Source organism: Maylandia zebra, linkage group LG19 (assembly GCF_041146795.1).
Source record: "Maylandia zebra isolate NMK-2024a linkage group LG19, Mzebra_GT3a, whole genome shotgun sequence".
NCBI lineage: Eukaryota > Metazoa > Chordata > Actinopteri > Cichliformes > Cichlidae > Maylandia > Maylandia zebra.
Window position 1 is genome coordinate 12,768,521 of NC_135185.1, and position 144,179 is coordinate 12,912,699.

General features: G+C 40.9%; 5 protein-coding genes across 16 annotated transcripts in view; all 5 read left to right on the forward strand.

The window, feature by feature from the left end:
• The window catches only part of LOC101482707 (protein tyrosine phosphatase type IVA 2), a 10,952-nt gene extending 6,498 nt beyond the window's left edge, over nt 1-4,454 (forward strand). For all 3 annotated transcript variants that reach the window (XM_004574741.3, XM_004574742.3, XM_004574743.6), the window contains exons 4-8: nt 1-527; nt 617-709; nt 2,188-2,318; nt 3,000-3,074; nt 3,155-4,454. The exon at nt 1-527 is cut by the window's left edge and continues 64 nt beyond it. In XM_004574741.3, coding sequence (XP_004574798.1) covers nt 432-527; nt 617-709; nt 2,188-2,318; nt 3,000-3,074; nt 3,155-3,266 — 507 coding nt within the window. In that variant the 5' untranslated portion in view covers nt 1-431 and the 3' untranslated portion in view covers nt 3,267-4,454. The remainder of the gene's footprint in view (nt 528-616; nt 710-2,187; nt 2,319-2,999; nt 3,075-3,154) is intronic.
• Nucleotides 4,455-7,902: 3,448 nt separating this feature from the next.
• Nucleotides 7,903-64,688, forward strand: LOC101483368 (apoptosis-stimulating of p53 protein 1). 8 transcript variants are annotated; one of them, XM_014413576.4, is made up of 24 exons: nt 7,903-8,327; nt 23,455-23,602; nt 25,481-25,588; nt 31,183-31,247; nt 44,089-44,184; nt 48,172-48,228; nt 48,797-48,917; nt 49,178-49,257; nt 49,352-49,519; nt 49,919-50,059; nt 50,141-50,336; nt 50,694-50,819; nt 55,166-55,233; nt 55,791-55,989; nt 56,089-56,316; nt 56,409-56,627; nt 57,864-58,014; nt 58,132-58,169; nt 58,250-58,617; nt 58,718-58,855; nt 60,273-60,406; nt 61,807-61,973; nt 62,062-62,261; nt 63,103-64,688. In XM_014413576.4, the coding sequence occupies exons 1-24, from the start codon at nt 8,319-8,321 to the stop codon at nt 63,142-63,144; spliced, it is 3,267 nt and encodes a 1,088-aa protein (XP_014269062.2). In that variant the 5' UTR covers nt 7,903-8,318; the 3' UTR covers nt 63,145-64,688. The 8 variants fall into 8 exon arrangements, with proteins under 8 accessions (XP_014269062.2, XP_014269060.2, XP_014269063.2 ...); XM_014413574.4 differs by lacking the exon at nt 7,903-8,327 and adding an exon at nt 18,456-18,716; XM_014413575.3 differs by lacking the exon at nt 7,903-8,327 and adding an exon at nt 19,188-19,244.
• Nucleotides 64,689-65,467: 779 nt separating this feature from the next.
• Nucleotides 65,468-70,219, forward strand: sdsl (serine dehydratase-like). The gene is made up of 9 exons (XM_004574747.4): nt 65,468-65,621; nt 66,618-66,771; nt 66,859-66,895; nt 66,984-67,123; nt 67,217-67,305; nt 67,392-67,625; nt 67,712-67,842; nt 69,260-69,346; nt 69,482-70,219. The coding sequence occupies exons 2-9, from the start codon at nt 66,625-66,627 to the stop codon at nt 69,583-69,585; spliced, it is 969 nt and encodes a 322-aa protein (XP_004574804.1). The 5' UTR covers nt 65,468-65,621; nt 66,618-66,624; the 3' UTR covers nt 69,586-70,219.
• A 23,708-nt stretch (nt 70,220-93,927) lies between these two features.
• On the forward strand, nt 93,928-133,017 carry syt14a (synaptotagmin XIVa). 3 transcript variants are annotated; one of them, XM_076877435.1, is made up of 8 exons: nt 93,928-93,970; nt 107,075-107,227; nt 110,759-110,986; nt 120,612-120,883; nt 120,968-121,417; nt 122,868-123,057; nt 123,567-123,623; nt 128,776-133,017. In XM_076877435.1, exons 2-8 carry the CDS (start codon nt 107,128-107,130, stop codon nt 129,087-129,089), a joined length of 1,611 nt encoding a protein of 536 aa, XP_076733550.1. In that variant the 5' UTR covers nt 93,928-93,970; nt 107,075-107,127; the 3' UTR covers nt 129,090-133,017. The 3 variants fall into 3 exon arrangements, with proteins under 3 accessions (XP_076733550.1, XP_004574805.1, XP_076733551.1); XM_004574748.3 differs by lacking the exon at nt 123,567-123,623; XM_076877436.1 differs by lacking the exons at nt 93,928-93,970; nt 107,075-107,227 and adding an exon at nt 107,268-110,420.
• A 4,484-nt stretch (nt 133,018-137,501) lies between these two features.
• The window catches only part of sertad4 (SERTA domain containing 4), an 18,326-nt gene continuing 11,648 nt past the window's right edge, over nt 137,502-144,179 (forward strand). Inside the window, exon 1 of the mRNA XM_004574749.3 lies at nt 137,502-138,265. The gene's annotated coding sequence lies outside the window, so the exon portion shown is untranslated. The remainder of the gene's footprint in view (nt 138,266-144,179) is intronic.

The following is a 144,179-nucleotide window of genomic DNA, read 5'->3' on the forward strand; positions in this document are numbered from 1 at the left end:
CGGAGAGAGGGGCAAGCATTGGTTTCAGCCTGGGAGTTTCCTCTCTGCTCTTCTTCTTTCCAGCTTTTCCTCTCCTCCTCCTCTTCTTCTTCTGCTGTGATTTGTACAAGTCTTCTCTGAATGGGCTAATAGAGTTGAAAGAAAAAGAGTTTAACTCTTGCCAAGCCAATTTTACTTTTACTTTATTGCCAAGGCAATTTACTTTTCTATTTCTCGACCAAAATTTTGTATTTTCGTGAGATTGATTTAGTAACATTCACTAAAAAACACAATTGTTTTTCTTTAAGTGGGAAGATTTTGTTTGTTTGTTTGTTTGCATTTTGTTTTTAACACTCAGAAGGGTTTTTCCTCAGACTCTGTTACTCCACTCTTTGAAGCACAGTACTTTCCAGACTTTTATTCTTTATTAATAAGCTTCTCTGGGTATAAAAATGAACCGGCCGGCTCCAGTGGAGATCTCCTATGACTGTCTGAGATTCCTCATCACGCACAATCCCACCAATGCACAACTCGGACGGTTTATAGAGGTAACACGTGTTTAAGATCTCTGCACATTTTCTCCTTTGGAAGACACAGAAGCAGGGTGTTGTGTTAAAATGTGTGATTTGATGTGTAGGATCTGAAAGCATTCGGAGTAAATACCTTAGTGCGAGTGTGCGCTGCCACGTATGACAAGACACCGGTGGAACAAGAAGGCATCCAGGTTCTGGTAGGTGATGCGTAGCAAACAGTACTTAGGCGGCTGTAAATAATCACAAGAGCAGTTTGTGAAGAGAGAGTCACACGTTGAGTTTAATGCAGCTACTGTCATTAATGGATTACGCCAGCTTCCAGTACCAAAGTCTAAAAACACACAGAACCTAAATCAAACAATAGAGTGAACGTCAACCACAAAGGGAGGAGTAAGAACATGATCTGCAGGGTAGTTAAAGGATTAATGAGCTGAAGGAAGAAAATTAACCTTCAGGTGAATGAGTTATGCATTTCACTGTCCTGCTGTGATATTTTCCGTGAATCCATGAATCTGTTCTCCCTCTTATCTGGTTCAGGTCATAGTTGAGTTGGAGTCTATCCCAGCAGATTACGAGTTTTTCAGTCTATTTTTCTACAGCTTTTAATGGTTTTTTACATGTACTGGTGTGAAGAGAGTTATGGAAAGGTGTGGGTTTATATATATATATTTTAATATTATAGACTTTGATTTTATTATAATGTCCCACTTCTCATCACTGTATCCTGATGTTTTCTGGTGAAATGTGGCTAGACCAGTACTGAAAGATATCCTAAAGAACCTGTTCTTTGACACCTAAGCAGCCAGAGCAGACGTACAAACTGCAGATTGTGCAAAGATGGATGTAGCCGTGCTCAACAGCTTTAAAAAATATTACAGTTTCCTAAGTTGGTATAATGTTCTGTTCAGTATGATGTAAAATGTGTGACCGAGGGCATAAACTCATCAGGAAGGTTTTTATTGAGGTGTCAGTGAGTTCAGTCTCTTTTTTTTTTTTTTTTTTTTTTTTTTTTTTAAATTCTCCAGCATCTACTGGCCCCTTCTGGCCATACAACAAAGAATGAAAGTGTTAGGCTCTTCTACCTTGGCTTCACTTTTCAGACCCTGTTTATGTTAGTTTACTTTAGTCTTACATCACAGCGTTTACAGCTTTAGCTGGTTTGCAAAGCTCATTCTTAGTTGGGTCTTTAAAGCACAAGAAAATCAATGTGTTATATCTCGCTTACAAGACCCAAGACATACCTGATGATTTCAGGTATATTTGTACAATGTTTGCAGTTCAGTTACCCAAATACTTAAAGTCTTGTGCTGAACACAGTTTCAGAATGTTTTTAAAAAACATAACTAATAGCATAACATTTTGGAATATCTGTAATAAATAATGATAAACAATTTAAATAGAATATTTAAACACAAATTATTTTTTAAAGAGAAAAATCATTTGTGTGTAAATGAATCCAATACAAAAAACCCCACTTGGTCATTTTAGTAGCTAAAGCAGCTTGGTTTTCAGACACAGCACATTATCCTCACATACACTATAGAACTATAATTATAGAAACGTCTCGTGCATTAAGGATGGTCACTAAAATAATTTAGAGGTATTTTAAAAACCTATGAACGCTGACTGGTCTGCAGTAAAACTGAGCTCAAGTTAATGCTTTACTCTTTTTCAGGATTGGCCATTTGATGATGGATCCGCCCCCCCAGACCAGGTGGTCGATGATTGGCTGAGCCTTCTGCAGACAAAGTTTCGAGACGAGCCTGGCTCCTGTGTGGCTGTGCACTGTGTAGCTGGATTGGGACGGTCAGTATGAAGCTGACACGTGATTTATTCTGATGTTTAGTACACAATAATTTTATATACAGCACAATGTGTTGTGCGTGTTTTCAGCTGCGTTTACTCTTCAGGTTTTGTTTGGTTAGTGTGTGTCTGCTTGATCTTTCCTACTTCTAAGCCTTAAACAGACAGCAGCCACTGTGCTCACACTTCAAGATAGTAGTTCCTATTTTGGTAATGAGCATAATATAAACAGTCAGTTTAACACACTTTAAGGATGACTGCAATAAAGTGACAGCTGACAAAAGCATTCATTTTGCTCTCGCTGTGGTAGTTTCAGTTATTTCCCACAAAAAACCTGCCAAGTAAGTCATACAGGTGTCAAATAAATCAGAGCTCTGGAAACCTTTACAACTGGCTGGCTTGTACTTGTGTGTAAGTTGGAGCCTAAATATATGGCAGTGTTTTTTAGCTGCAGGCTGCCCTTGGTGACTCAAAGCTCCAAATTGTCCGTCAGTAGTTGTCTTAGCTGCGAAGGCTACAAGTGTAGGCTCTTAAAAGTTACTGAGTTGAATTCTCTTGGAGGCAAATGATTAAACTAGGAAAATATCACCCCCAACAAATGCAACTGAGTCACCTGTTATAGTCTACCACCAGTCACATACAGGGGTTAAAGTTTAACTAAGGCTTCCTCTTGTTTGTCCTCAGAGCGCCCGTGTTGGTGGCTCTGGCTCTAATTGAATGTGGGATGGAATACGAGGATGCGGTGCACCTAATAAGACAGTAAGCTTTGATTCTGCTGCTCCTCCTTTTCTTGCATTGTATTTCGGAAACTGAGCCTAATGTCTCCTCCATTTTGCCAGGAAGCGCCGTGGAGCTTTAAATGCCAAGCAGCTGCATTACCTGGAGAACTACAAGCCTAAACTGTGTCTGCGCTCCAAAGATGCCAACGGGCAAAGCTGCTGTGTACAGTAGGACTCTTTGCAAAAAGAAAGTGGAGGTTTTAAAGTTTTTATTTCCGTTTCTTTGGTTTCAAACCTCCCCTGAACATGTAGCAAAAACCCACAAATACTTAAACAGAGATTTAAAAGCTTGTTTGTCTGTAATGTAAAAATAAAAACCCCAATAAGATGTGATGAATAATGCAGCTGGCAGTGTGTTTGACAGTGTTCTATAGTCTGCAGCTTGATATTTGCTCTAAGCTAAATGCTGAATAAATAGAGGCTTGTTGGTTTATTGCACATCAATCCACACAGTGACTGAGAGTGATTTATTTATGAGTCTGTGCTCACTGATCAAATCAATGTCCTGCAACCAGAATGCCAGAAGAATTCAGTTTGAAAACACACAATATTTAAGATGAAAACATATGATGACATGTGTTCTCAGTGTGATGCAAATGTTAGATTATCTACTTTCCTTTTATGTCCCAAATCAGTCATAAGCTTCTGTAGAATAAACTTGTGTTGGCTATAAATATTTGGCGCTGACCTCCATGGAAGTGGACTAACATGTGGAAGAACAGTTGTTAACAAAGGAACATGTAAAGGCTTTGGTAGATTATCCTAGTAACTGACAAGCATTAAGAACATAATTAAAATCGTCCAAATATTCACATTTCTTCCACTGCATCATACACGTTTGTGGGCCAGTAAACAGTATGGGGTATTAATCTACCCGCTAACACTAAAGCGTGGATAATCTGCTCGATGAAAATCTGAGATCCACTCTCGGGTCCATTCAGACGCATTAATGTTCACTATTAGACGTTAGGGGATAAGTTAGCAACACAATCATTCAGATGATTTTAGAGCCAAAGTTCTTCTCATCTCTCTGATCAACAGGATAATCTCCCAAATACTTTATGTGTTCCTGTTGCAACAACCATGTAACGGCACTGTGGAGCCACAGTGGCTGCCACTGCAACATTACTGGCCATAGTTCTCATCCATCTCTGGCTCCACTTAGCTCTTCGGTCAGTGTTTGTAAGATGTATTTGGTCTTTGTGCCATTATTTTCTTATAGATTTTATTTTATTTGTTCCTTCCTGTACCCTGTATCTGTTTGTATCTGTTATTTATTGTTTCTTTGTGAGATGTTTGTCTGATGGATGGGGGAAAAAAAATCTTAGTCTTGGAAAATTAAAGTGTTTAGTAATCTTAACTGTTGGTTTTTGTATGTTTTGATGCAAAATGAGGCAATTTTGGCAGTCCCAGTGTTATTGTGACTTAAGAAAATACATTTTTTAAATTGTCTTTGGTATCAATTGATAAATTTGACAAATATTAAGAGTGATAGCCACATAAAGGAAACTGTAATCAGACCAAATTATCCGGGGGGATGCTGTGGTCCTGATCATTTCAGCCACACGTATTTTTTTTGTTTGTTTTTGGCACAAATATATTTAAGTTTAATTAAATAAACCCTTGATCAAAATGATATGCAGAAAATCCCTGCATTGTACGGGTTTAAAAATTTCAGACGTATTAATAATTTATCCTCACAAAGCTCTGGCCATCTTCTGCATCAGCTCAGCGGTTGGACTGTTACCCATGCCTGATTTCTGTGAACTCGCCATTGCACAAAGCGAGCCGGCCTTCGGCTGTGGTGGTGCTTGTCTGAGTGGAATCGCAGCATCACGTGGACCCTGTGGATGGCTGAAGGTTGATTGGTTTTATTGACTGACCTACAAAAAGAAAAACATGCACAGGAACTGACCTTGAACTGACGAGCTGCAGCTGATTGATAATAATCCACCAACCGTGAGGGCCGATTTATTAGGTACAGTTTACTAGTGACTACTGGGACTTTGACCTTCAGGACTGCCTCAATTCTTCATGCTCCAAATATGCTCTGTGGGACTGAGATTTGGTGACAGTGGGAGCCATTAGAGTACAGTCTTAAGAACTGTACTCTAATGGCTCTGTACTCAGTTGGTATGAACACTCTCAAGTGTGCTCATAAAGTGGGACGTGGGAGGGATCCATGCTTTCATGTTGTTTGTCTTAAACAACATGAAAGCATGGATCCTACAATTTGAACACTGGAGCTGTGGTGGTTCTCGCGTGCCTGGAGCGCTGGGACCCTCTGCTCGCACCGGGGTGGGTGGCCTTTACCAGGGTTGACTGCCTGTCTCCTCTGGGACTACCACTCCTTGGTGTGGGCGCCCCATCTGGGACCTCCCTCCTCCTGATGGGATGAGCGCGCAGAGACGTGTGGCCTTGCGTCTTTAGTACTCTTGGGGGCTGCGGATGGCCCAGTTCTCCCGGACCCATCTCTTCCTGCCTCTGGCTCCTGGGGGACGCTATTACAGCTTCCCACCTTCATTCCCAAGTATGTTTCATAACAAATACACACTCACACTCTGTCTCTTTCTGTCTCTCACACACACACGCACACACTCTGCCTGTCCTAGCTTAGACATTGTCATACTGTGTACCACATATAATGTGGTACAAGAGGAGCCTATAGAGAATTTATAGAGCTAATCTTGGAAAAGCAAAATATGTTTGGCTCAGATCATAATTCTGATTGCAAAAGCTGCCAGACAGGATTTAAAAAACATAAATAAATAAAAATAATTAAGTAATTTTCACTGAGATTTAAAAGAAAAACCACAAGCTGCACTTTGTAAACCTTCAAATGCATTTAAAGCTTTGAACATGAAGGTAATTTCTGTTTACAAGTGATTGACCACATCACAGTAATAACAGGTTTTAGTTGATAAAGGCCTACAGCGTGTCAGAGGAAGCATTTCAATGAACTTAGGGCAGTAATTTAGTCGTTTATGACTTTAAAATGAGCATCATGGCTCATTGAGGACATAAATACATACACGGGCAGACAAATCGTCCTTGGCAGCAGAGGACAGCTCTGTGATAATCTGCTGAATTTATGGCAGCTGAGCATCTCTAAGCTCAGTGTAAGCTATATAAACTCTGTGTGCGAGTCCACGGCGTCCTATGTCGTCGTTTTTCCTTCTTCCCGTTTAATTTTGAAAGGGGATGGGAAATTTAAGATGGATCTTGGATTGAAAAAAAAATCTTGCCCAACAATTCTGCTGTTATAAAAAATTACAATTTTGCAAAACTGTAAAGTTTATTCAATATTTTAATTGATGCTGTAAAACTGTTTACCTAAATATTTTTATTTTTTTGGTTAGGTCTGCAGAATGAGCTTAAAGAATCTCAGCTTTCAGACTTAGCAATTGAGACTCTTTATTCTGTATCCATGTACTCTCTTTCAAAGGACCAGGAAAACTGACTCCCGAGGTGTATAATGGACATGTTATTTCTTACATTAATTAATTAAACAGTCTGGCTTCTCTTCCAAGCGGGGCATCTGGTATTTTGATGTTGAACCGACACCAAAGTGTGATCAAAGGAGAAATGTGAAACCAGCCATCGTTGGGCTGCAGCAACAAGAGCCACCAAGTCAGCGGTTTGACTAAAAGTGGCTACATGTGCACAGAAGATGGCTCTAGTGGATGATCGCAGGATCCTTTCCATGACTGAAAAATCAATAAATAACCCTTTTCAGAGCAACCAAGCTAGAACACTCTTCAGGTGGCAGGCATATCTTGATGCACACCTACTGTGAAGATGAAAGAAAACACAAGCGATTCATCAGCCGCAAGAGCAGAAAAAGAAATGGAGCCAGAAGTTCTTTTAATGGTTGAAAATCAGATTAAGATGAAATCAGAGAGAAGAAATTAAATAAAAGGCCAAAAGATCTGAAGCCTACATCACTTTCTGTCAGACAGGCATGGTTTCTGGGTCTACATGCCAACTGAATCCTGATTGGTTCATTTTAAATCCAGGTTTCTGCCATATTTCTGCTCTCAGCTAGAAAACTTTACGCTATATGCCATAGTACATATATCTGCAAATTTACTCGTATAGTTCCATCTCAGACTCAACTTTGAAGTGTTGAGCCCATCACACATTTTATAGCGTAAACATGAAGAAGTAAATAATTTTGTTTTGACTAATAAAGCAGAGACATTGTAAGAAAGAGATAAACCTTTTAAAGGCTTATTTTATGGCAGAAACCTAGAATACCTAAGCTTAAAACAAAAAATTTAATTTGACTGGTGGTTCTTTACATGCAGTTTTAATGTTCTGGTGATCACTAAAATTAAAGTTAGAAAATACTTTACAATACCTTCCCAAACAAGCGTTTCTTATAATGATGACACTGGCTTTGAGAAGTATTTTTACTTCAGTTCAAGTTAAAGCTCAGCTAAACCAGCTATAACAGTATTTTACGGTTTAATGTGAGTACTTTTAAGTACCACAGTGCTTCATTCAGCACTGTACGTTCAGTGGAAATACAGGCACTGAAAAGTCCGAGTCACCGTGAATATACCTCCACATATTCTGCGTAGTTAGGCGAGTTTGCAGGAACAAGGCAGAAGGCACTCTGTAGTGTGAAACTTTTTTTGTTGCTCATGAGGCCGACAGAGGGCGCTCGCACTCAGAAATCAGATGAATTAACGCAAAATGATATGAAGCTTTACTTTAACGATTGTTCAGCCACCGATTTTTACTACAGGACTACTAGAAGAGGAGGAAGAGGAGGAGGAGAGCAGGGGTCAGATGGGAGGGATGATCAGGACGGCGACCCAGTTCACCCCGCAAACCAAACCGGACGACCGCCCACAGCTGATCAAAGGATGCAATTAGTGAGATTTTAAGGGTGATTCAAGTTTATAAAAACATCCAGCTGCATTTCCCCCTGGAGAGAGAGAGAGAGAGAGAGAGAGAGGGAGAGAGGGAGGAAGGAAGGAAGGAAGGAAGAGGGAGGGACTGAGGAGTAGAGAGGAGCTGGAGTTTTAGGTTTCCCAAGCATCTGGATGTCTGGCAGGGAGAGACGAAAAAAGGAAAAGGGCTCGGATTTATGGAAAACTGTCCCGAAGCAAAGGTAAAAGGCAGAAAAAGCACGCGCAGAGGGGAGAGAAGAGGAAAATAAGGAGGAGAAAGTTGTTTTTCCAGCGGGACGGGTGCAGCATCGCAGCGAGCAGCAGGAATGTTACCGGTGAGTTTTCATTCATGAAAGGTTCCAGGAGTTTATGGATATGCAACTTCTGAACTGAAGAGTCGAGCTGAGGCAGCAGCCTGGAGCCTACAGCTTCAAACACACGTCAGACCCTTAGAAATAAGCTCATTTCACTCCTGCAATCTATGTCTGGATGAGGGTATAGTTTGTTTCAGTTCATTTATTAATTAAACATTTTTTAAACGTACTGTGTGCATTAATTTAAATGTGCCAAACCTCAATATAAATGCATGCTGAGCTTTCACTTGCTTGTGCAAGTGCAACTACTGATAGGCAGGATAAGGATAAGATAAGATAGGCTGGGATTGAATTTATTTATTCTAAAAGTTTGGAATTTCCTGTAACACAGCTGCCAAAATATTAAATACCGGTACTACTTCTAACAAAATAGTTGAAATAAGGCACTAATAGGTCATTAAGGTATTGATACCTAATAGAAAAAAAGAAATCAGATTCAGTGGGTTAAAGGCTAAAAAAATAAAAAATAAAAAATAATAAAAATATATAAATAAATATATATAATATATAATAAATATATAAAGCTATGTAAAAAGTTTTATTTCAATGCAACAAAGTGGCTCAATAGTTGGACTCAATAAAACTGTAGTTTTCTAATACATGAGAAGCTCAGCATGTAAAGTGCTGTGACAGTCCAATTTTTACCCTTGTTTTCCACTTAACTGTTTAATTTTCAAGAGCGGCACGAACTTGGAAACCAACGCACAGTTTAGGAAACGCTTTGAGCACTTCCCATGTCATCTCCAGGAATGTTAGCGGTGAATTTTCATTCAGAGACAAGGAAACAAAGAAATAACTAAACTGCTCAGCACTTCTCACATTCCTTCAACTTTAGTGAGTGCACGTCACACAACAGCCAATCATCAGCCAGAACCAACAAGACAGCTGATTATGTGACTGTATCCTGATATTTTTCACCATGTTTTTTTCCTAATATTTAAACATTCGTTTGGAATTGTGGGAAACATTTTTACACCAGACTTCATTTAGTCTGTTTGAGCCAGATGACTGCAAAGTGACTCAGTGCAATACTTCATGTAATTTTAGATTTTCTTCCCATCTCTGAGGGGGTCTAAGGGCACATCTTTCACCATCTTACAATGCTGTGATTGCAGCCATTTCCCAACTCTGTGAATGGAACTCACGGCCATTTATTAATGGTCACGACAGGATTAACAAATATGAAACTGAGATCGTGGTGCAACTGTACTGTTGCAACATCAGATGATGTTGAGGAAGTCATTGAAGACGTTTTTGACACTAAAAACTTTCCAACCAGATGAACAGAATCAAGTTTCTGTGACTTGGAGGAAAAATGGACATGACGACAAAATAAACTGTGGTTCACTGGTTTTGTGCTGAGATTTTCCACAGTTGTCCCAAATTACCTCCTATCAGTGTCTTCCTATTGGTGTCTAAGCAAAAGTCTTTTAACCATTTATAAAGCATTAACTACATCTCATTAACCCTTTATGAACAGCCTTATCATAATGTGGGTTATGCAGCAGACGCTGGAGGTTCTCTGTATGTACACACAGGAAATATCTGCAGTCGAGCGCAGAGTGCCTGAAGTGTTTTTGTACTGCCAGGTCCATTTGTGCTGGTTTTTGGTTAGGTGCCTGAAGCGGGGTCTGTGTTTAGCACCAGCTTGACACATTTTCACATTTTGTTCTAGAACATATAATCCCTGAAAAGATAAAAAAGTGCATTTTGGAACGGGTAGGTGCTTTACAGAGGGCGTGTGCTAACGAGGGGCATAATATTAGAGTCTTCTCATCATCCTGCTCTTTTCTGGTCCACTGATAGCGTTGCACTTCTTGCATTTGCATTTATATTTGCACTTCAAACATCACGACAGTGGCACAAGCCGTTAGCCAATGAGATCCACCCTTTGCTTTTGGTATCAGCTTTCAAAACACCAAGATAGTGATGGCGAAAACAGCCATCTTGAGGCTTGAAAATGAGACTTCACAAACTTAATGGGTGATGTGACAGTAGCCACCTCCATTCACTGTCTATAAAAAGCATCATCTGCTTCATCTACTTTGCTGAAGGTCCCGACCAATGTTATGTTTCCATTCACACAGTAGAGTTAATGTATATATATGTTTGCGTTCGTGCTTGTGTTGATCTGCATCTTTTAGAGAAAAAGTCTCAAATTACCAACCCTGAAATCGGTGGACATTAGTATTCCTGTTTCCCTTCCGTCCTTCCTCCCTCTATTCCCGTTTCTCTTTATCTCTCTCTCTCCCACATGACACATGGCAGAAAACACTACACCTCTTTGTGGCTGCTGTCAGCTCCAGACAATACTCTGAAGATATACAGAAGTGTTTACTCTATAGAGCGAGGCAGAGAAAGAGAGTCATAGAAGCCTGCTACTTTGACTTTTGACCTCACCCTGAATTTCCAGTCCTCCACCTCGGTTCAGGCGCTTTCTCTAACCTTTGATCCAAAGTACACCATCTCCTAGCTTGTTCTGGAAACCAGCCACTGTTCACTGTATTGTTTTGACAATTAAAGCTCTTTTGCCCTCGTGTCTCCAAACAGGGGCAGCTCACAAGACTGACACAACAAATTCAAAACAGAGCATGATATCATCTGGCAACTTCTTCTGAAATGTTGAGCAGCCGGCACATATTTTCCTGGGTACAGAGCCGGCAGCACTGCCGTCAGTATCTTCTTTTTCCACGAATAGCGAAGCTACAGAAATATTACAAACGCCGTACAATCTCTCATTTACTTTATTTTATGTTGAACTTCATGAAAAATTTTGCATCTTCCTCAGAATTTTTATTCAAAGCTTTAGCACAGAAAACCTATACTCTTACCTTAAAAGACTCATTTACAGCGCCATATTTTTGCTCAAATGCTGCTACTAGAGTAGCTTTGCATGATTCAGACTCATATATTGACATAGTAACCATTGGCGCTTTTGTTTACCTTATAATATGAAATTGAAAGGACAGAGTATAAGAAAAAGCTCAATAGCTTCCCCTTAAAAACATGTCTTTACTTAAAATGTAATGGTAAATACAGAGGGGGCGTGCCATGTTGTAGGCGTGCCATGTTGGTGACAGAAGTTACATGTAAACGTCACGGAGCAGAGTCATTTCTATTGGTTTAGGACGTTTATGTTAGAATTTAACTCTAAGTGCTGCTGGATCTAAGTTAAGTGTCAGAGACACACCTGAAATGCTCTAGGCTCTAAATATTATTTTATCTTTATTCGTGTATTTTTACCAGTAGCAAATTTAGCATTGTCCGTCGCTAATGTCTGTAATACATCACGTCTGGATTGGAAAAAACAACATTTTAAGCTTGGTGAAAATATTTGTAAATGGATCAAGTGGCTTTTTGCTTTGGAGTATTTCTTTATTTTAGTCAAATAACTGTGGTATTTTGTGAAAAGTTGTTATGCATAGACTTTGTAGAAAAAGAAAGACTAAAGAAAGTCCATGAAAATAAATGATTTATTAATACAGCAGCAGTGTATTGCCCCCCAAGTGTGAGAATTGTTTTGCTTCTCATTGAGCTGGTAGCTCATGTTTTACTCAATGCACACAGTCCCTATAGAGACGGTACTGACTGTTCTGTGGGTGTGTGGGTGAGGGGGTGTGGATAGTGAGAGTAGGGTGGCTGAAACACAAATCACCTTCAGCTGTCACTGTGGCCTACTCCCCCCCCCCCCACACCCCCCCCCCCCCCCCCCCCCACACACACACACACACACACACACACATACACAGAGGCCAAGATCTGGCAGTAGGGAGGCTGGTGTGACTCTGGGATTGTTTTTTGTTTTTTAATTTTTTGTTTTGTTATTTGTTGTTTATGCTCCTTGCTTTTTTTTTATTTAGAAGCTTTATTCATTTAAGCGCAACACACCTTTAATAACCAGAGGAAACATTTTTGGATGCAATGAAACCAAGCAGCAACCTCCAGAGCTAAAGAACAGTCTGAGTTAAAATGCCAAAACATGCAGTTCCTGTAGTGGCCACTTGAGGCTGGCTCCAGAGTGAGTCCCCCACCCGAATTTACATATTTAACCCATATCAAGCACATTTACAGGTGGTACCACAAATGGTTTTGGCCTTTACAGACAGGTTAATCCTATCCATAAAGGCACCTTCTTAATATCACTCCTTCACCTAGATAATTGCCTTAGAGTCTTAATGTCTTAATGTCTCTGTAAAGCACTAATGTCTCTGTAAAGCACTTTGAATCACCTTGTTGTTGAATTGTGCTATACAAATAAACTTGCCTTGCCTTGCCTTGCCTTGCCTAGAGGCGTGGCCACATTCATTGACAGGCAGCTGGAGCCGATTAGCAATTTCTTGTTTTCATCTTCACTACTTTGAATCCTAAAACTGGACTTTCTCACTATATTTATGGTGTTAGTGTCTTTAAAATCATTTTTGAATTGAATTATCTGCGTGCTTCAGTTTTAGTGAGTGAAATCCTAGCATTGTATTAATCCTCTACCTAAGTTACCCAGACAGTTTATGAATGCTTGCGTTAGTCGATAAATTAACACTCCAGCCATTCGTCCATATCAGGTAACTTCTGGCTAAAAAGAACAAAGGAAACCCACCACGATGCTCCATGGAGCTTCTTTTATCTGGTCTGTGGTTAAAATCTCCAACTTTACAACAAAAGTGTTTTATCTGCAGAGGTTATAGCCTCTGCAGATAGTTTCCTACCTGTCTAAAAAGTCTACAGGTGGCTGAAGGACACCATAAACTGTATGATAGACAGACATCACACCATCACTTCACTGTGTATTGATGTTGTGGTTCTAAGAGTTGAGAGATTTGAGTGTGCAGTGTTCTCAGCTTTTCAAATTGTGACTTTGTTATCAAAGTCACTATGTATCCAAACAGAAATCACTTTTTTAAGCAGAAGAGTCGCCCCCTGTTGGCCTTTAAAGAGAATACAGACGTGGAAGCTACTTCCATCTTTACATCATCTGTTTACATGGTTTCATTCACCTGGATATTGGATTTAAGGGCGTGGTGTCCTGACACAGGCAGCTGTAGCTAATTGCTGTCTGTTAGATTTCACGTTGCTAATGGAAGCCACTGAACTAGATCTCTACGTCTGTTTTGTGCTCTGGGTACCTTTTGGAGCATTTTTAACGGTTTGCTTAATTGTATTTTTGAGTTAGCTTAAAATATGTCATCAGTCTGCCCTCAGTGAGCACTGCTCCATATCTCCTAGTTAAAGCTTTAAATCCCTCCAGTTTAACAGCAGGTGTTCCTTGAAGCTGCCTCTCTGGAGGGGCCGAGCTATTTTCTATTCAGTGTGCAACACTTTCCAAATTTTCTCCCCACCCACGTTGGCTGATTTATCCTTTCATGATTCATGATTAACAAGTAAACGCACTGTCGTTTGAAATATCACAGAAATTTAATTTAAGTTGTGTGGGCTGCTGCAACCAGCTGCTCTCAGATCTTCTTCCTGATTTAATTTAAGCTCCTAGACCAGAAAGATCTAAGGTGGAGGCAACAGTGTAAGAGCAGAAGCAGTCGCAGGACATGCAGAAAAAAAAGTGGAAAATGGTGCAAAACTTTGAAGAAAGGAACCACCTGCAAACCATTTCACTCCCCGGAGAACTTCTCTCCATGAACGACTGGTAGAGCAGATATAGGAACACTACAGTCCCACATCCCCAACACAGTCTATCATCATTCAAAACAGCAATGCAACAGCAGCCCAAACATCATCCAGTCACATTGGTTACATAATTCACAGGAAAATGACACACTTCCTGACACGGCCATTATGCTTGGTTATACAACTAATGCGGTGAAAGACAGACTCACAGTCTGTAAATACAAGGCCGTCTTTGTAGAAACTTTATATGTCGTAGGCATTCTGAACCATCGAGGCCTAGATTCAAATGAAATATGAACTTTCAGCTTCTTTGAAAAAGATGATGAGGAGGATTACATGGACTGTGGACCAGGCTATTTCTTGGTTGTTGGCATGCAAAGAAGTCATGCTCCCTCACCACCAGTCGCTTGGTCATAGACTGATGGCCCCAAAGCTAAATCAGCTGCAGTGTGAGGTCTGTTTTATTGTCTCAAGTGGTGGATTCCAAGTTTGATTAAATATCCCCAAAGTGAGTTTGATCCTTTAGAGATTTTATAGGGAAGAGAGGCTGGATTTCAAGTAACTCGGAATCCTATTCACGATTAATGGGGAGGGGAGCATGAGGTGGAGCGATGGATTAGTGTGGAAATGCAGGCATTTAACTGGCCTGCTGTGGTGAAGAGAGAGCTGAGCTGGAAGGTGACGATTTCTTCTTAGCAGTCCACTCTTAGCAGTTTCCCCTGAGATCAGCCTTAGACACTGGGTCAAGAACATCTGGTGGGATTAGAGCCACTGCTCCATATTGAAAGGAGCTGAGGTAGCATGTACATGCCTCCTGGGTGCGTACTATCTGTGCATACACGTCTGGGAGGACACCCCTGGGTAGACCCAGAACCTGCTGAAAAGATTATATATCTCATCTGTCCTGAGAAAGCCTTGGGATTCCCCGAGGAGGAACTGAAAAGCATTGCTGCAACCCCAACCTGACTTTGGTTAACTGAAAGGTAACGGAGGATGGAATTCCCTTTTTTGGGTTATTATTATCCTAGTATGATGAATTTTACTTTTTCCTCATTATTTTAAACAAAGAAATAATGAAGTTTGTAACTTTCTTGTTTGTTTTAAAGAAACACATTGGTACATTAGATCATCTAGAGGCTGAAATAAAGGTGAACCTGTGGCTGGATGTACGTACGTTCATAAAATTATTTAAACAAACATACTAAAATATTCTGATATTTACACACTCAGTCATGCAGTACTTGCAAACAGACACAAGTTAGTTTACACGGTATTAGCTCACTGAATGATTGTAGCTGTTTAAGAACTTATTGTAAGCACTTGTCCTTCTAGTGGACAGCTGGTGACAGCTGATAAACATGCCTCAGTGGTTTCTCATATGCCTTAGTGTGACGTGCAAACATGCACACTGCAGTCAGCGTACTTCCTGTAGAGCTGTAATGGACGAATGGTTGGAAAAGTGGGTGTGAGAGAGCCTGGTTGTCTCTGTTCTGTGCCTGTATTGTATGTTGTAGGTGGTTGTACATCACTGTCCTCTTTAGGAACTTGGACAAACATTTTGTGTATTAAATCCAAACTCATAGTAGATGTTCGTTGGTCTGAAGGCCCTGATAATACACGTGGCAGTTGCAGACTGCTATCATTTATAAGAAAAACACTGCCTGCTATGTGATTAAAAGTTAATCTTTCCACTTATCTATTAATGACACGTGTGACTGATGAAACGTCTTAATGATGCTCTTCACTTGAATTCGAGTATCTCTGAATATAACTCTTTAATCAAGAAAAGTCCTTCTCACTCATCACTGTCTGGCTCAAGTGTCTTCAGGCAGCAGCTGCAAAGGATTGTGGGGCATAAATATCAGTCAGAGTCACATGATAAATAATCTGTGTTGAAGATTTCTGATTACGCGTGTGCAAGAACAGGAGGAACAGTAGATTTAGTCACAGTGCATGTTAATGTAACGTCTCTTTTCTACTGAACTGTGTACTGATTTTCTGCCAATAGCTGCCGCAGAGACAGAGGGTATCTGTGTGTGTTTGAGCACATGCACCCAACATGTGACCTTGTGTGACAGGAACAGAGAGCGAGGGGTGAAGCTCTTCTGCCAGTGTACCTTCTGTGTCCTATCTGTGTGTGTGTGTGTGTGTGTGTGTGTGTGTGTGTCAGTGCAGTCATGCTGCAGCATATCAGTGCAGCCTCTCTAATCTCTGCCCTCCAGCTTTACCACTGCTGCTGCTGGACAGCTTCAATCCACACCACAGCTCAAATAATACAGATACGCTCATATTTCTGCAGATTTGTAGTTTATTAGGTGGTGGTGTGGTTTCATTGTTATATTTAGGTGTTTCTCTTAAGTTGAGGTTTTTTAAAAATTTCACTTTGCAGTAATTGTTCAACAAACATTAAACTGACTGCCCGCTTTATTAGTTACACCTTGCTATAACCAACGTTTACCTCCTTTTTGCCTTAGAGCCGCCTTAATTCTTCATGGCATGGATTCAACAAGGTGATAGGATCACACAGCTGCTGCAGATGAATTAGCCACACATCCATGATCTATGATTTACACGTGTTCAAGATAATTTGAGCTTTGTGAAATGGCGTGTTTTCCTAGATAACCTAGCACCAGGATAACTGTGGCCATAAAGGGATTACGGTAACATGGCCAGCAACAGTACTCTGGTAAGCAGTGGAGTCTAAATGACGCTCAGTTGGTACCAAGGGGACCAAAGTCTGTCAAAAATATCATGCCATTACCACACCACCAATCTGAACAGCTGATACAAAGCAGTATAGAGCCATGCTTTCAAGTCATTTATGACAAATTTTGAAAATTATCCAATTGTTGGAGCAGAAATCAAGACTGAAACAACCAGGCAGTCTTTATGGTAAAATTTGTAGCCCCAGTTTCCAGTTCTTGGCTGAGAGGAACTGCACCTTGTGTGCTCTTCTGCTTCTGCATTCAGATATACTCTCATACATACCTTGGCTATACTAAGTTATTTCAGTTACTGTTCTCTTCTTCTCAGCCTGAAGTATTCTGGTCTTTTTCTCCCGACTCTGGCATTAACAAGGCATTTTTAACCAGAGAACTGCCGCTCACTGATAGTTTCTCTTTTTCAGACCATTCTCACCCTAGAGAGGGTTGTGCAGGAAAATCCAGGCAGATCAGCAGTTTCTGAAATCCTCAGATCAGCCTGTCTGTCACCCCTAAACGTGACACACTTAAAGTCACTTAAATCACCTTTCTTCCCCATTCTGATGCTCTGTTTGACCATCAGCAGGTCATCTTGACCATGTCTACATCCCTAAATGCACTGGGCTGTTGCCACGTGATAGTTTTTTTTGACACGTGAATCACAATTGACAAAACTTGGAAGAGCTATTAGCTATTTGCTTGGAAGGGCTAATAGCAGAGTGTTACGAGAGAGGGTTAACTCACAGAGTTGAGCTTTTTGTTCTTTTATAACCAGTTAGCTGAAAAGTACAGTGAGTGATAGACTTTATGCTTCCCTAATACGCAATAATTTACTCATTAGACATAAGAATTACTGCAATTACAGCAATTAAGTCAAATTAAAAGCTCATAAATGAGAAATTTATAACGTGGAACAAAGTCACATAGTGACCTCATCCTTTCCTCATCTTCTGATTTGCTCTGCTTCTGTGTGCATGATTTAAAAAACAAAAGGTTTGATCACATTGTCCTAAATAGAAAACATGTCATTCATAGTGCAACACCTGAGGTTATAAAATTCAGCTGTAGTTTTAATTCATCTAAAACAAAACTATCTGTGATGCAGCTGTACCAAATACCATCGTCTCGATGTCTCGAGTCCTCCCCGCTCGTACTTTGCTCCCCTCCTCCACCTGCATCCACGATGAGAGGGACAAGAATCAGGGATGGTCTTTGTTGTCTGTGTTCCTTCTTGGCTCCATCATCTATGTTCCTGTGCTTCCTGTCCTCTGCATCTAGCTACTTGATTTGTTTTTTTGTTACTTTTGTTTTAACATCATCTTTATATGACTGTGGTTAACAGATGCTCTTTAAAATAAAGCTCTGTTTTGTTTCCGTCAGGTCGAGTTGTATTTAAACCAACTGCAGCCTTTCACAGCAGCTGGAAGTTGGTTTACTTTTATCATGAAGAACTAAACTTTTACCTAAAACTGAATGGTGACAAGCGTCCGAGTTTTACAGTCAAACCTTTGACTCAGTCACCGACAAAAAAATAGAACCGCCCCCGTCATGCCAGATGTATGATGAACATATAACAATATCAGCTCACGGTCTACTCCCAACAACAGACACGAACAGAGTCTGGCCTTTCCTTTCTTATGGCTCATCTTCCTCACCCCCTCTCCTTATATTTACTGAAAGCCGACTCCCTTCCCTCCTCCCTCACTGACACCCTCTCTCACATTTGTATTCCCTGCTCCACGTACATTTGAAAGACTCTCACCTACAGACACACTACCTTCTCTGTCTGACACCATCAATTATATATCTCACTCTCGCTCTCAAACACACACATGCACGCACACACACACACACACACACACGTGTACACACGCTGGTGTGTGTGCTTCTGCTCAGTGATTTTCCAATGAGGCGTTTTTGGGGGCTGGTTTTGGAGCGGCTGGTGTTTCTGTCTGAAAACTTCAAACTGAGTAATTGCAGGAAACAGAAGAAGAAGAAGCAGCAGCTCCAAACCAGGAAAAGCAAACAGTGGGTGAGTGAGAGAAGAGCTCTACTTTGCTTTTTCATATATGTTCTTCTCAGTCTAACATGATGAAGTTAGTTGTGTGAGTTTTATTTAGTTTTTGCTAGGAAAGGTCTGGACGGAGTTTTCTGTACTTGAGTTTTGGGCCCTGATAGAGGCTAACGTGTTGTTTTAAAATGACTAATAAAACGAGCATTGATTGTTTCCTGCAGACACTAACACGGGCTGTTTGTCACCCTGGCTCACTCTTCCTCTATCTGACTTTCTGTTTTTTCCTTCTCTAATGCTGAAAATAGCCCGAGTCACTCCATTCAGCCCCACAGGCATTTCAGGAACTACAGCTCAATCTGCCTCTGTGTGTCTCAGTCACTGATAGCCAGGAAGGAACTGTCATTACTGTGAGGTCATTATGTTCACATGATCAGTGAGCACTAGTACAAGTGATTTTACTGATCCTAACATGCTGTCACGGTGCTTTTGAGTTTCAGATTCTTGATGAACATTTTTTTAGTTTGGGTTTATGTTATTATTCTAACGGTGAGTTCTGTTACTAAAGCTTTTATTCCTGATCTTTACATTGTGGTTTTCCTAGTAAGTTCTGGTCCCCGTGAACTTTATTATTATTCAAAGGTTGACTGTCAGTTCTTTTGGTTTCAGGCTGACTCTGCTTTAAATGCTTGCTGACATTAGGAAAGTCACTAAAGGTCTGTTAACTTTAGAGGTCTGCATGTGCACAAAGTATAGAGTTAAAGTTAGGACATAAATGTGCTGCTGCAAAATAGAAAATTGGAATTTCTGGTTTGTGATCTTTTGCTTTGTGTCACTGATACACATTTACCTGTAACTTCATTGGATACACCTTGCTTGTACTGAGTTGGACCGGCTCCTTTTTTTTCTTCCAAGCTTTCCTAATTCTCTGTGGCATAGATTCAACAAGGTGCCAGAAAAATTCCACAAAGATTAATCTCCATGTTAACAAGATTGACAGACAGACAGATAGATGGTGCATCATCCTGCTGAAGCTCTGTGGTCATACAGGGATGGACATGGTCAGCAACAGGTGCCCAAATTGTGCTTGTAGCCATGCTACCAAATGGTGAATCTACAATCCAATACAGCGCTATTATTATAACATGGCTGTAGGTATGATATATGGTACCTGGGACTTTCCGCCATTTTGAAATGAAGAAGCCTCTTACATGGGAGGTGAAACGATATCATGAAACTTAGATATTTCTTAACAAAGTGGCTCACAAAATCTTTTTTTCTTTTCATGCTTCAGTTTGACACCATAATAAGGTTTTCAGTTCCAGGTAAACTGTAAAAGAAGACTGTAGTTTGGACGGGGATGCAGGAGTTATGTGAGGACAGTATGTTAGACAGAGCTGGGACAGAATTTGGAGGTAAAAAGCTTTCTATTGTACGCGCCAGCTCGTGTTTTTATGCAGTGTTCATAATAACCCAGAAGAAGCTTTTGGAAAGTTTAATGCAGGACGACATCAGCGAAGTGCAAAACAGTGTTTGTTTTCTTCTCAGACATCGTGTCCAAGCCTTTAGGTTTAACGCAGCTGGTTAACATGGCAGCCTGTGAGGGATCCGAGAGCTCAGCTTTACCTTCATGCGATTGAACTGCTTCAGCAAATAAACTGATTTATTTATTTAAAGGATGAATTTGAGATCTCCTTTAATTGTTATGGTTTGAAATAATTTTGATACAAAATACAAATCATACAACTTACTTGCTTAGACCAGCCTGATCTGATTGTTTAACAGAAAATACAGTTTCATTTAAACCTTTAAATTATGCTTGAGTGAATCGTGTATTGCAGGATGCTAGCACCATAGATGAGCTGGAGGAAGCTCACCTACAGTATTTTACTGTTTTTACATTATGGCTTTGATTTTTATTCTTTGCTGTAGACTTGGTTCCCTCAGTGTTTTCCTCTCTGTTCCTCACTCTGTCTTTGGTCTTTGTATTTTGGTTTCTTTGCATCCCTTCTCAGGAAAGTCTGAATTCAGATGAGCAACAGTGAGGTTTTAGTTCCAGAAAGGCTCATCAATCAATTCATCTTCTCTTTGTCTTTTATCAAAGCATCTGTTATGTTCCTGTCTGTGTTTGCTGCTTTGTTCCTGTTTGATTTTTCTGCATATTCAGTGTTCTTTTGATTCTGGTTCTGGTTGGACTTTTGTATTTGAGACTTTTGATCAGCCACAATAAAGGCCTGCCTCATTTTTTATAATGTTTGTGTTGTATCACTCGGCACGGTCCCTCATTTGACTTTCCTTTGTACATCAAGACTGTAGATTTGTAATAATTGAAACAATTTCTCGAGACACGCTTAAAATATTTAGATTACTAAAAGATCTGAAAGATATAACTGTTAATATGAGACGCCTGATTAATTACCAATAAATGACATTAAAACCAAAGGCCATGCTGGGAAATAAATGATCCCTCACAGGCCAAAGTTTTAGGAGAAACAGATTGTCTCACACCACGAACTTTCCAGTTTCACAATTAAAAACATTACAGGGCCACATGTAAATAAATAAGTGATCACACTCAGTCACTCGAAGGTCAAAATACAAGAAAATGTGCTGCAGACAGTGTTTCAAATACAGCATTTATTATTAGTGAAATTCACCGACAGCGTGTTTGCACTGCATTCGTCTTTGTCTGCTTTGTGTAGTCTTTTTTTATTAAATCACTTAAAGGAGAAAAGCACACTGGATGATTTGATGTTCTTTTATTGCAGCCGGCACCCCGTGAGTGTAACAAATGATGTTTCTGACCATGTGAAAAACATAACAGCGCTTCTGAGGCCACGATTAGCCTACTTTGAACGATTTGTGGACGAGTAAAACCCCTGGTGTGTTTGCAGGGTTTAGGAGTTTACTCGTGGGTGTATGTGTGTGTGTCTAATCCAAGCTTTAGAGCCCGTGTCTCTGCTCTGTCCGTCTGCATGCAGCCAGAGATTACTTGACATGATCTGGGACAGGTATATAGAATACTGAGGATTAGTGTACAGAGTATACTTTGAGTGTGTGCATACTGTAGTATCTGCACAGGAAGACTGTGTGTGTTTGTGTGTGTGCGTGAGAGAAAAAGAAAAAGCAACACTGAGATTAAAAAGTGTATATGTATCTGTGAGCGCTGTGGTGTGTCGATGCACTCCTATCCCAGATTACCCTAAATTTATCTTTCGACTGCCGGCTGACTATCTGGCGTGACATCACCAGTGACATCACTGACGATAACACAGGATGTCCTTTTCTGATTGACATTTTAATCTTTTGGCTGCAGAATATACAGGATTTGATAACAAAATTATTGAGAGGGGATCAGTACTCCGCAGATCACCTTTAAAATCATAAAGTGCTTTTTCTATTTATGTTAACAGAAATAAACGGACACTAAAATGAGAGTGAGCCCACGGTTCTCAGCTGGAACAAAGTGGAGTGCCCACCCTGGTTGGAGTTCAAGTGATCTGGAGTCTTGTTGATTGGTGACCTGGGGAGGAAGTGGCAGATTGGTGCAGCAGTAGTAAAGATGATCTTGCCCTCACCTATCCACAAGTTTTAGGTCGTGACCAGAAGAATGAGATCATGGATACAAGCAGCAGAAATGAGCTTTTTCCAGGGAAAGTCTGGGTTCTCCCTTAGAGATAGGGTGAGGTGCTCAATCATTCTGGAGGGGCTCAGAGTAGAGCTGCTATTCCACATTAAAAAGAGCCCGTTGAGGTCATTCATCTGACCCGATGTCTCCTAAGCGAGGTGTTTCAGGCAGGTCCCAATTGGTGGAGACCCACAGGCAAAGATGGAGGAGATACCTCTTCTTTGACTGCTGCCCCAGCGACGCAGACCCGGATAAGCAGGATTGATGGATGGATGGATTAGGCTGGGTTTGCCATTGTCATAGAGAGAATTGGCCGTGTGTGTTACTCTGTGTACAACCAGTTATGTGTCACAACTAATAGAGTAGGACAAGATTCGAAAACAAATTAAAGAGTCAGTCTTTACTGGGCCAAAAAGTAAAGAGGACGTCCATAAAAATCAGACAAGCAAACCCAACAAAGAGTATTCAGAGGCAAACACCAGAAAACAGAATTATAACACTAAAAAAAACTTCACATGGAGTACAAAGAGAATCTGCCACTGAAAGAGGGGAAGACGCACATTAAACTCACATTAAAAATGAAAGAAAAGAAACGCCAAAATAAAACAAGAAAAAGACAACAAAGAAAAACAGTAACTCAGGATTCAAAGTGAGACCTCACAATATTGATTTTGTGAGGTTATTAAGCTGAGATCAGTGTTGTGATGACATGGATGAAGGACTATATCATGCTTTTGTTGGACAAAATCTGCCCCTGCTCCTTGGTCACCTTCATATCGCCCAACATTAACATGTGTTGTTTTTTTAATACATTACTTTTGTATTAAATTTATTTTTCACTTGAATATCACAGCTGACTCACCTGTTGTCTGCACATAATGAAATCCAGCTGCAGAGGTGGTCTTGACTTCATACTGGGATTTTTAGCTTTGAATGTAATCATCGCTACCAGCCACAATAACTCCTTCAAAATAAGAGTTTAAATATGGCTGATAAATTAGTTATTTAATCAGCATTTGGAGATTGGTGATCTGATTCCAGCCAGTGAGTCATAGGAAACAATCTTACTGAGTTTGAGTCCATATAAAATAATATCTAAGTGATATTAACCTGATTTTTCTTTGATTGCAGGTGATCCTGACAGTTTACCTCAATGACACCCAGCAGATGCTAACTGAGGTCCCTGTCACTCCAGCGACCAGAGTTATCGATGTGGTGGAGTACTGCAAAGAGGCCGGTGAGGGGGAGTGTCACCTAGCTGAAGTATGGAACGGGCATGGTGAGTCCATTCATTGGTTGATAATGCTTATTGATTAGTATCACTTAAGGAAAGCAGCACATGCTGCAAATGCAAGACATTAACTTCATGAAAGCTTTAAAGTGGAGACACCGAATGCATTATTCAGCAGCTGCAGATTCACACACGGAGCTGAAAAGTGGCATCATTTGATCAGTGTCAGTGGCCCTTTTAGGTGCTTAAATTCTGTCACATCTCTGGTCCGGTGGTGGATGCTCATATTAAAACCAAACTTTCAAATAAGGAGGTCAGTGTAAGTACAAATAACCCCAGTAAGCTGTAAGCTCAGTTCTGCTCTGTTTAAGTCAGGTTTTCTGCTCTCGCCTCAGTGATGTCAAAGAGAGGGGATATCCCTAATGTATCCCTAAAACAACCCGCTATTCATATCTTCTGTTAACTTATAATCATAATCCATCCGTCCATCTTCCGCTTATCCGGGGCCGGGTCACAGGGGCAGCAGCCTAAGCAGAGAAGCCCAGACCTCCCTCTCCCCGGCCACCTCCAGCTTGTCCGAGTGAACATCAAGGCATTCCCAGGCCACCCAAGAAATATAATCTCTCCAGCATGTCCTGGGTCTGCCCCGGGCCTCCTCCCAGTGGGACGTGCCCTTGAACACCTCACCCTGGAGGCGCCCAGGCTTATAATCATAATCAGTAAGAAATCTTGACCAAAGTTAGAAATCAGCCAAGACAAGACAGGATATTACATCTAGAAAATTAGCTGAACGGGACTGGACTATTCTCACAGTGCATCTCTTTATCCATACACTCGTCATAAAGAGTCCAGCTCATATAATTACTACTGGCAGTCTGTCTTTGGAGCATCGGAGCACTTGCATGATTATAATCTTGCATTAAGAGACAGGATAATCGACACGGCGTAACTCAGATCTGAGTCACTTGCTGTGAAGCTAATTATAAACCGAGTCAGACCTACAGTATGCTGCGGCTTCAGCTTGTGAAATCAAGAGTGCTGTGTGCTCCAAGTTTACTATATGAATAGACCAGCCCATCTCATTCACACACTGAGGGCGTCCATTAAAGCGTGGCCCACATTCATTCAGTCATAGCTGTCGACGCGGTGAAGCCTGCGCAGTAACGGCGGTGCGTTTGTGCGGCTTTGTGATGTGACTGAGCGGCCAGACAGGATATAAACGGCTCTAATACTACACCATGTCTTCGTGAGTGTCTGTGTAAAGCAGCACATAATAGATGGCGGCATAAATTGTGTGCCGAGTGTTGGTGCGTGACAACAGGCTGTGCCTCAAGGGCACAGCTGGCTTACTTCACTGTGAAAATATTGATTCTCTGGGGTTTTTTCTGGCTTCATTTTTCCACACTAACATTTGCAAAAAAGGGTAAAAATAAATCCTTAAAGCCCCGCTCCACTCAGAAAGAGGTTTGGGGTTTTGTGCGTTTCACTGTCACTGTGCAGACAATGGTGATAGGTTGCTGTCTTGCATATGCTGCATATATGTTGCAAACCTTTCATGTGTGGCTTGATGTACAGCCAACAACAATACAGCTGCAATTTTGAATTCTTATTCATTATTCCAAAGCAAAGATTATTCATTCTCTTATAAGGAGCTTTTGCACAGTTTGTAAAAAAAGACATATTTTACAGTATCTATGTGTGGAGGATACGTTTATAGACAATTTTGGCCGTACACGACGTGCACAGGTAATTTTTTGAAACTAGTCAGTGAAATTATACATGTCGACCTGATAAAATTGTAAATGTGCTGTTTAACAAAGTAAGAATTCTGAATTATCTCTTTCTAGCTCTATAACACAATAGTGTGACGTTATGTAATTAGTGGGATCTTTGTCAAATGTTTTCTCACCCTTCGTCTGTTCTCAGAGCGAGTTCTCCCTCAGGAGTTGTTATTGTTGGATCTCCTTCAGCAGTGGGGAGCCAGGAGGCCCGAGGTCAGCTTCTACCTCAGACACTGCCCTTCCTGGACACAAGGTACAGCAAAACAAATACACATACACACTGAATTCATTAAAGCTCTCAGTAAAAACTACATTTATATCCAGCTGTTGGTGTTAAACCAAAAAAAAAAAGGATTTGGGGGTATTATTTGAAGAGAACGTGGGAAAAACACGGTATAAGTGCTGTGCATGAGGTTTAGAGGTGAGTTCAGGGTCTCGGTCAGTAATTAGCCAGATAAGATGATTAGAGTTACATAATGGCAGGGGTGTGACGGCGAGGGGGCAGACAAATGCTGCTGAAACGCCAGGCGATATTCTGCCAAAACAACTCTTTGATGTGCTGGCAGCCATAAAGAAGAACTTTGTGAAACCAGGCAGGCGAAATGACCCGATTTTCCCCCGTAAACTTCTTAATCAACGAATGAGCGATTGTGTAACGTTTGTTGAGAGTTACCGGCCAAAGCATTCATCAGCAGGCATGTACTGGCGTCACTGTAGCGCTGGTGTGTTTTTGTGCCTGCGTCTGGTGCTCCCCACAGGGACGGGACAACCTCACCACCTGCTGGTTCCCGTCTTGCCCCTCAGTCATTAAAAAGCTCAATTATCATTCATTAGAATCTCATTATTATCGTCTGTTAGCGAGCTGTGAAGTCTTTTCAGAAAAATGAATTAATCACCACCAAGTTTTTTTTCATCTTGGCTCAGCCCATTAAAGCTTTCTCGTGTCTGTTGAGATTTTTTCATTATGGTGTCTGGATCTCAGATTTTATCCAGTCGCAGTTCATATGCCAGGAGATCTGTGGTAACATAAAAAGAACAGCAGCTCATTTGGTCTGCTGCTGTGGAGCGCTTCTCTCTCCCTGTGGTCCGCCTGCTTCTTTAGTACAGATGTGGTTTTGAGCTGTGAGCGCACGTAGCTACAGAAAGAGTAACATCATCTGTGCTTGTAAGGGATGGATTTGTTGGTGCAGCCCCCTGCGGCAGCCAAACTGTCCCACACTTCTGCTGCCAGCTTGTGTTTGGCTCTGCACCTAATACAATAAAACAGCTTCTTAAATGAGCCAATAGCTCTCCAGGGACTGGAGCATCACATTACCCTAATGCATTACCTGCTCCTAGGCTAATTTAGCTTCATCTGCCCTCAGTGTCTTATTGAAGGTGCCTGTGGTGAGTTTGCACTTCCTGTGCAAGGATATCACTTTCCATCATCAAGACTTCTGTAATTAATCCACATTACCTAAAAATTATTGGTCCGTCCATGGAGAGCAAACTGGTCTTATTTGAATGGAACAGAGGTAACTTAATAGAAGCAATATGGCCCACAGCACAGATTGTATATGAGTGATGGATGTAACCAATGTGTGCTTGGTCACATCCATGGTCCAAACAAATATGTTTGAAAGAAGGATATAGGCTAACGTTTGCAAGATGCATGCACAGGCTGTGAGTATCACAGAAACACGACTAGAATCTCATTAAGCAGTTCGTTAGTTCAGGTTAGCATTCAGAAAACCAAATTATTTTTAGATATCTGTATTAAACTCCACCACTTGGTGCAGTCATTCATTCCCAACCCAGAGAAGCAACCCTCCTCACCTCAAAGGGCGCCATAGCTCATCATCAGACTAGGATACCTCCTGGATCCCTCTGAGGTGAGGTGTCTCAGCATGTCTGCTGAGTAGGAAATCCTGACACTTCTGGAGTGATTACATCAAAAGGAAGGTCTGAGCATTTCTTCTCAGACCGCTTTCCCGCGATAAGAGTCAGATTATGGATGGACTGATGGATCGATGTCCCACGGTGAAAACCAAAGTGCAGAGTACACAGTATATTTAGTTATTGATCTGCTTGATGTGAACTTTCTCTCTGCTGGTGCTTAAATACAATTTTAACTACTTTATTGAATGGGGAGTGCTGCTGTGGCTGCTTTATTGGCTGGAGGTGAAAGTTGGAGCTGCCTGGGATTAGCCCAGATTGAACCTGTCTCATTTGAGCTCAACTCTTTGAGCGATCGTGGCTCAAAGAGTTGGCAGTTCATCTTGTAACCGGAAGGTTGCCAGTTCGAGCCCCGGCTCGGACAGTCTTGGTCGTTGTGTCCTTGGGCAAGACACTTCACCTGCCGCCTACTGGTGTTGGCCAGAGGGGCCGATGGCGCGATATGGCAGCCTCGTTTCTGTCAGTCTGCCCCAGGGCAGCTGTGGCTACAAATGTGAGTGAATGAATAGTGGGATTGTAAAGTGCTTTGAGGGCCCCGAAAAGCACTATATAAATGCAATCCATTATTATTATTATCTTAGTAGATCTAAGATGAATCCTGCAATTAATAGATTAAAAACAGATAAATACAGAGCTACATAATTACATGTAATTAAGTTATTTTAAGGTATTAGTAAGAGATCCAAAAATGTTGAATGATCAACATTAACATGAGTATAGATTTGTAGAGATGAAGAGGATCATCATCAGCATGCAAAAAAATATCTTGTTTGCACAGAATCTGTTTGAAGTGCTGTTGTACTATTATGGTTTCTTATGACCAAAATTGACAAAATTGATAAAGCCCTCTCCAAGTACAAACTCTTCTAAGACCTCAAATGAATAAGGCAACTCTACCCGATCAAAAGCCTTCTCTGCACCCATGGACATAATAAGCTCCTGTATCTTATTCACTATAGAAAACAGGATAATTATAATTTTCTCATGTTTGTAAGAGGTGCTCTGTTTTTAACTAAACCAGTCTGGTCTGATTTAACTAAGAGAGGGAGATAGTTCTCGAATCTTTTAACCAGGATTTTGGGGAAAGTTTTGCCGTCAACATTGGTTAAGCTAGTTGGGCGATAAGAGCCTCACTCGTCAGGGGGTTTATCTTTTTTGGATCTCAGGCTATAAAATTAACTTTGATAAAATCAAGAGCAATGCCAGTTGGTTTTATAGTAAAACTTCACATCCATCTGTTTCCCCTTTCTTCTGGACTGACTCTGAATTGACACCTTCTTGAGGCACAATTTGACCAGAGTGCAAAAAGAAAAAAAAAAGGAAGGACCTTACAAGATGGATGAATCTGACAGCTTCATGGATGGGTAGAATAACTCTTATAAAGATGAATATCCTGCCAAGATTACTTTATTCTGTTCAGTTGTTACCACTATATATTTCTAAGATAGCAAAAGAGACTGAAAAAGACTTTTCTAAATTTATTTGGCAAGGGAGAAGACTGTGCAGCTCTCTGCAGAGGTTTATCCTTCCCTAACATTAGACATTATAATTGGGCATGTCATGGCAGGCTCATCCATGAGTGGCTTTACTGTTATCTTAAACTCCTTTTGAGAAATGGGGATGTAATGCCTTTGATTTAGTAGGAGAGCTTACATGTAGAAAATAAACCCAGCTTCAAAACGAAAGACAATCCAATTCTTCCAAACACAATGATAAGATGGCGAGATATAAACAGACATAAATTGGTAGGAAGGATTTAGTTACCCACATTACACCTCCTCTCAGCAAGAGAGATTTTCTCCCTGCTTGTATTTGGATCCTGGTGCAGAAAAGGTGTCAAACTAACAGCAGACCTGTTTGATGAAAATAACAAACTTATGACCTTTGCCCAGTTTCAAAATACCTTTGGCCTTCCTCAGAAAGATTTTTATGCATATCTTCAAATTTGTCACTATGTGACGTCGCAGGATTCCTGCTCACTTCCAGGCTCCATAGAAAATTATTGTGAAGTTTGCTTTAAATAAAGGTTTTATTTTGGGTTTTTACAACATCCTGCAGAAATAATATAATCACAATGCTGGGAATGTTCTCAGGATGATTTACAGAAAGCCTATGGTGAGGATATTTCGGAGGTTTAGTGTAAATGATCCCATTCCTTATTTCTAAGTAATAAATAAAGGAATTCAATATAAGATAATACATGGAAAATATGGTGTCCTGTGGTGAATCAAATACATTCCAACAGGTCACCCCCTAGGAATGTGTATTCACTGTTTTTGGGAATGCCCTTATATTTCCAAGTTTTGGAAATATGTAGTTAAAAGATAAGTGGAGTTGTAAAAAGTAAAGTTTGTAAAGATCCTGGGCAATTTTTATTGGGGCTGCCCAGTGATCTATGTGCTGACTAGGGATGGGTATCGTTTAGGTTTTATCCGATACCGGTGCCAAACCGGTACTTTTGAAATGGTGCCGGTGCTTAAACGGTGCTCAAACCGGTGCTTAAAGAATGGAGAACACCAACTTTGTCCAAAAACCTCTCATGTTCAGCTGTTTTTTTGTGAAAAGATAACAATGTTAGCCTTTTCTGCAGCTATGGGGCATATATGGTATCACTCTTGGCTGGAAGCAGTGCTTAAACAATGGAAAAAACACAAACTTTGTCCAAAAACCTCTCAAGTTTAGCTGTTTTCCACTTTTTCTTTGGTCATTTTAGCCTTTTTGGCCAGGGTGAAGGGAGTATCTGCCATCAAACAAGAAGACAGCTGCATGTAGCTATGATGATGTTTGCTAGTTCACCTTACATGCATTAATGTAATAACGTGGTTAGCCTACTCAACGTAAATTACACACGAACAACATTAAGCTACTCACGCAGAGAAGAACGGCTGCTGCTGCCATCATCATCCGTCATCGTTTCTGCTACACTGGCAGGGCTAGGGGCCAGGACTCTACTCTTCGGGTTTTTGGGGGATGTTGCTCCGGCTCCGATAACTGGCAACCCACCCGCAGTAGATGTGCACGGTGTGAGGTCTCGCAGCAAGCTATCAAATACGGCGCATTTCTGGGCTTTTAAAAAAAACGCTATGCGTCGCCAGGTGTTTCATCGGATTTGAGGTGTTACCTCCTTTGACAGTATCACAATCAGCTTAAAGCACTTGTTGCTGCTGAGTTTGCATATTTTGCTGTGAAGTACAGCCAGACTTTTGACCGATCCTCCTTGGACATTTTTAATCTGTAGCTCTGCTCTAAAAGAACGTACGTACCTGGCCCCGCCTACTATCCTCGGAAACGTAAAATGATTGGCTAGAATCTAAAGTGTATCACAGCTCAGGAAAAAAAAGCACCGAAATAAAGCACCGAAATGTGCGCTGCTTTTCGGTGCTTTTTTTCGGTGCTTTTTTTATGACAGAACCGGTGCCATGACGGTACCCATCCCTAGTGCTGACATCCTTAAAGGAGAGCTTACATTCAACTGAAGATATTAATATGTCATAATAATTAATTATGACATATAAGGACAGATAAGTGGATCCCTTTTTTTCTTTTTGGGTGCAAAAAAAGGATTTTCTCTCTTTTTTTTACTATATTGTTATTGTTCTTTTTGTGAACACCAATTATGTCGTCAGTATTTGCTGTAAATATTCTCTATTTTGAAAATACAGTGTTAAAATAATAATAATGATTAGTATGCGGTGGACGGGAAAAGAAAGCAGATTTTCACATCCTGTTCGTTTATCCTTGCGATAAGGCGAACACGCGCGCTTCGGTGGTTAATTAAGGCCAAGGCTCTGTTTCTGTGTGTGTCAGTCACATGTCTGCCAGGTCACAGGGCTCAGCACACCCAGGTCCAGTTTTAATATGCTGTTTCAATATCTCTGCACACTTTTCTTTTCATTGTTCATTTATATGCAGGAAGTCAGCAGCCTTTGGAGCAGAGCTGGACCACAGCAGCAACAGCAGAAAGTGCTAATGACAAGGTTGGTACACACACACACACACACACACACACACACACACACACACACACACACACACGCACACACACACACATGAGGAACACGACAGGCCACGTTCTGCATCTCCAATTGGCTCAACCTCAACATCCAGGCTTTCATTGTCTCCTGAGATTTTGATTCTGTACAGTTACAGCATGTTTATACACACAGTCTATGTTTTGTATATGTAACTACAAAAAATATATATCATGCAGTTATTTAAGCATGACATATCAGAGGTTTTATTTCTAAAACTGCAGGATTCATACTGATGTGCATGCACCAAAAGAATATTCTGATTTATTAAACTGGGATTGTTTCTGTTCCTCTGAAGCTCCACGTTAGGTTCAGGTTTGTAAAATTTCATCAAAACACCTCTGTTATAAAATTTGAAGATGAGGACTCGGTGAAGAGCTGCAGCACACAAACAAACATCCACAGCTTTGAGACCATCCATGTCAGTTATGACTTCCTTGATTCCAGATAGCACACGGCCTCTTCAGGCCACAGCTTTGGGCTGTCTGTGGTTTAACCTGCAGCCAGTTTGGCATAGCGCCATCATGGCCTGTGGGTTTTGTCATTGTGAGGTTCAGGTTATTTCTCCTTGTTTAGCTTCTGTTTAAGGTTTTGTGTTTTGCTTGGATTTTGCGTTCTTTGAGTTATTAATCTTCTCCCGCATCTTCTTCGTCGTCATGATTAGTCTCTCGTGTTTTGTATTTAGTTTTACTTCTTTTGTATGTGATTAGTTTTAGCTGTGCCCCATTTCCCACCTGTTTCCTCTTCCATTGATTGCATGTCTGTGTGTTTGTATATAGCCTCAGTTTCCTGTTGTTTTTGTGTGTGTTAATGCCCTGTGTGTGCTCTCTCCAAGAGTTTGGAGTGTTATTTTTGTTGACTTAATTGAAGGTTAGTTTTCATTTACTTTGTTTTGTCTGCGAGTCCTGCATTTGGATTCTGCTTACTGCTAGAAACTGTGGCAAGAGCAACGACTGGAAAAGGAGGGAAATCGTGGCCTGTAAAGGTAAAGTATACTAGCACAGAGGTGACAAACATGCAGCCCGGGGGTCAAAAGGTCACCTGGATGTCTTTGCAAGAATGGAAAATGCAGTTTATTCTCATTTGTTTGTTTTTTTAATAAGCTGCACTGCTGCTCCTGGTGATGTCATGTCAGCAGTCTTTTGCATACATAGAAATATCTGGAAAGTCAATTCTAGATCTGAAATGGTTAGAACTCAAAATTCAAAGTCAACATGTTTTTGCTTTTACAGATTCGCTGTGATTTGCAAATGTAATAATACATGCTGCTGAAATTAACTACTCGGGCTGTTTTTGTAAAATGATGAAGAAATGATGTAAGCATTAAAAGACACTTTGGTTATCATGCAGCAGTTTTACAGGTCCGGCCCACTTGAGATCAGATTGGACTGAATGTGACCCATAAACTAAAGGGATATCTGGCAATCTAAAAGGGTTAACCAAGCTTGTTTGTACCGCACATATTGGTGTTTCATGCATGGACCAATAGAGATACACTAAGTGTTTATTGGTGAGCTTTAAAGGTGGATTTGGTTAGTCATACCCTCTGTTTGCAGAAATGTTCCTATAATTTATTTTGATAGCTTTTGGGTTTGACTTTCAAAATAAATGCAAGAAATAATCCCAGTCAGCGAAGGATAAAAGACATCTGGCTCTTTAAACTTTCCTTAATAGCATTTAATTTGAGGAATACAAAATAAACCCCGTAGTCGCAGCGAAGTAATTGTATGAGTGTGTCTTTGTGAGCCAGTATTCCCACACGTACAGCACAATGCATGTGCACGTTTGCGTGTATGTATTTGTCTGTGTGTGTAGTGCAGCGGATTAGCCGGGGGATTAGTGACAGTGATGATTGAACTGTTCTACCAGGAACAACCATGCGAGCACACAAACACAGCACATGCACTATACACGCACACTGTAATTGCTGTTTATAAATTCACAAAGAGAAAAAAAGCGTAATTAGTCTTTTGTCACCAGCCTGAGTCAGTCCTTCAGCTAACCATGTTTTGCTTTGCCAGCGTGCCTTATCCTGTTATCTTGAGGTCATGCAGTAAAAAGAGCAACTGACCTCATGTTTGGTGCTTTTAATTTGTCACTAACAGCTATTTTGAACCATCCAAACCATTGTGTTTCAGCACAAACTGCACATTTGCTTTGTATATCTGGGTTAGGCCTCGGCTAGCCAGTCATAGACTGTTTTTGTGCGTATTGGTGGTGGTCAGTCTGCTGGATGGTCATCCTCTGTGTGTGTGTGTGTGGGTCAGTCAGTGAAGGTAGGATTAGCTTGGTCCCATGACATAACCAGGCTAAGAGGATTGCTAGTGAGCCAAACAGCTCCTCCTCCCTCGTCTCGTCTTCCTTTCACCTCACACACTCCTTCACACTCTTAAGGTCTCCGTGTTTCTTCGTCTTCATCCTTGAACATTTGCTTTAAAGCAAAAAGATCTGAGGCACAACAAGACAGAGGGGGTGAGTTTTGGTCCATTTCTTTTTATATGGGTGTGTGTGTGTGTGTGTGTGTGTGTGTGTGTGTGTGTGTGTGTGTGTGTGTGTGTGTGTGTGTGTGTGTGTGTGTGTGTGTGTGTGTGTGTGTGTGTGTGTGTGTGTGTGTGTGTGTTTGAAGCTACGTTGATGCGATTTCCACTTTTTTTGACCTTTTCACTTTAGATGAAACAGTAGAATAACTCCACCAAACAGAAGCCAATCTGAAGGTGACTTTGAGCGAGTGAATAATTGTGTATAAGCTTGTTTTCTCCTCCTTAAACTTCTGAGAGATATTCTCTGACTCTGGTTGCACTCACACACATTGGCTGGATACTTTACGAGCAGTTTGTCTATGTGTCAGGGTGGAGCGTTTGGCCGTGTGTCTCTCTGTGTGTCAGTGAATCAGTGTGGTTTACATCTTGTGAAAACAGGGTGTGGCTTCTTCTTGCTTGACTGTGTTATTTTGTCTGTGTGTGTGTGCGTGTGTGTATGTGTGTCAGCCTTACTTTGGGATTTGGAAGCGTGTCTCCGAGTTGGGGTGTAGCTGTTGGCGCTGTGTAATCATATCCAAAAGCGCTCACTCACTTACGCACACAAACGCACACCAGATGCTGTTTCTTGCCACAGGATGATGTAAAGATGACAGCGATGTGTGAAAGAGATCGGTGTGTAGTAGTTTTTAGAATTGTTATTCACTAATGAATAGTGATTCATCCTTTAAGTTTTTGACTGCAACAATCCAGGATAAGTGAGTATTCCCTGTTTTCTTTAAAAAGTAGACCAGACTTTGTCATTCTCCGACAAAAAAGGACAAATACACGAGCTCCAAGAGCAGCCTAGTAAAGTCAGTCGAGTAAAGAATAATTTATATTTGATGGTTATATTTTACAGATTGTAGTGACATTTTTTACCTGTATTTGTGGTTCCTGGATGATGATTTTAGTTGTGATATTTTCATCTACGCCACAAGGTTTTCAGTCTATCCATCATTACGTGTGTGCACAGCTACAGAGAAAATCATGTAGAGTTTCATTTATGCCTCAAACTGCTCAGATTTTTTTTAAGTATTTCTGAAGACTTTACCACAACAGCTGGATCCACATGTTTGATTTGGCACAGATTTATTGTTATATATTTTAGATGTTGGATGCCATTCTGATGCAGCATTTTCATTTATCTGAATTTGGGACCTGCAATAGAAGATGACTGGCTTGTGAGGCTGGGTTTGTGTCTCCTTCTGGTCTGAAACTGGTAATCTTTTGTGTGTAAGGCATATATATTAGGCCCCAATCACAGGAGTCTAGAGACCAGCCTTGACAATCACCAGTCATTAGGAATAAATATGTATTCCTGGATTTTGGCGCTGGACTTTCCTATCAGTCACTAAGTGAAATTGGTTGCAAAAAGGTTTGTAGTACAGCAATGAAAACCTCTTTGCAGTTGTTTTGGCCACTAGCAGATTGACCTGGTTGCCCACAGTTTGAAACACAAAAACACGACACATCAAGCAGTTGTGAAACTGTGAAAGGTGTGATGTACCTTTTGAATTGTGTTGATTGTAGCAGAAAGCCACACCTTTCTCTGGAGCTCGGAGAGTAAATGGCGAGCGTTTGCAGACAGGTCATCGTATGGATCAATGTGGATTATGGATCGATTTTACCTGGCCAGCAACCTCCTGTACCCACTCCCTGGTTACCGAATTTCACAGTTTTCCCCAATAATCTTTGGTGGCCTGAAGCCTTAACTACTGCAACACGGAGCCACAAGTCAAAAAACACTGATAGACATTTAATTGTGAACTGAAAGTTTTTGAAGTACTAACTCTGTTTGTTGGTAGCATATAATAGCTATTAGCATACACCAACCTGGTCAGGACCCAGCTAGTTTCTAACAGTATTAGGGAAAGGAGGGCATGGCTGTCTAATGACCAGTCCAGATGGGGCTGGTTGGGAAATGTGTTAAAATTTTATGCTCGCATCTCAGGGAAAAAACAAATCAAGAGGATTCCCTCTGACACATTTGGCATGGCTCTGAGTGGTGCATTTTGTTAGCATATACTGTCCTGCTGTTAGCCAATAGTACTGATGCATAATAAATTACAGACGAAATTAAATTTTCATGCTGACATTAACTGCATCAAGGAGCCGTCTGTGTCCTCAAACTGTGCCGCTCTTTGAAGGACTGACACATACTCTAAATTAGAGATGGTCGCTGTGTTGTTTCACTTTATTCTGTTTAGGAAAAACATGTTAGCATATAGTTTCTCATCTGACTGACACAGTGCTAGTTGCTCAATAAATGAGTAGCTGTTACTACTTAATGCTGGTGTCTTGCAGGCCTTTCCCTTTGCAGCACACTCTCTTACAAACCTCGCCCCTGACCTCAGAGTAACCACGAGGGCCGTCACACACTTTGAGTTAAGGCACAGAATTCAGTTTGCTGATCCTGCTCTGTGTAACTCAACCCCATCCAGCTGCATGTGGGAGCGCTGCTGTGGGATATATTAAGCAGTCAGGTGTGTCTGAGCGCTCTTGACCAAACACACATCAGGGGATGTGTTGATTTAAATTAATATGAAGCCTTTCAAAGTCCAGGGTCAGGGGCGTTTGCGGACTTGAATTGCCTCCTGTGACGCAAGTCCAGGTGCTGCTGTGCCGAAGCTTCCTATACTCTTAAATTAAATGCTGTTAACTGCTTTGCCCAAGGACACAGTCGGGTCACATGATGGACAAGTTCAAAGATGAGCTCTTTCAGTTATAGGATGTTTGCAGCCACCAGGCCACCCTGCTGTGTGGATGTTGGTTACTGAAGCTCTTCTGATAACAGAGCTTTCCCCTTTGGTCCGGTCTGGGGCTTCAGGAATGTCTGAAGGCTGTTATTGTAAATTTAGAAAAATATTTTTACTGGAGGTGCACAGCAGATGGGCAGGGGATGGGTTTTATTACTGGAGGGACCTATGATCAGAACAATGTGTGTGTTTGTATGCATAACTTTGAGCACTGTTGAGAAAGGCAGTGTGCACACACTAAGAAGGTCAAATATCTCCATGTGCTTCAGATTATAGGCACAGGCACAATTGCACCATGAGAAAGTAGTTTACAGCTGAAAAACACACACTGCTCAGGTTGCCAGGGTTGTCTGACACCAAATATTACTATCCAAGCCTCAAAGCCACCCCCTGCTGTCATCAAAGTAGCCCAATTTTGTTTGCCCTAAACTAGGACTTCTCCACCAGTTAGAGCCAACAAAACTGACAACTGAGCAAAGCAGGTGAGCACCCACATGGTTGAGATCAAAACCCAGATCACACACTCTACTGCCATCCAGGCATGTAGATGTTTAATCATTTTTTCAAGAAGGAAACGTGGCACAGCATAAAGAGCACGTCAGAAACTTCAGTCACCTTCAGATCACTGTTTTCCACCTGGACCATGAGTGAGAAAGCAGCTCCTCTGTCTATCAGGAGTCCACGGCACAAATTGCTCTTTTCCAGTCTAGAACTGGTTCCACATGTTCTCACCAAAAACAAAAAGTTGGGTAACTTCAATGAAATGAAAATCAGGACAGATAAGTGGATCCAAACTTCTATTAGTAAATATTTTGTTCTCGTTATTCTGTAAATGTGGGCTGTTTCTGAAAAGACACCAAGACAGAACTGGCTCTGCACTGGCACAGCAAAGTGTTGGTGGAAAAGGGTTTTGACAGCCAAAATGTGGATCCTGGAGCCAAACAAAGCACCAGAACACCTCCATCTAAAAGCAAAGTCCAAATATGGATCTTTGAACATCCTAATGTTGCATCTATAACACTGTATCCACAAAAATATTGAAGCTCTTTATTGAAATCTTTGTGTTATGCATTATTAAATGAGTGATGCAAACCTGAAACGGACTATTCACCTGCTATAAAACATTTAGAACAACAATACAACAATGCAGGCCGCAACAAGAAAACACTTTAAATGTAATTGATGTTTAGTTACAGAAGTAACTAAGTTAAAAGCTCTGGTATCTCCCTTAAACTTACCCAACTTAGAAGAATGCCCTGTGATCCTCTTCTTAAAGTGGCTGCAGACTGAACTCATTGATGGCACCGGTGCAATAGTTAATGTTCTTGGTGTTTCCATTGCAGTCTGCAGATACTAGCGTCAAGATTTCCATTTCCTTAAAAACCCAAGTAATTTTGCCAACCTTCCCGGAGTCACTCATAGAAAAGAGGTCACGTTTTAGTCAAGTTTGGAAAAACATTGTAAGAATTAAATTATTGGGAGATCTGAGCTTCAACTATTAAACTGTTAAAAGTAACATTTTTGCTATTTTTTGCTATTTTTTTTTTCTATTTTTGCTATTTTTTGCCACAACAACCTGGTGCTGAATGCCCAGAAGACAGTGGAGATTATTGTGGACTTCAGGAAGCACACAGCTCCACTCCACTCCACTATAAAGCAATAAGCAACTGTTGCAGTGACAATGATACAAAGTTTCCATCCATTATAAAGAAATAACACTCACATCCTAAAGTACAACATGTTAAAATCAGTGTTGCTGGTTATAAATAGTTGACATAGCTCAATATACTATACACACAGCACAGTCACGCCCATGGAGGGCTGCACCCAGAAAAGGAGGAATAACAAATGTGTGTTTGTCTGTGTGAAAGATGAAAATGTGTGATGCAGCAACTGTGTGTGTGTGTGTGTGTGTGTGTGTGTGTGTGTGTGTGTGTGTGTGTGTGTGTGTGAATGAAAATATGACGCAGCAGCAGTCAGCTGTTAACTGTATAGTGTGTGCGCCATGCATACTACCACAGCCATTGATCATCTTCACCTTTTTTACACCACACATCTGGATCAGGAGGCAGAGGTTGATGAGAGCAGCTAGTGCCCCATCAGGCTGTGGTGCAGTGATTTTCCTTCTGAGAGAAAGTAGGAGAAAGAAAAAGGGAGGTGTGAGAGGAGAGAGAGGGAAAGAGAGTGAGAGAGGATGTCGCTGCAGCAAAAAGCCAGCTGCAGAGAAATGACAAGGACTGAGAGAAAGAGAGATGAAAGAATACAGATATGGAGAAAGATGGGGCTTAATAAGCAGAGAGAAAAGTGAAGGAGGAGTGGAGACGAATAGATGAAGAAAAGGTTGAGGTCGAAGAGACTGGAAACTGAGAGCAATAACAGAAAAAGAGGGTGATACTGAAAGAAAACAGAAAACGAGGGCGGCGAGGAGTTCCTTCTCTCGTTTCGCACCTATTTGTGTTTTTTCATGTTTACTGTGGCAGTTGAAAGCGGTGTCACATCGGTGGGATTTGCTCTCTGTAAAAACGTCACATGAGAACGCACTAATAATCGAGAGTTTTTATGAGAGAGAGAGAGAGAAAGGAGGAGAAGGGAGGGTGTGTGGGCCGAGCGAGTGAGGGAGAGGAAGAGCGAGTGTCGTAAATCTCAGCACATCACCAGGCGGACGAGAGGGAAAGTTGTGATAAGGATCGCTCTCATTTCCTCCTCTTTAAGCGGTTCTCGTGCAAGCCTCTGGCAACGCTTTTCCATCAGAAAGCATTAAGGTCCGGCGTGTCTCTGAGACGCTTGTGAGGATGGAGTGGAATGAGGTAGATTTGGTGCAGGAATTTACTGTTGAAGGACAATGCAGCAAAATTAAAGTCCGCTCCTGCAGGATCACATGGGACAGCCTGCAGGTAAATACAGCACAGCGGGATGCTGGTAGGAACTGCATGTTAACGTCAGCGGGGGGCTCGCAGCAACACAGTCTGCAGGATGTGTTAGAGTGTCTTAACAGCATGAGCGGCATGACACTGTGGCTAAGTGTCAGGTGAATTTTTAACTTTCCTGTAGCTGGAGTGCATGTTCCCATTTGAATCAGTGGAAAGCTAGAAGCTGAAGCATTTAGAGGACTTCAGTGGCAGGAAATCCCAGGAAAACTGTCTCACACACTGCTTTGACTGACAAGCGATCCTCAGCCTCAGTCCTGCAGACGGAGGTTTTTAAACTGAGGAAGTCAGCAAAACTGCTCAGGGTGTTTACAGAGCAATACGTATCATGTTTGCTTTTCTGAAACCAGCTGCAGTCGAATCTTCAGAGCTTTTTCTAGATGCTTCTAAAATGTATTTGCGATGGCTCCAAAATGTGAAAAGTGCTGATGCATTGCAGGGTTCTAGTTTAGTACATTTTCAAATAACACACACGTGTACTCCTGTGCAAACACTCGTGATACAAAAGCAATAGAAAGAAAACAATTACTTTTCCTGCTTAAAGGTAAAATAGGAGCAGGCTCGGCTGTGATGGAGAGCAGAGGCAGAAAAAAGATGACAATATAATTTAATGAATAACGTGAAAAATGGAACAAAAATCACACACGGCAGGAAAAATTTTACTAAAACATATTCAAATGAACAGCTCTAAAAGGTCCTCAGTGCTGGCAGTAGTAGGATTGTTATGCATGTAGCATGAGAAAGAATGCTGGCAACTCATCCAGGTGACTGTACGGGCATTAAGCTGCAACTGGAAACGAGTCCATCATCATGCATGACTTTGAAACTGACTGCTGGTCACTAGTGGGCATTTTAGGCTCTGGTTGCCTTGGTAAGCCACTAATGTATTTACCATGAGGTCATATGTCAATCAGTGGCATCCTGCACTCTGTGGAAGTTGAGAGAATTTATCTCAGGTCCTGCCACATTATGTCACTAGGTGCCTGAAATCTATATATGGTCTCTGGACGGCTTTATATCAGAGTAAAAATGAAGTGTATACTCACTTTAGGTGATCAGAGCTGTGCCTGAGCATGTTTGACCCCCAAAGTCAGACCATCCATCCGTTCTGCCCTGTCTGACTTTAACAGGTGGGTCCGAGAGGACATGTTGTGCATGTTGTAACTATGTAGAACTTCAACATTTTGGCACCAACAACAGCATTTCTGAAGTTTAACTGAAAATCGCCATGTTAACAAATTCATAAATCAATAAGGCAACGAGAAAGGCCGATGTGAAATGACACCAATTAAAGCATAAATACATAAACTCATGAACCTCACGATGCTCTGCAAAAGCACTTTTCTTCATGATAAAAACGCAGAGCGTGCACTAAAAGAACGAGGAACTGAGAGGAGAGAGAGAAAGGAGCAGTGGTTTCAGCAATGGACAGAAAAGACTGAAGCATGCTGTTGCACAGTTTTAGTTTAGTCTGTGTGGAGGGGAGGCTATCAGGCTCAGGCATGGCACAAGACAAGTGTGCCTAGTCTGACTGCATCCTTCATCAACTGCGTATGGTTACTGCATGTAAGCATAAAAACTGCTTTTTGCTGCTTGTCTGAAGCCCCACCCTGTAGTTCCATCTATGCATTATATACATTTTAAAGGGATATCAGACTGAAAGGGCTTAAAAAATATAAAAAATCTTAAAGTGTCTTATGCTGATTGGCTCTGAAATTACTCTTGAGATATGAGAAAACAATGCAATTATTGTTGCACATCAAAGTGAGGAACCACAGGATCCCAAAAGTCAGCAATTAGCTAATGATATGTGGCGACACTGCCTGGAAAACCTTGTGTATTGTGCATAATGTCACTGTCTAAAACATGATGTATTGCAGTGGAATACACTATGTGTGCATTATGTTTTATGTAGATTTACATAACTCGGTCCACGGTCTATAGCACAGTGTGGCTGTCAGGGCTATTAATCACCAATACTGATATTTAGCATAGCACTAGTGCTGCCAGAGTTAGAGCTTCCAGTAGTTAAATTGATGATGATTTTAATTTGTTTCACTGATTTCATAACTTGTGTCATAACCCAAGGGCGCTGTTCTGGGTAATGGAGTTATTCATCAGCGCCTCCCTTACTCATGGCACATCTAAGTCTCCACTTAGACATCAATATTTTTTCACACATTTAACAAAATTTGCAGTGGCCTCCGTCCTCTTCGACCCTAATTTAACGTTTGGAAACTATTTCTGTCTTATCACTGGGAAAAAAAATCATTTTTACTTGAACTACTCAACCCTTACTCCAAGTCCCATTAAATGCCAGTAACAACAGACTCTTCTGTCTCCAGTTTCTGTGTCCGATAATCGGAGCAGTCCCCAAATTCAGGCCACTGAAGTACTGCCAATAATCATTTCAAGTCAGACAGACACCAATGTAGCTCTCACAGAGAAGACTGTAGATTATTTAGATAAAAAGACTGATTTGGGATTTTTTTTCCTTGAGCGCCATCAAAAAAAAAAAAAAACGTCCATGGTTTCAAGCAGACATCTGGCAAAAACCTGCAATGATCAGAACTCAGAACTCACATAAGTAAAAATGTTTTTAGTGCACTGAACATAGATGAACTGACCCTTTAAAACTGTGTATCCAAAGACTGAGTATAAAGAAGGAAGTAGCCACTGTAATGTCAGCCAATAACATTGTAATCGCTGGTTTCTGAAGCATTTTGGCCATTACCATTTCAGCTTTTTGAAACCAGATGACACAAGTGAAAACACATGACAAAGAAACCGAAGGACATTGCATACTCAAGGTCTCAGGGTCACTAATAAGGACCATAATTTATAAAATGAACATCATGTTTTATTACATTGGACTTGAAACTAGTGATTGAGCCCATAAACTCAAGAGAAAAGGGTTTACTAAAGTAATCACGAGTCAGTTGCCAAGAATTTTATCCAATCTGTCTTGTTCTTGAGCAACCGCCCCCTGCTGGCCTTTACAAGCGATTCCCATTTAAGGCCCATCTGCACTGGTTTTACTGTTTAGACCTCTGTTACTGATACTCTGATACTCCCTGTTTGTGAGTATATCATTTATACTAATAACCATCTTAGATTTTGCCATACTCGTTTATATTACTTATAATGTTGTCCCACCACAATCTGTTAACTCTGGTATTCCTCAGGGTTTCATCTCAGGTCCCGACTGATTCCTTTTAGATGATCAAACTGCCCTAATAGATATCTGTGCCGTATAAGTAATCTACTATACTAATCATATAGTGTTTCCAAGGCTGACCAAGGAAATAAATACTTCTTGGTGATGTAATGCAATAAACTAAGCATAACTGAAAAGTTCGCAGTTTTTTAAAAATTATTCACAACTCACATTCTCGCCCGGTGATGTGGGCAGATGGCTCATATGTTAGGGGTTCAAAATTGGAAACAACAGTCACACGACGAGTCTTAAAAATGGAAGATGTTGATGGGAGCAAATTTCAATAGATATCAGTGTACAGAGTCTTCATCTTTAATGCTCATGCATTCATTTGCCCATAAGACAGTTTCTGTTTTTGTAGAACATCATCTGAGTCATTTTGACATTTGGAAAAGCTTCAGATTTGAGATTAACTTTGCACAAGAATACAGTTGCAGCACAATAGGCGGAGTTTGTTCAGCCCAAATGGGAGTGATGGATGATATTCATACGTCAATGTTACTCTGGATGGGGGGTTAAACTAAATGAAGCTGTAAGCCTGTCTGAGGTTTAATAGTATGATCGCATTTTTAATCCCAGGTTGAAACTCCATTTTCTCTGTCCTAGGATGGCTTAAGTTGATGTAGTGTATTATGTCATAATCAGTCATTCACACGCTGATAGTAAAATATCTCCAGAGGCCAGACCTTTCTGGTGTTGTAGGAGTCAAACTGTCAAACAATAATTATTAAATATTATAATACTGTACCGCAGTCTGTTGAAAAGTATTGTAATCGTGGAGCCGTGTTCTGATAACCTGGCTATTAAAGGACAGATGTAGTCATATCCAGCTTGTCTGACTTCACTGTGAACTGGAAATGAATATAACACCCCAGGTGCAGTGTGTGTCTGTGTGTGTTCATAAGTAAATGTGCACAATAGTAGGATGTAGCTGGGTTGAAACCTTCCGTTGTTGTCTGCTAAAGGCATTCCTCCCCGTTTCCCACCCTCACACGTACACGCAAACACACATCAGTCTCTAGAAAGATATTCCTGAACAAAGCACTCTCCCAGAGATGTATCTGTAAGGAAATGCTGTGAGGGAAAGGGGATGATTCTGGCGATTTTTTTTTTTTCTTAGCCCTAAACTATAATTCTGTCGCTCTTCCAGAGCCACCAGCTGCCTGCCTAATAACATTCAGTGAAGCTGCTCAGTGACCTAAAATGTGAGGTGATATATGTGTGCAGCTGTGCTTTATCTCCTGTCACAGTTTGGGTTTTCATCTCGACAGCAACAGTGAGACGTGTAATGGATGGAAACTGTGGGAAAACACTGTCTGTCTCTATGTACATAATGTATTAATGTATAACCCCTGTGTGCCGGTGTAGGTTCCCCGTGTGGAGCTGACCCTCTCTGAGCTCCAAGAAATGGCCACAAGACAACAACAACAAATAGAGGCTCAGCAACAGATGTTGCTCGCCAAGGTAAAACACTCACTCATACTGTACACGCACACAGAGCTGCTGGATGGATTGCCTGTCAGTTAATGTAAGGTTAGCTACATTAGAGTCTGTCTGAAAAGATCGGCTTTGAGGCCCCTGGAGCCTCAGATGAATGTGTGTGCGCATCACATCACATGCATCTTTTTTTGTGTGTGTGTGTGTGTGTGTGTGATTGAGTTCAGGGTTTGAGGAACGACGTGAAAGATTGGCTCTGGAGGAGAGATGTCGTTTTCAGACGTAGGCTGGGGAGAATTGAGTTAAGACTTTTTCCGAGGCTGCAGTTTCTTACATGCACCACACAGGAGATAGTCTGGTTTAGAAATACTCAGTGAGGTTTACCTGAGGGAGCTGCCTGGGTGGAGCGTGCAGGAGGAAGCGCACATGACAGCTGCTCTCCAGACTATTACCAGCGCTCTTCTCACATCAGCACAAATCGATGAAAACTCGCACAGTTGAAGGTCACAGTAAGTTTGTGCTGGGGAGTTTGCACGTTAACCCCTTAAGCCCAAGGTGACATGGGTCAAAATATTGCTACGCCCAGATTAAGTTTTTTTGTCGTTGTTTTTTTCAAGTACATATATACCCCGTCAGTTGTAGATGTGCACACGTTGTTGATGTTGAAGGGAGACAGTTTGAGCAGATCTGAGAGACTGGGCAGTGTGGGTCTTTACATAGTGCGTCTGTTTTGTCATGAAAGAGTTTCTGTTTTAGAACAACATAATTTGGGTCGTTTGAACATTTGGAAAGCCTTCACATAGGAGCTGAACTTAAAAATAGGAACGCAACTACAGCACCACAGGCTCAGTTTGTTCTAGCCCATTTCAGAGTGTTGGAACTGTAAACGCAAGTTTTGTTTTTCCTTGCAGCCGGCTTTGTTGCAGAAGACTGAGCTATGGATTTTTAGCTAGGCTGACCATAAAAAAGAAGTTAGACTTGTAGAAATGTTGTTTGGTGGACCTTGCTAGTGCTGAGATTTTGGTCCATATTGATGTGATAGCCTCACACAGTCGCTGCAGATTTATCGGCTGAACAACCATGATGCAAATCCCCATTCCACTACATCCCAAGCATGCTGTAGTGGACTAAAAGTGAACTCATTGTCATGTAAAAGAAACTAATATGAGATTAATTAGAGTTTGAGATAAGTACACTGTGGTCATAGAGGCATGGACATGGTCAGCAACAACGTTCAAGTAGGCTGTGGTATTTAAACAATGCTTGGTTGGTGCTACCGGGCCAAATGTGTGCCAGGAAAATATCTCCTGCACCATTAAACCACCACAAGCATGAAGCATTGATACAAGGCAGCATAGACCCATGCTTTCATGTTATTCTCTCCCCCCTCTTTCAGTCACTTTAATTTAAAAACTGTGTAATTTTAAAACTGTATATTCTGTGTATTTATTGTCTCACTCTTATTGCTTGTTCTTATTGTCCTTCTCGTCAACGTTATGCTGCTCTGTTGTATGTTAATTGCCCCTTGGGGATAAACAAATACTGCCTGGATTCAGAACAGAGGTCTTTATCAAAGAAAGGGGTAAAGATGTTTCTTTTTTGATGTGGTGTGAACTCGACTTTTTCTCACTTTTGACTCTTTTGGCTGATGTTTAGAAAGCTTCAGGGCTGCAGCACATGTGAGAAAATATCTGGAGACACAGATCATGGTCATTCGGCCCCATCCCCAGATTCAGGAAGTGGCCTTCTGAGTTAGCAGGAAATGAGTTCAGCAGGGATCTACAGCTGCTGGGAAGTTTACCCAGTATTGTACTCCAGGAAGGAGTCAGGAAAGTGAGCCAAACGGCATTCATTTGGTAAAGTTTTCGATAAAATGCATCAACCACAAACTTTTATTTGGCCATTTTGAGTTTTTCAAGACTGCTGTGGAAGTGATTTCTTTTGCCTGTCAGTTTAATGCTGATATCCAGCTTTTTTTTTTTTTTTAAAGCAGCAGTTTAACTGCTTCTGTAATTTGACAGCTATTAAGTGTTTCCTTCCAGCTTGCTCAAGCATTTCCTTGCTGGATGAAAAAAATCCCAGGCGCTGATGTAGAAACATTTTCTGTCTTCTCAACATTAATATAACGAAACGTAGATTGATGACTTCCTGGAAAATAAAAAGTCGAAAACATAAAAACTTTTATTCCTGCACTACGTCTGTAATTAAACACCCTTCTCTTATGTAATGTGTTAGCAGGGCAGCTTCCTGCCAACATGCCCTTTTCTCCTCCTCTTTGTGTGTTTATGTGAAAGAGAGAGACACACAAACGCATGCACACACACACACACGCACACGCACACACACACAGGTCAGCCGTACTGCTTCAGTCAGCATCACACATCACAGCCTTTCTCTGTCTCCTCACTGTAGTTTATTGTGTGTGTCAGATACATAGATACACACAAGCTTAAATGAAAATCAATAGCAGCTGATGGTCTTCGGAGTTGGATGTGATGATCGGGTGAAAATAAACTGCATGCATGGCAGTTATTATAGTATTATGCTGTTGACTAAGGATGTGCACGGCCAGATGATTAAGTGTTCCTGCCCTCACTATTCAGCACTGAAAACACTTCTCGTTTAAATGAATAATTCATATTTTATGAATGCAGAAGACCAGCTGACTGTTAGGTCTAACACATGGGCATCCAACATGTGGACCACGGACCAGTACTTGCACACCAAAGGGCCCAGTTTATCCCACTAGATTTCTTTGCAGTTTGTGGAAACTGTACTTAAGTCATTAAGTACTCCAATTCACTGTTGCTCCTGGTAAAGTGATGCCAGCCTTTAATTAATTCCTCATTAATGAGGAATCTGACATTCTGTTCTTTGGTAAAATATTAGACGAGTGGGGTAACTGGTGTCTCCAAGTTTGACTTACAGTTTCAGCTTTATTAAGATCTTAAGGCTCAAGTAAAGGTTGAGGTTGAGATAGATGACGGCTGTGTGTAGCTGCAGATGTGATGGTCCAGAAAATGCATGTTTTATGTAGAGTAAAGATAAACACTTAAACACGGCAATAAGCTGCTGGTGCTAGTGCTGCTGATATATATAATCTGGTATTATGTGTGTACAACAGGATGCATGGTATGAAGCGGCACACTAATCTATTTCACCAACATTTGAAATAAGATTTTATTTATGAAAAATAAGATTAACATGCAGGTGTGCAAAATGAGAGGGAACAATGTGAAAACACATGCATGTGTTCTCAAAGCACCAAAAACCAGGAAATATTATCCATCTTTCCATTAATCTTCTTAACCACTCAACCAATTCAGGGTTGCAGTGGGGGTCTGGGGCCTATTTCATCTGTCACAGGGCGAAACGTTGGGCACTCCCTGGAAAGGTCACAGAGGAAATCAAATTCATGAGCACCGTGAAATAATTCTATCATCAGTGCATAAACTGAATGTGATTTGTTTTTCACTGAGAACTCATGAAATTTTTGAATGACAGCTTGACAAATAATGAGGCAGACAGCAAACTGGCCAATCAGTCGACAGCACCGGCCTGAATTCATTAAAGACCCAAAATATTTGTGTCAGAGGCTCTTTTAAAACCACTTGAAACGTAGTTTTCATTTCTATAGTCATTTAGTTGGATTTAACAGCCAGTGCTGAAAACGTAACCGAATAACACCAACACGTTTATCAAATTTGAATTCTGCTGATTGAAGTGCTGGAACAAATGCCACTGTTGCTCCTCTGTTTGTGTAGGATCCTCCTCAGTCAGTGAGCAGATTCAGAAAACAGGCTTTCAGGTTCTCCAAGTGAAAACGGGCTCAACCTCGCTAAGTTTAGTTGGTATTTTTATAATATAAAAATAGTATTTTTTAGTTTTTTTCTGGCTGGGTTTGCAAAACATGATTTAGTTTCTTTAAAACTGAAAATGCCATGCCACTTTTCAAATGAAATAAATGAAAGTCTGGAAATGACTCTACTTTCACTGTACTTTTGTTTCCTGCAGGAACAGAGACTGAGGTATCTTCAGCAAGGAGGCAGATCCAACCAGGGACAGTCACAGGTGCGATCCACACCTCTGTTAGTCTCCTTTGAGTCTATACAGCACAAGGACACCCTATTTAAAGTTTGCTTTGTTGCTTTACTCACAATTGTGTGAGCAATATATTCATCAAACTAATACAGTTTAAAATACAATAATCTGCATACTGCTTCCTTTATGTGGTTTATATCTAATAATGTGACTGCAGTCTAACCTAGAGGCCAGTTCGCTGAAGGTTAAGTTTCCTGTTTGTCTGTCAGAGGGCTAAATGTTAACAGGTGCTGAAGCTCTGTCTGTTGATTACTGCTGTCTGCAAGTATTTTCCAAGTAAAGCAAATACCTGCGCTTTCATTGGATAACCTTCAGAATTCATTTGAGCATCTTCAAATTAAACACATTGTAGGCATTTATTCCTGAAACTGAGACAGTAAATAATCAACTAAAACATGTATTTTTCTGCATCTTGGGTCACATTTTAGTTAAATTACAGAGCAGGTATCCTTTCAGTATACCTAAATGACTGGAACTGCCACCACTTGAGTGTATGGGGAGTTTTTAACCACTTTAAACACTGACTTCTCTTTTTCAGTCTGAAGCTGAGAAGCTGCAGCGGCTCAAAGAGCGAGTGGAGACGCAGGAAGCGAAGCTGAAGAAGATCCGAGCCATGAGAGGCCAAGTCGACTACAGCAAACTGATCAACGGAAACCTCTGTAAGCCTAAACACTCTGTAACACTGTAGAGTTGGTGACTGTGGATTACAGGCCCTGAAGTAAACGACTGCATATTAAAAGACCATGAATTTAACCTCATAAAGCCTTGATGCTGCAGCGTGAGGGATTTTTTTTGACCATTTACTCAGTCCCTTACAGCGTGCTCGGTGTTTATATGTATTTCTGTAGAATCTGAGCACTAAAATCTTAATAACTACAGCGATGTAATTTCAATCTGACGTCCTGCTCTCTGTGTGTAGCTGCAGAGATTGACCATGTGAGCAGCCTGTTTCAGGAGAAGCAGGCGGAGCTGCAGACTGCGGTGATCAGAGTCGACCAGGTATGAAAATTTATTTGGTTTCTATAAACTTTGAAGCAGATTTGATTTGATAAGATATATGTGCACATATATGTATTTAATTTTGGTCTAACAGTTGACTCAGCAGCTGGAGGATTTGAGGAGAGGACGCCTGCAGCTACACTCTGGTGCACCAGGTCAGGGGGCACCCACGGGACCCCAGGGTGCAGGCACTGGTCATAAGGGATCGCCTCTTTCAGGCCCTGCAGCTCTGGAGCTGAGGAAACTTTACCAGGAGCTGCAGGTAAACTATACCCAGCCGTAAAGATTGCCAAGCAATCTTTACGGCTAATTGAAAAGATGTGTAGTAAATGTTTATGTCTCAATCTGGTTGGAAAAACAAAGGACACCTGTTCTACCAACACCTCCGCTGCACCACCAAACCATCTAAGCATGTGGGAACAATATGTTTTAGAAGCTCATGCAAATAAGCAATGCAATAAACACTGTGAATGCCATGAGGTTATACTAGTTTGGTACCTACAGTGGATATAATGTGGCTGTCTGATCACAGCTATTTTAAAACCAATCAAAAACATAATAAAAATATTGCAGAAAAAAAGATGTTTAGTGCGACCTTCTCCTGCCTGCTTTGGGTGTCAGAAATCATAAATGTGAGTAAAACGTTTTGGGGGTTTTTAAGGCTCGTAACCGGCACAATCTGGAGCAGAGCAGCAAGTTGGCCCAGAATAAGGAGCTGCTGAACAAGAGGAACGCCCAGGTGACCGTGATGGATCAACGCATCGGTGACCTGAGAGAACGCCTGCATAAGAAGAGAGCAGAGGTGCAGTCTGCAAAGAAGTCTGGTCTTTCTTTATCATGTTATATGAGTCTCATTCTGGGTGTCTGTGTGTGTCCACTTCAGTTAAGTCGTATGAATGGAGGCACTCTGTCCTCCCCTCAAAGCTCTTCCCACCCCGGTGCTGGAGTTTCGGGTCGAGTGGCAGCTGTCTGCCCCTACATCCAGGTTCCATCCGAGGGGAGACAAGAGCCAGGGTACCCGCTCCCAGCTGACCCACCGCCCAAACCCACCCCTCTCAGCCACATTCGCTCCCTCTCAGGTTGGTGGATGTTTATTTTGTTTTGTTTTTTTCCCCCATTTTAAGTCTCTGTGCTTTACCAGACTTGGTTTGTCTTTATCACTGTCTGACCTCTAACTTGCTCTTCTTCCATTTCTTTCTCCTGTCGTGTTTTTTCCCTCTTCCCCTTCTCTGTCGGTGTTCTCTCCAATGTTCAATGATTTAATGTGGTGGTTCTGTGATTGCTGTTTTGTAATGTGTTGTGGTGCTGGTGTGGGTCTCGCTGTTGTTTTCGTCATTCCGATGTCATGGTGGTGATGTTTACGTCTGTGCTGTTGTTTGGTGGGTGTTACTGTCTCGTGGTTGGTGTTGTCTGTGGTGGTGGGTGTGGCCTTACAGAGGAAGAGAGGAGTGCCATCAGGAAGCCTCCCAGCCAATGGAAAGAGTCAGATTTAGACATCGTCCTGTCAGAGCCCACTGAGCGGTGGGAGGGGCCTCTGTCCCCTCAGGGGGGCGACAGTAACAGTGAGTCCAGGAGAAACCACTAAACACACTTACTCACCGCTGGGTTTATTGGTGATAGCACGATGCTAGCAGCACCTTCAGCCTTAACTCCTCGTTTTTACACAAAAAACAAGTTGCTCAGTTGCCAAAAGTCACCTTACACAAATCCAAGTGTAAAGTATCAAAACAGTGTATGGGATAGTAGTGAAAATTAGTTTATAGGTTATAATATTATTTCAACATAGCACCACATGTTTATGTGAAAAAGAAGGGGATGACCACTCGAAAGATTCACTTAATAGATTTTTTGAGCAGACGTTTAAACATTCTGTTATCTAGAAACTGCTTGTGTGAGTTTTTTAGGGTGAATATTTGGTGGTATGGCTCTGTAAATATGGCCTCTAAGGAGGTCAGGGTGCTGCTCTTGAGAGTAACTGGAGACATGCAGCTTGAGTTAACATAGAAAGTTAATGTCAGATGTGTGATCTGAGACAGCAGATTTGGAGCCTTGTAGAAAACACAGTTTTGCAGGTAGGAGACTGAGATTTTGTGTACAGCTCCTCATATACAAGGCACATAACATTCGTTAAATCGGTTCAAATCAGGTCAGAGGTTTCAAATCTAGGGCTGACACTATTTTATATATATATATATTTTTAGAAAGATCCAGTGATGGTGCTCATTCAGAGCAAGATGTTTTATTCGATTTATAAACCATCCCAGTCCAGCAAGAAGTTATTTTTCTGTCCAGGAATAAGTGTGTGTGTGTGTGTGTGTGTGTGTCTCTGTGTGTGTGTCAGAAAAACATGTTCATGAGCAGTTATCATAGACTGTATTCCTGCTAATTAGTGCAAGTTAATTAGGAGGTTAGTCCAGCAGTCTACATAGCGATCACTGTCATTTTCAGATAATGGATTTTAAAAAGATTCCAGTATGTTCCAAAATGCCACAGATGTAGTTGAGCGGTTCAGTTTAAGGAACTGAGTTTACTAAAAGTTGACCTCCGTTATTGTCATGAAGGGGAAATTTAATACAGAGAGCTTAAAATTTCTGTGTATGTGGTTCTAAATGTGTTCATATCTGCTGTAAACTTGAACATTTTAACACGGGAGTTTATAGGGACTGACTCACTTTTGGAGCCAGCTGCAAAGACCCAAAATAGAAAAGGGCATTCACAGCACACATTTTCTTAATCTGACTCCCAGAGTGGATGCATTCAAACCGAGCACGCTCGTGTTTAAACCGCTATGCAGACCAGATGGTAAAGAGACAAAACATAATTGAATCAGCTGCTCAAAGGACCCTAAATTGTAAAGGTCGAGTGTACAAGGGTGCAGACATGCCATCTGATAGCCAACAGCTGCTCAGGGTTAAGAAGCACAGCTTCAGAAAATAAACCAAAGTCTGGCTTTAGACTCGAGTTTATTTATTCCGACATCTCTTCCTACACAGTGTGGAAAAACACAATTTAAACTGCCGATATCTATTTTTTTCACCTACACTGAAGTAAAATAAAGAGTCTTCAACCAGCTTTGTTTTAACACCCATTGTGTTCTTGAATCCCAAAGCAAATGCCACAGTTCTATTAATGTCGCTGCTTATGTAATGCGGAAAATTCGTAGTTGTAAATCAAATCAACAGTCTACTGGGCAGGGGGCCATTGCACATGAATGAGAGAAAGCCTGAATTGTAGCTATCTTTAGTACGTGTGATGAGTGTGTGAGGGAGTCGGATAACAAGAGGTTTTAGGTGAGAGGGTGATGTCATCGGGGAGATTAAGCCCAGAAAAAAAGCAAAGCAAGGAATCATTTATTTGTTTAAAATATGTTAAACAAAACTGGCTCATATTTGCTAGAAAGTGCTGAAACGATGGATATTTATTACACTACTTTTTATAATAATTTTATATTTGGATCTAAAGCTTTCTGTTGTGCATCCTGATGGTTGGGTGAAAGATGTCGGATCTGTTTCTGGTGAACTCCTTCAGTTCCTTCTCATTACGTGAGGCCATTTGTAAGCAGTTTTTGTAGTGTGACTGTATATGAAAGGTGGCTGTTGAGTCTGGCTCTGAAAAGCTGCATTTTTATTCATGGCCATCAGGGTGCGACTTCTCCAGCTGTAAATAGAAGTCAGATTATATAAAAGTCTGTGAGAAAATGATCGTGATCCTCTCTTATATATGACCTCAATAATTGTGATGTGTTTAAAAAAATCGTTTTTCTCCGATTCAAATCGATTTTAGTTTGGAAAAATACAATATCGATTCATTAAATCCTGAATTGATTTTTGAATATAAATGTATTTTGCAAGAAATGCCAGCATCTCATGTTAAAGCTCACAAAACTATTTCAACAACCAGCAGAACTATTAAAGAGCAGGTAAACGGATTCCGCAAAAAGATGTAAACACAAAGTGTGGACCGTTCACCTGACGGCACGTCCACGGACACGCTGTCGGGGCTGAAAGCTGACATCTCACAGATTCCGAAACTGCAGCTTTGGTCTCTCTCCGACCAAAATTCACTGAACCAGCAGCAAAAGAAGATCAAAATTACGCTTCACGTTTCAAAAACATTGTCGTGAATTCGCTCTGTTTTTAATACGAAATGATTTTATCTTGTAAAACATGTTCGCATTTAAAGAAAAATAGACTATAAATCAGGTTATGCTTTAGCATGTGTGCCTGTTGATTTCATTACTGTATGAGCGTGCAGTTTTTCAGCCAAACCTTTATTTAAACAGGAAGTGAAATCTCTCTTGTGAAAGCGTCCTCACAGCATCAAATTAGATGTTTTTAAATGGAGAGAGAAACTGGAGCTCAGAGGGGAGAACTCAGAAACAGAATGGTCTGCCTGGAACCACAGAGCCACCATGATGCTGTTCAGATACAGAGCTGGGCTGTTATCTACGTCAAAGGCAGGAGGAGAGATTTCTCAGCAGAGCATTGCATTTAATCATTTGTTTGCATTAAATGCTGTGGCTGCTGATTATGGCAACATCATATTTTACAGACAGAATATCAAACTCAAACGCTTAAAAATGGTGAACTAAAGAGACTTGAGTGGTGAGGCTGAAACGCTTTACTGCATGACCCGTTTGTCGTTTGCACCAGGACGTACCGTGACTGTGCTGTAAACTGTCTTTCCTCTATAACACTGAGTGACTGCTTCTAATCTGGGCTCTCAGGGGCAGGCGGCCAAGTTTCCACCTCTCACAGAACTGACTGCTTGTTTCCTGTCGTGACTGTTTTCTTCCTGAGGTCAGCGGGTTAAAGCAGCCAACAGGTTTCGCAGCACAACTTACTGTACAGACTGCGTGGCTCCTGGGTTGAAGAGTTAATCAGTATTAGTCTGGTATGAGCCAGGACTGTGACGTGACTGGGCGAAATGGTTAGGTAACAGTTTGTAAATGGCTGCTGGAGTTTAACATTATGTGGAATTTTATTTAGCAGCACTTATTTAGCCATTTTAGCGCCACGGCTTTGATGGTGGATCTCCATCAGTCATTTCTTCTCCACTTCTGCAATACCTTGGAAGATCACCTGACTTCTTCACAAAGCTATTTCCTGTTAAATGTCTTCAAGGGTGTGGCCAAGTTGCCATGAAATTCCAAAGCATTGAGCTAGGCTGTTGACCTTAGCTGTCACAGACAACAGTGGCTGAAGATTTACTACTGTGACTCTGCACTGAACTGAGCCAGTTTATTATGTAACAACACCTCTGCAGAGACAGAGGCTGAGTTAAACTTCACATTGTAGAGTTTTGTTCTGTTTTAAACCCTGATTGTAGCGGCTTCCTGTTTTTTAGAGGTTTTATTCTTCTAGTAAAAATAGTTTAACTGCAGCCACGAGTCATTTTCTGTGACTGCTATTGTCAGTCACTGTGCATTATTACAACTTAAATTATATTGGCTACAAATTTTAAGTATTGATGAGTTACCTTTACTTAGTATTGTTATTTTAGATGTCCTTTTCAACCATTCATTCTTAATTTTCTCACTTTTTCTTGCTAAGAACCCTTTTTTTTTTAATTTAATTGTAACTCTTGAAAAGTGAAAGGTGTAAGCGCCTGGAGTACGCCTGGTTGGGAATCAGTGCATTGTCCGCTTGGATTTATGTTGCCGAGTAAACTACAGACATGCTCTGTGTATGCTATTTTAGCAGCATTAAAATATACATGTATATGCAACAAATACACATTATATACACTCCCTTTAACCGATCATTTTTTTAGTTACTTAACCGTTCATAGTATCTTTTTTCATCTGTCTTTTCCATTTGGATTTATTTGCTTCTTTCTCACTTTAATTTCCTTTCCTGTTTTGATCCCTTCCTCGGCTCCCTGACTCTCTGCCGCTTTCTTCCTTCAGCCAATGAAGCACCGTGGCCCACCATCACTAAGAGCGTAACAGACTGGAGGACCAACAGTCCAGAACAGGTACTGGTGTAATTCTCAGTTATATTAGTTATTCTCATGAATTCTGTGATCATAATAAATAATTTATTGCACTGTAAGCGATGTTATAGAGGTATCAAGGCTCGCTTGAGGCTTCTGCTTAGCAGTGAAGTGATGGTGTGAACTTTTCAACTCAAAATGTCTAAGGAGGAAAATCTCCATGGGAAGCAGTCATGAATGTCTTGGTGTAAGGAGAAAAAAAAAATAGGTTATGCAGTTACAGTGGGGCAAAAAAGTATTTAGTCAAATACTCTGTTATTGCCAACAAAGGTTATGTTACAAAGTATTGAGTTGTATTTTTGTTATTGACCAAATACTTATTTTCCACCCTAATTTACGAATAAATTCTTTACAAATCCTACCATGTGGATTCATGGATTTTTTTTTTCACATTCTGTCTCTCACAGTTGAAGTGTACCTCTGGTGCAAATTACTGACCTCTGTCATCATTTTAAGTGGGGGAACTTGCACAATCGGTGGCTGTCTAAATACTTTTTTGCCCCACTGTATACTTCATATCTGTGTCTCCCTCCCACCAGCTTCCCTCTGGTTATGGTACGTACCCCAGTGCCACCCACCAGGCAGCTGCACATCACTGCGCCACGAGCTCCCTGCCTCGTTCTGCCCCTGGTACACTGGGTTGGCCTCGATCCGGTGCCGCCTCATCCCCCCATCCATCATCCCCCTCTTCACAGCAAATACAGCACCGTATTTCTGTCCCTCCTAACTCAAGCCAAGGTAATAAATAGTTTTATTTATTAAAATAAAAGCTTATCTTCTTCTTCTTCTTTCAGTCCTGTTGATTGTATAACTTTGTTTTTCTGTTTCTGCACTTAGGTTCTGCCACCACCTCCCAGCCCTCCCCGCTGTCCCCACAAACAGAGCGGACAGATCCCCCTCCGGCGGTGGCCGTACGTCCCTACGTCCCGGACCATCCCTCCAGGCCACAGTCCCCCAGGAAGGGCCCTGCTACTATGAACAGCAGCTCCATCTACAGCATGTACCTACAGCAGCCTCAGGCCAAAAACTACGGATCTCTGAGCAACAGGGCTACTGTCAAAGCAGGTGATTAAACAGCAATTACTTGTTTAGACAGTTTGACAGCTTCTGCAGGTGAAAACAAACCATAACCCATCCTTTTTCCTGTCTCTCCACAGTCTACGGTAAACCCATCCTCCCCTCCTCCTCCACTTCTCCATCCCCTGTCTTTTTCCTCCAGGGGGGAGGAGGAGGAGTAAAAATATCAGGGGAGGAAGCTACAGATAAAGATGGAGGAAAAGGAGAAGGAGGAGAGAGCGGCGAGGGCCAAATTCAACCTCCACCCAGTGTGGACAACATCCCTCGTCCCCTCAGTCCCACTAAGCTCACCCCAGTTGGTAGGTGCAACCAATCACCAATAAATGTTACCTTTCTTTGTTAAAATGTTTCTCCTGTATGTGTTTAATACCAGAAAACACATTTTGTGTTAAAATAAGAAGAGTGATAAAGATGCTGAACGCTGGACCTCGACAGGAGGAAACGAGAAACACCAGAGAAAAGATTCACAGATGTAATGAAAGAGGACATGCAGAGGGTTGGTGTGACAGATGATAGCCAGGGATAGGATGGAGGCAGATGATGGAGCAGCACTTAATGCACTGTCACATTTTAGGCCAAACTTTGTGCTGAAAAAAAAGTATATTTGTCTGCACACTGAAAAAGATGTCACATCATGTTAAATACGACACTAAGGATTGAAAAAGCTCATTTCAAGCAATCTAGATATGCAAAAGATGTATAAATTAACGCTCTTTGAACTATAAAAAATGCATTTGTTTATTTTCTGTTTGGGTGTTAAATGCATGTCTACACACTTTAAAGTTTATTACAGTAACCCAGTCACTTAGTCACACTGGCTGCAGAAATATTACTCGCATAGTTTCATAAATTTCCCGTGTCTTCACTGGTCTCTTTGAGTGATACTCTTCTTATTAGCTTTTTATTCTTACTAAAGCATATTCCAGCCTCCTTCATCATTTAACCACAAATTTTATGTCAGTTGTTCAGTCAAGCATTGATTTCCTGGGAGCAGCCCTAGAATTGAGTCAGAGGACCTTCCTTAGAAAGAGCTAAATCAGCCATTCTCAAACTGCAGCCTGCTTCCAAATCTCCTGAAACACACCCAAACCTTTAATCACGTGAGCCAAATAAAATATATTTAATTCTTTCTTTTTCCAATGATACATTTAGATCTTTTTGTACTTAACTTTTTCCCTTGATAACAAAAATAAGATGCGAGAACATGTTAAAAAAAGACATTTAAAAAATCTATCTCTCTTGGCCCGCTTGAATTGTAGCCCACACCTTGGAAATCATTAAAAGCAGGACCAGATTTTTAAATCCCAGAATATCACATTTATATCTTTTTTATACTGTAAGTCTTAAAGAAAGTTCTCATTAAGTTATGGTAGTGTGCTTATCAGTCACAGATCACGCTATCCTGAAGAGCTTTTGGGAATAATTTCAGCAAAAGAAAAAAGATACAATCTAAGAAACAGGAGCAGAAAAAAATACATTTTGCCAAGAACAAATGACAAAAGAAGAAAGTAGCTTTAAAGCTTTGTCCCCCACAGCCCACTCTCAGCTCCGATACCAGAGCGATGCAGACCTGGAGGTTCTCCGCCGCCGCTTCAGCAACGCGCCGCGGCCCCTCAAGAAACGGAGCTCGATCACTGAACCTGAAGGCCCTCAGGGGCCAAACATCCAAAAACTGCTCTACCAGAGGTTGGTGCTACCACATGTTTAACTGCACCAGGACAAACAAAAAACTTTCAGGAATTTAAGACAGAAACAGAATCAAAATGGAAAAATGTAATTTGTTTTTGCCGGTTTTTTTTGCAGGTTCAACACATTAGCAGGAGGCATGGAGGGAAGCTCAGGTAAGACACCGACATATGATGGTCAGGTGACATCTGTGTGCCTAAATATATATAGATTTAAGTTCCTTCTTTAATTCTAGGCAATACTTTCTACCAACCGGACTGCCTTTTGGGAGACATGGACAACATTCATTCAGCTAATGGAAACGTAGAACGTGGAGATAAACAGGTCGCTGCAGCAGCCGCGGAGAGTGAAGCCCAAAACCTGAATTCGGATTCCCGCCGTTCGTCTCCTCCTGCAGTTACGACAGAATTATCCAAAGAGACAACAGCAGCGGCAGAGACTGGCAACGGCGTCTCACCATCGACCCAATCAAGCCCGATTCCTGTACCTGAGAGACCAGAGGACCAAAATAATAACAACCAGAGAGGCTCTAGTCCTGCTCAAAACTCAGTTGGCCACATCTCTCCTTCACCATCTCCTCCTGCCCCGCCCACTCTGCCTAAGGTATGTATACAACAACACAAAGCATACACATTAAACCTGGGCATCTGTCACACAACAATACACCAGGTTCATTTTCTTTCTCTTATGCTGTTTGCTGCAGGTAAAGCGAACCAACCTGAAGAAGCCGTCATCAGAGCGAACCGGTCACGGCCTGAGAGTCAAGTTTAACCCTCTGGCTCTTCTCCTGGATGCGTCATTGGAGGGAGAGTTTGACCTGGTGCAGAGAATCATATATGAGGTAAATCAGAACATGATGTTGTGCAATTATAGTGCTCTTATAACACAGTCTCACTTTTCATACTTGCAAAGATTACTGTGTTGCTTTGCAAAGGTAAAATTAAGTTGAATATAATTTATTTCTATAACTACATCAGCCATAGTTCCAAATGATTCCTAAACGCTGAAGCTAAAACAAGAAAACTGACTCACAGACATTTGAAAGCACTATTTCAGTTTCATCACTCATCAAAGTGACCTCAGTTTGGCCGTCGGTTTGGATGATGCTCTTACCTGGATGATTGAGCAGGCATCAAGACAGGTCTTTGAGGACATTTTTGATGTGGTCAGTGATTAAAAAGCAGAAGCACACCGACTGTGATCAGGTTGGAGCACTGATGAGACAGGAATGGATCACTATCATTTAGGATTTGGGCCAGAAGCCGATATCCAGCATCCCACTGAGCCCAGAAGAAGAAGAAGAAACTTATTGTAGTGAAGACACTGAAATGTGTCAGAATGAGTGATGAGGCTTGAGATATGCCGTTACAGTAAAGAGACAGTAGGGGTTATCATCAACAGAGATATGATCTGCATTTGGAGAATGACCTAAACCACAGAAATCTTGTGTCATACAACAGTAAACTTAAAAAAATAACGAGTGCATTTGAACTCAGAAGCTGTCCTGATGATATTTTCTTTAGTCCTGTTGAACAAATAGTCTCTGAAGTGCGAGGTAGCAGCTGGTCAACTATGGAAAGCTGGTCTTCTTAGAAGACAAGGGAAACTTCTGCAGAGCCTTCAGATTTTGAGATAATTTTTAAGCAGAGCTGAAAATCATCACACAATGTGGTTACACTTGTAAAGGTTACTTTTTTGTGTTGCATTAAAAAAAAACATTGGGTTATGCAACAGTGTAATATTTTTACATGCCAGTAATTACACCCACATGCAGACTGCCTCAACAAATTTGCCATTTACCAGGCAGTTTTAAAGCATTTTCAGTACCTTCCTGACAATACTTCCCTTTAATCTGTGCCAGTAGAGAGGAGGTCTCAGCAGGGAACTGTACAAGTTATAGTCGGGGATGCACTCTGTAGCAGCAGAGAAAACAGAGCCTCACATCTTTCGATGGAAACCCTGCCATCACTCACGGGAGAAGAGAGTCCTTACTGACTTCTTAGGCTTTAAACTGAAGTTAATGTTCTCAAGGAAACAGTCAGATCCACAAAAAGCTCAGTTTGATATTATTACACTCTGAGGCTGTGAGACTCAATAGTTTTCAACCTGCTCAAAACATGTTGTTTCCTGACTTTTGCACTGAGATCATTCTCAGCTTCTCCAGGCTGATATCACCGTTGTGGAGGTGAGCAGCTAATAACTTATTCCGGCGTTCTCCAAGTCTAATATTTCTTTATACGCATCTCTTTTTATTTCAGGTGGAAAACCCCAGCATGCCCAACGACGAAGGCATAACACCTCTTCATAACGCCGTCTGTGCTGGTCATCACCATATTGTGAAGTTCCTACTGGACTTTGGAGTTAACGTGAATGCAGCCGACAGTGACGGATGGTCAGTGCCTTCATTCGGTCTGTGCGTCATGCAGTAATACAGAGACCAATAACAGAGCAGCGGCTGCATGAAGGACTTGAGGGAGTTTGAGTAATGAGCACGCTTTGTGGTGGCGGTGCTGGAGCTCGGCTCAGAGGCAGCAGTGACAGAGATAATTGACTCCACTTTCATTTTGGCTCAGCTGCCTTAGCAGTATTGAAGGAGGAGATTACAATATGCAATTAGGGTCTGTATCCACAAGTTGCTTGATTTAATTACTGATGCATTTGATTCTTTCGTGGTTAGTTTAATTTAAACTGTAGTTGTTTTAAAATGCATTACAGGAACATCTTTTCTTTCTTTCTTTGATTGGAAGTGAATGAACTTTGGTAAAAAGAGAAATGTTCATGTTGAAGGAGGACCTAATCCTTTTCTTTATTTCCTCTCACATGGAATGTGCGCAGTGCTGTGAAAAAATCTAGCCCACGATTCAGTAGCTTGCAGAACCACCTTTAGCAGCTAAACTAAGTAACTTGGAGAAATCGTTTTCTGTAGGATTTCATTACTCTCTCACATCAGTGTGGAGGAATTTTGACCCAATCTTTCTTTTGGAGGTCTGGACTTTGAATGGGCCATTGCAGCTGTTGTAGATTTCCTGCTGTGCTTAGGATCATCGTGTTCCTGCATGACCTAGTTTCAGTGACGCTTCAGCTGTCACGTTTGACTCTAGAATACTTTGGTATACAGAGAAGCCCTTGGTAACTCAATCCTACAAGGTGCCCAAATCATCATCCCTCCACCACTGTGCTTGAGAGCTGGTACGAGGAGTTTGTGCTGATATGCTGGTGTCTCGTTCTGTTTTTATAAAGGTGCTAACGCTTACCCTTCTAATTCCTATGGAAACAAACGGTAATGGTGTACTTCATTTTTCATAGGACTGCATATACTGACCGAATTGCGATGCTCATATTAAACATAGGCAACGTTTCAGATTTCAGATACTGCTCTAAATGCTTGGTATATGCAGTTTTTTCTACTTTTAGCTCAATATGATATCAAAAAGAGGGGATAGTCCTAATAATAAGGGGAATTCATGAGCCCAATACTGGCTTATAAAGCTGGATCAGACCCACCTATGGGTGAATCTATTTGTGAAGGAAGCTAACAGCAAAGGGACAGCAGTTTGGTAGTTTTGGATATCTGCTATGCTAACAGTTTTTTTTTTTTTTTTTTTGCTGTGAAGTCACAAACTCTGCCAGTCATACAAAATTTGATCAAGCGAGTTAAGGCGACTAAAAGCTCAGCTGACTCTGCTTTAGATCTACAAAAGATCTTTATTGCAATTACAGTAACATAATATATCATCAAATTTCCTTTTTTTCTTCCTTGCAAGGTCCCTTTTAATGTTGTTGTCTTCACAGGACCCCGCTGCACTGTGCAGCTTCATGTAACAGCGTCCACCTCTGCAAGATGTTGGTGGAGTCAGGGGCGGCCATTTTTGCCACAACGATCAGCGACGTGGAAACAGCCGCGGACAAATGTGAAGAAATGGAAGAGGGCTACACCCAGTGTTCCCAGTTCCTTTACGGTAGGAAGATACAAACGCACTCACCTGCGTGTGCAATTACCATAATCGCACAGGTAAACGTCTAAAGTCATCGTTGTGTCTCTCACAGGTGTGCAGGAAAAGTTGGGTGTGATGAACAAAGGTTTAGTCTATGCCCTGTGGGACTACACAGCCCAGCAGTCTGATGAGCTCTCCTTCAGCGAAGGTGATGCTATCACTGTGGTGCGTCGCCATGACGACACTGAGACAGAGTGGTGGTGGGCGCGCCTGAATGACCGCGAGGGATACGTGCCCAGAAATCTGCTGGGGGTGAGAGAACCGAAACCAAAAGAGCGACTCTGGTGAAAATATCACAGTGAGAAAGTTAGACATTAGTATAAGAACAGGTACAACTCAAGGACAAAAAGAGAGAGAAAGACTTCAAAGGAGTCGATGATACTGTGAGTTTTATCTCCTCAGGCAGAGTAGAGTGACCCTGATGATATAAACACGATCACCTTACTTTCACAGTGCCAGGAGGACCCAGCTGAGGATCTAAGCCTGTAAACATATTCATATGGTGCCAACAGTTGTGCCATGTAGCAGCAAATCATAAAATCAACTCTAAGACATACAGAAGGCCAGTGGAGAGAAGCCAGATTAGGGGTTATGTGAAAGTAGGAAGTGGAGATGCTGCTCTGTGGGAGGCAAGAGAGAAACTTTTCATGTGTGTTTGACAAGGATTTTATTTCAAAGAATAGTCCAGTTTTATTCAAAGGTTAGGGCTGACTGAAATTCTGCTCTGAAGTTTCAAGCAGCTGGTTTCATGTTAGCATATAAGACGTCAAGGACACTTAGAAAAGATGAGATTTCTGATTTTGAGCTATTTAACTGCAGAAAAGTTTGCCCCATCCAACTCTTGGCGTCACATAGATGGTGTAAAAGAGCAGCAAGAGTATGTCAAGTACCTGTCTGTCCTATGTTCTGTTCAGTTTATACCACACAGAAAACATGCAAATGCAGGAAGACCTTCTTCCCACACGATGCCCCTCAGTCTGCTGGCCTTCAGATGTTCAGGCACCTTGAGAACATGTTGACATGATGTTGTGACCTCACCTACATCCTCGCTTGCTCTTTCTAGCTCTCTGTGTCTGTCTTGTTTTCTCTGCAGCTGTATCCAAGGATCAAACCCAGACAACGCTCACTGGCATAAAGCCCAGATCAGGAGCCTCATGCTCGAAGAGGGGGCATGCATGCAGGAAAGAAGAAGAAGAAGGAGAAGAAGGAGCAGAATGAGGGGAGGACAAAGATGGAGCCACTTTCTTCTATTTGTGTGGATGCAACAGAGCCAAATCGTGATAGATGCAGTGTGCATTTTCACCAAGATGTTGCAGAGCTGACGTAAATTCATAACTCAAAGTGTTCAGCTGCATGAGAAATGCTGAATGAAAAAAAAGAGTATTAAAAAAGCAATTAAAGCTTTTTTAAAGCTCCACGCAGCTTAAAATATGAAACAATGAGCTTGGAGTCATAAAGCTCTGTCTGATATTCTCCAAATATTCTTTAAATGTCGCTTTATTTTTGTACTGTGTTAATTTAAAATAATGCCAGCCTCATCAGCGACATAGCAAAGGAATGCGCTCTTTCTCAGCTACAGTGGAAACACCTTCACGCTGCACGGCGTGAAGATTTGTAAATGCAGTAAATTTACAGGCTGAAAGTACGTGTGAGATGTGAAATGTGAAAGTGGAGCCGGAAAGAGGAAAGTGAGGGGAGGGTAAACAACGTTAACGGGAGTCAGGTTTCGGCAGAAAATGAATCAGAGGAAAAGAGTTGGAAGTGCAACCACAAGACTGTGACACGTGGAAGCTGGGATCTGCATCCACCCACGCACGGTGAAGCAAAAAGGTTTGAAGTCAAGTCAGAATAATGGGCTGTTTCTGAGTTCATAATCTGACATTCAAGCATTTGTCAACTATTATGGGATGAATGCACGCTCTCACATGTACATGTGTTCGACTGCCAAAATGGTTGTTGAGGGTAAAGGAGGAGAAAGGGGGAAAAGAGGAAGGAAAACAAGAATGAGGAGAAAAGGGTGTGAAAGTGAAGGATGGGTGATACTTTTATTTAGAGGAGATAAAAAAAAATGCTGCTAGTTGTTGCATATTTTTCTTCAGACTAAAGATACCGACCCTCATGTAAAAACTGACGATTAACCCATTAATTAAACGCTACTCTGTCAATCTGCTGTTAAATGTGTTAAATTAAAGGTCCTGTGGCTGCTCAGAAAGGTGGCTTCAAGGAAAGCCCAGCCTAATTCTGGCCTGGGAAAGAGAACCTGTGTCAGTGTTGAAATGGGGCTAAATTAGCCGTGAGTGGAGGAAGAACTGCTTCCACTGCTTCTGCTTCTGGCCCTGATTTATATTGCTTTATTTAAAACAAAACATTGCTTTCTATTATTATTTTTCTCATTACTAGCACACGCTGCTCCTGTTTCTTTTCATGTATCAGTGCTGGTGCTGCTCACTGCTGCCACCTAGTGTACAGGAAAGGTTTGCCACAAAATAAAGCGCCGTTTTCTTCAGCACGAGCTGTGTAAAATATGAAGCAATAAGATGAGTGATGTTTGGTGTGAGAGTGAGATATTGTTCTGAGAAGTGCTTACCATCACTTTGTGTATATGCAAACTGTAACTATACAGCTACTGTACAATATTAATAAAGAAATTATAATCCCTACAGAGAAAAATAACAATGACTCAGCTCGTTTTTGGTTTTTTTTGTCAAACAATGCACAGCTGGAACAGTTACAGGCAGACACACGTGAGCTTACATAATTACAAGCCTCAAGTAATAAACCGTGGACTTTAGATGGGAATTAAAGTTCAAAGGTCATTCAGGAGAGCCAGCACCGACAGAAAGCTCTTCAGTCGTAAATTTTTTCCAGATTAAAATCCTAAATTCAATCACTGTGGCGTTTGTTATGTAATTTAATGCAGGAACTGAACTACAGAAAACTGTCAGCCTTTTATTTTGTAATTTCAAAATAAAAACACTTGGCAAACCGATCTGTGGGGAAATTTCAAAATCAGTTGAGTTACTTGGGCAGTTTTCCAGTTTAGTTCTTATTGTTAAACTGTTCACTTCAGTTAGTTTTATTAGTTGGAGTTTAGAATGTATTCACTGTGAAATGGATGTTGTTTGATGAGTTCAGAACTGTACAAAATTACAAAACACTACTAACACACATACTCATACTCATGTAAAAACCCAGTTTACATGCCTACCAAAGCTGGCTCAGAGTTGGTGTGCTGACATAGTTGGCGAAACTGACGAATTGTTAAGACACTTTTTAGACAATTATGTTATTTAGTTTTGTTATCTTGTAATTTTATTTGTCTAAAATGCTTTTTTTTTTACACTTAGTTTAAGTTTATTTTAGGCAAACGTAATATAATCTTGTTTCCAGCAGTAAATTCACTTTAAGTTTCTACAGTCATTGGTTTTAATCAAACACTTATTTTGAAGCAGTGACCGGAAGTAGTCTTGTTACTATTGGATGCTTTTCCGGTACAATGTGCTACATTCGTATGTAGCGTAGCGTCTGGTGAAACTGTAATACATTTTCCAAAAGAAAACAGTTGATTAATTTTTGTTGCGGGGTTCATTCACGAAGACATTTTAACCGAACGTAAGTCAGAGATTTATATAATGGTTTGTATTTGATATCCCAAATTACAACGTAGCATTTCGGACGCTTTATGTTAATTATTGCTTTGTTGTGTTAATAAAGTTCCGCTGGCAGACAGGTTTTGCTGCCACAGAGGCGAGAAGATTCGACCCCTAAAGAGAGCTGCTGAAGATTAAAGTGAAGAATATAAATACCTGATTTTCCACTTTGGACAATTTATTTTATTATTGAAAGCAACACTGCCCATGCTTGGTACATAATTCAAACGGTGATAGTAGTTAATATTAAAAACGAACCCATTTACAGTGTATTTACACAGGCAATAGACCGGGCATTCCAAGAGAAAATACTAAAGAATTCACACATTGGGGTGTTTTTATGTGCTCTGGCACGTTTGGTATCATTGGAAAATGTGAGATTAGGTTTCGAAGGAAGCCAAGGAAAATAATTTAACACTCGGGTTTATCAGGAAAGAAGCAGAAACTGAAGGTGGCAACAACAATGGAAGGAAGGAAGTGAAGGATGGTGGTTTTACAGATTTCGGTGGAAAGTGGGAGAAATGATTTGTGCAGTAATAAACAGAATAGATGAGATTAGAAAAATCAAAGTTACAATATTCACAGTAGGTGAATACAGTACACAGAGAAGGGGGGGGGGGGGGGGGTGATATTCTCATGGTTACTAATAAAATATGATGCAGTTGATTTTAAATCAGATCAGAAAGATTAAAGTGAAATTACATGTGAAAGACAGTCTACCAATGAAAAATGACTCAAGAGTTCAGTGCCTTAAATTAACACAAATTGTGCAGAGGCAACTTCTTTGTTTCTTCTCTTTCTTCAGCACTGCAATCTGAGAGCTGGTGATAGTTGTGCTCTGACTACCAATAAACCTAACAGAAGATGAAAATGTGTATAAAAGATGAACAACTTTTCCACTGTACCACCCACTTGCACTCTGTGGAGTTTTTACTGCTTCTCTTTCATTGGCATCTAGGTGCACCATGGCAGAGGTTTTCCACCTGAAGACACCGCTGCTGGAGAGCATCAACATGTCCAAGAGGGTGGGAACCACTGTCTATCTAAAAATGGAGAATGCACAGCCCTCTGGTTCCTTCAAGATCCGTGGCATCGGGCACCTCTGCCAGCAGGTGGGAATCTTTACAGCCCCCCTCACGCGTGCTCCCTTTCTTCAGATCCACATTGTCACACAGTGACTGTTTAATGTGTCGTTGCAGCTCGCCAGACACTCCAAAGGAGTAATCTGCTCTTCAGGTGACTCTGTCCTGTTAAACATCATATTCTCATTACAATGCAGTGTCATTAGTGTGTTTCTTTAGTATTGAAGGTGGTGTTTTTTCAGGTGGTAATGCAGGTATGGCTGCAGCATATGCAGCCCAAAAAATGGGCGTGCCAGCCACCATCATAGTTCCCTCCTCCACTCCTCCATTGGTGGTCCAGAGACTCCATGATCAGGGTGCTACTGTCAGAATTGTAGGCAAGGTGAAGCTCACTGATATGATGGTTTAAAATCCAGAATTTAGATTTTTTTTTTTTTTTTTTTTTTAAAGAAGACTAAGACTCTTATCTTTGCAGGTTTGGGATGATGCCAACGCAGAGGCTCTCAAACTGGCAGAAACTGAAGGGCTTACTTATGTTGCTCCATTCGATCACCCCTTGCTATGGTAGAGAACCTCCTCATTAAAGCACAGGGCACTTTAAAAAGACTCACTTTCAAACTGTACCTGTGTCCACGCACTCACCCATACAGGGAAGGCCACGCCAGTATGATTGCAGAGGTCACTGCCTCTCTGGGTCCCAGCGTGAAGCCCGGAGCTGTGGTGGTGTCTGTGGGCGGAGGGGGCCTCCTGTGTGGGGTCATCCAGGGCCTCAAGGATGTGGGCTGGACAGACGTGCCCATCGTCGCGATGGAAACAGTGGGGGCACACTGTTTCAATGCTGCAATTAAAGCGGGGAAGTTGGTCACTTTAGATGACATCACCAGGTTTGACTTTAAAGGAGTTTAAAAGTTTTTTGCAATGAAGTGTTTCGAACGTACCCTCATCCATCAAACCTACTGCCTCTCCACAGCGAGGCTAAATGTCTTGGAGCGAAGACAGCCTGTAAACAAGCCTTCGACTACAGCCAGAGCAGCGAGCTGACAATCATCTCTGAGCTGGTGACCGACCAGCAGGCTCTGCATGCTATCCAAACATTCCTGGGTGAGTGTTTTTACCTCTGAATTTGCCTTTAAGCTTGGTGATGAGTGTCAATTAATGAATCTGTAATAGTTTTTTTTTTTCTTCATATTGCATCACATTTATTCTCACCAAATGCTATTAAGTCAGTGTCCAAATCAGCATGGTAGACTTTTGTTTCTATCCTGTGCATCCTAATACCTCCAGTTTCCACGGTTACTTTGATAATAAGGAGTATAAAGAAGGGTTTTTGCAGAAAATTAGAATGAGGTTTTACTCTGTAAAAGACTTCCTGTACATAAATGCTTTCATTTGGCTTCCCTGTACAATGTTTTTCTTCACTTCGAGCTGCTGGACAAGCATGTCTTTATGCCCCAGAATGAATGAAATTAACTGCAAACCATACAGGCCTGTGGAAGCCATTTTCTGCCCTCTTGGGGGCAGAGAAAGTCTAATGATTAATGATAGAGCTACAGCCAGGGGAAGGCAATAATTTATTAGCACATTTATTCAAGCACTATACTTGTTGGTACTTATTATTAACTTATACTGAACAACATCAGTTGTAGTTAATTTATCTAATACAACAAAACATATACTAATCTTATATAGCACAACACTTTGTGAAATATTAGACTAGGGCTGCTTTGCACTATAAACTTAAATATGTAACTAAAGAACACAGATCTGTGCAGCAATACTTTAAATTCTTCCCTCTCACATTAATCTTCCCATATTAATCTGGCAACCTCCAGTGCAGCCTGTCCTCTGTGTTTTGCAGTAAAATACTGCCTAAATTTCCCTCATAAAATGCAGTGTCACAAAAGCCCCTAAACATGCTAATTTATCATTTTATAACAGAACAAACACTTCTCCATTGAGACTTTAGAAACATTTTGCTGTCGGTTTTTTTGAACTTCATATCTGTATGAAGTCAGGAGCCCTATCCAGCCAGCCAGTCAGAGGACAGTTTAGGCTTTAAAGGGTAGCAACACTTTCTGTTCTTCCTGGAGATCCTGAGGTATTCCCAGACCAGATGAGATGTATCGTCTCTCTAGCTGTGTCTGGGTCTACTCCAGGATCTCCTCCCAGTTGGGTGTGATTGGAAACCTGCAAAGAGAGAAACTAGGGAGGCATCCTAACCAGAGGCCGGAGCCACCTTCACTGGCTTCTACAGAGGAAATGTGAATTGTACAAAGCGGGTCCACTTTAAGTTGGTTTTTGGATGATTCACGCATGCAAAGAATTCAGGTGAAGGGTCTGAATACCTCTACCTTCAGTAACTATGGCAACAATGTTCACACCATGACAAAACTTTTTAATCAGTAACTTTTAAGCCTGCTGCTTTGTGGCTTTGCTGAATAGTGGAAAATGTTTGAAAAATTATGCACAACTAAGTGGAAATTGCACCAGAGTTAATGTGATGGCATGCCGGTTGCAGATGAGGAACGCGTGCTGGTGGAGATGGCGTGTGGAGCAGCGCTGGCAGCTGTCTACAGCGGTATCATAGTCAGATTACAAAATGAAGGTAAGTCCTCACCTTCCTTCTGTTTTCTTCATACTGAAGCAGCTGATGAGTACTTCAGTCCATCAGGCTGAGACAGTTGAGACCTTCTCAGTTCAGAGAAATGACTACATCAGTTACTGCTTCTCCTCATTTTAGGTCGTCTGCCAGCTCTCATGGGCCCTCTGCTGATGATTGTGTGCGGTGGCTCCACCATCAACATGGAGCAACTGACCAACCTGAAGCACAAACTGCAGAGTTAAACTTTTGTATGCGTGCAGGTGTGTGTGTGTGTGTGTGGGCAGGGTGTGTATAACGATGAAAAAACTTCAGTGAATGGAAGGAAAAATAAAGAAATGTGCAGTTTTACTGTAAATTTAAAAGCAAAAGTCTCTTTATATAATTTAAAAGAAAGTTTATAATATTTTAGTGTGATTATATGTTAAGTAACTGAGCTAAATCTTTATAAGTTATTAAGTGTTTTAATTTAAACGTCATTTTGAGTAATTATTGCTTAGCATGCAGTTACACAGTTTTGTCACATGGTGGTGTCACAGCTCTCTAATCAAAAGTGCCTCAAAGTTAGAAACACTTCAGACAAGTATTAGCATCTTTTTTTCCATTTTGTTTGTCAGAAAGCCCGCAGTAAGTCTCAGTGAAGTGTGACACTGTGTTTACCCACATGTGTGTTGACAACAAAATGAATATTGGTTGGTGACTCTCGTAGCAAGAAACGGCACTTGCTCACTGATAGTATCTCTGCTCTGATCCCTGTGGTGTTCGGCATGAAAGGAGAGAGCATCAAATATGGACAGTTTTGACTACATGCAATGAAAAAAACAGTATAAAACCCAGAGCAAAGCAACGAGATAAAAATAAAGTGTTTGCCATGCATAACTGAATTCATGGGTCATTCATTGAAATATCCATCACTGCCTTGTCCCCCCAGAATCAGCTGATAAGGACACTACACTGCACTGAGGTGTCACAGTTTAGTAAAGTGCTATGTTAAGCAGAAGTGCCAAAATAGCAAATTGCAAAGAGAGGCTTGGAAATTTTTCATATTATGAATAAATACTAGTCGTGTGCAATGCTGCATATTTTGGTATCGATCCAATAGCGATGCTGACTTGGTATCGATACAATCGATATTTGGATCGATCTGCCCACCACTAATAAATACCTATACATCCATATTCTTCTGCTTATCCAGGTCGAGGTAGTGGTTGAGGTGGAGCTTGTGATAGGGTGAGGGTAGGGGACACCTCAGAGAGGTCACCCGTCTTTCGCAGGCCTCACAACTCGCACTGTAAGGCCACAATCAGTTGGTGCATTCAAACCCTCACTTGCTGTGAGGTGGTGGTGGTGGTGGTGCTTCATTGCCTTCCTCTGATGTGCATTTCCGGCACTCCCCCGTGCGTTTTGGGATACTCTGCTGATTTTTCATGCACGTGTTACTGCACATGAAAAATCTGCTGGTCAGATTGTTTTTGCGATCGGATTGGTTTAACTCTTACCTCTAACCCTGACAGCTGGGAACAGGTCCAGCTTGTCACAGTACTGAAGTAGACACGCAGTAAAAGAAGATATTAGATATTTTAAAGGGCAGGATTTACTATATTTTACATTTTTGAAGTTAAGGTGGGGTTGCAGGGTGGTTAAACCCATGCAACCCCCCCATTATTTCCTAGGCTGTTGCTTTGATTTGCTTTAAGTCAAAACAACAGACTTTGTTGTTCATGTCACATTAAAATTAGCAGTCAGGTCACTTTGTGTTGTGTGTAGGCGGCTATTACTATGGAAACAGCTCCTCACTGCTCTGTGCAGAGTTCATTTTAACAACTTGGAGATAGTGTTTGCCTTCTCAGCTCTCAGACAGTTGCATAAGATATCAGGTTCTTCACAAAGAGCACTGGCAGATAATGGGCTTGATGTGAACACTTGCATAATCCTGTGTATTTCTCTGCATTGTCTGTTCAGAAGCAGCCCGAGCGACAAAAGATTGAATTTTAAAATAAGAACAGCTCCACGTGTAATCTTGTGGAGGTGAAAATGGGAGTTTTTCGTGATGATAAAATGATATTTATGATAAAGGTGCATGTTGCAGTGTGTGTTCTGGTTCAATCTGCATTTCAAACAGCCTTTGAGGCATTTGTTATAGTTTTATAATGAAAATATTAGATGGTTTCCTTTGCAGAATAACCGGCAATATTAATAAAGACTTATGCAATTTGAATAGCTGCATAGACAGAAGAAAAGCCTGGAAAATAAAAAGGCTGTGGCATTGTATTAATGAAAGGTCTGTATGCTACAGGCCAGCAAAACTGCTCCTTTTACAGAAATGATCATGCTTGATGACAATCAGTTAATCAAGTGCATTTGGTGACCAGCACCTGCCTGCTGCTTATCTTATTAATTCCCTTAGAAGAAGTAAGCATGTTCTTCATTTTTTAAAGCATGACTGAATAACAGTTCTAATAGCAAAACACCACAATGTCTACATTGTAAAAGAACACAAACAAACGTTGGTGCTCTGGAGGGAGGGGGGGGGGGTCTGTTTTCTGAAAATTGACTGGCAAAAACTGCATTTTGGGTAACCATTCAAACATTGAACATTCAAAGGTCATATATCCTGTGGGTTAGATGGCTGCTCAAAACAAGCTATAGCTGGAGCTTGGTCCCAGATCGCAGCTCTCACGCATGGATAATGACCCTCAAAGCAGGGTGGGTGCAGGACCAAAAGTGCTCATTGCCCCTTTCATTTGGTGCATTACTCAAAATTGTGCAACACATCAAAAACTAATCAGCACAGTGTTTTTATTATTGAGTATGAAACAGTGAAAATCGTCTTCCTGTTATGCTCCTCTGAACAGCACTCTGCTTGGTTTTTAAGGACATCTGTTGCTGAAAATTTTAAAGAGGTTGAAATCTGCCATCACGTCGTCCCTATCGGATCTAATTCAGTAACAAAGGAGCAAATATAAAAGCAGGTTATCTCAGGATTAGCTCAGACAACATTAAAGTATATGCTTCTCATTCAGCTGCAGTCTCTGATTGAAAGCAGAAACCAGTTTATTCCAGCAGTAACCCTGAGCAGTCTGGTTAGACTAGGTAAATCCCAGGAGCGCAGTCGACACTTCGCACTTCAAGGTCACACATGGTGCGGACATGATTGTGTTGTAAATGCTGCTCACTGTGACACAACAGCCTCACAGTCCATTCAGACGACCGGGAGAAACCGGTACGTGTCGCCTCACCTGCTCTGTTAACGGCTGAACAATTTTCCACTCTGTTCCCACATGATAAAGATTCTTGGTCTGCATCATCCATCTACCTGACCTGCAGCTGTGCTCCCACCTCTAGTGGATGTGATCTGGGAAGCGGACTGACAGAGGAGCTAATGGTCGCAGCAGCCCATTTCTATGACAACAGAAAGCTTTGATGATCCCAGCAGAGGGCATTTGAACAGAGCTGCGGCTATAAATAGAACAAGTAAACAAGTATGAGCAGAGGAGGTGGCGAGAGCGGTGCATGTCTGTGTATGTGTTATGCACATCTCTACATATGTACATGTAATTTGCACATATTTATTTATGCGATTAATGTCCCATTTATCCTGTCCATTAGTCCCCTCCATTTTCCCCTGTCAAACTCTTATCCCACCTTATGAACACAGTTTCCCACATGTGAACAAAGTGAGTGTAGAAGTATTCTTACAGTATATACTCACCGCATCAGCAAAGGATGCGGTTAGAGGTGACTTCACTTCCACTGACTCTAAAAGAAATTATTTAACAATTTCTCACCGGGATGAAGCTGTTTTGTAGCATTCAGATAAATGAAATAATAAAAATAAAAGAGACAAAATATATTTCTAATTGCAGCTGAATACACAAAGAAAGGAAGCTTGACATTTTGTCTACTAATTAACGATTTCTGTATGGGCTCTCTTACTTTACAAAGGTCTTGCAGCCTGTTTGTCACGTACTGCATGTGGCAGTGTAAAGGTCACAGTGAGTGGTCAGTCCTGCTGGGCTGAGCCGGCCAGTGATCAACATTTTTCACCCCTTTTGTTTTCCCATTGTTGAATGTACCCTACATGCACAGGCTCACTGCAGTGAATGCTCTGTAATTGATGTTCATGTCAAAGAGCGCGGTGTCCCGCGAACACGCTGCTTTTAACTCATGCCACACGCCGTGAGGCATCGCTCCTTTATTGCTGAAAAACTGTGTTTCTAAAATTAGTAAGAGGAGCAGAATGACGATGCAGAGACGGCGTGTTATTGATGCCTCGATTTGGGAATGTTTGCTCATGTTTTTTGACAGGGAATCACAAGGTAGAGCTGAGCAGCTGCTGCGTGTATCCAAGGCAACCTGATGACGGCATAGGAGCATATACTGAATCTTAATATGAAGCTTGATGAGTTGAGGATTTCATCATGGCAACAGGTTCCTATTAAAATACTTGTTATTCAACAGCTGCTCGGTTTCATGGGTTTCAGGAAAATTCAGATACTTTTTATACTTTTTATACTTGTCCTATCATCCTATACTTTTATACAGGATGATCTTAACTACAGTTTAATTTTGATACAAATGAATGAAGGTTGGTTGAGCTTCATCAGTAAACGGGGCGACTGAAGCCACACAGTGAGCTCAGGTTAGATCAGATACCGTGGCCACTTTATTAGGTACATGTTGTTTGTAAAAGATTGGCTCTCTTCTGCCTTCAGAGCCGCCTTAAGTCTTCATGGCATAGATTCAACCCTCCTCTGGGATTTTGGTACATATTGACATGATCACACAGTTGCCCCAGATTTCTCAGCTGCACGTTCACAATGCAAATTGGATCTGGTGTCTGTGAAGGCCGTTTCAGTAGAGTTTACATCAGTCTGAGATGATCTGAGTTTCAAGTGCCATGGTGTGTTAAGAAGGTGATGAGTACACTGTGGTCATAAAGGGATGGACATGGTGAGTAACAATGCTCGACTGGTACTCAGAGAAGAAAATATCTCCCACACAACCCCAACAGCTTGAACTGTTGATATAAGGCAGGATCGATCAATTCTTTCATGTTACGACAAACTCTGACCTTAACATCTGAAAGTCATAACAGAAGACTCATCAGGTGAGGCAAGGTTTTTCTAATTCTCCTGTCGCCCAGTTTTTGATGAGCCTCATTTTCCTTTTCTTAGCTGACAGGAAGGACACCCAGTGTGGTATTCTCCTTCTGCATTCAGAGAAGCTCTTCTGCATACCTTGTTTATAGCAAGTGTTTATTTCACTTACTGTTGCCTTCCTATCAGCTTGAGGTAGCCTGACCCTCCTCTGGACCTCCGACTTCAACATGTCATTTCCTTCCAGAGAACTGCTGCTTGCTGGGTATTTTCTCCTTTCCAAACCATTTTCTGTAAACTCCAGAGATTATTTTTGGGGAAAATCCCAGCAGGTCAACAGGTTCTGAAAAACTCAGACCAGCCAATAAGTCAACAACCTCCATGAAACATTCAAAGTCACTTACATCACATTTCTTCCCCATTGTAATGCCCAGTAGTGCTTTAGCAGCTTGTTTTGATCATGTCTACATGCATAAACGCACTGAGTTGCTGCCATTTGATTGGATAATTAGATGTTTGTGCAAATGAGCAGTTCAACAGATATATCTAATAAAGTAGTCAGTGAGTGTAAAGTCTTTGGACCAGCTGTAGGTCACAACAAGTTTAAATTAGTTTAGGTAACACCATTGACGATGCTCTAAAAGGCCCCAAGGGGGGTGCCTTGGTTTTGGAGCCCGCCTCAAGTGGTCATTAGAGGAACTGCAGTTTTTGCAACTTCTGGATTTCAATTTTCAGCTCCAGAGGTTGCTGTTTATACATAGAAGTTTAAAGCAGGGTATTTGTGGCTTGTAGGATTTTAGTACAATAGAAAATTACAGTATGTCCATCACACCCCAGGCAGCAGTGGTTTTCATTTCAATAATGCATGCTGTATGAATATTTCATCTCAGTGCTGTATTTAATACCTGACCTTCAAGATTCACATCGCAGGGAGGCAATGATTTCACACTACACTACACTGTGTAATTGTTGGTAAATCCAGAACAGTTCGGGTGTTCTGATATCTCCTGGAAACTCAAAAGTGCTTTTTAAGTACTCTAACAGAAATGATCAGCTTGCCTAAAAACACTGGAAATAACTTATTGCTCTGCGACTGCTGTACCATCAGTGATGATACTGATACCTGCCACTCAGGTGAGGGATGTCAGTGGGCTGTGTGTTGAAAGAAGCTCGTTCTTTGTATCTGAAGAGCTAAGACAAACACTTCATGTCAGTGTCAGTCTGTTCTTAGAAACCAGAGCCCTCCTGCTTTATTTTTGACATTCAAATTCAAATTCAAATTTTATTTGTCACGTACACAGTCATACACAGTACGATATGTAGTGAAATGCTTGGACAACTGCTCGTGACCTAAAGAAAACAAAAAAAGGAAAGGCTATGAATAAGATAGGAAATAAATATGAAAAATTAAAAAGGGTAAATTTAACTAGGAACGAATAAAATATAAATTAAGGTTAAAAATGAAATAACTGTACAACACAAATTAGAATGAAGGGTAAATTTAACTGGGAAGGAATAAGATAAAATATATAAATTAAAGTTGAAAATAAAATAACTGTACAACAAAATACACAATATAGAACTATATAAGAATGTATGAAGAAATCTAAATATAAATAAATATATACACAATAACAGCAGCTGTACAAGTATTAACCGGAAATGAAGAATATAGTGACCAGTGTTGTGCAAAAAAACAATGTGTGCAAAAACAATGTCCAGAAAGTCCAGTGTGTGTGTAAGAACCATATGTGTGGGTCAGTACTGTGTGGTGGTGTGATTGAGAGACCGTATCGCCTGCGGGAAGAAGCTCCTCCTCAGTCTCTCTGTGTTGGTCTTCAGGGAGCGGAATCGCTTTCCTGACCTCAGCAGAGAGAACAGTCTGTTGTTGGGATGGCTGAGGTCCTTCACGATCTTCCTGGCCTTGGTCCAGCACCGCCTGCTGTAGATTGAGTGCAGGTCAGGGAGCTCGGAGCGGATGGTGCGCTCAGCTGATCGCACAACCCTCTGTAGAGCCCCTCTGTCCTGCATGGTGCTGTTCCCGAACCAGGTTAAGATGTTTCCCGCCAGGATGCTCTCTATGGTGCACGAGTAAAAGTTCCTGAGCACCTTGGAGGGCAGTTGGAAGTCTCTCAAGCGTCTGAGGTGGTAGAGACGCTGTCGGGCCTTTTTCACCACGGTGTTGATGTGACAGGACCATGACAGGTCCTGCGTGATGTGAACTCCGAGGTATTTGAAGCTGTCCACTCTCTCCACTGGGCACTCGTTTCAACCGTCAGCAATTGGTGATTAAGATCTGAGGTGGTGGGTGAAGCAGCACTGAGTCATGTGAAGCACTGCTGTACTGAAAAATCAATTTACCTGCAGATGTATCAGAAAAAAACAACACCTAAATATTTAAAATGCAGAATACTAATATCCATTCTTTACACTTTACATAAAATTTAAGTAAATGGCATGCGATAATTAGCAGCTGTCAAACCAGCTTAGAGGTAGATTACAATCATCTACAGTTGACACCTTTTTTATTGATTTCCACTTACTGACCTGTGAGCCACACCATTCAGCAGGTGGAGCCTGATCCACAAATAATCAGTCTTCAGGTTAATCACTTTAGGGGCTGAACTATTCAAAATACTTCCTACCTAAACCATCTAAACTAATCTGTGCTTCCTTCCTTCCACAGGTCTCCATCAGCATCAGTTGAACATCTAGTGGCAAGAAATCAGATCTCAGCAGAGAAATGCTAAATGAACATAATCTTTAATCTGTGCTTCCAATTATATGTTACCAATTAGATTTATAAATGACTAAAATGAAAATCTGTGACATGTTTTACCGAGTTAATGAAGAGGCCCTTAATTACACACTTCTACAGTTTGGGAGCTAAAAGCACATGCTGCAGCTTTTCAAAGCAAAATTACTGTTCAAGCTTGTTTGAGTCAGGATTTCAGCTCTCAACAGATCAGGGTCTCCTGTGCTTTTCATGCCGACATGTTTCCATTGGGTGACAGTTCAGGACTCCAGGCAGATGAGTATAGTATAGTATAGTCCCTCGATACAGAGGAATGTGTGCAGAATGGAGAAATAAGCAATAGCACTGTCTGCAGTATCACAGCATATTCTGTGCCATATGTAATTACCTTGTACGCATGCTGACTTTTTGATGTGCAGTGACAATAAAATATGACTAATTATCATTAAGGTCCAGTTGAATTATTATTTGATTGGACCAAAGGGCAGGCTTTTGAATATCTATCTTTTGTGTTTGGACTGCGGAGCTTTAAACAGACTTTTCAGCTTTGTCTCTGCATAGTTTTCTCTGGATTTCCTGAATCTTTCACATATTTTAGGGTCAAAAGTGCCGAATTGTCTTAAATGTATGACAGGGCCTGATAATTCAGGAAGAAGGATATGAAGTTAAATTCTGGACTAAACAGGACTGCAATTCTGTTTATAACCATGTGCCAGTGCAGTATTTCAGAGTGAACCGCCCTCCTGTCTTTCAGCGCTACCAATTAGGTTTTCCATTGCACTGAATGCACTGACGATACTGTTACTCAAGTATTATACTAATAATGGCTCATTTATTGTATGCATTGCCTTAAAAAAGGGGGGCGGGGGGGTTGAAGCACACTGGAACATGCAATAGAAAAATGTCCGTTAAACTAAGATGATGAAATACATTAAAATGATCGAAGTGAAGTTTATATCTGTCCTCATTCTGAGCAATGCTGTACTGCCAGCTTCTTTTTTACTTTATAGATACTGAAAGCCTTAAAGGCAAAAGTTAAAGTGGATAATCTCTTTAGCAAGATTGGAAGTGTTGCATAAAATGGAACAAATGGGCCAAAACATGTAGAACGCACTGCAGAGCTACATCTAAAATATCTGTCCCATTAAGCAGCCTCTCTGTGTCACTGGGATCTGCTGCACTGCATTCTTTTCTATTTTGGAGTTCTGCTTCTCATTTTTATTGACCTTATGTAATTTTCTATTGAGGTTAAGCAGCACTGCTTAAGAAAAGATGTAGGAGGGATTTTTTCTTTTTACTGTTTAACTAAATTCTGGAGCTGCCAATACAGCACCTCCCTACTTTCACTGCATTTCCATCGCCATGCAGGGTCCATCACATTAAGTGCTGTTCCAAGCCAACTAGTTTTAAATGTAAGTGGGTTGTAAAAGCCCTCCAACAACCAGTCTGCATCACGGCTTACTAGAATAAGCTCACAAAACTGACATTGCTTTCATGTCTCAGCAATGAACAAAATGAACCAACTTTCAATATTTATAAAAAAGAGTTAGTTTGAATCTAATTTCTATTACTAAAGATAAAATTAAGACAAAGCAGGGTATGAATGAAAATTAATTGCAATAGATACATTTTCAATAACCGATGATCTCAGTGCACTATCTGATAATCTAAACTGCTCAAGCTGCAGAGAAAGTTTCTGTTTGCATCATAGAAAGGCGAGGACATCCCAAAGCGTGCCTCTGTATTTCTACCACAACACCTTTTAAGACTCTCCAGTGGCTGCATGTGTGACTCCACATGGAGTGGGATGGTGTAGGAGCTGGACTGGAACTGGACCTTCAGCTGCAATCAAAGAAAGTTATTGTTCAAGCTGGACGCTATGGAAAAAGGTCTTTCCATTTTCAGGTATTTTTTAAGAAGCTTAAACAAGCTGGTGTGTCTGTTACATGAAAACATGAGAGTGAGTGTGAGACTGATATCACTGGAGTTATCACTAGAGCTGTATATTTCAGTTTTTATATCTACTTTATCTTTAAAATAGACCCTTCAAATCAAAGTGAGAAAGCCTCAGTGATCAAATGATCCCATGTCAACAGCACTATGGCAACAGTGGGAAGACAGAACTCCATTTTAACAGAACCACACTCAGATTGGCATCAGTTGAGGGGATAAAAAGACAAAAGAGAAGCATAGAGAGAGAAGGACAACAGAACATAAAACATGAAAGAAGAAATTCTGAAATTCTTCAGGAAGAAGGAGATTACATTATATTCTGGATTTAACTTGGGGCCATTTTTGTTTTATACACAACTTTGCATTTCATCATCAGTTATTATTAATCTCTGGTACTTTTCCACAGTGTTTCTGCAGTCCTGTCTTCCTCCCCTCTCCCCCATCCAGTCGCGGCAAACTTACCCTCGCTGAGCCTGGTTCTGCTGGAGGTCTCTTCCTGTTAAAAGGGAGTTTTTTCTGCCCACTCTCGCCAAGTGCTTGTTCATAGGTGGTCATAGTGGGTTTTCTCTGTACTATTTAGTGTCTTTACCTTACAAAATAAAATACCTTGAGATGACTGTTATTGTGATTTTGTGCCGTATAAATAAACTGAATTGAACTGCGCCTGAGCCAAAGTCCCTGTTGGCACTCTTGTGCGACCTGTGTGCTGCTTTGATATTTTCAATCGCAAATATGTTTTCTACCATATATTTGTCAGTCTGTGATTTTATTGTAATAGCTGCGCAGTGAACTGCGGCTAACAGACGCAGACGAGCGAGATTTCTTCCTGCAGAAACCTTGAGGCAGATACTTGATGCCCAAAGTGACAATAAAGGCAGTCAGTCATTTTTATATGAAAGGAATTAGCTGCTTTCACATAAAAATGACTGATGATGAACATTTTAGTATATCTGCATAGAAGCAAATGAATTAATATGGGTATGATAAACAAGCAGAGCAATTAAATGATCCCATTCTACCATTTTAGCCCCTATAATGTCTTGTGAACCAGAATAATTTATATTAACACAACAGATTTTAGATTCAGATGTGTCAGGATCTGAATAATATTAATATATATAATCTAATTAGTCATGTTAAGCGGACTAGCAAAACTCTGATAAGTAATAGAATTCCTGATCATATGATTCAGCCTGTATCCTCTCAGCTGTGTGTGGTATTTGTGCAGCAGACGTTCAGCTTCCTCCCCGAGCATCTCACGGACTGTACCACACCGTGAGTTCCCCCCTTTCCTCACCCTTGCAGTGGGCCGCTCCCCCTTCTTTACCGCCCACTTTGGTTGAAGCCAAAACAGAACATCATGGCGATTGATGGTAAGTAGGCCAATAACGGCTCACCTCTCCTTTTAATTAACTTCAGCTGGAAATGATACGTGTCAGCGGTGATTTGCCTCTGCTTAAAAGTGTTCGTGAGCTCAGGAGATGAGTGCTTGGTTCGGCTGGAAGCAGTGAAAGTTGTTTTTCTAATTTTCTTTAAGGTGGTAATTTTCCTTTGCAGTGTGATAGAAGAGAGGCAGGAGGAAGCTGGAAGCGGCGCTTGCTCTGTTTGTAAAGGTGGTGCTGAAAGGAAAGCTCCACTCCGCTCTTTAAACTGCATGACATTCATTCAGACCGAGCGTGTGTGTGTGTGTGTGTGTGTGTGTGTGTTAATTTCACGGAACTCGAGCTGTCATTTGGTTTGCAGTCTCGCTGCTGCACGCCTGTGCTTTACAACTCGGAGCAGAGCTCACACAAACCACATTAACGCACTGTTAATGCGGATAATGAATGCGTGATTTCTATTCCAGTGTCCACCGTGTGCTTTTACTGCTCACCTTACTCCGATTATGTAACTTTGCAGGTTGTAAGCAGCTTTGGTGCTTAGTTTGTTTTATCACTTTGGATCCCATGCTCACATTGCTGCGATACATTAAATGTCACAGGAAGGCAGACATACCATAGCTTAATGATAGATTTTTATTATTTTTTATTAATATAGAGTTCCCTTTTTTGTGTTGATAAGACAGAACCTTTTCTTTATCCTATCAAGTTATGGACCAGTACAGTGAAAAGCTAGAGTCTGCACTAAAGGTGCAATCCTACTAAGACCCGAACTCTTCCACGGCATGCATTTTTAATTTCTCTTTGATATTTGGGCATATTGGGGCCCGATGAATGTAAAAACAAAGAATTACCAGATTATTTCTTTTACCTTATTTTTGTTTTTAAGAAAAATGAGAGCCACATATGAGGATATTTGTTTAAAATTTTGATAGAACAGTAGCAGTATAATGTCCCCGTAAGTGGACATTATACTGTTGCTGGTAAGGAGGAAGGGCCAGGTATCCAGTGATTGTAAAGTTGTTGGTCCTGCCCCAGTCTTTCAGTCTGCATGCTGACGTGCCTGCGAGCATGGCATTTAATCCCAAATAATCTGGTTTCTTCCTGTTTTGTGAAGGTGCTGAATGCATAGGATGAAATATTGTATGAGTGTGTGCGGATGAGCATACAAGCCAGTGTTCTCCATTGTGGAGTCTTTACAGGAAGTTGCTGACATTTTTTAATTGCATTATTTGAAACAATTCTTTATAATTTTTTCAGCCTCAAACATAACAACATTTTTCCGCACTGACTCCCAGGCCAGTAGATCAGAGTTTTACTAGCCTCTAGTAAGTACAAATAAGCTCATTTAATTGCTTTACACACTGCTGGTTTAATCAGCACAAATATTTCAGTGGTGAAAATTCATTAAATTAAATTCCTATTCCAGTTTTAGACTTGTCCCTGCAGGCATCGCTGCTAAAAAGAGAGGTGGGCAACTGCTCTCAGCCTGCGGCAAAGTTTTTGTGTCAGATTTATACAACACTAAAAATGCAGTCATTTGTAAATCTGACAAACCCAGATTTTATCCAAAGTAAAACATAGAAATCAAATCAAACGACTGTGAAAATCTATCATTGTAAGAAAATTTGAATTTGAATTTTGTATCAGGCAAGAATGGGACACCTTTCTTCTCCCAAAAGTCCAGCAGGAGGTCTCCTCAGTTCCCAGACTGTCTTGAATGGTAAACATGGCCGGGCCCCAACTTTATTGAGACATGTTGCTGCCATCAAATTCAAAAATGATCTTTTTTTCCAGTCTAATCATTTGAAATGACTTTTAAGTTCTGCTGTGAATAAAATCTGGGTTCATGAGATTGTCAAATCATTGCATTTGGTTTTTATTGATATTTTACACAGCATCACAACATTTTGGAACCAACTTTTCACAGGCATGTTCCCAGGTGCAGCGGTGCTGAAAAACCCACACAGTCTATGAAATGCAGAGACAAATAAGTCAGTGTTAGTCCTTTTAAATTGATGTGTTCAGCATTTCATTGTGTGACTGTGTGAATATATGCTGGAGGATTGATTTCAGTTTAGTTAATTTAATATGTTTGATACAGTATCCTCTCCTGCTGTGTTTCCCTTTTGTTTAGTATGTAGAATATCAGAGTTGGGGATGGAAATTCAGAAATGTTGCCCACCTACCCGGGCAGTATCCAAGCTTATCGATTCTTGATTCTTTGCACAGTACACAGAAGATAAGAAGCCAGATGCTTTTTATCTTTCTACTATTAAACCTGTAAAAATAAACATATGTGGACCTACGTTTTTCAACACAGAAAACTGAGGCAACATAAAAACATCACTGATAATGGCACTGGTGTCATCTAAATCTTATTATCTTAGCATCTGAAACTGTAAAGTTATAAAGTTCTCGCTAGTCTTTGGAGGGAGGTGATAAAATAATAGGTCGTGAGGAATACAGGACAGCAGAGATCACCTCTAGAAAACAGCACAGTGACGTGAACTCCAGCTGTAATCTAGGCAAATAGACCATCCATTCTCTTTGGGCCTTCGGGCTCTGATCAGCACATAAAGTAAAGAAACACTTTAAGCGTGTGAGTCATTCATGTGTGATGGAAGAGCTAAATTTGCTGCTGCAGCTTTGTCTATCAGTTTGCTTTTTTTTGACTAAAATTTTAACAACAGGTTCAGACTTTAAACAAAACAGTCACGCGGATGAAACATGTCAGAAAACAATTAGTGGTCACTAAATATATTAGAAAGGCGTAGGTCACCGGCTCTGTTCTGCCACCATCATGCCTCCTCCTTCATGCCATCTGACATAGAGCTTTATTCAACCACACCCGTAACCTCAACTTCCTCACTAGCATTAGTCAGCAAAGTGCCGTTTCCTGAAGAGTAGTGGTTTGCTGGAGCTAGTCGGCCCCGCCGAGATTTATGGAGCAGCTGTGGGGCTGACTGACACCTGCAGCATCCAGGGATCGGTCTCTCGGCACCAGTGGGAGGCTGTGTTTCTGTCTGTACTTGTGATGTTAGGTTGGGTGAACGTCACGAGGTGTTGGAAAACACAAGTCGATTAATTTCAAGGCAACGAATTGAGCTGTGGGGAAGGCATTGTTTAGATCACAGCACATCATCTAATTTAAAGGGATATTTCTGATGAATAATTTACGAGCTTTTAAAAGGAGAATTAGTCTCTCTGTAAGAAACCACTTAAAACTGAGCCCCAACTAATGGACCAGATTAAACACCGGCCATGCTAATATTGCATGTGTCTTTTAGATGAACGTTTTCAGTAATCTCTGAAACTTGCGGCATTCGTGCTGTTTATCAAGTTACACGTGCACAATGTCAGCTACGTTTGCAGACTGGTGTTCAGACACCCGCGCAGACTGTTGTTACTTGTCTCTCCGCTCGCATTATGCAAGTTTTACTTTATATCACCAACAAACAGTCGCTCATTTTCTGCATCAAAGTGTACCGGTTTGCACAGCTGTCATCTACTTTTCAACCCTCCTCGGAGAGGACGTGTCAGCCGCCTGTTGGGACAGCAGCTCCAGCTAATGGCAGGAGATGGTGTAACATCTTAGAACTAAAAGGCAAGCAAGGCTGCTGTGCTTCAATAATATAGGAAAGATTTCTTCAACCAACTGTCATTTCTGGTGCAAGATAGTAGAGCAGTGTTTAAACTGCTGGTCGAGGAATGACGCACAACTCTTAATATCAAGATCACTGGCCAGTGAAACTCCTTCTGTGCTGTCAACACTTTTAATAATGTAGTGTATAAATCACTTTAAACCGCAAAGACATGCAAAGGATTTATTCTTGAATTAAATATTAGAAAAAGTGGTGAAAAAAACAAAACAAATTTAAATTTATTTTCAGTTAAATGTCTAAAAAGAAAAGAAACAAAGGGATATCAGCAACTTTACTTGGGCAGTCTGTCTGTGTGTATGAACACCTATCCAGGTATATTTTGCAGCTCACGTTAGCTTTTTATTTTAATGATTAATCACTGGGTAATTCTCTTTCTTGGCCTGCAGCTGACTGGCCTTACTGTTTCTCCTCTCGTGATCTGCATTAAGAAGGAGGGTCAGTCTAACCACGACCTGCTGCAGGTTGAGAACTGGTTCTTATGCTGCTCCATCAGTTTTACCAGAGCAAAGCAAAGATGAACATGTTGCACGTTGCAGACAAGAATCAGTTATTTTTAAATCTTTCATTTTAGAAAGCCTGTATGTATTCAGCTTCTCATACACCCATCTCTTCATCTATAAACACAATAGGAATCTGTGGGAAAAGCAGCAAATTCTCACATTTAAGAAGCCGGAGGGAATCAGTTTGCAGAAGCTTTTGCGCACTTGAATGGGAGATGAATTTAAAGAGGAAACTGGCAGGAACATTATAAGCATTGTTAATTTTTTCATTTTTAGCCCGAAGGCTTGAGTGAAGTGCGGCTCTCCAATTTCACCTACCTTGATGCCTAAAGGCTACTTTAGAGAGTACTGGGAGACTTTAATAATGTATTCAGTGACATTCAGCTTTGTCATCAGCTCTGTTTATTTTACTAATGCGCCGCTGAATCGCCTTAAATCACCATTATCAAAGCCTGCTGCTTCCCAAATGTTAGAGCTCCTAAAGCATCACTTTTGGACATGCCCGGCACGCTGTTTGTGAAAAGATCACTGAGCAGTTTAAAGGAGCTTGTGAAATTTTAAAAATCTCTGAAAGTAGTCTTTAATTTGCTTAAAAGGGACCAATTTTGCAGAAACCAAATGTTATGTCGACGGGCTCCACTGCATGCATCAGCTCCTGCAACAAGCTGTACTCAGATCGACTGGAAAATGGATTTCACATATCCTGGTTAAGTCCGGCTCTCTGGCTGGCAGATCGAAAGCGGGCAGCTCGCGTGCGTGCTGTTCTGTCTGCGCGGCGTGCATGAAGACTTGTCGAATCCTGAGCTAGAGCCAAGTGCAGAGTAGGCAGGCCAGGGTGTGTTGAGCTGTGGAAATATTATGTGTTAAGTGGAGCTCTACGTGCTGACATTTAGACTTCCAAATCGAAGTGAAATCCCTGCCAGGTCACTTTGCTTCTGGCACCTTTTTTCCACCGGTTTTGCCAGTTTGAAATATACGACTGTTCCATATGTCATTTTAGATCTGATAGACAAAACATCTGAAAACATTAGGCCCGTGCTTCCTCTGGACTGGAGACTCCATCTCCATTTTCCTCTCCATCTTCATGACATGCCACTGTTTGTTATTGCAGAGCGAGAAACAGGATGTGAGGCGATGATTGCCAGTATCTGCCGACCATTTGAGATGAAACAAGCTGTGAGACAGTGTAGCTGGAAAAGAGCACATGCTCCTTGGAAAGCAGTTATTATTGTTAATTCATTATATGATGCTCCAATTAAAGTTCATCCCATATTTTTAGAAAAAACTGGATGAACTGACCACGTGAGGTGTTGCATGCAGTGAGAAACCTGTGGACAATTTTCACCTGTTGATTTGCTTTAGCTGTTTTTGCTAATTGGTTTGTTTTCAGGTCAACTTTAAGATGCAGTGTTTAAATCTAACGGCACGAGGATTTCTGTTGTCTCCACGAAACATTTGAACAAATCTCTGGTTAACACAACTCAGCATTACCTGCTAAAAATATCTCCCCCAACAGCTGGTAGAGTCCAAAATGAAGTTTTTTGGTCCATATTAACATAATAGCATCACACAGATACTGCACATTTGTCAGGTGCTCATCCATGATGAAAAACACTCAGACCAGTCCATCTGGCACCACATTCAAAGTTACTTAAAGGAGCAGTCCCCAACCCTCGGGCCATGGACTGGTCCCGGTCTGTGAGTCGTTGCGAGAGTTGAGGCTCGGGTTGACATTTATGGTTTTCAGGGTTTTTATTGTTTGTTTGTTTTTTAAATCGTTTTTATCATTAACTCAGGTTCCCTGGGTCTTTTCCTGTGCATCATGAATAAATGTTTGTTTGTTTTTTTTTTTTTTGGGTATCAGCACTGGTTTTATTTTGTTGTATTTATCTGCAACACTTTAAAGGCCGGTCCGTGAAAATATTGTTGGACAAAAACCGGTCCGTGGTGCAAAAAAGTTTGGGGACTGCTGACTAAAGTACTTTTTTTTCCTCCTGAAAAGAAGGAGGAGAGGGACCTGCTTTGAACTTCAGCAGATCATGTTGACCAAATCTACATGCCTAAATTATCTGATCAGCTGCCATGTGATTGGCTGATCGGATATTTGCGTTGAAGCAGTTGAATGGTGTACTGACTGAAGTGGCCAGAGAATATGTTTATCTTCCTATTTTCAGAGGTGGGAAAAAGAAAACATCACCTAAACTGCCAGCTCAATTGACCGAGCAAAGACGTTGTATTAATGTTAAATTGTCATCTTCACTGTTGGAGTATTCAGCATTATATATTTGAACTTTGATGGTGACTGATTTTGTCATTTATGGTACGTAAACAAAAGTTAAAATTGTTAATGAGCTAACAGAAATAGTCTATCTGGACTGAGACAGGCTGACAGGAACCTGAAAGGACTTTCTGTTAAATCTGTTTAACAGATTAACTAAATTAAACTCACCGGTTTGATTAAGAACACTGTCAGGTGTCATTATCAGCTTCCAAGACTTGATTAATCCTGGACTAAAAGGAAAGACACTGAAGGCTTCCACAGAAAAACTTTGACTTGTTTATATTGTAAGATGAAGATGAAATGTGGACACAGACCTCACTCTTCTGCGTGGTTTCAGACTCTTGTCTTTAACTGTTTATCTCTCGCAGGATGGGAAGCTTTTAATGAGCAAGCAGGTTTTTTCCAGAGTGTATGTTTCCCTTGGACGCGCTCATGTGGTCCATGTGTTTTACCCGCTGGCACAACAAAGATACAAAGATGAATCAACAATGCTTTTGCTGTATATTTGATTTTCCTGTCATTTCAGCGCTTGTTATCCATTTGAGGCAGACTGAGGGATTTGTTACTGGGAGGATTTTGTGCAGTTTAGCGACTGATTGGCTGTCCACTTGGCATAGGACCAACGAGGGAGGCTGGCAAAAAAATAAAACCGATTATAAGCAAGTAGAGCAAATGTTAATTCATAGCTCATTGTGACATCGACAGACTTTGTTCCAGCAGCAACATCCAGAGACAGATTGAGGTTTAAATATAACAGCTGTGGGCTGATTTGGAGATAATTGTCTGTCATCTTAATTTCATGTTCAAGCTATTAACATCTTATGAGTGACGCTAAATTAGGCAAATCAGGTCTAAAAATAAAGAATCAACTTTAGTATGTTTAAAGAAATGTTTCCATCCGCTGGGATGCTACTGTATTAAAAAGCTGTGATTTCACAGCGGGAAGGAAATCCAGTTCAGCAGACCATGCTGTGGAGATGTAGGTATGAAGGAAACTGGTGCTGCTTTGCCATCTTAGAGCTGAGCTGTTGGTAAAGTAGGCTAATCTTTATTATACTGTATCAACCTGAACTCATCGCAGCACATGTTTCATGAACAGCCTGATGTGGTACGACTTTCCCTCCTGGAGCTTCAAGAAAGACATTTAGTGATTTTCCTGCACGTGGCTCAGTTCCCTATGTACACTCAGTTGTACTCGCCTATTTTTGGCTATTTGTTTAATATAATTTATTAATAAACGAACCGAAAGAGTCATTCAGCATTTTTTCACATACACATTAAAAAGTCAGGGGATTTCTGGTGAATAAAAAGAAAATAACCTTCTTGCTACTTGTTTAATTCAAACATTTTTGTATCAGGCATACCAAATATAACTTTGATTGTTAACAAGAGAAACACAACAAGTTTGTCTCCCTGAGTTTTCTTTTCATAACACTTCCTTTTCTGCACCGACCTCAAACAAGAAAAATTATCTGTCCGTTTTTGTTTTAGCTGAACTTTCTGTGCTGCAGCCTGAGTTCATCCATCTCTCCTGGCCAGACACGTACGCCTCGGCAGCCTGATTACAGGAGGCAGGTCGAGGAGATTCCTTAAAAAATCTGGGACAAACTCTATAAATGCTCCCAGTCTGGCCCCAGACGTCTGAATGAGGAAAGACTGGGAAGCCACAGACTTCACCTTGATTTAGTTTGCAGTAGCAAGACATGCTCCCTGGTGAAAGAAGGGGGATAAACAAGAACCTCAATCTTCATGCCGTGTTTTAATGACAGCGGGCAACTTGTTTGGAAATCATGTGATCATGCGAGCTTCTATGTAATGACAAAAGCCTGTCTGTCCTTTTACATCATCAGCACACCAGTAAAGTTACTGCATAAATCTGATTTTTTCTTCTCATTTCTGAATTGTAATATTAAAAGTGAAGTTTACACACTGAAGCTTATCTGGAGTCTCTTATCTTCACATACGTCTGATTGTATGTGAAGAACTGGGGAGGAATTTTCTTCAAAAACTCTGTAGCTACATCATCCATCGTTTATATTGTCGACTGTGCTTGTCATGAGTTGCGACAGGAAAAGGGAGATAATAAACGGACTGGTAGCCTGTTAATATGCTGCTCTGGTTTTTTGCTTGTACTGAATAAGTGCTGTTGGACTACAACCCAAATTCACACACATTGATGCGGAGCTTTATCGAAGCTTTAAAGTCACTTTTAATGTATCACAGAAACACTGAAACACCAGTGGATTCCTGTAATCTGCTTTGTAGTTGGTTGGTAAAGGTTTTGCTTTGTCATGGAGAGACTAGTCAGTTTTGTGACATGAGCATTGGAATGCAACAATGCCAACTGAAATGGCTGTTTCAAGTTTTTATCAGCTGAATATTTGGCTGGTAGCGCGATACGAGCAACCAGCACTGCGGACTGGCAACGGGGAAAATGTTATTTTTGACAAACATGAAGTCTGTGTGTGTTTATTGTGTTTGTGTGTTTGTGTGTGAGATGAGTGAAGGAGGAATGAAAAAGGAGCATCCTCCCACACACAGCTGCCAAATCGAACAGCAGATCCGTCCTCGGCTGCTTGTTTGGCAAGAAAGATTTCAGGCGCTTTCTTAACTTTCTTAAGAAGCTGTGTTTACATGCAGTAACTATCTGTCACACACCGGCTCAGGTCTTCAGGTTTTATCAGGTTTTCTGTGGCATTGGGTTAATGGATTGATAGCACTTCCTGAGGCTGTTTGAGCAGCGATGAGTTGCTTTCATGTTCACGGAAAACTGATGGTGGTGCTAATGATGCTGCGTGTTAGCTGTAACAGTGTGAGAGCTGGATGTGGCCATGTTAGGAAGCCTGAGGTCTTTACTGTGAATCGATTTCAACATAGCCAGGTTATCTCGATGCTATCTGAATTTACTTACCATTCAATAGTCAAAGCGTTTATTGTCATGTGTGCACAGAAAAAGCATTTCTCTGTACAATGAACAAATAGATAAAATACAAATAGCATGGATAAATAAATGGAGACCAAAAAAATTGAATTTGAAAATAGATTTATGTGCAAAACAATGGCAATCAAAATAAGCGGTGACACTGTTCATAACTTCCCTTCAACTCATTCATGTCACCTAAAAGGTAAACCTGTTTCTCCATCACCTGTTCAGCTCTGATGATTCAGTAAGGACATCTCCTGGTTTCATCTTCATGTTTCCCTCTCACCACATATCCAAACCGACATAATGATCAGCAGCTTTTACAGCTGTGGCTCCAGCAAACATCAGCTGATACTAGAAATTAATATTAAATAAATTCTAACAACAGCTGATCAAGCTTAAACGTGCTGCTGTTGTTTACCGCGACATCCGCTGGTTTCCTCTTTCTAGCGCAAAGTGGGCGATAAACAAACAAGAGAGAAAAGCCGATCAGCTGATCACTGATCACTTTCATGATTGAATGAGAGAAGAAGAGGCAGCTGTGCTCATAAAGACGCAGAATAAATCCAGCTTTGTGTCTTTTTTCATTGTAGCTGAAGTCCGGGACAAACTGTGTTCCTTTTCACCTCGATACGAAACGTGTAATATTTTCTCTGAATACGAGACGATTCCATTTTTTAGGGGACGGGTCACGGTTGGCAACTCTACTAACTAACCTTATGAATAAAATAAAGTTCACTATCAGTAAAATCATAGCACCCACCAAGCTGTATAGAAACTCCGTCATGCTAGCCAGTACACAGTACGAGTTATTGTAACTGACGGTAAAAAGTCAGCAAAACGAAAATAAACTCCACCTAAACTTGGTTTATATCTGACCCAGATAGACTGCAGGTCATAACTTCTTACATGAAGTTCAGTTCACCTGACATTCGGACCGGCGGCTGCCTTGGGTCTCTCCTCCTCCTGCCTCCCCTCTCCCTCATCCACCTGGCCTCTTGTGGCAGCTCCGCCATAGCCACCACCAAACAACCAATCCACCACCTCTCATTGTTTATACTGTTATAAAAAAAATAAAAAATGAAACAAATCATTGGCGCATAAAAACGAAAAATCACCATCGGCCCACCGGCCAGTCCAGCTATGGTAGTAATATATAAATACACTTGTTTTTGACCTGGCGAGCTTTGACTCTGACCCTCTGCTGGCCATCAAAGGGAAGGCAGGTTTAAGGTAATTCAATGTTGGCCTCTCTCTTGACCTCTCTGTTTAGAGAGGACCTGGCGTCCACATATGTGGACATCACATTTTGGGTTGTCTAGACCAAAATACTAAATTTTGCTCTACAAGGGCCTGATATCCACTTAGGAGGACATTATACTGCCACTGTTCTATCGAGATTTACAACGAATGGCGTCTTATTTGGATCTCATTTTTCTCAGAAACAAAAAACATTAAAAAAACAAAGAACTTTTACTTTTGTACACTTTTATATTTTATAATTTTGGCATCCCATTTTAAAGTAGCCTTTTTTCTCATTTGTTGGATTTAATTTGATACGCTTTGATAGTTTCACATCTTTTTCTTTTTTTTCACTGACAAACCGACCTGGACCTTCCACCGTTTCATTGTTAGCTTGGTACAAGTAATGCTCTGAAGTAAAGGTCTAGATTCTTTGGCTTTACGCTGCTGTGATGCCTTTTGTTTCAGTGCTTTCAGCCTTTTGTTGCCTTTGTTCAGCCCTGTACAAACCACTACACTGTCTGAATTCAGCCAGAGCTGCTCAACCTGTAGGCAGATCCCAGAGGCAGCCGTTGAGCTCAGAGACCGGGAGGCCCTCACAAGTGTGAGTAATAGTTCTGAATTACAGTCACCGTCTGAAAGGCCGTCTGCGGCAGAAAGCTGCTGTGAACTCTCTGTAAAGAGTTTGAAAAACAGTGACTGGGTGTCTACCTCATGATATACTGAAGCTTAGGTGGGTGCCCACTGCTGAGCTCAACGTGGAGCTGCCATCCATCGAGTCCGGCCCGCTGGGCTGACAGAGTGTTGATAAAACTCAGACCCACAGAGAACGTCAGCGGCTGAACTGTTGTCTGATGCCAGACTTTCAGATCAAACTCCCTTAACTATTTGTTTGGTTGTTCCCATTTTTATTATGATTGAATAACAGCATGAGATACTGTATTGTTTATGCAACAATCAAACTGTGATACACGAGTGTGTGGTTTATTCCAGGATATGCAGAGGGATTAAAAGACACCCTGTGCTTCCAGTTTTTTTTCTCATGGATAAGGATCAGTGGTGCTTTGTGCAGTCAGATCCATTTTCAATCCATGTTTAGTGAGCCAGCGAGCTGCAGTCAGATGGATTTAAGGATGTTTTAAAATGTTGAGCCTTTGTTTTGCACAAAGATACACAGTTAAATATCTTACAATCTTATGTTGTGGGCTTTTTAAATGTCAGAGGGGCTGCAGACTGACTGCATGTATACTCAGGTTTGGCTTTGAAGGTGATTCCTTACAGGTTTAATGCTCCCTAAAAGAAAAGTCTTTAGAGTTTTGTTGTAAGCGAACATCTTAAACCACTGCACATTTCTAATGTTGTTTTAATATTCAGTTAGTATGTTAAAGTTTGTATAAGTAAGGACGTAATGATGAGTAATGATGATTGATTTTTTTAGCGACTGAAATAAATAAAGGAATAAATAATTTATATTATGGCTGAAATGTAAGAAAAATGCTAATGCAGTCATGAAATCAAACCAAGTTTATTCTCCAATTGGTGTTTTCAAAATGTTAAGCACTGTCCCTTCCACTGTGACCCCTCAGCACAGGTATTTAAACTGGTATTTTTTTTCTCTTAAACTCTTCACTAAAGGTGCAATCATACCCAAAAATAAAAAATAAAAAATCATGTTACATCTCGGAAAACTCGTGTTGGAAATAACTGATTGTTAGAGGCTGAAAATGTACACAAGTAAAAGCTTGATAATTATTATAATTCATTATTCACATTTCATTTCAGAAGATTTTTTTATTGAATGATGATACACAGTGAATGTTTATCATGAAGGATGGTAAACAATGAAAGGATGACATATGTGTTTAGACACTGAAAGCTGGTAGGTTATAATGATGAACCAGGGAACCAGTGAAAAGTACTCTGCAGCACACTTAGCTTAGCATAAAGTCTGGAAGCAAAAAAACAATTTCTACCCATATAAATTAAATGAACGATAAATATTGTGTTAATTAAAGATAGAGCTGGGCTGGAATAGTTTGTCCACTTTAAGGATTCGTGCTAACCCTTCTCCTAGTTTTGAACAGTTGTTACATATTTACTCATTTCTTTTCAGTTCTTGTGTTATTTCCTGTGCTTTGCCTGTTCAGAGTGAGACTGTGCAGGTAAAGTAGATGATTCAACTCTGGGCAATGTGCTGTAAGCTCCACACATGTATGCACACCACACACTTGTGGTATGCACATAAGAAACACAAACCATGCACATTGCGTACAAAAATAATAATAATGTAAATACTGCGAATCCATGTACATGTTGTAATTACTCTAAAGGCTGCTCTTGTATCAGTGTAAATGACCCTGCTACAAGTGTATGTGTATATATATGTTGTGTGTATATTTTGTATATACATACGCATACTGTTTGGACTTTGGATTAGATGGCAAACTTTCATTGTTTTTAGTAATGTACTTTTCAATGACAGTCTGACTGAATGTAGCTTAATTTAAAAGGTAGTGAAGTTAAGCTGAAGCTCACATAACCAGCTATTGTGCATAATTGTGCAATAAAACTTTAATAAATGCAAGAAGGATGTTTCTGTGTTAATCGTCCACATCCAGCTGTCACCATCCAGTCACTGTCTGTGTCTTCTATCCGTGTTATTCCTGTCCTTCTGTGGAAGTGTGTCCGAATGCGTCTCAACATATTTAAATGTGCGGCTGTGATGTTTTTGTCTTGTGTTCCCTCCATCGCGGCGTGGCTCATTGAAACTGCATTGTCTTTCCAGGTGGCGAGCGTAACTGTGGAGTACATGAGCTGATCTGCGTCAGAAAAGGTAGGGCAGATCAGAGCTCTGGGAGGTTGACCTTTGACCCATGCACTGCACCTCCCCCTCCACCTGTCTGATCATTTATCACCACTGAAAAACATCTGTGTGTTTGTTTCTGGCTGTTTCGAGTCGCGTTTATTGTTGGTCTGCTGTACTCTTTCGTTCTGTGTGCTCACTGCTTGTTCATGGTGTTTGTAAAGCTTGTAAAAGGTGATCAGTTAGAATTATCTGATGTTGCATCTGTGATGTATAAACGCTTGTGACACAAGAAGTCGCCTTTTTATTTCTATAAAAGAATTCTTTTTTTTAACAGGTATGTTTGTGTTTGTCATAGTTAGCGTTTCCTTTATGTATGCCCAAGTTTCTAAGATGCTCCAATGTCATGATTTATGGTTTTACAGTATGCTAGCATCGTTTTGACACTGAACTAGATAAACTGTTGTCATGGCAGCCACACAGCAGTCATGATGTCACTTTTGCTGCGTGCTTTCATTTGTGATGGTAGCAATTTGCAGCCAGCTTTATTTCAAATGCAGTGAACAAAAATAATGCTTGCAGAGCTGTAGCATTTTAAACATTTGATGTGTTTGCAAAGGTTAAAGCTAAAAGCTAAAATGAGATACCCAATTATGGAATAATTACCTATAAATTATAACATCCGCTTGTTGCTCTGATAACAGAAGCATTTAAATTCCATTTTTATTTAACGAATTAATTTTTTTTTAAATATGCATGACAGATTTTTTTAATTAAATAATTAAAGCATTGAAAAAAACAATTCGCCCTTCCAGTACTCCAAGATGCCACGATAGGTTTACTTCTATTTCATATTAAGCAGTCAGCTGGTCACTCAGAAGTTCAGCTTTACCTCTAGTTAACACTTTGTTTTCATTGATCTAACACAGTTATTCACCGTAATATCACAAACAGATTGTATGTAATTGCAAACTTGACAATATTCAATTCCAAATTGATAGCAGACTGGCTCCATCTTATTTCCATTTTATTGCTGTCTCAGTGCACTAAAGCATTTTATTGTATGGGGAATGAAATGTTTAGAATAAATGCAAATAATGCTTAATTAGAATCCAAAAAATAATGTTTTGTTAAGCAACAACTATTAGATGGGATTTCAATGATACCAGATAACAAGTTACTGTAATTACATAATTGCATGTAAGGAAACACCAAAGTTAATGTTATTATAAAGTTATTACAAATTGGTTTTCTGTTCTCTGTTCTGTTTGTCTAAAGAATTTCAGTAATGAAATTGGGCGATTATTAATGTAATCAGGGAAGTCTTCATGTGGCGAGCAATTTTAATAATCTGAAATATTTTATTTACCATGTTGGTAAAGAAGTGGCAAAAAGTCCTTGTAAAACTCTACGGTATTCAAGCGCAGGGATTTATTGTTCAGCATCTGGTGGGTGTAACCACAAGCTTTTCTTTGTTTATCTGCAGTCAGTGGTTTCTTTAAATGTAACTCACCGAAGGGAGCTACGAAACGTCAGAGCAGTGTCAGACGATAATATAAAAGTACATATATGTCGTTACACTGACTACATCATGCGTACATAAAAAATGGGAGGCAGGCCATGAAGGTTTGAGTGAAAGTATGTGTGTATTTGTTTATGACAGAATATGATGGGACATAAAAACAGCTTCTTGAACATTAGTTTAGATTTAGTGTTGGATGGTTCAGGCTTTCAGAGATTTAGGAGGAGAACGTCAGGGTTCCCCTGTATTTTTTAGAAACAAATAATAACGGATAAGGAATAAGATGAGTTTGTAGCTGCCCAGTTTTACTCATATTTTTCTATAATTTTCATTATTAGAAAATAAAAACACTGTAGTTTGTATTCTGTAATCAAAGTTCTTGAACCAGTATTGTGCTGTAGTTATCAAAACAACAAATTACTACTTCTGCATTAATATCTTATTTGCATATGAAGAGCTTCTTTTCTTTTCTTTTTTTAATAATGCTTCAATGTGCTGCTTCACTTTAATTGCATTGGAAAGGTTGTTGTTGTTCTTATTAAAGGTTATTATCACTGAATGAAAATCATATTTCAAAAATATAAATTAAGGCACTTAATTTGTTGTTTAACGAATTCATCTTTTAGAGCGAAACCTCTACATGCGTCTTTTAGCGCATTTTCCACACAAGTCTTGACGTCCAGGAGACGGTTTCACAATCAGTAAGGAAGCAACCGGAAACATTAGAAATGATGAAAGCAGAGTTTGAAATGAAACTCTGAACAAACTGATAAATGAGACTTCACCCATTTAAATGTCACCTGATACCATTTGCATCTTCTTGGTGGTTCTGTGAACATCATGGCTTTTGCCAACAAAGGGAAGTGACATTTAAAGGTTGGATATGACCTTTATAGTAATAGAAATCCTCACACTTGTGTCTTGGAAGAGGCTAAGGATTTAGCAGGGTGATACGTATGCTATCTACTAAGAGCTTTCACTGGATATATTTCTCTCATTTTTTATCCTTATATAACAAAGACATCAATTGATTTGGTGAAGAATATCGGAAGTGAGAGGATGTTGCAGGAAAAAAAAGAGAGAGGTGTGCACAGTGTTGCCTGAGGAAGCTCCTAAAGATCGATTACTTGGAGCCAAGAAGTGTGAAGGCTGTTTTTGTCTTTTTTGGGTTACCTAAAAGAAATCCAGGATGCTTATACCCTCCAATGCGTGGTTAACCTTAGTAATTATTTTTCACTGTCATATATTAATAACAAATCCTGCTCCTAGTCATTTCTCGGTGAGCAGACATGGTTTGTTTTCGATGCAGCTCATATATTGACGTTCCTGACTTGCCAGATTTTTTATTTATTTATTTGCATTTTTACACACTAATAAATCAAGTTAACTAGAAGAGCTGTAACTTGGCATGTTCAGTGAAAGTACCGAGTACTTCTCTTTTACCACAGCATACTCATGTTCATAAAGAAAGTATTTCAAACTAAAAAATAAATATGCACAAGTGATTGCAGAAGGTCCTGATCATGATGGAGGGGGCAGCTGAGTGGTCTGCTTGTAGAACTGTGTGTGTGTGTGTGTGTGTGTGTGCGTGGGTTTAATCCATTTGTTTGAAACTACCACAGGTGTATGTGTTGTGTGTTTGCATGTGTGTGGCTACTCTGTGGGTAATGTGCTTCAGAGTATGTGTGGGAGTTTGCATGGGAGCGCTGAGAGTGCTTATGAGCTGCCTGTGGAGTGTGTGGGTGTCTATGTGGATTTGAGGAGGTTTGGTTCTTGATGACAGTTGGCATGTGGACAGATCCGACTTTATCCAGCAATGTCCTCTTCCTCCTCCTGGAGCATCACGTGAGATGTAGTTCATCCACTGTGTCCTTTTAGAAAACCTGACATTGTAAAATGAAAGCCGAGGACGCCTCTGGCTCTTGCTGTCATTGCATTGAATGTTAAACTATTAAAAGGCTTTTCTGGTTGTAATTCTTGGTTCCCACTGGTGTGAAATGTTGGCAGCTACAGGAGTTTTATTTTAGACGAACATGAAAACTGTTGGATCTCCCCAACCAGGGAGGTGGTTGTCATCTTTTAACTGTTTTTTGAGGAGTTGAAGCCAATTGCTTTTCTTACACTGATTAAAGCGAAATGCAATTTTCATTGTGCCTTTTCTTTTGCATTCACCAGTGACTGGAGAATCAATTTTTAATTAAATCTAATTAAATCTCTGAATTACTGCTGATACGGAGTACCCATCCAATACCAGAATTAAATTGAGCTTTACTCCTCACTCTGAGAAGGATAATGGGAGCCATTCAGTTTTGCCTGAGGCAACATGAGGCATGGCTTAAACATTTCACACGACAAAATGTTAAATATGTGCATTACTCGTAAAACCTAATTTAGTTATTTTAGTAAAGCAGGATCAAGAAAAGTAAAAGAAAAACATTTTGCTCCACTCGTCACCAAAGATGGGCAGTAACGCGTTACTGTAATCTGATTACTTTTTTCAAGTAACGAGTAAAGTAAGGGATTACTATTGCAAAAACGGTAATTAGATTACCATTACTTTCCCGTTACTAAAACCGTGATTTTTTGCGAGAATGTCTCATGACAGTGACGTAAGCGAGTGCGCCGTTAGTGACAACAGCTGTCTGCAGATCAACAATGGATCACATATCGATTGTGGGAGAGAGTATGAGCGTGCAGCATTTAAAGCGTGGAAGTACTGACCTTACTTTGAGTTTGATTCCATAAAAAGTGACAAAAACATTAGTGTCCGTTGTGCGTGGGAAGAAAACTTCTTTTTACAGCGAAAAAAACCCTTAAACTTCCAAACAAGCACCGAGTAGCTACGACGTGATGGGAAACTCACAGAGAAACTCGCGGATTCTTCAACTGACCGCGGCACACCTGCACCAGGGTAAACCTCCGCCTGCCCCACTCCTGCTTTACAGGTGAAAAAGCAACAGGACCGCTGAGTCTTTGACTTTATTTATTTTCTGCTGTGTTTTACTTGCATCTATTTGAAAGAGTGAGTGTAAACACAAAAAATATTTTATTTTATGTGCTGGAATGTGCAGAAAATAGGTTTAAATGTTAAACTAATTTATTCAAGTCAGAGAATGTTGCATATAATAAAATTTTTGCTTGATGCATAAAGTTAAAAGATTAAAACTAATAAAACAAGTTTAAAAAAGAGATTTTTCCATTTGATTACATTTCGTATGATGGATTATGTAGAAAAAGTAGAATTGGGCTGAAAGATCTATCGCTTTATCACCTCTTCAGGTTGTAAATCGTGTTTTTAAAAAGTAACTAAGTAACTAAGTAATTAATTACTTTTGAAAATAAGTAATCAGTAAAGTAACGGGATTACTTTTTGGGGGAAGTAATCAGTAATTAGTTACTGATTACTTTTTTCAAGTAACTTGACCAACACTGCTCGTCACACAGAAGGAGCTCTACTTTGAGCTGTTGGAGAGGGAGGACTAACTCAAACACACGCTTGTTACAACTCAGACGTTGTACCTTAAAGCTGATTGGCTACCGCAGCAGAAGACCACACTGGATGCCACTTCTGTCATATGGGAACAGACACAGGAACTGAGAGTACATCTCACTCAGGCTCAACAAAAATGGACAGTAGATGAATGATTTGATCAGAAATCTGGCATCTCTTAGTACCAACTGAGCTTCATTTAAATGCGACAGTGTACCTGAGTAATTCTCCTAACCATATCCATCTCTTTATGACCAAACATTATGTATTTTCTGATGGCAATTTAATGCACCAGCCAAGTTCTAATCATCTCAATTTGGTTTCTTATACATAGCAATGAAGACACTGCACTCAAATGGCCTCCATAGGCATCAGGTCTCAATACAATAAAGCACCTTTGGGATGTGGTAGAATCGGGGGGGTCACATAATGGATGTGTTGCCTATAAATCTGCATGCTGTCATGATAGCTGCTAATCTATGCCATTAAGGAATAATACAGCTCTGAGGGTAAAATTCAATTCAATTTTATTTATACAGCGCCAAATCACAACAACAGTCGCCTCAAGGAAAAACTTTTGACAGGAAGAAACTTCCAGCAGAACCAGGCTCAGGGAGGGGCGGGGCCATCTGCTGTGACCGGTTGGGGAGAGAGAAGGAAGACAGGATAAAGACATGCTGTGGAAGAGAGACAGAGATTAATAACAAGTATGATTCAGTGCAGAGAGGTCTATTAAAACCATCTGAAGAGGTCTGACGGTGTACCTGATGAAGTGGCTGGTTGTATATACATATATGTAGCTAATGAATTCATTATCAGAACGATATTCGATCCAAATATAGAATCACAGGATTTCTCTTCTTTTGTAAACATGTAAGGGAGCACAGCTGTGGGTGAGCCTGTGACCCACAAAGTGTTGCAGTATTTATATATTTGCAGCATTATAATCTGTGGTGTCATTTCTGGGGGGGGGGGGGGGAATCACTACTAAGAGGTTTTATTTTCCATTAACAGAGACATCTGTTAATTGCATAAAATCTTTCTCAGTTTGTGAAAACTGCACATACAAGTTTTTGTATTTTTCTGATACTCATATTTCTCTAAATTTAATTAGGAATTTAATCCTGAACTGATTTCATTGATCTGTTGCCATGAGGAGGAAAGTATGAGTTATGCTGCAGGAAATGCCAAATATGTGTATTTTCTAAAGTACTTGGTTGTTAATTCACTTCACACATTAATTTTCAAAAAGTGGCTCTTTTTAAAGGTGTTCGGTACATTTTATAGCTGTTACAGGGTTCCTTTCCCACATAATTGTTCTCTGTGCTTCTTGTGTAACACAGTCGGTTATTGTTTAATCGTCCGGTGAGTCATCAGTCAGTCCCACACACGGGGCTATTCTCAGTATTTTAATGGAATCTGGCTTATTTGGTGAAGTAAGTCCAACAGGAAAATGATAAATGATGTTAGACAGCTTATACCACACAGCACCCACACTTTCACACAGCACCAGTTTTGCTGTGGAATTAAAAAAACATTTTCTTTGATGAAATATTTTGTTTTGTTTTTTAGCAGATGAAAGAAGTATGATGCAGTTTATGTGTAGATAAAATAAAAATATATAGTAGTTTGAAGTCAGGAGTGAAACTCACTGTAGATCTCCACGATTTAATATTCTTTTCCCTGTTTGAGGCATTTGGGGAATTATACAGAGCAGGATCCCTCCCGCTCCATCTGTGCTGTGAATAATTCAGTCAACAGTGAGAAGCTGGTACAGTGTGAGCAGACAGACATTCCCATGAGAGAACGCCTCCTGCTCCCTTAGCGCCGTGCGACCAGACACTGAAAGCTACCAACAATAATCGGCTCATTACAGACAAAGAGGACAACAAAATTAAAATCTGCCAAATTTCCTGACATGCACACATGTTTTAAGGCTAACAGACGAGTATCAGGTGGAAATAAGCACACGGCAGGTTATGTAACTGTCTTCTGCTTCTTTAGATGTGAAAGAGTCTGGTTGTTTTGTGTAGCAGTCTTGTTGTTAAAGCAACAATTACTTAAGCTTAACTGGGACGATGTTATGCGTAAAATAAGCTCCAGATCTGTATTTTTCATTTTGAACTCTAAAAGAGTAGATTTGCATGATTCACAGTTCAATAAACATCTGGATTTAACTTGTACTGGGCCTTTATGCAGCATTGTGAAGTCCTTTTTGAAAGCCTTCAGATAAGAGTTTACTCGTTGCCACATACATATTTTGAAAGTTTATGTCAGGAACGAGGAGAGGAACTGACTGCTAACAACTTGTCAATAACAAATTAATCACAAGTCATGAGAGCACATCACAGATAATCCTCCTTTCTGAAACAGAATGATCAAAATTTACAAAATGGTCTCATTGTTTTTATTCAGTCCAACCCAGAAAAGTCACTGAGGCCATAAACGCATCAGGAAAGTGTTTAAAGTCTAGGAGCTGTTTCCCTAAAGACCTATATAGAGCTGGAAGGCTCTTTGCATCCAAAACTGTCGCCCTCAGTCTCCCGTCCATCAACCCGAGTCAGTTGCGGCAGACGGTGCCTCTCCCTGAGCCTTCTTCTGGTTCTGCTGGAGGTTTCTTCCTGTTAAAGGGAGTTTTTAGTTCCCACTGTTGCCAAGTGCTTGCTTAGAGGCAGTTTTCTGATTGTTAGGGTTGTCTCTGTATTATTGTGGGGTCTTTACCTAACAGTATAAAATACCTCGAGGTGACTGTGCTTTATAAATAAAGACTGAATTTAACTACAGGTTGTCGGTGTCTGCCTTTCAACACACCTTTTTCTGATTGCTGTGCTTTGTAAACCAATGGTTTGAAAAACTGGTGGGCGGGGCTTCCATGCTCACAAACATTGATAGTAAGCAAGTAGTAAGTACATGTGGTGATCTCATTATTAGATGCTTTGGCCCTCTTTAATATGAACACCACCACCTGTCTAAGATGGAAATAAACACCAGCTTGAAAAAACTAAAAAAAAAACCTTAAAATTGGTAAAAAGATTTGTTTTAACTGGTAAGATGATTCCCAGTGATGACAAAATACGATCGACCAGCTCATTCTTGGCTGTAGGAATGATGTTAAGTTGATGCAGAGTTCTGTCACTGGTGTAGGCCGTAAAATGGGAAATAAACCCCACTGCCTGTCGCTGCGTCTGAGGAGATGCACCTATCAGTTAGTGTTAAAGCACATTGATTAATTTTGCTTGTCAAAGCCACTGGGGTTAACAACTTCCTGGCAGAAACTCTGATCAGTGTAAAATATTACAAAAGTAAGGACAAGCATAATAGTTCCCCTTTAAAAGAACAGATGTATTTTTCCTTCAAACCTGGAATGAACCTGGTTTTATTCAATCTTGACAAACACACAATAGACTGAAACCAGTGCAAGTTCTTTCCTCTTGGTGCCACTAATGGCTAAAACCAGTTAATTGTTACAGCCATTATATTGGAATTAAAAACAGAGAACCAGTCATCATTGCCACTAATGGAGAAACACGTCTTCTAAGTACTTTCTTGCCAGATGGGCTCATTATCTCCCATTTGTAAGAAAGGCAGCAGCTTGGTTTAATTGAACAAAATGGACTTTTACATGTAGAGCTGCATTCATCATGGTAAATGAGCTCAGCAGTAATCTAAAGTCTCCCATTGCACTTGAAAACCTGTTCCATCTCTCCACTTTTGTGACTGTGCATGAAATATTGTAAAGCAAGTGCTTCTCAGGCGTTTATTCTTTTACGTATTGGCTGCTGCTGAGTACCTCTGCCACCCCATCATTCATGGGCGTATGTCAGTACACCCATGATTCTTTGGGTCAAATAAATTATTATGTATGACTGGTGAAAGATGTGTATCCACATACATTGAAAAAAATAGGTGGACTGTTCTTTACAGACCCAGACCTAGTGCTGCATTTTTTATTTTACTCTGCACAACTTTTCCCGCAATTACAGTTTAGTTATTTTAATCAGCATTTTCTTTTGTTTTTACAGTAGTCAGTGTTTGTACACAGGAAATACAAGCTAGTTGCATGCATTGTAACTCATATAGAGGCATCCAAAGAAACAAGTCAGGGAAACGGAGAAAAGACACTAAAGTAGCGTAATAGTTGTATCAAAGTTTATTGCATTGAATTTTAATGCATGCTGGCTTTTACATTTTGGATTTTTGTTTGAGGAAATGTTCTCTAAATGGACCTCCTTGATCTGTATTTGAATGATGATGTAGATGATAGATGTAGCTTTTAGATCTGAAGTCAAGTTGACGCAAAATGGCCTTATAACGACCACCAGGGGGCGATGACTGAGGTTGCAAACACGGGTTCTGATGCTATAGAAGAATATGGGAACTGTTTTATTGATGATTTGATGGGCTCGGTCACTCCATTCTGATCATATCAAACATGTTAAGTTCATTTTATGTGTTTATGTGTATGTGCATTATACGTATCACTAGGATTATCTAGGATATATTATAGGTTGTGGGTTCACAGTAAAATTTACAACGCACCAGTCACCTTTGGTTTTAAAGCACCAAAATGGAACCAGTGAAAATACTCATCCTGAAGCTTCTTAATGACATTCAAAAACAGATGGATCCTACCACAGCAGCTGGATCTATCTTTTATACATCTATAAGTAACGATGCCATTGGTTGCATAATGTGAAACAGGAGCCAGGTGTAGGTGTAGCATGTTAAACCCTTTCAAGTTTTGGAAAGAACATTGAACATTTATTTCTCATTCACTGCATCCTGGGATCTAAATTCTTCTCACCATCACCACTGTGCACCACTCTGTATGCTCACCAGTATTCAGGTGGATGACAGAAAGTATACAGACTGCTGCTAAAGTTTTCTTTCTGTCACAAACTTTCTCTGTGTATGAAGTGTTTGAGCGAGCAGCTTTCAGAGGTAAAATCCCCTGTTCTTCCCCACATGTTCTGAATGCAAAGCAATTCTGCAGCACTGAGGAAACATTTGATTCCATTAGACACCACACTGAATCTGCTGGTTGCGTCATACTTATTAAAAATGGCTTTAATGAGTGCCTTTATTGGCTTTAATAGGCGCTTTACTTCCATTGTAGTGTTTATTGTCTAATAGCACTTTTGGTTAGCACAGCTGCAGTCTGTTGTGTCACTAAGATGGTTGATCTACAGTATCAGGCATCATAGCTGAGACAATTGGGAATGTTTCTCGTTATGCTGGGGAAAAAGTATTAATTGTCCCTCATTTTAAATTTTGACTTCAGCGAGATTTTGGGATTAGTTTAGCTTGTTAACAGGATTATTCAAAACTGTGTTTCATAAACATTTCAGTAGAAATCTGGCTCGGCCCTGCTTAGAGCTGACTAACCTTTGAAGTTGATCTGGATCCAGACACCTTTAAAATGGCTCTTTATCATCTTTATCATCAAAACCTTTAAAAGTTCCATTTTTTTCCTCTTTAGTTGACAAAACAGAGGATGAGCAACAAAATGAGGAGGAGAAAATGGTCAGGGGTGGATTTGTTGCCAGAGAGTTGCCAAACAGAAGTTGGCATTTTAAACCATATCTGTCACGGTTCGGCATGGCAAACCGTGGGGGGTGTGGGGAAGGAGGACCCAGGCGCGGTGCTCTATGTACAAGCAGTGCGTTTATTTACAGTGATGGAACTGATACACAACAATAATACATCCCCGTGTGCTCCCGACTTCCACTCCGTGTCTTCTCCCCGTGTTTGTGCCCATGTGTCTGCTCCCTCGTGCCAGTGCACTCTGTGTCTGCTGCCCTCTCATCCAGCAATCCTTCCTGGGAAAATAGAGGCAGTAGTTAGTACCCTCAGTTCACTTGGTAAGCTCACACTCACAAACAGACCAGCTGGAGAACTGACGGGAAGTCTCACGAAATGATCCCACGTCGGTGGGAGCTCCAAGACTCTTAAGTAGCTCCCCCGACAAGGCCTGATCAGCAGCAGGTGTGTGGCTTCGGGTGTGGCCAGTCCGCCAGCAGGGCCACACCCACCAGGCCTGAAGGCGCCCGCAGAAACACACACACACACACACACACACACACACACACACACACACACACACACACACACACACACACACACACACACACACACACAAGCAGGGATAACGAGGGACAGCAATACAAAATATATATTATAATATTAGTCCATAACTGCTCAGGGATCCTGGGTCGCTCAGACCCAGGATCCCTGACAATATCTAAAAAATATACACTTATCAAATACTTCATTTTTTACACTGTGCTACAACCTTGTGTTGTCAGCTAGGTGAATTTAGAGTTCACCCAGCACCTCGTAGGTTTGAAGCATGAATTCTGTAAACCCTCCAAAATAAGTGACACAATTACCAGAATAACCAGAATACGACACATGAGTTGTGCTTGCAACATGTTGGCAATGTAAAAGCCATTGTCTGTGCAATTGCCTTGTGATTGAACGACTGTTTTACGCTCAACATCTTGATGACCAGCGGGTTGCTGCAACTGCATGCAGTTGGTTGTTGAAAGCAAAAAAAATTCAACACATTCACTGGTCAACCACCTATTTTTTTTCCATTGTTGCATGGAGGTTTCCATCCTTGTATTGTCCGTGTTTTTATATTTAACAGTTATAACCGCTCACTTCAGCCAGACAGTCCAACAAGTGAAGTGAACCCTCTGGTTACAGATGAGTTGTCCTTAGTGAAATGCTAAAAAAATCTTCTGAACTGGCTGCAGGTGGTGACAGCAGGTCTCTGAAGGCTGATTGCAGCTAAATCTTTAATGTAAGCACAGTAAAAAAGTGGTTTAGGACAAAGATGATAGGCTTATTTGATCACTTTGATGCCACTGATGGAGAGAATAGAAAAGCATCCTGACGTTTAACCGTCTGTGATGGCGTTGCACCTCCATCCTGATGTCATAAGGTCATACATGTAGCTGAAGGTCATGCATTTATATTGTCACCAGTGCAGTCAGGATACATGTATCACCTGGGCCGGTTCATTCTGGCGTAACAAAGCCTCGCTAATGATGTTTGTGTCCAGACCTAACTGGATCTCCTGATGTGCGGCACTCAGTGCTGCCTTTAATGAGATCTGACTCGCCCGTGCGTCTGGGGGTCCGTGTGATGCTGCACCTGAACCTGTCACTATGGCAACCAACAGGTTGCGTTTCTACAGTGACACAACCCCTCTGAGTGTCTCCTTCACTCCGGTTTCTTTGCCTCTGTGTCTCTCATCTGCATTGTTTGTAGAAGTGTTTTTTTGTCAGATGCTAAATACTGACACAGTACAGATGTTTTTTCTGCATTGTACCCAGCGAAGGTTTCAGCTGGAGCCAAGATGTGTTCTAACTGTACAACTAAGATGTTTGTGAATGTGGACATTAGTCATTTGTTTTTATTTTTAACAACTGGTTAATGTAATTTGTGGTCGTTTTCAAAAAAGTAACATATATCACACGTTACTTAATAACTAATCTAAAAATTATTTATTATGGTTTTTTTTTTCTCTACTCACCAAGAGGACCTGAAATGTTTTATAATTATGAGTGAAAAGCATAAAGATTAATCTTAGGCTAACTTCAGTCTCTTAGTCCTACACACTGACAGGATTCCTTATTTTGAAACACGTGAAAAACTCTGTCAATGTGGAAAAGTAAAAAGTCAGATGTCACGTCGATTTTATTGTAGAAATAGATATAGATAGAAATTGAGAGTTGAAGTTGGACTGCTTTTTTTTGGCACTTATTCTGTTCCCTGTTAAATATTTGGCTCATACATTCATCTGTAACATCACTCTACATTCTTTGCTGCTGGCTTTGTGTTCACCTGCTGATTTTGCAGATGTTTTGCAAAGAGGTGATGTCCTGTTAGCATTAGAGGATAGTTGTGTTGTTTCTGGCCTGGACCCAGGTTTCACTTAACTGTCACTTCTTCTGAATATTTTTTTTTAGCTCAGAAAAAGTGAAAGCGGGTGTGAATAAATTATTACCATTATTACCATTTCTTACAACATGACAACCTACTACATTCGATTTAAGGCTAAAAACAGCTTAAGTAGTCACGTTTTGATATTTAAAAATGCGTATTTGTTTTCTAGTCTCTCCAGAGGTGCTGGGGTTTCTGACAGCCATCGGACTCTTCATCATCCTCATGACTTTCCTGTTTTGGTACCTCAACAATAAGTTGGCACTAGAGAACCCAGGAAGCCTTCAGTGCCTTGATGAATTCAGGAAAACCACTGAGCTGCAAGGTGAGCATGCATAAATTTAAAATGAAAGCACATTCGGTTGTCTTTCTTTCACATCTGATTTTCTTTAGTGCCTTTGATCCCAGCACGAGGCCCTGCCTCTGCATGGAGGCATTTTCCACTGACACTGGCCTTTCTCAGCCCATGCCGGGATTACTGTTACTGACAGCTGTAGGACTGTTTACTTGTCATCTGCCCACGGGGGCTTCAAAGGTTTAAAAGGTTGGTGCCCCCCGGGAGCCCACACGGGGAGTTTGCTCGACTCAGAGAAGCCATCTGCAGAAAACAAAGGCAGGCAGTGTAACGCAGCAAAGTGACTAATCTCAATGACCTTCTGTGTGGACAGATTTGGAACAGTGGCTGTTTTGACAGACACATGAGACAAATATTTGAGTTCGAATTGTTACCGGTCTGTTGAAAAAACAGTTTACAGTTTCCTGATTCTGTTTGTTAAAGATGTATGTATTGAAGACTGCATGTTGTAAGTGGGAATGTATGTTGAGTTAGTGGGAAGGTTTGCAGAGCAACCACGGATTGGGTTATTTTAAAAGCTGTGCTGCCTCCTGCTGGAAAAAATACAAAGCTACAGTGAGAGAAAACTAGCTTCCTGACTTCGCTTACTGCTCTGATCAGCTACATTTTTATTCTCTGCTTTATTGTGTTTCTTTCCCTAATTTTAATCATCCCCTCACTGAGCATCTGCATCACATTGAGAAATACCTTCTTCTAATTGAGAGGACGTGTAACTAACTATAGTCTTTAAGTGACCACTTAGAGCAGGGATGTTCAACTCCAGGCCTCAAGGGCCGGTGTCCTGCAGGCTTTAGATATCACACCTAAATCAAATGATTAGGTCATTATCAGACCTTTGGAGAACTTCAAGACATGTTGAGAAGGTAATTTGGCCATTTAAATGAGCTGTGTTGGATCAAGGACACATCTGAAACCTGCAGGACACCGGCCCTCGAGGCCTGACTTAGAGTTTGAATATTTAAGGATGGCAAAGATAAAAAAAAAGTCTTTTATGTTTTCCATGAGTAGTTGTCAGCTGTGTAACAGCTGTGCACAGAGCACCATGGCAGCTTCATTATTGGAAATAATCTTCATTACTGTTTAAACAGCCTCCACTGTGACTTCAGGTTGCTACACATGTTCAAAGTTTAGACTATTGAAAGTCTTGGTTCACTCAATCTCAATCTGTCCTCCGTGTGGAATCACACGTTTGCCTGTTTAAGGGTCTCTTAAATGGTATTGTGAAAACGCAGCAGCTTTTATTGAGACGCCCTCGCCTGCCTGCAGTGGAAGGCAAATTGGCTCTGGCAATTTGTGCTTTTGTGTTCAGATCACGTCCATTAGCTTTTGTAAAACACACCTGTTACAAATCTATCCAGTTTCTTTTCAACCTTTGTAGTAGTTTCAAAACGTGTCACCTGTTCAGCTTTTAAAACAACAAAAATCTCATTTTGGCGCGTAGGAATGGGGCGTAGGAGAACACCTGGAGAATATCTCATCCGCCGTTGGCCAGGCTGCCAGTCTGTCACGGCACAGCTAATAAATACATTTGGAAGCTCTTTTTTAAAAGCATTGATGAAAGCATGTTGTTGTTGTGACTCAAAAGGCATTAATTGAAAGTTGCATGATTGTTGCTGGATTGATACAACCAAAGCAGGTGAGCAGATTTGGCTAACCATCAGTTAACCGAACTAAATGAGTTTATGCATTTGACAAATTTATGACTCGTTTAAAGGATGCTTTAGTCCATAAATGCTATCGAATTTAGAAGAGATTTAAATTTAATATGTGATGAAGAAAGAGTCGCATTGAGTGATAATTCCAGTAGAAATGTTGTAGAACCACTTGGCAAGATAAACAAGAAAACCCATAAGAGTATATGACATCAGAGTAAATGACACACAGACTGAAAACACAAGCAGAATTTTAAACATCTTGTAAATTTCTCTGAATTCAGTCACTACATCACGCTGGATGTGTGATGGAGGTAATTTGGTGGAGGAGAAACCAAAAGGAGAGAGTAACATCGCAGGATGAGGGTGCAGATGTTCCTTTTTAATCACAGGGCTCTTCTGTTTTCACTGCAGTTACTTATCAAAGGCTTTTCTGAGCGATCACGAGCTTTCTGTTCAGAATGATCCAATAAGCTACAGCTGCCAGAACCAGTGCAATGATTTTTTTCCCTCATTGATTTTATCTGTTGTTTCCACCCATACAGTGTTTATTTTTATATATAAAAAGATGCTTCTTAAAGTGAAGCCAAAGTAAAATTGTCTTAAACCTGAATTCCATCTAATAGCCAGCAGGGGGCATCTCCTCTGGTTTCAAAATGCTGTCTATGGAAGGACATCCCATCAGATCAGCAAACATGTAGTGCTTACAAAACCTATTAGACCATCACCCAGTGTGAGGTTTAATCCTCAGATGTTCTAAATTAACAGTATTGGTGATTCTCAAAATCAATTTTATGTTTTTGTAATGGTTACTCCACCAGTGTGTGCAAGCTCTTTAATCATATTCTTTCATGCTAAACTATAAGTATTGTTGTTATCCAAACATTTTCAATTTTACTCTTTTAGAAACAGCAGAAAAACAAAGTAATGCACATTATTAGTTTTTGATTAAGATGCCAGATTTTCCATCATTTATTTGCTTTCTTGAACAGAAAAATTACTTTTGGTGGTTGTCCGCTCAGATTTGGGTGTTAAAACAAGAATTCACTTTGTTTTTTACCTGATAAATATCATTTTTATTTTAAACAGCTTTTTAAATAACTTGTGTTTTCTTGCTTTTATGACAGGCGGTCTAATAAATGTACCAAACACTCGACCTGATGAGCTTATAGACTTAATCTCTTGTTTAAAGCCTTATTAAATACAGTGCAATGTTCATTTTGCAAATTATGAACTTCATCGACCTTCATTCAGCTACATTCAAATCCTTCACGATGTCCTTCAACCTTTTGAGCCTGTCATCATCCACTTTTGTCATCTTCTGTGGGTTTTTTTCAGCTCTTCCAGTGAATGCTTCCTTTTATTTTTAAAAAAAAATGTACTAGTTTGTTGATTTGGTCACTTCTAAAGGTTCTTTGTTTTTGTTTTGTTTTTTCAATTGAATGATTAACGGCCTCCCTCACTTGATTGGACATCTCTTTGGGTCTCATATTGAGAGCTCCAGGAGACAGGTAGTTCCAGATCTTTTATCAACATAATTTTTATTTCTATAACGAGGTAACGGGCCTCACATGGCCATAAAACAGTCAGTCAGTAGTCAAGTTACTTTTAAGCCCCTCAAAATGTGTGACTGTGTATAAAACTTCCTCAGATAAAGCCAGCAAATTCCTAAAAATACCTCTAATTAATGCTAAAAGTCTTCAGTTCAATCACACCACGATTGTTTTTGTTTTAATTTAATATACACTGTGTGTGTCGAATCATGTCTGAAACAGTTTTTGTGATATATAAGACAGTGTGGAGGGAAATGATTGTGGGACTGACTGTATTGTCCTCTATCCCCAAACAGATAAGGTCTACTCCGACGCTGACTTGCAGGCTTCATCATCAGACAGCGAGGATGAACTGATGGGTCAGTATCAGGAAGCGGTCAGCCGCTCCCAGGGCCTCAGAGGAGGAGCCAAGGTGTCCTCTAATGCCAAGCACACTGGAGGATTCAGCTGGGAGAGCCGGCAGAAGTACAGCCCGCTTACTGCTGATTATGATGGCTACAGCAGTGAAGCCTCAGCTGATGATGGTGGGTCCTCCCACATTTGACCGTCTTGTATGTTTTCCGTGTATCCACAGATTTGACACAGTGAGAAGTTCAGATATTTCCTTCATATCACCTCAGGGAGTTTTAGTTAAATGCTCACAGTCCTCTGCAGCTCTGTACCAACAAACACAAGAACACCATATGTGTAACACACACACTTACACACACTGTCAGTTAATCTAGAGAGGTGATCAAAGCGAGGCTGCCGTTCAGCACACTCTCCGTGGGAGGGTTGTGAAACAGTCAACTGTCTGTACAATGTGCACAGCCGCAGCCTCGCACTCTTCCTTCTTTTTTTATAACACCTCTATGTTTCCCTTCTGCCCGACTCGCCATCGCTGCGATTGTTCTTCACCCTTGTCGAGGTGGGTTCAGTCACAGAAGAGCGCTGGCACTGACCTCCTTGGATTAGTTTGTTATTCATCTGACACGTTATTGGCCAAGAAGCATATCGTGTTGATTTAACGCTATACAAAAAGCCACTCTTGACTTTCTCCTCAGTAAATGTTTACCCAACTTTATGCTTAAAAAATAGCTTTGCATGGCATAAATGACAAGACTGGCTCTGCCTAAAATGAAGAGACTGTGCATGTCAACACTTACAATGGATGTTTTTTAAGCTCGTGGCTTCCTGAGGTGCTTCTTTCACCTCTATATCCAGCCTGCCATCTAACCCTGTAAGAACCATCCTACACTATGCCCCTAAATGTGAAACTAGCCCTTTAGGGAAAGCAAATAAGCAAATGTATCTGTTGCATAGAGAAGAAAACTGTTACAAGGAATGTCAAATTCATCTAAAAGTCCCCGATTGACCTGTTTTTCCATCCTGCAGAAATATATCGGCAGTGCTGTTGTTGCCTGTTTTCGTCACACCCAGACAGGAATGCTTGTGTCTGACAGTATTTTTCAAAGACAAAAACAATCTAGTCTATGCCAGGGTCCTTGATTGGTGAATCACGTCTGAACCAGTTTTTGTGTTATATAAGACAGTGGGTTCAAGTGCCGGGTGTCTGGCACAGTCTATTTAAAGCCGCGTTTGAATGTGTAGCTGGGAGAGAAGTAGTACATGGCGTGCTTCTGACTCCATTAGCAGAGAGGCAACGGGCTGCACAAGGTTGTTGTTGAAGAAAAGCAGAGCGTCTCCTGATATCCACTAGATGGTCTCTGTTATCTTCAGATGATGCTTTGAATTTTTAGGTCACTATAGAAAATAATCCCACATGGGGAAATGAGTGCTATTCAGTAATATTATACTCCAGGATTTTCAGGTAACTCTTACTAGCAAAACTTTAGAATGAATTTATGTTTAATCTGCCTTCATTTAGAGACACGAAGGAGCCAACTAGAGAATATTGTCCCAAAGGTAATCATTGAAATCTGAATTTTGTTTCTGGTGCCTCAAATGTAAATGTCAGTGCAGTATTTCCTTTGCAGCTGTGATGCTTTAAAGCTTACTTTGAAAATACTGCACTACATGCACTACATGTACTCACTGGCCACATACACCTTGCTAATACTGCGCCTTAACTCTTCATAGTTCAAATTCAAAGATGCGCTGAAAACATTCCTCTAAGATTGACACGATAGCATCACACAGTTGCTGCACATGTGTTGACTTCACATCCATGATCTCTTGTTCCACCACATCCAAGTGCTGCTCTATTTGATTGAGGTCTGGTGACTGTGGAGGCCATTAGAGTACAGTGAACTCACTGTCATGTTCAAGAAGCCAAGTCTGAGATGGTTTCAGCTTTGTGACGTGACCTGTTATCAGAAAATGATTACATTGTGCTCATAAAGGAGTGACAATAATCAGGGAGGCTGTAGACTCAAACAATGCTCAGTTGGTTCTAAGGAGCCCAAAGTGTCAGGACAATGTCCGCCACTCTCCAGTTTGCCTCCCAGCCATTCTCTACCTGCTCAGCCATGTCTACGCCCACCTGGACAAACTGACGTGCACTGTGGGAATCATGTTTTTTGAACTTCTCCAGTGCTTTCAGGCCAGCTCTACTGGTGATAAATTGACAGTGATGCAGGTGGATGCCTCCCTAGTGACCTGGATAGTTTGCTAAGTGACTGGCAGACCACAGTATGTGCGCCTGCAGCACTGTGTGTCGGACAGTAAGTGTAGTAAGCGATACGGGATCCCTGCGGGGCACTGTCCCCTCTCCCTCATCTTCCCCTTTTACACCATGGACTTTAACTCCTGCATTGAGGCCTGACACCTTCAAAAGTTTTCTGATAACTCAGCCACAGTGGGCTGTATCAGGCTGTGGTGGGTAACTTTGTTATGTGATGCAGGCAAAAGCATCTGCAGCTTAACTTGGGCAAACTGTATGTGGATGAGAACACCGCTGGCTCCTGTTTGCATTTATGGGGTCTGGGTGGAGACAGTGGAAGATTACAGGTGTCTTGGTGTTCACAATGACAGTAAAATAAACTTCATTAAAAACACAGAAGTGCTCTCCAAAAACTTATCAACTTCTGAGACGACTGAGGTCGTTTAATATCTCCCCGATGATGCTCACAGTGTTGTATGAGCCTGTGGTGGCCTGTGCCATCATCTGTACTGTGGTGTGCTGAGGCAGCAGGTACCAGCAGACTCAATAAACTTACCCACAAGGTCAGTCATGCTGTGGGTGTGGAGCTTTTAGCGTCTTTGTTTTACTTATTTTTTAGTAGAGAAAGTTTACATCCATCCATCTTCTTCCGCTTTATCCGGGGCCGGGTCACACCAAGCCGTTCCCAGGCCAGCCGAGAGATATAATTTCTCCAGCGTGTCCTGGGTCTGCCCTGAGGCCTCCTCCCGGTGGGACATGCCCGGAACACCTCACCCAGGAGGCGCCCAGGAGGCATCCTTGTCAGATGCCCGAACCACCTCAACTGGCTCCTTTCGATGTGGAGGAGCAGCGGCTCTACTCTGAGCCCCTCCCGGATAGCTGAACTTCTCACCCTATCTCTAAGGGAGAGGCCAGCCACCCTTCGGAGGAAGCTCATTTCCGCCGCTTGTATTCGCGATCTCGTTCTTTCGGTCACTACCCACAGCTCGTGGCCATAGGTGGGGGTAGGAATGTAGATTGACCGGTAAACTGAGAGCTTCGCTTTTACGCTCAGCTCTCTCTTCACCACAACGGACCGGTGCAGCATTTACATTTTCTTTCATATTTATAATTTTTAATTGTGTGTCGATAATAAAAACAATTTCCCCTGCTGGATTGATAGTGTTTTGATTCTGATTAAACCTCATGCAGAGGTATAATCAGGAACTTCTCAGGAACATCGCCTGTGAACGTCAGAGGTGCTTGTGTAGGATCAGCAGTAAGTCAGCTGTTTCTGCCTACGTGGCACCAATAACAATGTCACATTCACCCCCCCCCCCCCCCCACACACACACACACACAGACAATCGGATGCTTAGTTTGCTCAGTTCATGATGTCATTGTGACCATGTCTAGATCAGTGCAAACAGTAGCTGCCATGTGATTGGCCAATATTTGTATTAACGAGCAGTTCGACATGTGTACCTAATAAAGTGGCTGGTGAGTATATATTGACTGAGCTGTTTACTTTGGTTTGAAGTCATGTTTGTTTTCTTGCACAAATCCATCACTGACTACTTGCCTGTTGCAGGAACGTCACGTAGTGAGTGTTCTTTGTGCGTGAGAGAGAAGCAGGGATTTGAGTCACAAGAGCCTGCCAGCAATAATTTGAAATTTACTCGGTTTATTTATGACAACATGTTAGCTACGCAAGGTCTTGTTTTGATTTTTTTCCTCATGATTCTAATACCCTTAAAGGTTTCAAGGATTATCCAGATAACTGGCAGATGATGTATTTCTTGGCTGCCAAGAAAACAAATTCAAGGCAAAGCAGTTGTTTGTGTGCCTTCTGTAAAGTTTTTGGTTCATCAGATCATAATCAGCTTACTTATAGTTGCTCGACTATAACCAAAGAGGAGGTAAAAACTCTGTCCGTCCGTGGCTGCACTTCGGTTGAAAGTACTGGAGGATCATTATTTTCCTCCCTGTGGTAAGGCTTTGATGGCTGTGGTTTTCTCTCCCACCAAGCCATCGTGGACCAGCAATAACAAAGCAGCGGCCTCGTGCCATGGCTGACATCGGTTCAGGCTTTCTCTGCAATATGGAAAGTTTCATTAGATAAATGGGTGAATCGTTTCCATGATTTTCCACGAGCGCTAAAGGACACGCATTTCATTATTTTTTCAAGCAAACAGCCATAAAAGCTTCCTCTCCACACCCACAGCTACCGCTGTTGTGTTTGTCTGAGTATGAAGAGCTTCATCCTCAGGACATATGTATAAAACATGAGGAGGATTGTGCCAGAGCTGCAGAATCAGAGTTTGGGTGCCCCGGTGGCTTCACTCAGACTCCAAAAATAGGAAGTAAGCAGAAAGCAGAAAAATGATCTAAGGTTTCCCTTCTCTGAAGTAAGCCCCTGCTCTAATGGCCACTTTGAGAACCGTGTTGCACAGCATGTACCAGTGCTTTTTGATGGTTTTCTCACTCATGTGGATAGTAGGATTTCAGCTTATGGTCAATGGACCCTCCAAATCATTTGCTGTATATGATTATGAGTAGGTCCATAAATAAACTGTGTTGTCACTGTATCCATATTTTTATTTTGTCTTGTCACCTGTACTTTGCTCTTGGCAATAATTATAATAATTAGTGAAAAAAAAAAACAGTTATTATAAAAATAATAATGATTAGATTTAAAGATTAAATGTAAACTGTTCTGTTATGTAAAAAAACCTCTTCTTTTTTTCTTTTGTTATTATTTTCTTTTAAGAGAAATATGGTAGACACTCACATTTCTGTTAATTTACCTGTTGCTATGGTTTCAGTTCAATTTTAATTATATATCACCAAATCACACTTTATTTTGTAAGGTAAAACACTCTAATGACACAGAGAAAACTCAAAGATCAAACAACCCCCGATGACTTGGTGACAGTGGGAAAGAAAAACTCACTTTTTACAGGAAAGAAACCTTCGGCAGAACCAGGCTCAGAAACAGCAGCCATCTGCTACAGGAGGTTGGGGATGAGGTTTCATTGATTGTGGCTTTATTTCATGCACTTTACTCAGAGCTGATTGGCCTACCTCTGACCAGAAAGCTCAATTAATCAATCCAGAGTTCATGATTTGATTCAGTTTGAATGAAAGTGGTTTTAAAAATCCAACATAAACCTTGGAAAGAAGCAAATTAGTTTTTCACATAGAACAAAATTCACTTGTGAATGAGGGTGCAGCGATGACTGGTGCCATGTTGGAAGTCGGCCACATTTTTAAAGACCTTGTTTACTTCTGAATGGTTACCCAACCAGCTCAATAAGAGCAAAAAAACATTTTCTGAAGCATTAACTAACAAAAGTGAGAGAATGTTTCTCAGCCAAATTTTGTTCATCTCGCACTCAAACCTGCACATTTAGCACTTTTCTCACATGAAAATCGGTGAGGTGTAAGTGAGATCACGATAGCTTTATTCATATGCTGCAACTCAGAAGCAAAAGGAAGCCATTTTTAGTATCCACACCTCTGAGCACATGTTTTACAAAGAATATTGTAGACAGAGAATAAATGGGGATTGAAACTGGGAGGAGGGCATTCAGTCGTCATAGTCTATACTCTGCACAATTTTTAAGGGATTATTTCTTGAGTGAAATGTAGTTCCAGCAAGTAGTTCCAGTCCTGTACATTGTCTTCAGGATTAAGATTTAGTTTCTACCACCATGCTAAGCCAGAAAAATAGATCCCGGCTGTGTTTCAGAGATTCTTTAATGAATTAATTAATTAATTATTTTTTTCAAATATAGCTTTCACACAAGAACTGGAATACATTGCAGCTGGGTTCAGTCCACTGTTCCACAGAGCCACATCTTCAAGCATATTTTATATGTTTTTAAGGATCTATAAAGTTGGGGGTAAAAAGGTGATAGGTTTGTAGCTTGAACCTATTCGCTGGAACGTTGAAGACAATATAATTACACCGCAAGCAAGACACGAAGTAGGCAAAGTTCTTCATGTTTCTCGTGCACGGGAGAGAACCGGACAAACGCCGTTCCTTCGCTTGACCCCAGTTGCTCTCGTCCGCTCCCCCGTAACACTGCTCTTTTATTGAGGTTACATGAATATGCATAGGTTCATTAACATACGCCGTCTACATACAAACAAAGAGTACCTTGCCTGTGTGTGTGTGTGTGTGTGTGTGTGTGTGTGTGTGGGGGGGGGGGGTCAGAGTGTGACCCCATAAATGACTTCCCTAAACCTGCTGGTCTGGAAGTCCAACAGTTCATCTAAACAAAAGGCACTTAGCCTAAAACAGATATAGCCACGTTTATCCTACCATAAAACAATAAAACAAGGTACGACCTCTTCCCATGTTCCCAGGATGGGGGGCGCAATGCACACCAAGCCTTTGCAGCCTGCTAAAGATCACACATCCTATCACTACACAATTGATTATACACCTCTAAGCATATATGGTTAAATATTTCTAAGCATAAATGACAATCAACAATACAAAACCTAACAAAAGGTCTACAATAGGGTGTGCAACTGTTAATGTAACTCGAGTCATGCACTCATACTGGGTGTCCTTGTTTTGTCCTTCCATCGAGTGTTTTAGAATCAGAGACTTTAGTCTGTATGAGGTCTTTTATTTTGAAAATTGACTGAATTTTCCATTCGGTTCCTGATGTCTCTGACTTCCTGTCTCCTCATCTGCCCTGTGCAGCTTTAAACAGCTTCCAGTTAAATAAATAAATGAATGAATGAGTAGATTATCCACTATTTTAAGAGATACGGAGCAGACGGTCACTTCTGGGGCACGTCTGGAACTGAAAGCATTGTCTCAAGTTGGTGAGGTCAGTGCTGGAATGTGGTGCAGCTCTTCTCAGTGTGTTTCTGGGAAAAAACTAATGATAAAGTAGTAGCTTGTTTGCATTTACACCATGCAGAAAGTGGCTTTAACACTGACACAACTGGTTTCTCACAGGGAGAATTAATATCAGTTTTATGTATTTATTGGTAATATAGTAAATCTATCTGCTTCTTTCACCTGCTTTGTTTGAATTGGGGTGATGGCACTTCTGTTTTCTTTACACTTAGCCTTCTACATTATCCGACGCTGATATTTTTGCTTAACTCCTTTTAAAACTTTTAGAAAGGTATCAGGAGGTCAGGTGTGTTTCCTCCTGCTTACAGTTGGGAAAAGGACAACCGAATGCAGCATCTCTCATTTTTTCATCTGAGATATTTTTACCTGCTTCTCACAGGCGAGATTCACAAACTGTTTTCCCACTTGAAGAGGTACAAGAAGGCAAAACAAGGCGAACGCCAGCAGAGAAGGGATGAAAGGGTGGGTGAGACGAGGGGAAGAATGGTAACCGTCCCAATTAGCGGGCTGGAGAAAAGAGTAGTGCTTTTACACGGCAGCTTCTATCAAATCAACCGCCCCCGGCTCAGCGGGAAAAAGCTGCTCAAAATGGATTTGCTCCTTTTATCAAGCCCTCCATGACACTTAGTTAAGACTCCTTTGCCTCTATCCTGCCACTGATATGTGCCACTTTGAGCTGGTGTCTCACAGACATTATTAAGAGTGAAAGTTTCAGGAACTTGGGAGAAAGCTGGAACATTGTGTTGGAGTGGATTACGTCATGACAGTGTTGGCTTTTTCCAAAAGTTAGAGGAAAGAAGAGATCGTTCTTTTCAAGTTATGTTCTTCTTCATCTTTTGTTTTCTTTTCTCTCTCTCTCTGCCCCCTTATTTTTTTCTGCAACAGGCTGGGTTTAAAGCATTCATTCCTCACCAGCGTCCCTCTGGGAGTATTAGCATTGGCTGCTCAGTTATTGTGAATCCAAATTGGACAAAGGAGTCAGGTTTGAGAATGCAGCTGACAACACTATTCAGGCTTCTTTGTAAGTGCCACAGAAATGTTCAGCACAGCCTCACTCTTTGCCTTCCAGGCAACTGAATCATTTAGAAAGGTGAGAGGCATAAAATGTGTGGCAGATTAAGAAGTATTCAGTTCAGTCCTTTTAATGGTGTGTATCTGATGTTTTATTTAGACTGTGCATTCAAAAGATTCCTCTCGCAGAGCTATTATACTCACGAGGGCAGCTGCATCAGATCTGTTTGTGAGGCTGAAAAAGAAGTCTGAAAATTTTTAAACAAAATCATAATAATGACAAATTTACAGATCGAAATAATACTGATAGAGTTAGAATTGAAGATTAAACATTAAGACTCACCTGGTATTGTTACAATTAATTTATTATCTGTTAATCTTTAATAAGATGTACAAAGATGTCACGTGTAAATCTAAGTACACCACGTGACTCAGTAGTTTGTTGTCCCACCTTTAACTGAAGTCGTTGTTTTCTCTCACAACACTGTGGAGAAAGTTTAACCCACTCTTCTTCAGTTCATTGTCGTTTGCTTTCCTTCCACAGCATTTTAATTGAGCTGAGGTCTGGACTGTGACTGGGCCATTGCAACACCTTGATTTCTTTCTTTTTCAGCCATTCTTAAAAAGAAACACATCAAGGTGATTTGCTGCTGTGCCTGGGATCCTGGGGTCCTCGTGCTGTCGAATGACCCAGTTTGGGCCAAGCTTTAGCTGTCAGACAGATGGCCTCACATTTGACTCTAGAATACTTTGTTTCATGGTCAACTCAGTGACTGCAAATTGCCCAGCTCCCATGGCTGCAAGACAAGCCCAAATCATCACGCCTCCACCTTGGTGCTGACAGTTGGTGTTTAATTTTCTCCAAATGTGATGCTGTACAGTGTGGCCAATCACCTCTCATCTGTCCGAAGGGCATTTTTTGAGAGGTCTTGTGGTTTCTTCAGATGAAACTTTGCAAACATAATCCATCGTGCAATGCCAAGATCTGTGTCTTTTTTAAGTCTGTAGGATTGATTTTGAATACATGCTGTAGTTGGTGTTCCACTACCATATGTACTAAATGGGCTACATACCCAACCTGTTGTAAAAATTTAAATACTTTAGGTCCTTGAAGTTACTTAAACTCTGTTAAAGTTTTACATTTCTCTCATTGTTTACAAATAAATAATAAGATCAAAACCTTCAAAATTGAAAATAATTGCCTGTGTTTCTGTAGCTTTGCACAGTGTTCTTTGTTTTCGGTGCCACAGAGCTCCATTTATTTATTTACTCTGCTGTAATGCTCACATTCGCCAAATCAGAGGCTGAAAATAGTCTTTAAGAAATGCACGATTTTCCTCCAGTTTGAAAACCATTCAACCCCCGTCTGTTACATTTTTGCTTAAAAAAGAAAAAAAGAATAGATATGTGTTTACCCTGTTTTATGGATGTAGTGCTTTTAATTGGATTGACAAGCTGGGTATGTTGGAAGGCATTAAGACCGTTTTGGTCTTTTGATGCTATGATGTTTGTTGATGATGATGAGAATACAGAATATCACCACCTGCTGCTACAGTGAAGCACTGATGAAGCTGTAAATGTGTGCAACCAAATTACTTTCTTTAATGGTTCCTATTAAACGATGTGTTATGATGTGTCTGTATTTTGTTATTTTATCTATTTATATCCTCCCAACCAGTCAACTGCATCCAGAGGATGAGACGGACGCCGCCACTGGATGAGCTTCAGCCACCGCCCTATCAGGATGAGAATGGCTCACCGAGGATGTCCTGCACGCTGTCAGATCTGGGTGATGCCAAGTGTGATCTGTCCCACACCAGCGGTAGCCCCCACCTCTCTTTTGGCAAGTGTCCCAGTGAGGGCAGCGACGGCCCCGAGACTGAGAGTTACCTCAACAAGGGCTATGAGGAGGACGTGCCCAGTGACAGTACAGCTGTCCTCAGCCCAGAGGTAAATACCAGTCATGCAATATCAGAGTGATACTTTAGATTGAGGTGTTATTTTGAACACTGAACATTTCATTGGTTTCCGTAGGATATGTCAGCCCGTGGATCAGCAGCCCAGCTACCGAAAGGTTATGAACCAGATCCTGTTGCAAAATACGGGACCCTCGACATCGTGTTTGACTACAACTCAGAGGAGCAGCAGCTGTCTGTAACCATCATGGCAGTAACCGACCTTCCCAGCTACAAGCGCACCGGTAACATCTCCTGGCAGGTTCATCTGGTGCTTCTGCCCACCAAGAAACAGAGGGCGAAGACGGGGATCCAGAGAGGCCCGTGCCCCATCTTCACGGAGACCTTCCGCTTCAGCCATGTGGAGTCAGAGATGATCAGCAATTATGCTATCAGATTTCGCCTTTACAGCATGCGACGAATGAAGAAGGAGAAGGTGCTCGGGGAAAAGGTGTTCTACCTCACCAAGCTCAACCTTCAGGGCAAAATGTCGGTGCCGGTCACATTAGACCCATGCTGTGCACTCCCGGTAAGATGATCAAAGCAGGTGTTGGCTTTCAAGCTGCCACTCATCACCTCACTAATTACTTCTCTTTGTTGATTGATCTTTCATCCAACTGGATAACATTTTCAGAGTGAGATCACATTTTGCAGATCATTCTTACTGAACTGCCTGTTTTGTTTGCTTGTTGGCTTTTAATGCTTCTCAGGAGTAGATGGTAGTGCGACACTGCCTCCATTTCATCTTAGGGAATAAACAATAATCAGTTTACTTATTTTTTTCCTTTCGCTCACTTTATTTCAAAGGCTACAAAGAAGAAAGGCAGCCTTAAAAGGCACCTATTTATCCTGCATTGAATCTGTCAGATATTAGTTTTCTTTCCCTTTAGTAACAATATTTTTTATTTATGTAGATATCCAGGTGCTGAATTAACCCAATACAGCAACATTCAGTGCTTAATTCACTGAACATAAGATAACTAAAAATGTAAAGAGTATTTTTAGCCTATCCAAAAACACAAGTCCTTAAGTATAAAGAAAAGATGTGCATTACGTAACCTTCAAATGTTAGCTTGCCCAGCCTAATACAGGCTCCTTTTTTAGCGGGTTAGCTATCTGTTTGGAGATATCATATTAAAATCTTCCCTGAATCTGATTTATTTTCCTCACGGTTCTTCTCCATGGCCAGCTTCTGGCCTAGTCCAGCATCCTCACTCTCTGATGACTTTAAGAGCTCAGTCAACAGTTTGAGGTAATAATGAATCAAATGCAAAGTTTATTTTGTAAATGTTACTATTATTAGTGTTCAAAAGTAGGATTATCCTGGTTAAGCCGTTATCCACTGAGTGTGATTTCAGTAACAGATCATTAATCCCACTCTGGCTACCACCATATTTTATATCCAAGTTATAGTGGCTAGCATTATTTAGCGTGTACTATACGACACTATTTTGCCTAAACCAACACTCTGTGATAGTAAATACATCATGTATGTAGTGTATTAAAAGAAGTCAAAGCCAGAACCTCGTAGATTTGAAACCGGAAAACTGGATACATTGTAACTGCATGACGGTGATTTGCAAAATCAAATAGGCATTAAGGTATTCGGCAGCTTTGCCTTTATTCAGGAATATAACCAGAATACAACTGTGTTGGATTACAGATGAGTTGCGCTCATTGGCACAGACAGACTGAGATTGATTGAAACATGCTAGCAATCTGTCTGTGTTTATAAAGTAGATGGCAGTTATTTGCGTACCTCACCCGTCTGTCTGAGAGTGATTACTTGACGTGATCGATGAATGCGAAAAATTCAGTACAATGACCAAGTAAGGAGTTTGACGTCCTGCTGGGACAGAGCAGTAAAGGGAGGGTGTAGTGAACTGCTGTTTGAATTGTAATTCATTTGTGTTTTGGAAAATCCTTAACAATTAAAAACTGATATTAAGAATGTTCTGAATGTTTGCCAACTCTTTCAGGGTGGCGAATCCCAGGTCAGCCTCTCAGATATGACATGCAGTGAAAGCGCCTCGTCATTCCAGTCAGTCAGTCAGGCTTCCACACCGGAGATCCTCGTGGGCCTGGTTTACAACGCCACAACAGGACGTCTCTCTGTGGAAGTCATCAAAGGCATCCACTTCAAAAACCTGGCTGCTAACAAACCACCCAGTAAGTACCCTAAAACGTTTTGTTGTCCAGTTCGAGAAAGAGCAGGAAAACACTTTTAATGTTTCAAATGCTAGAGCGGAAGAGGACAAGTTGAGCCTGTGCATAGGAGTTTGTATCTCCTGTAAACATCTGTAGTCATAGTCTATATATTTTACATACTATGCGCTTCCTTACGTTCAGTCAGAGAGGGACTATGCACAGCGTATAACTTCTCCGAATCAGAGATAGTGTACTCTATCTCGGCCACCACCTGCTTTTCAGTTTTCCTCTGGTTTCCCTCATTTCCCGGTCAGCCTCCTCAGTCAGCTTCCAGGGATCTGAGCAGCAAGTTCAAACAAAAACTGCCTCTTGTTGAACTTTGTGCAAATGTTGTTGTTGTTGGCCTTCTGACCCTGTTTCTCTTTCCTTGCATCTTCTGTTATGTCTGCACCTGAAACTCTCTCACCCTACTACCTTTTTGACATCTTGGTCCGCTGTTTTTCTTACTGCTGTCCAACCCTTGTTGTCAGATGGACTGTTCTGTTGTCTAAAACACTTGATAGGTGGACAGGTTTATATTATCAGAGGTGAGTTTCTGTTCTTCCCTGTAAAGTGTCATCAGTGTTAATTTCACATCCTTTTTTTTTTTTTTAAATACATCTTCATGGATGCAAATAGATGTAAGTAAATGGAATGACTGTTGATTGGAGACACACTAATTTAACTGGCTTCTATCATTAATATATATCTAATTTGATGCTGTAGTATGTTGGATTGACTCAATGTCGCCTCATCCCCCAGTCGGTTGCATCAGATGGCTGCCGCTTCCTGAGCTTGGTTTTCCTCATGTCTTCCTCATAAAAGGGAGTTCTTCGCTCCCACCGTTGCCAAGTGCTTACTCTTACTGGATCACATGATAATTGTGATTAACTTTGTCTCTCTGTAATTTATAGGTTTTACATTATGAAACAATTGTTGCTATAAAAATGTAAATTACATATAACAGCAACTGTTTATGCAATATTGGGAGCCCAAGCTCTTTGCACCCATCCCAAATAAGTTGAAAAAATGTAACTAAATTCTCACTTGGAAGCAGTTTTGATAAGATAAGCTTTTCCCATAAAACCTGAAATATGACTTTCTTTAAATTCATGTAAACTTTGGACCATAGGACTCTTATTGCATTTTAACTCTCATCCATGAAGATGCTCGGCTGTTGTACTGTAAGTCTTCTTGCTGTATTTCTGAATGCGTATCACATCACGCATGCATCTGAGATACCCCCTCCTGCCTCCTTTGCCCGTTTCTTGTGTTGCCTGGAAGTCCTTCGTGTTTTCACTCAGCCTTTTTCATGCTATGTCAGTCTAGTTTTCTTGGTGTCTGATAGCCAGCAAGAAGGAGATGTTGTCATTGAGTGCTGGCCTAATTCGAACAGTACGCTTTGCACATTTTACATTTTTCGGCTTTGCTTCCAGCATATGAAACATAAACAGGACTTCTGTAATACAGTTGCATAAATATTCATCTAAAAGCCACACTGTACTGTCCTTCCATTAATTGCCATGTTCCATGTATTCGTGAATGTCTCTAACTAATAACTAGCTGTCAGATTTTGATATTGTTTGTACATTCTTGAATAGCATATCCACATACTTTATAGTCTTCAAATTGTACTTGGAAAATAGTCGCATCTGGCAACACTGAAAAAAACCTTTGTGCAAAATCCTCACGAAGGCCTTGATTGACTTTGTGCGTCCTTACAAAGTGGAAAGAGCACGGTGAAAGATGCGGAGCAATTTCAAAGCTTCTTTTCTGCCATTTCAAAACAGTACCGAGCCGACGAGTCAAGTTAATCATCAGCCGCAGCCCCTCTCATTCAGCAACAATGCCAAAGAGCCATGCATCACCGCTACTGACCACTTAAGACATCCACAGCTCTACAGAGCCCATTCAGCACCAGTCAAAAAAGAAATCAAGGCTATTTTTTTCACTCTGCTTTTATGTCAAAGAGAGCAACTGAATGTGTGATTGAAGGCGGTGAGCTAGGCGTTGGAAGGCAGCTGGCACTCGACAGCATGAAACCCTCAGCAATTCATTCCTTATACCCCTCTTAGACTGGAACATAATACACAGCATTATTACAGAGTATGGCTGTAGACGAGGGGCAAAACACTCTCAAAGATCCATTGTGATTGCCAGTCTTGCCTCGCTTACTTTCCGCTGGATTTATGGCTTCAGTTTGTGCCATGATTTCTGCATTGAAATGAGGAGTGAATAAGGAAAGCGTGAATGCTGAAATCACTTGATAATGGCAGTGTTTTTCCTTTTTGCTTTTTCCTCTTCTGGGCTAAATGAATGAGCTTTATCGGGATTTTGTTTTTTGGAATGTGATCAGCGGGGTAATAAAAGGTGGAAAATGTCGCAAACTGCGAGTATCAGCGGTACAAGTCGTGCTTCTAAGCTCAGAATTCTTAGATACTTTAATCCCGACTCGATATATTATGTTCTGTCTTTGATTGCTAGGGTCTTGAGCTAAATATGTTTTTTCATATCTCATCTGAAAGCTTCATATAATAACATATTAGAATTATGCACCAGCAGTCGTACTAGTAGCAAGTGCTTTTTCTGTTCTGTTTCACATTAAAAGCCCCTATATGCATGAAAACCTGGCAACATGCTTGCATTAGTTGCATAACGCAACTATTAAAATAAATACTAACAAATGAAATTATAATTTTTATTCATCAGATTATTAAAAATTAGATTATTTAAAGAGTTTCTAGTGCAGCGGCAGAGGGCAGTAGGGTTTTTTGCAGATCATTTGGTTGTGCAAGCTTCCTTGAGCAATGAGAACTGGCGCCTGCAAATTTAAGGCCACAGTTCTCAGCCAGACAAGGGTGGACTGCCCACTCCAGGTTGGAAATGAATTGCTGCCCCACTTGGAGGAGTTCAAGTACGTCGGGGTCTTGATAACAAGTTGCGCCTCAAGTGGACGTGTTCAATTGCCTCTGGGTCTTGATAAGGAGCTGGGAAGGAGTGGAACAGGAGGCTAGCAGGATTGATGCATCAATGCAGACGATGTGCCACTCTGGTGAAGAGTGAGCCGAGTGTGAAGGTGAAGCGGCCAATTTACAAGCTAAATTTCAATGAAGCTGTGTAAAATAAAGTGCAATAATTTGCAAGTCTCATAAACTCTTATTTTATTCACAACAAAACTTAGAGAGAATTCACTATTTTAAGGAAAATATTGGCACAGTTTATACTTGATGGCAGCAACACGCACTAAAAAAGTTGGGACAAGATCAAGTTTACTACTGTGTTATTTTAACACCAGTCTGTAAACATGTGGGAACCCATGACACCAGTTGCTGGGCTTCTGGGAGAGGAAGGTTGTCCCATCCGCGTCCGATCTGTTGTTATGGATGCAGAACTCTCTTTAAAAAGATGCGATCAGATTTGTAGGCAGCCAAGTCCGTAGGGACTAATACACCCCATAGCATCAAGCATGCAGACTTTTGAACAGCGCTGATAACAATCTGGATGTTCCTTCTTCCCTGTAGTCAGAATGCTGCAGCGTCCAGAGCCTTAACCTGCATTTGTGGATGGCACAGTGAACTGTGTTCACAGACAGTGATTTGTGGAAGTGTTCCTAAGCCCATGCACTGATTTCCATTAAGCAATCATGCCTTTTTCAAGGGCATCCAATACTGATTTTTGGTCGTGTCCCTCGCACACAAAGGTTTCTCCAAATTCTTTCATTTGATATTTGGTACTATAGATTATAACATGTTGACAGTTTTGAATTTTGCGTATTCTGAAATTCTTCCACAGTTTGCAGACAGTCTGGTGAACCTCTGCCTGTATTTACCTCTGAGAAACTCTGCTTCTCTAAGATGCTCTTTTTATGCTACTGACTGTTGCGAATGAACTTATTTGCAAAATGATCTTCCAGCTGTTTCTTTGTAATATCACTTACTTTTCCAAACGTTTTCGAGACATGTTGCTGCCAAAACAATTCAAAATGAGTCAAAAAGTAAAATGTTTTAATTTAAATATATGACCTGTTTTTCTCTGTTTTATTGTGGATGAAATATGGGATTATGAGAAAAGCAAATTCTGAATGTATTTGCATTTTACACAGTGACACAACTTTTTTTGAGTTTGGAGTTGTACCAGTCCCTCCTACCTTCACAGCCAAACACTGTGAGCAGTGCCCGAAAGAATACGTTTGCAGAAAAAAGCGGTGAAATGAAGTTCCTCCCATGAGTGTTTGGGCTCGCCAGGGGAGTAGCTCAGCCATTCAGAAGGAGCTCAAAGTGGAACCACAACTCCTACAGACTGAGAGACCCAGCTGAGGTACTTCTGGCATTTGAATAGAATACCTCCCAGTGAAGTGTTTCACCATTCTGGGTCTGCCCTGGACACACTGGAGTTGGGAATTTATGGAAAAACAATACTAAACACATTTTAAAAAATGATTTTCTACAGATATATAATTAACAACAACGTCAGTTCAAGCTTTTCTGAACAAGTTTCTGGCATGATGAAAGAAAAACGCGTGTGCCCATACACAGAAAAGAGTCTGCTTGAGAGAAATAGACCTTAACGGGAAAACTGAAGAAGACCTCTTTGCATAGTGAAAGAAAAATAAATCCAGTGTGAATCTGGGTTACAGTAAGTGTCTATTGCCAAAGTCATAAGGGCAAATGCATGACACCCAAAAAATCTAAATAAAATCTATATTTTTCTTTATTTCCCTCTGAACATGATATAGCTATTGGTCATATTAACACTTTAATGCTGGCAAGAAATGTTTTTAAATGGAAGCAGTAATCACATTTTTAGACATGCATGAAACAAATGGAGTTTCCATGAACTGAGCAGTGGCGTTCAATTCATAAATCATGAAAAACACTCAGTGCAACAACTTAACCTTCTTATTTTTCCCGGTTCTTTTCTGTTACGCAGTTCCTCCATAGATTTTATTCAAGGCTTTTTCGAATGTCTTGTATTTCCCTTATGTTTCTGACACCTCTCACCCAGATTCTCATTTAGTGTCAGCAGACCTGTATATCCTGCACAATATGTGAGTCACATTTTGGACAAAGCATGTCTTGGGACTGCCTCGGGCTCTAAAGTTTTAGCATAAGTCATTATGTCAAATAATAGCAGCTCTTCATGGTAATTTGTGATGAACCACGTAACCAGAATTAATTAATTTTGGCTACATGGTTCGTTTCAGAAGGAGCTCCTAATCCTTTCAAACACAAGCAAACGTATGACTAACTTTCTCCAGTCAGTTTTCATCTTCAGCATTATCCCCCATTTCAGATTAGACATCAGTAGTCGCATAGCAACAAGACTGAAGTAACGCTCCCTGCGCTCACAGCTGTGCTTTGTGTTTGATCAGGAGAAAAAACGCATCCTATGTGGTCATGCTCTTATATATCATCCGCTGTGACATTATTACAGAAGTGAATGCTTTGTGGAGAAAATGTGTCAATCTTTGCTGCAGAGGAAACAGCTGCAGCAGGTCGTCATGGCTGATTACTAAGAGGAAAGGTGAAGAAACATAAGGATTTTGCACAAAGGGTCTATTATTTAAGTCTGGTGCCTGAATTATTTTCTTTCCTTTTTTTTACTACTACAAAGCTATTGTAGAATCTCACGGTTTAAAAAATATATATAAAGATGTATCATTTCCCTTGTAACTCTCTCCTCCACCTGCTTCCTCTCTAGATACATATGTTAAGCTGACCTTACTTAACTCCATGGGCCATGAGATGTCCAAGTGTAAGACCTCCATCTGTCGAGGTCAGCCCAACCCAACCTACAAAGAGACGTTTGTCTTCCAGGTAGCTCTTTTCCAGCTCTCGGACGTCACGCTCATCCTATCCGTCTACAACAAGCGCAGCATGAAGCGCAAGGAGATGATTGGTTGGATTTCGCTGGGCCTCAACAGCTCTGGAGAGGAGGAGCTCACCCACTGGACTCAGATGAAAGAGTCTAAAGGACAGCAGGTTTGCCGCTGGCACAGCTTGCTGGAATCTTAATGGCACAGCAAGATGGCGCGCGGGCATAGCTACACGGCGCCGCCGCCATCTTTGTCTCAGATGGGCAGGAAATGGAAATGTTCAACTGGGAAGCGGGAGTGCGATGCCGTCCAATGAACCAGCGTCAGTGGTGATGAAGAGACGGGAACACAACCACATCTGCACTCAGTTTCTCAGCTCGGCATGGCATAAGCGATTTCATGGCTCTGTTTGGCTAAACAGTCATGAATTAGTTTTATGATGAGACATGCTATTTTCCATATACTGCCGTGTAATGACCTTTAAGTTTTTGTAGATGGCATCTTTTTGTCTGCTGAGCCGGTTTAGCTGGGGCTAAAGATCATTGAGCAAATTACACCTGGTAGCCATATGTACCCACACCTCCAGCCGCATAAATACAAGTAGGAGTTTCTAAAGAAGGTTTTAATTTTTGTAATTATATTTTTTTAACAAATATTTTCCAGACCACCTCTTAGCAGATCCTTATCTTAAAATTTAGCTAGAGACAACTTCTTACCTGGAAATGTCAAACGAGGCTGGACATTACCATTGTGTCATCCCCATCGACTTTAAAACCACAAGAAGTTTGGCAGATTTTAAAATGGCAGTTCTACAATGGTGTAAAATAGGGACTGTAAAATAATTAAAAAGGAAAAAAGCTTCCCACCTGAAGGTTCCTGTACTTCTTTAAAATACTACAAGCAATCTGAAGTGCTTCAGTCAAAGGCAGCTGGACTCCTTTTAGGTTTTTGAAGACATCGTCACCTCTCACCTGAAAGGGTTATTTGCACCTAAAGAAGAAGAGACTGTGAAATACAAATGTTCAGATTTTGGATTCACGCCTCCACTCACGTAAGCATAACTCATGATCTTAGGTGGCGCACTAGACAGCATTCCGAATCAGTCTTTAGAACTGAAAACAATCTTCTGAATGAAAAGTAAAACCTCTTCAGGAACCTAAAGCGAGTGCAGCTGCCTTCAGTTCAAACACTTTAGATTACCATTAGACGACTGAGAACCCATTCAGTCATAAATAGTAAAAAGGGACTCATGGGGGAGGTCAAACTAGTCACCATGGAACTTCCATAAAATCCTAGTTCATACATTGGGAATGAGGTTCATGTACCTCAAAGTGCAAGCCTTGGCTTGCACTTTGGATATAACAAAGAGTGACAATCCAAACAGCAACAGCAAAACATTTAACTCAGTCAGAATGCATTAATGGTAAATCAAAAAAGATAAAGCAATTAGAAGAGATAAGGAGCCATGGATAAGGACCTGTAAACAAAGAAGCAAAAGGCCGGTCTAACAGCAAACAGGAACTTCCAAAGCTAAAAGAAGAAAAGAGACACCAGTGTGTAAGCGCAAAAACCATTTGAGGTTGGTTCCAAACGTGAGTCAGTCCCCATAGACTCCCACTTTAAAATGCCCAATGTAAAGCATTAAAATCATTAAAATGTTTATAGTCTGTTTATGGTCCATCAGCTAAGCCCATTCTCTACTAATTGGAGTCACTGAACTGGATCTCTCCACTGTGTTTATGCTGTTTGTAGCACCTCTAATAGAATTGTCTAACACATAAAAGAGCTTGCTGTGTGGTACAAACCATCCAAGAAATCTCTCACTCCACCCTTTTGTCTACATATCATTAATTCTGGGTCCAAAAACCTAGTATAGCAAAAATACTGAGTCCAAACCAATGAACGCCTTTATGGTGTCCATCTTTTACATAGTCCATAGAACTTCTCCAGATGTCTGATGTGTGAGTCGGAGGTGTGGATACACAGAGCTACCATTACTGGTCATGCTAACTGCACTGACTCTTTCTCTTTGGACCAAAAAATGACATTTAACCTCCTACAGTTCACCTTCCCTCTGTCTTCAGGCTTTAGAAGATCTGGACTGTGACCGGAGACTTTGCACTGGCAGGTCTTTTTATCAGACGTGACCAGCTGATTGGTAACGATCATGTCTTAAATCAGAAATTATATTTTAGTGGATGTTTAGAACAGAGAAGGGAGCACTAGAGGAAGAGGACTTTTCATTTTCTTATTTTGTTTGTTCACCTTTTTTCTGACTGCAGCTTTAATCACTATCACATCATTTTAGAAACATGCATGCCACATGCTCCGTCCAGGGTACCCATAAATGGGACAATTATAAAGTGAATATAGGGACTTTTTCAATTTTAAATGTCCTTTACCAAAGTTTATTTCATCACGCTGCATTGTAACCTGTGCAGTTTCATTCAGGGTGGTGGGAGGTTATAAGGCAGTCATAAGAAAAACAAAGTCAATTCTAAGGTTTTTATGTATCAGGAAAAAATGTTAAAAATAATCTAGGACTTAGCTGGTCTTAAAAGTACATCGTCAGATGAACAGTTTTTAGTACGCCCCTCTGTTACCGACCACATTTATTTTGTCCTGATGAGTAAAACCTTAGAATTGATACTTTCGTTTTCATGGCTGTAGATTGAGTGAGAATTATTACACTTTAATGAATTCCTCTCTGCCGACACTACTGAGTTACAAGCATAGCTTCTCAAGCATCTCAAGCTTAAGTAGAATAAATAAATGTGAAGAATAATAGAAGGTGTCAGACACGCCCTGACATCACTGCCAGGGTTTGTGTCGAGATGACATTCAATAGTGATCATGGAGAAGAAATGAGTGTTTCAGATTGTCGAATATTTATAGAAAACACCAGTTGGAGGACACATTGACTGACTGGGATATGCTATATGTAGGTTAGTTAGATGGTTTTGTGAACATGACTTTTCATTCGAAGGTTACACGCAATGTCACGATTCTTTAAAGAAATTTCCGACACCTTTTTGAATATAAACGGCTCATTAAATCACAGCTAACAGGTGAGACTAAATCCTACTTGTTACCTTTTTCTAACCTGCTCTGGTGCTATAAGAGAGCTGTGGGTGTCCACACAGAAGCCCTTGCCTTATGGTTTTTAGTCAGTTCATCAACTTCTTAAAGAGTTCAAAACACAGACACACCCTGAGAGCACACAGACCTGCATCCACACTTACAGAAAGCACACGCAGTGCAGCACCACTCAGCCTCGCTGGAGGGAATTCAAACTTTTGAGGCGATTTCATTACGGCAGCGAGCACCGACAACCCTGCAGACTGTCTACGGGCTTTTTAGCTGCAGCCGCTTTATCTTTGCGTTTCATATACAGATAAAAAAAATATATATATACTCTTTACTGTGCCTGTGGTTGTGGTGAAAGGTAGCTTTGTGCAGTGTTTACCAAGTGTGTGTGTGCGTGTGTGTGTGTTGACTGGAGAAGGTACAGTAAAGGGGGCGTGGGAGGGGGCTGTGATGTAGGTAGAGTTGTTGCATTTTCTTGTTGGGTGTAACCGTTTCTGATTTCAATTACTGGTTATTAGAAGAAAACAAGCCAAGTCCTGATTGTCTGACATATGCTTTATATTAGTAACTGTTTTATCTATTTTTGTATCAGCAGCCGGGAGAAGAAAATGTGTCAAGCCAGTTATTAGTGAATCAAATATTAACCGACTCCGTGAGCAATACTGTTTGAATTGCTACTCTTTATGATTCAGTTTGTTTACATGGGGGAAGCAACACACGTCTTATAGCTCAGGTCTTATTTACGTTCCCTTTTCTAAAACCAGAGAGGGGTGTGATGGAGACCGGCTGAGTTTATCTCAAAGCAATCTGTCAAGACTTCTCAGCTTTGATGCTTTCTAACAGCTTGAAACAGAAGCACAGCCTTTACAGCACAACAGTGAAACACACAATGCGAAAGACCAAAGCTCATTTGGAAGTGTAGAGATGCACCTGTAATCTGAATCCAAAAGGTTTTTATTTTATGGGATCAGCCTGGAGCCTTTGAGTGAATTTGTATAGTGTGATATTTGATTACCTGTGGGGGGGAGAAAAGGGGGGGGGGGGGGGGGTGTGGAATTCAACAGAAGACGTGCAGGGATATATTAAAGTGGGATCACAGGCCCCATAGTTAATAATATTACAATATTATTATCAGTAAAGTAACAGATGAAAAATATTAACACTGCTGGGAAAAAAATCCTCTTCTCTGAAAATATAATTATGCTGGAGAGAATTAGTACCTGAAAACCAACTGGAAATGTTATCCGTAACACTTGATCCATGATTCATGTTCCCTCCAAATACGGAAGCAAAAGAAGGCCAAAACATTTGACTTCTAGATACTGTTACGTTTATAGATTTGAAAAAATGAAAATGCTTTCACGTTGTAATACTTCAGAAATGTTGTTAAAGTGTTTTTAGAGTTTGCAAAAACCAGAAAGCAATACTATCACAAAAGGAACAACATCATACAATCTGGACTGCCTTTAGCTCTGATGACAGCATTCGACGTGGGATCATTTTGATAAATTTATCCAGCATTTTTTTCCATCTAGAACTGCATTCATTTCTCACTATTATCTTGTTTGACAATGGGAGAGGCAGAAATCCCAAATATTCTCAGTGGCCTTAAGATCTGGACTCTGGCCATGGTCGTCTTTGAATATGCCCGTGACATCAGGGGAGAAAAACATCCATTGATGGAAAAACCTGGTCATTCACTATGTTAAAGCTGTGAGTATATCAGCATATATATGTACCAGTATATTCAGGAAGTCAGCTAACCTCATTTTTTTTAAACGTACAATTTGCTGAACCTAAGGCTTGCCCAGCAGGTACGAGGCATGATGGGCGCATGACTTCATCACCCCTCGTTAGTTAGCCATAAGTCTAGAGCAAGGTAAATCTGGACCACATGACCTTTTACCATTGCCCCAGAGTCCAGTCCTTATGATCCCAGCAACGTGCAGCCCATTTTTCTGATTAGCCACACAGATAAGTGGTTTTCTTAAGTCTTAATTTCATATCTATGATGACTGTGGTCGAATCTGATTTCACCAAGTTTTTAAGTGATTGTGATCATGATCAGTCAAGTTTTTTTTTCTTTCCAGATTTCAATAATGTGTTGTACATTTCTTAACCCGGCTTTAGTACTTTCAGCTTCTCCAAAGTTGTTTTCCTTGCTTGTTGGAGGGCAATAATTTGACTCCTCTGCAATAGAGCAGTGCATTTTGGGGGGGGTTTTAGGAAAGAGAATCTACTAATTTCATCAACTGAAACAAACATTTTTGTCCTCAAGCAGCTGCTCAAGGACCCGATGGCCAACTACTTCATCTGCTGCCAGCATGTGAGACCATGAAGTGCTTTAGAAACAAGTGAAAATACTTGAAAGTCATTTTAAAATGCAGAATTTAAAGTTTTAGGTTAGTTCAGGGGCGTTTGAAGAAGTTAAGATGTACAACAGCAAACTTTTGACATATGAATTTTCTGTTTAATGTGGTCTGTTTACAAAAACAGAAGTAAAATTTCCAATCGGGAAATTAAAAACAGATCTCTGTACATTTAAATTCAGTGCAGTGTACACATTTAAACTCTGCTGGTCTTCTTTTGCTTCCGTACCAAACGACAGAAACCTGTTTAACATCCCTTTGACGAGCTCTGAATGTGTTAATCTTTCACAGGCTGTGTTCCACTAATTACGTGTTCAGACTTGTACGTTTGCTGCATCGTTTCTTACGCTTTCGTTTAATTTACAAGATTTTAAGAATTTTCTGGTTTTTAAGGCTGGTTTTAATTTGTGATTTTATTTTATTTTTTAGAAACTACCTATGCCACAGAGGCATCGGTGCCTTACTGTTTTTCACTCAGCAACCTTGTGTTACAGTGTCTTAACGTACCTGTAAATGTATTTTTCTCCTGTACTTTGGACTGACTTTGATTTGTAAACTGTCTTATTAATTGACTTCTGATAGAGAATTTCTATGTGATAATATTGTTTAAAAAAGAAAAAAAAAAACAAAGAAACATCATCATGTAAGAGGTTTTTTTTTATTGAATTGTGTGTTGCATTTGAATCAATGTCCTAAAATTTGCCTTAAATTGCATTTCCACAAAATAACCAACAGGTGGAGCAACCATTGCATCCTGTTTCTTTTTTTTTCTTTTTTTGTCAATGTTTGAACTTCACTTACTTTATAAACTTTTAACTCTCCTCCGTTAAATGTAAACCACCGAAATTTGCATGAATTCAAAATAAGCGTGGCGGTGTTGTTTCTCGAAATCAGACTGCCTGCAGCTCATGCGGAGAGGGGCTCACTTGTACAGTGGCATCTTTTGATGAACGTTTCTGCCCCACAGGCAAAGATATCATAGCTACACCCGAGTGTACATCTAAATACCTCTCTGTTGCAGAAATCCTAAAAATGGCACAGAAATGGAACGTTAAAAAAACCAAACACATCTTTAGGTGGATATCTGTTACTCTACACCTAAATATGTTTGCACTTGTTGTACAAGAGTGTAATTAATTCCAGCTTCATTTTTATTGCACAGACAGACAACTTTAAAGCTGTCAGCCCTCCCCCCCCTCTTGTCGGGGACTTTGCTGTGGTGAAGTGACACCTCTGCTTTGTGTGATCCTGACACCCAGCAGTAGTTTGAGCTAAATATGAAAAGAAGGTAAAGAGAGAGAAAACAAGATCAGAGATACAAGGTTTTCACAATTAACTGTGTTCCCCGACACGTTCCACAGCTGAACGCAGAACAAAGCGCTCTCAGGGAGAAACACTGGAAAATAAGATTCAGTGGCTGCTGTGGAATCAAAGGGGAAATGCATAACAGATGAGAGGGGTTTGCTCCCTCCCCTCTCTTTGTCGGTCACATCCCTGCAGAGCAGATCTTCCAACACACAACCTGTCTGAAAAAAAAAACTCTTAGAATCCTTCAGGTGCTGTCGGAAATTATATTATTACAGCCAGAGTGCACGTGGACGTTTGAGAAAGTAAATGAAGTCAATGGTGTAGCCAATAAAAACAATAAGCAACTGCCAGGATGGCTGAGCAATAAGTAGTCCTGCAAAACAAACAAAAGAGGCATTAATTTACTGACATTAGTTAAACTTAACTGAAGCTGAAGGAGATTTTAGTAAGTAGAAGAGAAAGTAGTTCTTCAGGCAGATATAAACGAAAGCATCCAAACTTACAAAAAGGCACGCACACTGCTGCAGCACTTGGCTTCATTAACTATAATCCAAACACTGAGGTGATTTCATTTCTCCAGCGAGCAACAACAGCCCTACAGAGTGTCTGCAGAATACCAACATTTGATGGCTCCAGTCAAAAGCCGAAGTACACGCTTTTTAGAGACCAGGGGATTATGTAAAGTGGTTAATAAAGAAAATATTAAGTAGATTAAGCAATACCCGTCTGCAACTTGGATTCAAATTATTCTCAACTACTGATTAACAGGTTTAAATTTGAGCCTGAGGGATGCTGGATTATTGGGGCCAAGGTGGATGTTTATGCTACATACAATATACTTATAAAGAAAGTAATGATTGTTTAGAAACTAGTCTCTAACTTTCACAATAATTAGCTAATATCTTCTTCTACCTTATCCTCTGAAAAACAAAAGCCATGCAAAAAAAATACATATATATATTTTTTAAATTCACAATATTTTTCAGTGACGTATTTGTTTATTGAAGGAACTAAGAAAAGGAACTTGGGACACCGGCATCCTTGGACAGTATTTGTACTTTATTACAACATGTTACAGAATTTTACCCATGTGTCTGTCTTACACTGGTCAGATTATCCAATGAGCATTCTGGGCACAGAAAGCAGCACGTGAAATCTATTTTTATTACCAAAAGTATTTGCATATTTATATTTTCGTGTCATCCCATATACTGATGGAGTAAAAGGACTGAGACGAGGAATAAACAGCAACAGTAGCTACACATAATCCTGATGAAAAACAATAAAAAAAAGCACAAGCTGTTTCATTTTCCACTTAATAACAGATACTTTACAGTTTTGGTTCTGCCTTTACAACGGTCTTAATTCTTCATAGCATGGATTCAACAAAGTTCTGGAAACGTTCCTCTCAGACTTTGGTCCATGTTCCCACGATAGCATCACAAAGCTGCAGCTGTGCTTCTGCTGTGTTCTGTGCTGGCAGGTGACACCTAGTGTGCTCTTCTGCAGCTCTAGTGCAGCCGCTTCAATGTTTTAGGATGTGTTATGTGTTCAGAGATGCTCTTCTGCATAACTTTGTTGTAACTTGTGGTTATCTGAGTTGCTGTTGCCTTCCTAGCAGCTCAAAGCAATCTGGCCATTTTCCTGTAACCTTTGGTATCTTCCAGAGAACTGCTGCTCACTGGATGTTTTCTCTTTCTCTGACCGTTTTCTGAAAACCTTAGAGATGACCGTGTTGGGAAATTACAGTAGATCAGCAGTTTCTGAAACACTCAGACCAGCCCATCTGGCACAAACAACCACGCCACGTTCAAACTCACTTAAATTACCTTTCTTCCTCATTCTGATGGTGGCTTTGAACTTCGGCAGGTCGTCTCGACCACGTGGACATGACATTGGAATTGGCTGACTTTTAATTTGTACCCAGGGATCCCCCACATAACAACCTATCACGTATTAATAAAAACGCTCTTCTGCGGGTGCTTTTTGCAAAAATAATATAAAATTAATCGACATACAATAACGCGGGCGCGATAAGTCACTCAGAACGGGAGAGTGGGGGAAGTTCCGAGCAGGCCGTGAACTCCTCAGCAGTACTGGTCGGGATGGAGCTGCGGCGCTGCTGCTGTTGTTTTCTCTCCGCCGCACGTTCATATTAACTGTCAACCGACGGGAGCAGCTCGGGACCCTCTGCGCGGAGAAGCACCGTGAATGGACTACCACAGACAGCGCTGGGGCTCGCCTTTATCCCTCCGCCGAAGAGAAGACAAGAAAACATCAAATAAAACAGCTGCAGCATCTGTCAACCTTTGCAGTCTAGAAAAACGCGCGGGTGCAGTAAGAAAAACGGCGCGCGCTCACTGATTAGTATGTAGACAAGTCGCTAATTAACTGGTAATTACACAAGTAGTATTTAAACCCGCCTGTGCGCCTCGCGTGTCTGCCAGGAGTCTAAAATTAGACCGAGGCAGAGCCGCCGGAGGACGCGGTAGTATTTATTTAGTAGTTGGTTGTTGTTGTTTTTTCGTTTTTCATTAACGCACCTTGGATTCCTGCCGTTACCACAAAGCAAGTGTGGAGCCGAGGACGAGGTCCAAACAATTCAAGTCAGGTAAGATCATATCTGCTCGCTCTAATGTGTGAACGTGCTCAGGATCCCGGCGCTGGAAAGTAAAAGTAGGCTATTAAAATGAAGTAGTAAATGGTCTCGGTTCGTTTTTGAATCACTGCGCGGTCCTTGTTTTCAGTCTGCTTGTTAAACAGTAGCTTATGATTTTGTTTTAATGTGCTACATGTTAAGTTGTGAATGGAAAATGTTTATTGAAACTGTTTTTGTGCGTCCTCCTGATTTTACCGACCTGAGTAAACTGTTGGATAAACCTGATTTAGATCTTGCTACCTGCGGGACTAATGAGAATCGGGGCGCTCAATAGCTCACTGGTTTGACGTGACAGACACCGAGGTCCTACACATTACGCAGGCTGACATAACCAGCCACCCTCCTGGCACCCATCCAGCCTCACTTCATTATTTTTGTGGCGACTGCTCTTGGCTGCAAATCCTGAAGTGGCGGTTGCCTGTATTACTGCTGCCTTCTGAAAGGACAGGCTTTTAGGCGATTTAGCTCAATCCTGATCTTCTGTTGTCTCCTTGATGTCATTTCTGTGCTTTCTCGGGCTTAGAGTCACAAGCATCCACTGCTCCCAGGGTGGACTATTAACACCCTGTTAGCCCCAGATGGGATTAAAAAATTCCAGCCTGGCATGCGTAATGGAGTGAAGGCAATAAATAAACATCATCTCCCTCCGCCTTTCTGTATCTGCTGTTTTGGTGAAATAAAGGCTTCGAGTGCAGCCGGCTGGTAATAGTGTTGGATGCGCTTCACCTCCTCTCGCTGCCAACAACATCCGGAGTCACTTGCCAGGAATTCCACCTTTGCTATTTGTTTCCCTTGGAGGCGGGTGAAAAGTGCTATGTGGAATATAGTGAAGCACGCAACAGGGAGAAACATCCAGGTCAGACAGTACAGACGAGAGGCGCTGTAACAAGAGGAAGCGTCGGGGCTTCTGCAGCACGGTGGACGGCTTCTTGGCATCCAGCTCGGGCAAGTCCGATGCCAGATCCCTTCTCTTTGCTGCCTGCCAGAGCCCCTCCACCCCACCGTCTTTATCAAAAGCCTCACTGTGATTTCCCCCTTTCAGTTCTGTTGCTGAGCTATCAATCATATCTCGCTCTCAGCAGACTCTTCTGCTCATTAAGGATGTGAACCTGTAGGTAGCCTGCAGCCCCCCCAGCTATTCATCTCCCTCAGTGGGGCGCAGAGACTCACATCTGGAGCAGCATTGCAAAACATGGCTCTTAGCAGACATGTAGTGTACGCTTAAGGAGATTCAGCGCACTGGTGCCAAGCATAAAATTAACAAGTGTGCGGCTCATACACAAACCTGCACTGGTATGTAATTAGGCAGAAAAGCAGAAAAAGGATAGATGTAGTGGATTATAGAGACTCCACTGCAAAGGAAAGTCTGGAAAAATAATGCTGAAGGGACGTCAGTGGTGATGATAGCTGGCTGGCTTCACATCATCCCCTTTGTCCCTCTCTTTCCCTGCTCTGTTTTGTGTAAAAGGTCTCAGCCAAGACAAGTTGAGCTGCTTTAGTGAGTGTTTTTGTGTGTGTGTCAGGACCGCAGGGTGTAGCCCCAGACTTTTTTTTTTCCTCCCCCCCCTCAGGCACAGCTTTCCCATCATGAATGCTCCTTTGTGCTCCAGAATGACACACAAGGACGGAGAGCAACTTCAGAGGAAAGGATAACGCAAGTTTGTTTCTGCACAATTAAGTGTAAAAATAGAGGAAGGTGCGACACGGCTCTCGCTTATAGCAAGGAGCTCACGGGCAGTATTTACAGCCCGAGATCCTGCGGCTCAAGAGGAATTTTCTCAAAGGTTTCTTTCAGTGCTTTAGTGTGGGTGTCTGGGGTGAATTTAGACCTGACAGAATTAATGCAACATGTACAAACACTGCTTCAAAATGCCTCACATTCCAGAAAGGAAAAGTAGTTAATCACTTATCATAACTGCTAACACATGTGCAGTCTTGGAGGATTTCACTCCCATTTTTTTATCAGCTTAAAAAAAAAATCACCTTTGGTTTCATGCACAGGTTCAGAAGGAAGAAGCAAAGTGGATTTGTTATACTGTCATCTGACAATGTGGTGGCTTTTTCTTCTTTTCTTTTTTGTACACAAACACACACGATGCCCTTGCTTGTCTTTAATGTGCGGCATGTCCACCTCTGGGAGCATCGGCAGTGACGTACTCACACACAACCCCGGCCCGTGAACCCTCACAGCCACAACAAGCCGTCCCCAGATAGTCCATAATGCAGCTTCCCTGTCACAACACATGTGTCACCGCTCAGCAAGAAGAGCGCCCGGTGAAAACCTCGAGGGCCCTGAACCCAGCTTAGTCACGCCACCGCGGCCAAGACGGCCCCTCTGATAGCTCCTGACAGGCTGCACGCTGGCACAAGCACAATCAAAGATGCAACGCAAAAAGGAGAAAAAAGCAAAGAAAGAAAATACTAGCGTAAGAGCAGAGGAGGCAGTTACTTGGGGAGCTGCAGTTTTTGACCTTGAAACAAACACCAGACAGAAATCATTTTTGCTTTCTGTAGCTGCTCGATAGAAAACGTAAATCTGGACCAAATAAAAGCATAACTCCACTGCCTTAGAGTCTGCACAGCTCCAGCTCAGATGGTGGGAATTTTGCCTCGTGCTGTATTTCAATTTTAATTGGGACATTCAGAGTAGCTGGACTTATTTGTGATTTTTTTTTTTTGTATTGCCAGATGTGTACCACTGGTGAAATTCTGGTCATATATCAGTGTTTATTTGGGGGGGGGGTTCAGCTTGGTTTTGGCATTTATTAGCACACAGGAGTCCTTTTTGTAACCATAACTGACCATTTTAAATTCGTCATTGCATTACTAATGAACTTAACACCAAAAAACAGGAAAAAGCATCCAGTATCTGCCCACGTCTGTCGACAAGGCCAGCGATACGAGCCCTGTTGACATGTGTCTCGGGGCTTTTTTAAATCTCTGAAAAAAACCTGTTGATTGACTTTTTGTTCACACCTCTGCAGCGTTTCTCTCTGATTTAGTCAGCATGGCTACTGCTTCTGTTTGACTGCGGTCCACTTCACTAGCAGGGGGCTAATTGCTTTCCATTTGAGTGTCTCAGTTTTGATTCATGGCTCACAGCGCCTTGTTGTTGCTATTCTGAAGGAGATCTTGATGTCATGAAAGCTATTATCTACTCTCTATCTGTTCCCTCTCGCTGCTTCACCCTCTGATGCCAGCACTCGCGCACACTATCCGCCCCCACTTCAACAGGCGCGTTGATGGGTCGTAGCTTCTCCATATTGAGAAGAAGTGGGCTGCGTGTTAGCTTACAGTTCTCAGTTAAAGTATGCTGATCACCCTCAGTTCATCCTCTCTCATAGAGTTTATTAGTCATCCTGCCACTCTCTGCCAGCTGGTATTAACCTGCAGCACTTATTTTTTATGCAAAGTGTGTCAGCATCTAAATCTCTGTTTATATTTTACGTATTTTTATTAAATAACATTCGTTTTTTAATGCATCGTGTATACTAATGATAGTGTTAAAAAGAAACAAAATGCTAATAATAATAAAAAACACATTGTGGGTATTTTATTATACTAAAGCAGGGATTTTATTCTGTTTCAATTGATTGATTAATAAGTTTTACTTTAAACTTTTCAGAATTTCCAAATAACCACAATTAGTCCAATATTTCCGACTGATTTTATGAACTCCTCACAGATGGGATTATACTGGTTTTATTCATCCATTTTCTTCCTCTTATCCAGTTCAGGGTTGCTGAATTGGATAAGTGGGGGATGATAAACAGGATACACCCTGGATAGGTCACCAGTCTGGGATGAAGCTGGAAGCATGTTGGCTTTAAACTGGATAAAAAAGCACGCCAAAGGAGCTAATTAAAACAATCAGACGGTCACCACATTATAGCTGCTAGCTAAGACTTCCACACTGTTATTTGTTCCTCAATGGTTAACAGTGACCATACACTGTGAGGTGTTCACAGCACTATGTTCTCTTGTCCTGCATAATGAGAAATTCATTGTATACAGTTTTCCAGCTGCTTCTTCATGCCAACGGGAGCCAGCTGAGGTGATGTGGGCATTGGGTCAGGGTGCCTCATGGGTGACTCCCTTTGAAGGTTTTCCATGAACAGCCGACTGGAGACTTTATTATTTATCTGGCCTCGGAACGCTTCAGAATCACCTGGGAGGAAGTGGAAAGTTTTGCTGGGGAGAAGGATGCCTCCAATATCCTGCTAGCCTGCGTCCAAAATGACCTGGCGTTGGATAAGTGGAAAATGATCGCTGACACAAATGCAACTCCAAGTTCTTTTAGTGGTCAATTATTTAGTGAGTTGAATTTTGAGGCAGACACGCTACTAAATTAACATTTTTAACATTACAACGGCAAAACAAGTCAACCCCAAAGCGATAGAAAGCCAGGATTTTGTCTCGCTGTATCACTTTATGTACAGTTTGTTTCCGTTGCTCTTTGTCACATTTTCTGATTCACCAACTCTCAGCTTCGCACTTTGAAGGTGCTATTTTAACTCTGTGTTACACAAACAGGTGGGTGGAAAGGCAGTTAATGAAGCGCAGAATCAGTGCAAGCAGCTGCATCCTTTTGGAATGACATTTATTGACTGTGTAAGCTCTCGTTAGTACACATTTCTGTATCCATATTGTAGATGATGCTGTTTAAAGTTTTGAGTTGCCGAAAGGGTTTCTGGCTGCTTTTGTGCCACATTTAATTGTACTTTATTTGCATTTGCAGTCAGATGCACATTTCTAGAAGCTTTCAGTATTTGAAAGCCTCTGTAGTGAAAGCGAGACTGAGGATAGAAAAGACCACGTGTTGTATTGATGCATCTGGCCAGGTATCTCTAGACACAACAGGTACTCCACATGTGACAGGTTTCAGTGCCGCTGTCCCCGTCACATCACATCAGCATTCAGTGTCTGTGTGTGAGCAGAGGCAGCAGGCATCACACTATAAAGAAAAGCAAGGGAGCAGCGAAGGCAGTGCCGACACTCAACTTTTTCCTCTTCCTGCGAGATCCAAAGTGCCTGCCGTGAGATCACAGAGCTCTGAGGAAGCCTGCTGTTGAAACTCCCGTCAACGCAACCACAGGCAGCTCTTTCAGGGCTACACCCACTTATCTTCCCACTGTGGAGATGTGTCGCTTAGATTTGGTCCACCACACAAACTGCCAGCACACGCACGCACCTGCCTGTATCTGTGCAGGAGCAAGTACTGACACACACAAAGGCTGACAGTGACAGGAGCTGACGCTGTTGACAGTGAATTTTTAAAAGCCTTTTTTTGCTTCATGCATATGCATAAGGTCAATATCAGTGTGCTTCTCAGGGCTTTATATCTTCCAGATGGTGTCCCACAGCAAGCCTGGGTGTGCTATTATTACTGCAGAGGTACAAAAAGCAATTAATACAATTTAAATGTATGATATTAGTCCCAACCAACATGGTGCCATACCAGCTGTAAAGGCACCTGGAAATGAAATATGAGAGAGAGTTTATCAGACCGTCAGCTCTTCTGAAGTAGACAAAGTGTTTTTAAAAGCAAAAAGAAATGTCGGTGTCGTGCTCAAAAGGGCCCTCATCTGACATTAAAGTCGAGAACTGACGTCAGGTTTTTTAGGCAGATGCGTGTTGAAATTTTGGTTTGCCCTTTTTCTGTGCTTTGGGGCCAGAGAGTTTGATACCCACTGCTTTATAATGCATTGTATTAAATGCATTTCACCTCACCTTACTGGCATTCAGTGCCATCAAAGGAGCCCTTCAGTGACCGAGCACCTCAGGAAATACAGAACTCGTTCATTTTTGGACTTTCTTATAGAAACTTTGATATATCCCAATTTGTATTTTAAACTTGAATAATAAC

What these genes read in the sequence shown, in the direction of transcription:
- LOC101483368 (XM_014413574.4), top strand. Translation starts at nt 18,591, where the DNA reads ATGAGGCGTTTTTGGGGGCTGGTTTTGGAGCGGCTGGTGTTTCTGTCT. An exon ending in AACTTTACCAGGAGCTGCAG is followed by an intron (nt 49,520 to 49,918) that starts GTAAACTATACC and finishes GGGGTTTTTAAG; the next exon opens with GCTCGTAACCGGCACAATCT. An exon ending in GCAGCCGACAGTGACGGATG is followed by an intron (nt 60,407 to 61,806) that starts GTCAGTGCCTTC and finishes TTGTCTTCACAG; the next exon opens with GACCCCGCTGCACTGTGCAG.
- sdsl (XM_004574747.4), top strand. Translation starts at nt 66,625, where the DNA reads ATGGCAGAGGTTTTCCACCTGAAGACACCGCTGCTGGAGAGCATCAAC. An exon ending in TCGGGCACCTCTGCCAGCAG is followed by an intron (nt 66,772 to 66,858) that starts GTGGGAATCTTT and finishes GTGTCGTTGCAG; the next exon opens with CTCGCCAGACACTCCAAAGG. An exon ending in TGCTATCCAAACATTCCTGG is followed by an intron (nt 67,843 to 69,259) that starts GTGAGTGTTTTT and finishes TGCCGGTTGCAG; the next exon opens with ATGAGGAACGCGTGCTGGTG.
- syt14a (XM_076877435.1), top strand. Translation starts at nt 107,128, where the DNA reads ATGACTTTCCTGTTTTGGTACCTCAACAATAAGTTGGCACTAGAGAAC. An exon ending in TGAAGCCTCAGCTGATGATG is followed by an intron (nt 110,987 to 120,611) that starts GTGGGTCCTCCC and finishes CCTCCCAACCAG; the next exon opens with TCAACTGCATCCAGAGGATG. An exon ending in CAGCTGTCCTCAGCCCAGAG is followed by an intron (nt 120,884 to 120,967) that starts GTAAATACCAGT and finishes TGGTTTCCGTAG; the next exon opens with GATATGTCAGCCCGTGGATC.